Source organism: Chiloscyllium plagiosum, unplaced genomic scaffold (assembly GCF_037043375.1).
Source record: "Chiloscyllium plagiosum isolate Xiang-an unplaced genomic scaffold, Cpla_swu_hap1 HiC_scaffold_26, whole genome shotgun sequence".
Lineage (NCBI taxonomy): Eukaryota > Metazoa > Chordata > Chondrichthyes > Orectolobiformes > Hemiscylliidae > Chiloscyllium > Chiloscyllium plagiosum.
Genome location: NW_028270164.1, coordinates 59,847,309 through 59,991,487, shown reverse-complemented (window position 1 = coordinate 59,991,487; position 144,179 = coordinate 59,847,309). Strand labels below are relative to the sequence as shown.

The 144,179-nt window shown below is 43.9% G+C and overlaps 1 protein-coding gene and 2 long non-coding RNA genes across 3 annotated transcripts; 1 reads left to right on the top strand and 2 right to left on the bottom strand.

Annotated features, from left to right (window-relative positions):
• Positions 1-8,276: 8,276 nt before the first annotated feature.
• On the bottom strand, positions 8,277-15,365 carry LOC148145191 (putative G protein-coupled receptor 139). Its single transcript, XM_087973796.1, has 2 exons — positions 15,296-15,365; positions 8,277-9,208 (listed from the first exon to the last, which is right to left on the bottom strand). The coding sequence occupies exons 1-2, from the start codon at positions 15,363-15,365 to the stop codon at positions 8,277-8,279; spliced, it is 1,002 nt and encodes a 333-aa protein (XP_087829922.1).
• A 28,154-nt stretch (positions 15,366-43,519) lies between these two features.
• LOC148145190 (uncharacterized) lies at positions 43,520-53,794 on the bottom strand. Its single transcript, XR_015751016.1, has 3 exons — positions 53,766-53,794; positions 53,026-53,102; positions 43,520-44,284 (listed from the first exon to the last, which is right to left on the bottom strand). It is a non-coding gene; the product is annotated as an uncharacterized LOC148145190 (long non-coding RNA).
• Positions 53,795-53,883: 89 nt separating this feature from the next.
• LOC148145189 (uncharacterized) lies at positions 53,884-120,994 on the top strand. Its single transcript, XR_015751015.1, has 3 exons — positions 53,884-53,975; positions 85,667-85,811; positions 120,579-120,994. It is a non-coding gene; the product is annotated as an uncharacterized LOC148145189 (long non-coding RNA).
• Positions 120,995-144,179: the final 23,185 nt, after the last annotated feature.

Here is a 144,179-nt window from a genome sequence, read left to right as displayed (position 1 = left end):
TGCCTGACACCCAGAGACTGTACGAATTTGTAAATTTATGAATGTCGATGTCCTGTTATAACACGTGAATGGACTATGGAATCTGATTATCATATCTTATATGATTATGTGTTAATGGAAATAAATTAAGGCAGAAAGGTTTTGCCTGCTACAAATGGGGAATTCACATACCTATGCTAATATGGAGGGGAAGTAATCGGAGAGGGAGGCAGTTAACTGGTTTGGGGCCAGGGCTACTAGTCCTGTCTGGAAAGGAAAAAGGTCTTGTCTAGGCTTACTTGCATGGAATGGGGGAATCCACATGTGTGGATTGAAAGAGCACAGGCTTTCAGTTGCTGTTGCAGTAAGGTCTTTGGTGGCGGGATTTTTAACGCTAAAGTCCCCATTGTGCCCTGAGGGAGAAGCAAATCATGGAACTGACCCCTGTGTGTCATTTTTACTTCCTCATCCACCCATCAGCCACCTTGGGACTCCCCAAACATCCCATTCTCAAGCCTTGCCACATATTAACAATGCCCCCAACCTCAAACTCACTGAGTCCGAAAGGTCTGTCCTCAGGAAAGTGCTCCCATTTGCCCACCTCCACCCCCACTTCAATGAATTCCAGATCCGCCACGACAAGTAGTTCTTCTTCTGCCGCCTCCGCCCCCATGCCTTCTTCTTTGACAAAAACTCCCAACCTCCCTCCGACTACCTTTTCTCCCAACTCCAAACGTCCCTTCCACTTGGTCACCACTTGATGGACTCATACCCTCCCGAGATTGCTTCATTGCAGACTGCCAATGTGACATCAACCACCTCAATCTCTTCGCACCATGGGCTTTTGTTTACTAGCTTCTTGCACAGCATCTTGTCAAAGGCCGGTTAGAAATCCAAATAGAATCACTTCAAGTCCTTTATCTAAAAGGATGCTCAATATGTCCTCAACGAATTCCAATAGGCATGACCTCCCCTTGACAAAGCCATGCTGACTCTTTCCTATTGTATCACGTACTTCCAAATACCCTCTGCATCAAGCTGTGTGTACACATTCAGTATACAGTACAAACACTAAGTGTCCTTATTTACTAAGGTTCTGTGTATCTCCGGGATTACAAAGGGTATGCCTAGCCTCATTGATATGGTACACTCCAAGTAGTTGAACTGTCCTGTGTCACTTGACCATCCTGTAGAAATTTATGAAGAAAAACATCTTTGCCCACTGTCCCTCAGGTAATGGTCAGCACGTAGCGTCCTCAAGACCCAGTGGGGAACAGGAGAGGGGCGATCTTATCTGGTGGTTCCCTGAACAAACTGCCCAGGCAATTTGGCAGATCACCTCATTGCCTAGCCTAACGTCTCCTTCTGGAATGTACCTTTCCAAATGAAGTTTGTCCAGGTTTGTCCTAAGCAGCTCCGTGACATGGTACTCCGTGATCTATGGTCTGTTCACTGGGAAGCACATGAGAGGGAAAAAAAGCACATGCAAGAGGCTCATTGGTCTGCCCGAAGCCTGCTGGTCTTCCACGTGAAAAAGTTGACTCCGACCAAATTTTGCAGACTGGCACATTCCAAAGTCGAAGATGAGGGATGCGCTAAAGCCAAGGTACAGTGGTGGAACCACCACTGTCTGAGGTCTTTTTCCTGAAGTATAGTCAGAGTCTGCTCATTTACCAGAACCTCCCGATGTCTCAGGTACATGTGAATAGTCCTAGTATCCAAAATAATTCAGAAATGCATTTAGATTCATTGTAAATATTGAAAAAGTTCAGGCCCAATGTTTGTTTTCTTCTGTGTACAAAAGAAAAGTATGGATAAGAACTGGTTAACTTAGTGCATGTACAGAAAGATTTCCTTTTTTATGAATAAAGGATATTTTTGCAAAAAGAAAATTCTTATCAACAGTTCTAATCCAATTTATATCTGATTTTATGAGTGGGACATGAGCAAGTCTGAGGAGGCCAGCATTGACTGCTGTGCTGCTGTGACAGTTCTCCAACAGTGGTGCTCAGAATTGTCAGGCAACAGTTGTACAGAAACCTTCAAATCCTCCAACCATGGCAACATCCTTGTAACTCTTTTCTGAACCCTTTCAAGTTTCATAACATCGTTCTGATAAGGAGATCAGAATTGCACACAATATTCCAACAGTGGCCTAACCAATGTCCTGTACAGCTGCAACATGACCTCCCAACTCCTGCACTCAATACACTGACCAATAAAGGAAAGCATCCCTATCTACATATCTTCATTATCCTATCTACCTGCGATTCCACTTTCAAGGAGATATGAACCTGCACTCCAAAGTCTGTGTTCAGCAACACCCCATACGACCTTACCATTAAATGTATATCCTGCTCAGCTCTGCATTCCCAAAATGACTGACTGAAATTCCTCCTACACTGGTCTCTCCTCAGTGTGAATTGCTGGAGACCGAGAATGAATTCAAGAGTGTGCAAGCAGGCCTGACGAATGTTTAAAGTTGTTCACAGGTACACAACAGGTTAATGACCTTTTCTCAGAGTCAACTCGCTGGTTTTGCTACAGGTTCAGCAATCACCTGAACCTCTTCTCACAGTGAGAGCGCATGGATAAAGTGGAACGACAGTGAATGCACTGGACGGCCATCAGTCAGTGTGGGTTTTATAAATCATGCCACGGGCAACGCATTGACAACGTCTCTCTTCAGTATCAACTTCCTGGTGTCTGTTGAAGCTGATGGTGAAAGGTGCAAATTCATGTGTCGACATGGGGATGGGTGAGAGTTAGTTTGGCCCAATGGGTAGTAAAAGGGTGGCAGCCAATCCGATTGTCTCATAGAACATAGAACATAGCACAGTACAGCACAGAACAGGCCCTTCAGCCCACGATGTTGTGCCGACCACTGATCCTCATGTATGCACCCTCAAATTTCTGTGACCATATGTATGTCGAGGAGTCTCTTAAATGTCCCCAATAACCCTGCCTCCACAACTGCTGCAACTCTCACAACTCTCTGTGTAAAGAACCCGCCTCTGACATCCCCTCTATACTTTCCTCCAACCAGCTTAAACCTATGACCCTCGTGTTAGTCATTTCTGCCCTGGGAAATAGTCTCTGGCTATCGACTCTATCTATGCCTCTCATTATTTTGTATACCTCAATTAGGTCCCCTCTTCTCCTCCTTTTCTCCAATGAAAAAAGTCCGAGCTCAGTCAACCTCTCCTTATAAGATAAGCCCTCCAGTCCAGGCAGCATCCTAGCAAACCTCCTCTGAACCCGCTCCAAAGCATCCACATCTTTCTTATAATAGGGCGACCAGAACTGGACGCAGTATTCCAAGTGCGGTCTAATCAAAGTTTTATAGAGCTGCAACAAGATCTCACGACTCTTAAAGATGGAAATGTGTTGCTGGAGAAGCGCAGCAGGTCAGGCAGCATCTAGGGAACAGGAGAATCGACGTTTCGGGCATTAGCCCTTCTTCCTGAAGAAGGGCTAATGCCCAAAACGTCGATTCTCCTGTTCCCTAGATGCTGCCTGACCTGCTGCGCTTCTCCAGCAACACATTTCCATCTCTGATCTCCAGCATCTGCAGACCTCATTTTCTCTCACGACTCTGAAACTCAATCCCCCTGTTAATGAAAGTCAAAACACCATATGCTTTCTTAACAACCCTGTCCACTTGGGTGGCCATTTTAAGGGATCTATGTACCTGCACACCAAGATCCCTCTGTTCCTCCACATTACCAAGAATCCTATCCTTAATCCTGTACTCAGCTTTCAAATTCGACCTTCCAAAATGCATCACCTCGCATTTATCCAGATTGAACTCCATCTGCCACCTCTCAGCCCATCTCTGCAGCCTGTCAATGTCCCGCTGCAGCCTACAACAGCCCTCTATACTGTCAACGACACCTCCAACATTTGTGTCATCTGCAAACTTGCTGACCCATCCTTCAATCCCCTCATCCAAGTCATTAATAAAAATTACAAACAATAGAGGCCCAAGGACAGAGCCCTGTGGAACACCACTCACCACAGAGGCAGAATATTTTCCTTCTACTACCACTCGCTGACTTCTGTTGGCCAGCCAATTCTGTATCCAGACAGCTATGTTCCCCTGAATCCCATTCCACCAATCGCAATGATGATGAGCCTCCATGAGCTCTTCATACTCGTTGGAGGTGAAAGTGGAGAATACAGGGGCGCGTAGGAGCATTTAAACAGGATCCAACTTGTCAGAGTTTAAAAAGAAACTCAGTACACCAGTTCTGACAAAGTTGATTGGTTCGAATTTTCTACAGAATATAAAGATCTAGAACTAGAGTTTGCACATCCTCCCAGTGTCCCACAAGTCCAAAGATGTGCAGGTCAGGTGAACTGGCCATGCTAAATTGCCCACAGTGTTAGGTGCATTAGTCAGAGGGAAATGAGTCTGGGTGGGTTACTCTTCGGAGGGTCGGTGTGGACTTGTTGGGCCAAAGGGCCTGTTTCCACACTGCAGGGAATCTACTTTGGGTGGCACGGTGGCACAGTGGTTAGCACTGCTGCCTCACAGCGCCAGAGACCCGGGTTCAATTCCCGCCTCAGGCGACTGACTGTGTAGAGTTTGCACGTTCTCCCTGTGTCTGCGTGGGTTTCCTCCGGGTGCTCCGGTTTCCTCCCACGCTCCAAAAATGTGCAGGTCAGGTGAATTGGCCATGCTAAATTGCCCGTAGTGTTAGGTAAGGGGTAAATGTAGGGGTATGGGTGGGTTACGCTTTGGCGGGTCGGTGTGGACTTGTTGGGCCGAAGGGCCTGTTTCCACACTGTAATGTAATGTAATCTAAAAAAAACTGAGCTGGAGTTTAGGAGTCGATTGCTGTGCACTGAGAATATCACTGGACGAGCAATCCATCTATGTGTTAATGCTCAGGGGATACAAGATCAAACCTCCCACAGCAGCTGGTGATACTAACATTCTATTCAAAGTCTGGGAATGAAAGGCAGTCTCCCTGGTCTTGCCATGAAGCTACCATTGATGGTCATAACACTGACCTGGTTCAGCATTGCCCTTGAAGGAAAGAATTCTGCCATCTGAATACTAGCTGCTTTCTAAAACGCCCCAGTGAACCCTTTGTTAGACAACAAGTAATAAACAACCAATTCCAAGCATACTTAAAAGAGCCCATTTTCCTAAAACTTGCAGAAACAGACCCCAATCAACACAGTTCACTTTGGGAGGTGATTAATAGTAAACTAACATCAATTGTAGCTTGTTTGGTGTCTCAACCGGTTGAACAAATGAGCGAATCCTCTTCCATACTCAGAGCAAGAGAATGGTGTCTCCCTCTTGTGAATGTGCTGGTGGAATGTGAGTTGGAATGATTGCTTGAACCCAGTCGCACAGTGTGAATATGTTGATGGATCATCAGTTCACAGGAACTTCATCGTGCTTCCCATCGTGCATTTGAAATGACTCTCCAGCGCAAACTTGCTGGTGGATTAGCCGGTGCAATGACAAAATGAATCATTTCCTACACTCAGAACTGGTGAATGGTCTTTCCCCAGTCTGAACGTGCTGATGTCTCAGCAGAATAGATGAATCAGTGAAACTCAAGTCATACTTTGAGCAGGAAAATGGTCTCTCTCCAGTGTAAATTCACTCGTGTCTCAGCAGATATTGTGAATGACTGACTGAATCCTTTCCCGAACTCAGATCGGGTGAAACGTCTCTCCCCAGTGTGTATTCGCTGATGTGCAATAACTCGAGATGAGTGCCTGACGTCTGTCCCACAGTGACAGCATCGGAACGTCTGGCCTCAGTGTGAAAGCAATGATGTGACATCAGTTCACTGGAACTTTCATAGCTGTTCCCACAGTCTAGATATTTAACATGTACCTACACAGAAAGAACTCGTTTGTGTGTAAGTAAACTGGATAATCGAATGAATCCCTTCCCATATACAGTGCAGGTGAATGGTCTCTCCCCAGTGTGAACTTGCTGGAGTACAATGAGTCGACATGAGTACCTGAAGCCAGTCTCTCAGTGAAAGCATTGAGAGGTCTCTCGTCAGTGTGATCACGTTGATGGGACATCAGTTCCTTGGAACGTGTAAAGTATTTCCCACAGTCTGGACATTTAAAAGTCCTCTTCCCAGTGTGAAGTCGCTGGTGTTTCAGAAATGGGATAATTGAATGAATCCCTTCCCACATTTGAAAAAGGGCCTCTCCTCAAAGTAACTGTGTCAATGTCTTTCAGAGGGGGATTTGAAATTCTTCCCACAGTTTCTACATTACTCCTCTTCCTCCCTGGTGTGACGATATTTATGTTCTGAGAAACTGGACGGCGATCTCGACCCTGGTCCAAACATAGCACTGGCGTACATCGTCCTCCCTACTGTGATTTGTACGTTTAACTTACATGTTCAAAAGCAAAGGTATTCCAGTCATAATGAATTGTGTGACACCACCAGATCCTGAAGAGATGTGTGAAGTAATTTCTCAAATGCAAAGCTGTCTCACAAATACCCCTTGAAACTAGCTGAAAAGGTGGGGGGGGGGGGGGGGGGGGGGGGGATGGAAAAGAGCCCATGAAATTGGGAATCGAGCTGGCTGAGCTTCGACCAAAGATTTGTATGAATTTTGCGGCGCTCTAAAAGTGACCATGAAGGCTGCTGGCTGTCATTGAAACTCCTCTAAGAGTAATAGGCAAGGGATGTAAGTCCAGGAAACCCGGAATGTGAAGGGTTATCGAGAGTTTAAGAAGGAAAAATGCAAATGTTAGGTACAGCGTAACAAATAGAAGGGAGATTGGGACATGCTTTAAAAATAAATCGGGAGGGCAAAGACTCACCATGAAATATCTGTGGCAGATACTATTAAAGAAAAGCCCTAATGTATTTTATAAGAATAGTCAGAATAAAAATATTACCAGGGAAAGCGTGGAGCCTATCAGAAACCAAAGGACTGTTATGTGCCTGGAACCAGAGGAAGCAGGTGAGATCTTACATGAATACTTTGCATCTCTATTCACAAAGGAGAAAGACATTGTCACTGGGAATTTCATTTGGGATTGTAAGGTTCTAGAACACGTTAAGATTAATAAGGAGGAGGTATTAGATGTTTTGGCGGACATAAAGGTAAATAAACCGCAGGGCTGATGAGATATAGAGTAATAGAATAGGACAGCACGGATACAGACCAACTCGGTCCAACTCGTCGATGCTGACCACATGTTTTAAATTAATTTATTCACACTTGCCACCACTTGGCCCATATCGCGTAAAACCCTTCCTATTCATGTACCAATCCAGAAACTTTTTGAATGTAATTTTAGCAAAAGAACAACGCACAGGTTAACGAACGACACAAGCAGAGACATACGAAATGAGAGACTGGATTGTGCAGATACGTTTTAATACTCAACTCTGTTCGGTTATAGACATATGTAAAAATGTGAAATGATGCTCATTACTTCAGGATATCTAAGTTGCTTGATGGCAAATGAAGTGCGTTTTCATGAAGCCTGTGTGCCGTCCAGGTGAAAGGTTACTCCTCGGTATAGCTGTGTGTGTGGATCAGCCTGGGAAAGACATGATTGAATTTATTATTGCAATAGTTGCAGGAGATGTTGTGTCACCGTTGTGAGTATGTGATTATCAATAGTTGGGTGGAGCAGAGGAAATATTTCTAGATCTAAATGTTCGTGAAGCGCAACAAGCCATGGATCTGGCTCGAGATTGTAATTTGGGATGGTCAGCGAATGTAGTCCTTGTCAGCAATGCTGAAATTCCATGAAGAATTTTAGGGATGAAAGTATATTTCACTCCATGCCTCTTGAATCAGGAAGTGCTGATATCACCAATTTACTGGCCAGTACCCTCAAGGCTCATGAGGCAAAGAGAAAACAATAACCTGGATACTTAGAGGAGAAAGTGAGGTCTGCAGATGCTGGAGATCAAAGTTGAAACTTTATTGCTGGAACAGCACAGCAGGTCAGGCAGCATCCAGGGAACAGGAGATTCGACGTTTCAGGCACAGGCCCTTCTTCAGGAATCATTCCTGAAGAAGGGCCTGTGCCCGAAACGTCGAATCTCCTGTTCCCTGGATGCTGCCTGACCTGCTGTGCTGTTCCAGCAATAAAGTTTCAACCTGGATACTTACACAGGACTGTTTAAAACAATCTGTTTAAAACAATCTGTCTGTGTCTGTACAGTGGCATTCAGTTTGCATTGTTCTCTCAGACAGCATGATACATGATAAGTGAATATTAAACAAGTATATCGGGCAAAATGTGCCTTGGACAAGGAAAAGCATGCTGTCAGATAAAATGCAAATCATGTCGGATTAACGTAATTGCAACATTTAACCAGTTTAACAAATGCATTAAGTGGATGTCTCATTCCGTGTTTTAACTCCTCTCTGAATTTAACCTGCGTCCCAGCATAAATAAACGGGTTGATGCACGAACTCAATAGCTGAAGCATGTATCCGGTTTGCTGGAGAACAAATGCAGTATTACTAAAATCCGAGCTGGCTGAATACGTAAGATTGGCAAGTCGGACATAAAGGATTGATGTGCAAAATAATGCATATAACAGGAGGAAGCTCCCTGAGATGGCAAAAAGTAAAATAATCGATTTTCTACGCTTTTCTATCTCTGTATCACTCTGATTCTCTGAGTTGTTCTGGCTACAGAGTCTCTTGCGGGCCCTATTGGCTGCGAGAATGTGTCTGACTGTCAGAGCATTGAGCAGTAAAATCAGCATAAATGGGAGAAGAGGGGTCAAAATGGCTCGAATACACTCATAGGCACCCCAGGCAGGTGACACGTAAAAAATGTCCTTTACACCACAGAACCAAGGTACTTGATCAACAACGTAGATAGGTTCATAAACAAAGTAGGTTGGGATATTTTTCAAACAGGAAAGAGCGCACACGAGTCCGATGACCCACGCTGCAATCTTCTCCGTGCAATATTTCATTTTCAGCTTCTGGGAACAAATGGCAACAAATCGATCAAAAGTAAAAGCGACTGTTATCCAGGCAGAACTGTCAATGATTGCAAAATTTAAGGAAGAACGAAAGCTGCACACCGGCGTGATGGAAAGGAAACTGGAAGGGAAATAAATCCCAGCAATCCGGTTTAAAATTACAATCGTGATCATGACCAGGAGATCTGTCACTGCCATAGACACCAGGTAATAAATGACACATCCGGACAGACCACACCTTCTTCGAGCCAGAATCAAAATTACTACTAGGTTTGCTGGAAGTGGGGAAGATAGAGAGCGAGAATGAGAATGCGTAACAGAATAATTACCCAAATAAATTCATTAATTTTATCGGATTTTTCATGAAATTAAAAAGTATAAGCCTTGGTTCTGCACTAAATATAACCCCGTACGCTAGAGTCAGTGGTGTAATTCGTTTGACAAAGAATTACTAAATATAAAGCTAGATTATGGCAAAGCAGTGTAGAACAAACTGGCGAGACCGAACAGAGAACGAGGGGAGAAAAAAACATTGAAACTGTCAAAGAAACGAGGAAGATGTTACATCTGTATTTGCTGATGTAACATCTTCCTCGTTTCTTTGACGTATTAAATGAAGCAAATAATCAAACAGCAAATTTTAACTGTGGAAACTTTCAGTCGGAGTGGGTTATATTCAAGCACGAGGTTATATTCAATTAAAAAATATAAATGATATATTGAAAAAAACGACAAACGAACTGCATATATGTAAAAACATATCACAGGAACAGGCCCTCTAAGCCTGCTCCGATCCAGATCCTCTATCTAAACCTGCCGCCTATTAGATTTTTTTTTAGATTACTTACAGTGTGGAAACAGGCCCTTCGGCCCAACAAGTCCAAACCCACCCGCCGAAGCGCAACCCACCTATCCCCTTAGATTTACCCCTTTACCTAACACTATGGGCAATTTAGCACCTGACCTGCACATCTTTGGACTGTGGGAGGAAACCGGAGCACCTGGAGGAAACCCACGCAGACACGGGGAGAATGTGCAAACTCCACACAGTCAGTCGCCTGAGTCGGGAATTGAATCCGGGTCTCTGGCGCTGTGAGGCAGCAGTGCTAACCACTGTACCACCGTGCCGCCCACCAAGTGTCTGTGTCCCTTTGCTTCCTGCTTATTCATGTATCTGTCAAGATACATCTTAAACGATGGTATCATGCCCGCCTCTACCACCTCCGCTGGCACACATTCCAGGCACCTACTACCCTCTGTGTAAAGGACTTTCCACCATATCTCCCCTAAAGTTTTCCCCTCTCATTTTAAATCGCGACTCCGAGTAATTGAATCCTTCATTCCGGGAAAAGGCTTCTTGCTATTCACCCTGTCTATACCGCTCATGATTTTGTAGATCTCAATCAGGTCGCCCCTCAACCTCCGTCTTTCAAATGAAAATAATCCTCATCTACTCAACCTCTCTTCACAGCTAGTACCCACCATACCAGGCAACATCCTGGTGAAAACAATGACTGCAGATGCTGGATACCAGATTCCTGATGAAGGGCTTTTGCCCGAAACGTCGATTTTACTGCTCCTCGGATGCTGCCTGAACTGCTGTGCCCTTCCAGCACCACTAATCCAACATCCTGGTGAACCTCTTCTGCACCCTCTCCAAAGCATCCACATTCTTTTGGGACTGTGGTGACCGGAGCTGTACACAATATTCCAAATGTGGCTGAACCAAAGTTTTGTACAACTCTTGTACTCAATACCCCATCCAATGAAGGGAATCAATCCTTCTGCCTTATTGGCCACTCTATTGACCTGGGTTGCCACCTTCAGGGAACATTGGACCTGAACGCTCAGATTTCTCTGTACATCAATTTTCCACAGGATTTTCCTATTTACTGTATAGTTTGCTCTTGAATTGGATCTTCCAAAATGCATCACCTTGCATTTGCCTGGATTGAACTCCATCTGCCATTTCTCTGCCCAACTCTCCAATCTATCTATATTCTGCTGTATTCCCCGACAGTCCCCTTCACCATCTGCTACTTCACCAATCTTAATGCCATCTGCAAACTTGCTAATCAGACCAACCAAACCTTCCTGCATATCACTTATGTTAATAAAATCATTTATGAGGAGGGGAGTGAATATCAAATTTCTTTTTCTGCTATTCTTTCTTTAAGGGGAAATGCGTGGCAAAACACAGTTCAAACTGCTTTTTCAAACTGCCTTTAGAAGGATAGACAACTGAGACCTTGGATTTTCTGCAAACCACGGATACTGAGAATTGGTGAACTGTGACGAAAAGAAAGACTTTTTACAATACAAAATTTCACTTTTTTCTCTTTGGATGTTGGGATAGATTATCAATTTAAAAACAGGTTGAATAGATGTAAACGAAGTAAAGAGGAAATATGAACAATAGCAGACCATCTAGCCCATTGATTCTACGCATGTATGCAATGGAATTATTGTCGAAAATCAACTTCAATGCCAGTATGGCCAGGGTCTATCTCGGCTGGCATTCATTATTATTGCTATCATCATCATCTAGAATTCTATCGTCTTCAAGATGCTAAATAACGGACATGGTTACACAGCCCTCTGAGGTACAGAGTGCCTTAACATGAATAAGTTCACCCTGATCTCTGTTAGCAATTGCCTACCTCTTGTTCTAGTTATGTTTCCCTTGTTCCACAAGTATGGAAATCATCCTTTGTATGAGTCCTAATAAAATTGTATTTGTGTCAACAGGATTATCCCTCAGTCTTTGACATTTGCGCAGTGGCAGTCACATTTTCCTCTCCTCGCAGGACAAGCACACCATATCAGGAATCAGTGTGTTGAATATTCACTGCATGTCTCTATAGCCATGACATCCTTTTGTACATATGCAGAAGTACAATGTACATAATGATTCTGATGCAGTTTCACCAAGACCTCTGTGCAGTCTCAGTAAGAAATCTTTACTCCTGTCCTCAGCTCAGTTAACACAGCTCCTGACTATTGATTGCCTTCTGAAATATTTACTGCAAAGGTAGAAGATGGAGGGTGGTGGTGGAGGGTTGTTTTTCAGACTGGACACCTGCGATGAGTGGAGTGACACAAGGATCAGTACTGAATCCAGTACTTTTCATCATTTATATAAATGACTTGGATGTGAGCATAAGGGGTATAGTTAGTAAGTTTGCAGATGACACCAAAATTGGAGGTGTAGTGGACCGTGAAAAAGGTTACCTCAGATTACAATGGGATCTTCGTCAGATGGGCCAATGGGTTGAGAAGTGGCAGATGAAGTTTAATTTAGATAAATGTGAGGTGCTGAATTTTGGGAAAGCAAATCTTAGCAGGACTTACAGACTTAATGTAAGGTTCTAGGGAGTGCTGTTGAACAAAGAATCTATGCAGGTTCATAGATTCTTGAAAGTGGAGTCACAAGTAGATAGAATGGTGAAGAGGGTGTTTGGTAAGCTTTCTTTTATTGGTCAGAGTTTTGAGTGCAGGAGTTGCCAGGTCATGTTGCGGCTGTAAAGGACACTGGTTAGGCCACTGTGGGAATATTCCGTGCAATTCTGGTCTCCTTCCTTTCGGAAAGATGTTGTGAGGCTTGAAAGGGTTCAGAAAAGATTGACAAGGATGTTTCCAGGATTGGAGGATTTGAGCTATAGGGAGAGGTTGAATAGGCTGGGGCTGTTTTCCCTGGAGCGTTGGAGGCCGAGGAGCGACCTTTTAGAGATTTATAAAATCATGAGGGGCATGGATAGGATAAATAGACAAGATCTTTTCCCTGGGGCGGGGGAGTCCAGAACTAGAGGGCACAGGTTTAGCGTGAGAGGGGAAAGATATAAAAGATACCTAAGGGGCAACTTTTTCAGAAGGTATGGAATGAGATGCCAGAGGAAGTGGTGGAGGCTGGTACACATGCAACATTTAAAAGGCATCTGGATGGGTACATGAATAAGAAGGATTTGAAGGCATATGGGGTGGGTGCTGGCAGTTGGGACCAGGTTGGTTTGGGATATCTGGTTGCCATGGACAAGTTGGGCCGATGGGTCTGTTTCTGTGTTGTACATCTCTATGACTCTGTAATAGACAATAGGTTCAGGGGTAGGCCATTCGGCCCTTCGAGCTAGCACTACTATTCATTATGATCATGGCTGATCATCCACAATCAGTCTCCTGTTTCTGCCTTATCCCCATAACCCTTAAATGTCCCCATAACTGCATGTTAGCATCCACTCACTTATTGTTGAGGTATTAAAATTTCTTTCTGCTTACCAACATATTGCATTTTCTAACAATATGTTTGTGTTCAATCAAACCGGATGCTTTCATACTTCTTGTGCATTTTAATCCATCTACCCTCCACGTCCACTCATTTAGTTTGTGTATGCTTCCCTCAGGTTTAGTCACAAGCTTCTCATAGCTCATGTGTCTGGCTAGTTTTTTTGTCATCAGCATATGGTAACGCTTGGTTGACAATAGAACCAGTTGGAGCTGGAGTACTAATGTACGCTACTGTACATCCACAAAGTATTCAATCTGAGAAAGATGGCTTTAGTCCCATTCTCTGCATTATATCCATTATCACATTTTCAATCAATCTTGGTACATAGGTCCCACTTACATGTGCTCTATTTGATAAAAAGATTTCCTTAAATGTTATTTACGTTTCTACAATTTTTTGTTGACGCTACCCAAGTCCTGTGAACAGCATATTATGCTTTCATTTAAGAAAGCATATCGAATATACTCAAGCATCTTCCCTTCTTCTGAAATCGGACGGAAAGTTCTGTAGAATACTGCTTTCTCTCTCATTCCTTTCGTCATATTTTGGGTAACTAGAGGAAATAAATTTATAAGCATTACAAATAATTGCATGTTTGATGTATGGTTTGCCAGACGTTATAGCGCTTCGATCAATGTTACTGAAATCGTTGACATGCCATCAGTCTGGTCTACTGCGAGGTGCAAGGAGTAAGTGGAAATCCAGAACCAGTAACAGTCAATTTAGAACAATCGGGAAAGAGAATGTAGAAGCGAAGTTGCAAAGATGGCTATCATAGTCTCGGGGTCTAGTCAATACTCTGTGAGTTATGGGAAAAATCAACTATCATAAAGTAAAGAGCAGTCAATAGAATTGATAGTAGTCTGAAAACACTCAGTTGTACAGATGTCCTATTTCTGTACTATTTGGTTGAATTCTTGGTACTTGCGGCTCCAGATGCACAGAAATCCTATCTCTCAGAATGCCCTCCATTAACTTACCCATCACTGATTTCAGACTCACCAACCTGTAGTTCACAGGCGTTTCCTTGGAACTCTTCTTAAGTAAAGGCATAACCCCCAGTTTCCAGTCCTCCAGCTCCTTACCCGTGGCTATACATGAAACAAATATCTCTGCTAGCGGCCTCACAATTTCTTCCCTAACTTCCCAGAACATCCTGGGTTGCAGAGGGGTGGGGGTGGAGGTGGGTATGGGTGCGACAGTCTTCCGAGGGTCGATGTGGACTCGATGGACAAATGGCGTGCTTCCACACTGTAGGGATTCTATGATGAACACCTGTACACTCCTTGTACATTTCAAGAGATTAACTTGATTCGAGTTGTCTATACCTAACATATGCCTGCTTTTTCTTGAAAGGAGCTGTATTATTGTCTTCATGCTTTTTTTCCTACTCTTACTGGACTTACCTTCTCTCTAATAGGAATACAATTCCCCTGAACTCCCGTTATCTAATTTTTTGAAGACTTCCACTAGCCAACCGTCCCTTCACAAATTAGCATATAATGTGACAGCAGTGTGATAATTCAACAGCACTAACACTTTCGTATCTAAGTATACACCACAATGACATTTTCTGAACATTCGCCCATTACAGTATTGTCTGTAGCACAATGGAATTCAATTTGCATCTTGATAGCAGTATTCCCATTCACCAGCAGTTCCACTGCAACTAACAGAGCAGAACCGCATTGACATCGGCAGCTGTTCATCACAACTGACTGAATTCATGCCATTAAAACAACAGTTTCCATCACAGTGTAAAGAGAAACAAACAAGAGGAAAATGTATACAATTAAATCAGAATTAAATACGCTGGCTTAGTGCTATAAAATCAAATTTAAGTGAGGGTTACATTAATTTGGGAAGCTAAATACATCTGACGGCTTAAATATGCAATTAATACTTGGAAAGTGCAAAGTATGAATTTGTAATTGAGGAGAAACTAAACCTGATAAAATATTATATTCTTCCAGAGATTGAGAAATATACATGTCTCTGTAACAAGTCAAAAAAGGAGAAATGCTGCTGACAACATGAACTTATTGATGCAGCGTGCAAATGTTTTCTGCAAACACTTTACCTGGTAGCCCGATGGCGGCAATGATGGGATAGTAAATGGCAAAGACCAAACCTTGAGGTACTCCGTGCATTTTTGAGAAGATGAATTCACTGAAAAATGTTACCTAATATACTTCATGTCAGGCTCCAGGGAGATAATTAGTCGCTTTGAGATATTGTATTAATAGTTTACAATAGATCAGCGCAGCAGCCGCTCAGCTGTTTTTTTATGATATGGAGGATTTCAGTGCTTTGTTTTAACTGCTGGGACGCAGTTATAAAAAGCGATAAACAGATAATTTCACCATCATTGTTGCACAAGTCTGCTTGGATATTGGACACAGATCTTAGCCGCATCTAATGACTAGCCATGCTGAGAAACGTACATTTTCTTTGGAAAACTCAATTTGGTTCGCCTATTCATTATTTTATTCCGGTTGGATAACTAAGCAAATGTACTAGGCTTCCAAGATTACCTGGGACTTTAGATCCACTTCAATCATGGTTAAACAGTTCAAATTCAAATCTTACCTGACACAGGGATATGTCATGATATATTCAAAACGTGCGATTGGGGAAGATGGTTTAATGTTTAGCATTGCTGCCTCGCAGTGCCAGGGATCTGGGGTCAATTTCAGTGAAATCGGTGGGCTGAATGATCTGTTTCCACAGTGCAGGGATCCTATGATTAAAGTTAATCATATCCATTTGAATGCAATGTATTTGTTTTCAATATGAACATATCTGGTTAAGCGTGATGGTAGTTATCATGCGAAGTCTGGTTCGGATCATTTTGAAAGTGGTAAAATTCAGTTTGATCAGGTGCTTTCATGACAATTATAAAAGTGCAACCACATCTCGGTGCTGTTCAGATCATTTAAATTATGGGTAGTGGTTTAGATGAGCAGTGTTAATATCAGAGTGCTTCAGGACATGTCAAGTGACAGTCCTGTTCCGCACAGTGAATTTGCTTTTTTCACGAAGATCGCGGTCATTATTCACTCTCCCCTTCTGTTGTGTGTCACTTTGAGAGTGCATTTTCTTTTATTTCAAAAATATACTTTATTCATAAAATATTTTTATGGTCTGTACAGTTGGTCATGCCATACATACGTAAACATTCAATTTCTTTGCATACAGACTTCAGAATTTATCATTTGTATATACAGGTCTGTACGTTTATCAATCATATATCCATATATTTAGCTGAGGCGTCAGCGGAGCCCAAATGACTGGGTGGGCTCCCTATTCTTCTTAGGCAGGCAGATGTTACAATGTGGTCTTTCCCCACGACGCCATGGCGGCAGCTGCCCCAAGCTTCAGCGAGTCCGTCAACACGTAGCCCTGGACCTTGGAATGTGCCAGTCTGCAACACGCAGTCTGGGTCAACTTCTTCAGCTGGAAGATCAACAGGTTTCCGACCGCCCAGAGAGTTCACCGAGTTGGTGACCCTCCAGGCACAGTTGATGTTCATCTCGGTGTGCATCCCGGGGAACAGACTGTACAGCACGGAGTCCCGCGTCACGGAGCTTTTCAGGACGAACCTCGACAAACACCATTGCATTGTTCTCCAGACTTCCTTTGCGTAGGCACATTCCAGAATGAGGTGTGTGACAGTCTCGTTTCCCTGCCCATTCCCCTCCCCCCGCCCCGTAGCCGCTTCCAGGGCAGCGTGCGGTGCGGCTGAGAGTCTGGGCATGCATAAAGGATCTCACAGGCAGAGCCCTTCTCACCACCAGCCAAGCCATGTCTTGGTGCTTGTTGGAAAGTTCTGGTGGTGAGGCATTCTGCCAAATGACTTTGACAGTCTGCTCAGGGAACCGCTCGATAGGATCCATCCTCTCCTTCTCATCTCCTATCCCAAACTCAATTCTTCATTTTCCAAAGCGGAAATTCCAATGTTCTTGCCTCATCAGTGTGAGGTGGGAAGACTGCTCACTGCTTTCTATGTGTTAAGGGATTCACTTAGTATTTCATCGACAGCAATGAAGCATCAGAGAGTTGACAAGTGAGTTCACAACTGCTGTGATTGTTGCTGTTCATCACATCCAGGATGTTACCAAACTTGCCAAACACGGACTGGGACTGCTATAGTGATAAGGACTTGGATGGGAAGGAACTTGTTAAGTGCGTTCATGAAAACTCTTAATCAATATGTAAATAACCCTCATAGAGAAAGAACAAATGCCGACCTCCTGTTGGGAAACAAGTTAGGGCAAGCGATGGAGGGTGGTCCATTCTGTAACTCACAGTCTGGAAGGGAGGTAGAGGCGGTAACACGTGTTGCATTTAAAAATTATTCCGATATGAAGGGGGGCTGCTGTAACTCACGGTGGCTCAGTGGTTAGCACTGCTGCCTCACAGTACCAGGGTCCCACGTTCGGTTCCAGTCTCAGGCAATTGTCTGTGTGGAATTTGAACATTCTCCCAGGTGTCTCCGTGGGCTTCTTCTGGATGCTCCGGTTTCCTCCCACAGTCAACTGTCTGTGTGGAGTATGCACATTCTCCCAGTGTCTGCCTTCGGGTGCTCTGGTTTCCTCCCACAGTCTAAAGATGTGCAGTTCAGGTGAATTCGGCATGCTAAGTTGCCCATAGTGTTAAGTGAAGGGTTAAATGTAGGGGGATGGGTCTGGGTGGGTTGCGCTTCGGCGGGTCAGTGTGGGCTTGTTGGGCCGAAGGGCCTGTTTCCACACTGTAAGTAAGTAATCTAAATTGCTCATTGTGTTGGGTGCATTAGTCTGAGGGAAATGACTCTTCAGAGGGTCGGTGTGGACTAGTTGGGCCAAAGTCTCCACACTGTATGGAATTTAATCTAATCTAATCAGAAATAAGGTGTCAAGGTTGCATGAGTGCACAGGCAAGCAGGAACGTGATTTGAAGGGTGTCTACTTCAACACCAGAAGCACCTTTGACAATGTGGGTGAACTTGTAGCATTGGTTGGTAGCTGGGACTGCAATGTTGTGGGGCATTATGGTGACGTGGAAAGAACAGGGAATCAATGGTTGATGCAGGTTCTGTGGTTTAGGTGTTTCAGTAAGAACAGAGATGATGATAAAGGAGGGGAGGTGTGGCATTGTTAGTCAAGGACAGCATTACTGTGGCAGATAGGATGCTTGAGCACACAGCTACTGAGGCAATATGTGCTGAGGTTAGAAACAGGAAAGGAGAGGTCACCCTGCTGATTAGTTTTTTATAGGCCTTCGATTAGTTCCACAGATGTAGAGGAGTGGATGATTCTGTACAGGAGCGAGAGTGACAGTTTAGTTGTTATGCGATCTTTAACTGTGGAAAGGACGATGGATGAAGACTCGCCATCTGAGGTAGTTTGGGCTGAGGTTAGGAATAGGAAAGGTGAGGTCACCCTGTTAGGAGTTTTTTACACGCCTCCTAATAGTCCTAGAAACGTAGAAGAAAGGATTGCGAGGATGATTCAGGAGAAGAGTGAAAGTAATAGGGTGGTTGTTATGGGGGACTTTAACTTTCCTGATATTGATTGGGAAAGCTATAGCTCAAGTTCGTTAGATGGGTCAGTGTTTGTCCAATGTGTGCAGGAGGGTTTCCTGACACAATATGTAGATAGGCCAACAAGACGTGAGGCCATACTGGATTTGGTTGTGGGTAATGAATCAGGCCAGGAGATAGATTTAGAGGTAGGTCACTTTGGAGACAGTGACCACAATTCGGTGACTTTTACTCTAGTGATGGAGAGGGATAAGTGTGCACTACAGGGAAAGAGTTATAGCTGGGGGCAGGGAAATTATGATGCGGTGAGGCATGACTTAGGATGTGTGGCTTGGAAAAGTAAGCTTCAAGGCAAGGGCGTAATTGATATGTGGAGCTTGTTCAATTATTCAGTGTCCTTGATAAGTATGTACCCGGCAGGCAGGGAGGGAAGGGTCGTGTGAGGGAGCCATGGTTTAATAAGGAATTGGAATCCCTTGTTAAATGGAAGAGGGCGGCCTATGTAAAGATGAGGCATGAAGGTTCAATTGGGGCTATTGAGAATTATAAGGTAGCCAGGAAGGACCTGAAGAGAGAGCTAAGAGCAGCAAGGAGGGGACATGAAAGGTCCTTAGTTGGTAGGATTAGGGAAAACCCTAAGGCTTTCTATAGGTATGTCAGGAATAAAAGAATGACTAGGGTAGGAATAGGTCCAGTCAAGGATAGTAGTGGGAAGTTGCGTGTGGAGGCTGAAGAGATTGGGGAGACACTGAATGAATACTTTTCGTCAGTATTCAATCAGGAACAGGACATTATTGTCAATGTGAATACTGAGTCACAATTAAGTAGAATGGATGGCTTTGAGGTATGTAGAGAAGAGTGTTGGAAATTCTGGAAAGGGTGAAAATAGGTAAGTCCCTTGGGCCTGATGGCATTTATCCTAGGATTCTCTGGGAAGCAAGGGAGGAGATTGCAGAGCCATTTGCCTTGATTTTTATGTCCTCGTTGCCTACAGGAGTAGTGCCAGAAGATTGGAGGCTAGCAAATGTGGTTCCCTTGTTCAAGAAGGGGAGTAGGGATAACCCTAGTAACTATAGGCCAGTGCGTTTCACTTCTGTTGTGGGCAAAGTCTTAGAGAGAATTGTAAGGGATATGATTTATGAACATCTGGATAGAAATAATGTGATCAAGAATAGTCAGCATGGTTTTGTGAAGGGCAGGTCGTGCCTCACAAACCTTATTGAATTCTTTGAGAAGGTGACGAAGGAGGTGGACGAGGGGAAAGCGGTAGATGTGGTGTATATGGATTTTAGTAAGGCATTTGATAAGGTTCCCCATGGTAGACTACTGCAAAAAATACGGAGGTATGGCATTGAGGGTGAGTTGGAGGTTTGGATTAGGAGTTGACTGGCCGGAAGAAAACAGAGGGTAGTAGTTGATGGTAAAGGTTCATCTTGGAGTGCCGTCACTAGCGGTGTTCTGCAAGGATCTGTTTTGGGACCATTGCTGTTTGTCATTTTTATAAATTACCTGGAGGAGGGGTTAGAAGGTTGGGTGAGCAAGTTTGCAGATGATACGAAAGTCGGAGGAGTTGTAGACAGTGAGGAAGGACGTGGCAGGTTACAGCGGGATATAGATAAGCTGCAGAACTGGGCAGAAAGGTGGCAAATGGAGTTCAATGTAGCTAAGTGTGAGGTGATTCACTTTGGTAAGAGTAACAAAAAGATGGGGTACTGGGCTAATGGTCGGATACTTGGTAGTGTGGATGAGCAGAGGGATCTTGGTGTCCATGTACACAGATCTTTGAAAGTTGCCACCCAGGGAAATAGTGCGGTGAAGAAGGCATATGGCGTACTGGCTTTTATTGGTAGAGGAATTGAGTTCCGGAGTACTGAGGTCATGTTGCAGTTGTATAAGACTCTGGTGCGGCGGCATCTGGAGTATTGTGTGCAGTTTTGGTCGCCATACTATAGGAAGGATGTGGAGGCACTGGAACGGGTGCAGAGGAGGTTTACCAGGATGTTGCCTGGGATGGTAGGAAGATCGTATGAGGAAAGGCTGAGGCACTTGGGGTTGTTTTCATTGGAGAAAAGAAGGTTTAGGGGTGACTTGATAGAGGTGTACAAGATGATTAGGGGTTTAGATAGGGTCGACAGTGAGAATCTTTTTCCACGTATGGAGTCAGCTATTACAAGGAGGCATAGCTCTAAATTAAGGGGGGGTAGGTATAGGACAGATGTTAGGGGTAGGTTCTTTACTCAGCGAGTCGTGAGTTCGTGGAATGCCCTGCCAGTAGCAGTGGTGGATTCTCCCTCATTATGGGCATTTAAGCGGGCATTGGATAGGCATATGGAGGATAGTGGGCTAGTGTAAGTTAAGTGGGCTTGGATCGGCGCAACATTGAGGGCCGAAGGGCCTGTACTACGCTGTATTCTTCTATGTTCTATGTTCTATGTTTCCAAATATCTACTGAAAATACTATAGTTAGAGTACATTAGATGGGTCAGATATTGTTCAATATATGCAGGATGGTTCCCTGACACAGTATGTAGACAAGCCAGTAAGGAGCGAGGTTACGTTGGATTTGTGACTGGGTAATGAACCTGTTCGAGTGTTAGATTTGGAGGTAGGTAAGCACTTTGGTGATAGTGACAACAATTCGGTTATGTTTACTTTACCAATGGAACAGGATAGGTACATACCACAGGGTAAGAGTTATAACTAGGGGATGGGAAATTATGATGCAATTAGGCAAGATTTAGATGCATAGGATACGAAAGGAAAATGCAGGGAATGGGCACGATTGAAATGTGGAGTTTATTCAAGGCGCACTACTACATGTACTTGATAAGTATGTAGTTGTTAGGCAGGGAGGAAGTGGTCGTACAAGGGAGTTGTGGTTTACTAAAGAAGTTGAATGTTATGTCAAGAGGAAGAAGAAGGATTATGTAAGGGTGAGATGTTACGGTTCAGTTAGGGAACTTGAGATTTACAAGGTAGCCAGGAAGAACTAAACGAAAGAGCTAAGAAGAGCCAGGAGGGGGCATGAGAAATCTTTGGCAGCAAGGATCAAGGAAACCCCTTAAGCTTTCTATGGGTATGTCAGAAAAAAAAGAATGACGACAGTAAAATTAGGTCCAATCAAGGACAGTAGTGGGAAGTTCTATATGGAGTCAGAGGAGGTAGGAGAAGAGCTAAGTGAAATTTTTTTTGTCAGTACTCTCACTAGAAAAAAACATTTTTGTCAAGGTTAATACTGAGATACAGGCTCCTAGACTAGAGGTGTTTGAGATTCACAAAGAGGAGGTGTTAGCAATTCCTGAATATGTGAAATAGGTCCTCCGGGCTGGATGGGATTTATCCTAGGATTTTCTGGGAAGTCAAGGAGGAGATTGCAGAGCCTTTGATTGTGATCTTTATGTCATCATTGTCTACAGCAATAGTGCTGGAAGACTGGAGGATAGCATATGTTGCCCCTTGTTCAAGAAGAGGAGTAGAGACAACCCTGGTAATTATAGCCTTACTTCAGTTGTGGGTGAAGTATTGGAAAAGACATAGGATTTATAATCATCTAGAAAAATAGGAATAGTCAACACTGTTTTGTGAAGGGTAGGTCATGCCTCACAAACCTTATTGAATTCTTTGAGAAGATGACCAAACAGTTGGATGAGGATAAAACGGTTGATGTGGTGTACATGGATTTCAGTAAGGCGTTTGATAATGTTCCCCACATTAGGCTATTGCACAAAATATAGAGGCATGAAATTGAGAGTGCTTTGGCAGTTTTGGATCAGAAATTGTCTAATTGAAAGAAGGTGGCCTTCCTATAATGCGGTGACCAACTGCACACAATACTCCAAGTGCAATCACACCAGAGTTTTGTCCAGGTGTATCAAGACCTCATGGCTCTGAAACTCAAACCTTCTCCTAATAAAAATCAATACACCTTCTTAATGCCTTCTTAACCATCCTATCAACATGGGTGGCAACTTTCAGGGCTCTATGCACGTGGACACCAAGATCTCTCTGTTCATCTACATGAACAAGGATCTTGCCATTAGCCCAGTACTCTTTATTCCTGTTGCTCTTTCCAAAGTGAATCACCTCACACTTTTCCACATTAAGCTCCATTTTCCACCACTCAGCCCAGCTCTGCAGCTTTTCTATGTCCCTCTGTAACCTGAAACATCCTTTGATACTATCCACAACTCCACCGACCTGAGTGTCATCTGCAAATTTATTAACCCACCTTGCTGTATGCTTATCAGGTCATTTATAAAAATGACATACAGCAGTGGCCCCAAACAGATCCTTGCAGTACACCACTAATAACAGAACTCCATGGGAAATATTTATCCTGGAGTTCTGTTCCTAGTGGTGTACCGCAAGGATTTTCTGATGCGCTTCCAAAGTGGAAATCAAAATGACCTGAAATAGTTATTGCTTTCTTATGGAGAGGGATGTGGGAATAAGCTAGGAAGTACTCATCTAATTATTCATTATATAGATAAATGAAATGTTGTTCCAATTAAACAACCTCACTGTAGACTAAACCCTCTAATGTTGGCACAGGTTCAAACAGAGATGGCTCATGCATGCTGCAAGACAACATAATTGAAGTGAATTCAGCAACTGGAGCTCACGATAATAATCATGCTCAAAGCAAATGGTGCCCAAAGAATATGTGTGGACTATCACTAAGCCAATGCAGTTACAAAGTCTGATTCATATCCAATTCCACAGTTGGAAGACTGTTCAGAATGTGGGAGAAGAAACTTATATTTTGAAGTTGGACTTACTCACAGGATACTGACAGGTACCTTTATGTGAAAAAACGAAGACAATTTCAGCTTTTCCAACATCAAATGAGCTATACCAATTTAAAGTCATGCCACTTGGTATGAAAAACGCACCAGCAACAATTCAAAGATGATCCAAGAAAGTTATTTCTGGATTAGCCAATTGTGTAATATACATTAACGATCTGGTGATTTTTTTCTTAGTTACACATAGAACGAACATTTGCAGCATTTGTCAGAATTATTCAATTGACTTCCGGAGGCAGGCTTTGAGATAAACCTAGCTAAGAGTAGATTCATTTTGGGAAGCACTAAATAAACATTTATTGTTAGTATTCACACTAGAAAAAGACTATGTTGTTGAGGAGAATACTAGATGGGATTGAGGTTCACGAGGAGGACGTGTTGGCAATCTTGGAAAGTCTGAAAATAGATCCGGCCCCTGGGATGGATGGGATTTCCTAGGATTCTCTTGTAGAGCCAGGGAGGAGATTGCCAAGCCTTTGGCTTTGATCTTTATGTCATCATTGTTAATGGGAATAGTGCCAGAAGACTGGAGGATAGCAGATGTTGTTCCCTTGTTCAAGAAGGGGAGTAGAGACAACTCTGGTAATTATAGACCAGTGAACCCTTCTTCAGTTGTGGGTGAAGTGTTGGAAAAGGTTATAAGAGATAGGATTTATAATCATCTAGAAAGGAATAAGTTGATTAGGGATAGTTAATACTGTTTTGTGAAGGGTAGGTAGTGCCTCACAAACCTTATTGAGTTCTTTGAGAAGGTGACGAAGCAGGTGGATGACAGTAAAGCAGTTGATGTGGTGTATATGGATTTCACTATGCCATTTGTTAAGGTTCCCTACGGTAAGCTATTGCAAAGAAAAAATGGAGGCATGAGATTTAAAGTGATTTAGCGGTTTGGATCATAAATTGGCTTGCTGAAAGAAGGCAGCGGATGGTGGTTGATGAGAAATGTTCATCTTAGAGTTCAATTACTAGTGGTGCACCACAAAGAACTGTCTGGATCCACTGCTGTTTGTCATTTTTATAAATGAATTTGATGAGGGTGTGGAAGGATGGGTTAGTAAATTTGCGGATGACACTAAGGTCAGTAGAGTAGTGGGTAGTGCTGAAGGATGTTGTGGGTTACAGAGGTACATGGATAAGCTGCAGAGCTGGGCTGAGAGGTGGCAAATAGAGCATAATGCGGAAAAGTGTGAGGTGATTTACTTTGGGAGGAGTAACAAGAATGCAGAGTACTGGGGTAATGATAAGATTATTGGTTGTGTTGATTAAGGTTGTTAAGAATGCATACGGCATGTTAGCTTTTATTAGTAGACATGGCTTGCAGGTGCTGGTGCTGGACTAAGTTAAAAATTACACAACACCAGGTTACAGTCACAACCACCGAATGAAGTAGCAACAATCTGAAAGCTCGTGCTTCCAAATAAACCTGTTGGCCTATAACCTGGTATTGTGTGATTTTTCATTTTATTAGCAGAGAGACTGATTTTCAGAACCGTGAAGTAATGCTGCAGCTGGGCAAAACTGTGGTGTGGATGCAATTGGAGTATTGTGTACCATTCTGGTCACCGCATTTAGGAAGGATGTGGAAGCTTTGGAAAGGATTCAGAGGAGATTTACTAGGATGTTGCCTGGAATGGAGGGAAACCCTACAAGGAAAGGCTGAGGGACTTGAGACTGTTCCATTAGAGAGAAGAAGATTGAAAGATGACGTAATTGAGACGTATAAGAAAAGCAGAGAGATAGATACGGTGGACAACGAGAGCCTCTTTCCCCAGATGGTGATGGCTAGCATGAGGTGGCATAGCTTTAAATTGAGGGGTGATAGATATAGGATGATGTCAGAGACAGTTTCTTTACTCAGAGAGTAGTAGGGGCGTGGAACACACTGCCTGCAACAATCGTGAATCGCCACCTTTAAGGGCATTTAAAAGATAATTGGATAGACATATGGATGAAATGGAATAGTGTAGGTTAGATGAGCTGCGGATTGGTTTCACAGGTCGGCGCAAGAGCCAAAGGGCCTGTACTGTGCTGTAGTGTTCTATGTTCTTAACATTGTTATATCTGGTCAGGGCATTGGTGGGGCCTCATCTAGAATACAGTGTACAGTTTTGGTCCCACATTTTAGGAGAGAATATGATACGATTGGAGACAGTTTAACAGAGATTCACGTTTCAGGAAAGGTTATACACATTCAAATTCAGCAGAATTGTGAAGAATGAGCAACGAGTTTAATGAAAGAAGCAGTATTCTGAATGTCTTGTCAGTGCAGGTTAGCCATGCCCCTTTGAAAACAAGGGGCAGGAAAGGCAAGATTCATGAACCATGGATGACAGGAGAAATCGTGCGACGAGCTAACAGGAAAAAGGAAGTATACATAAGATTCAGGCAGCTAAGAACAGAACGGGCCTTGGAGGACCACTCTTAAATGAGGAATGAAGCGGGCTAAAAGGGGTCATGAAATAGCTTTGGAGAGCAAAATTAGGGAGAATCCCAAGGCATTTTATTTTTATGTAAGAGGTGTACAAGATGATTAGGGGTTTAGATAGGGTCGACAGTGAGAATCTTTTTCCACGTATGGAGTCAGCTATTACAAGGGGGCATAGCTTTAAATTAAGGGGGGGTAGGTATAGGACAGATGTTAGGGGTAGGTTCTTTACTCAGCGAGTCGTGAGTTCATGGAATGCCCTGCCAGTAGCAGTGGTGGACTCTCCCTCATTGTGGGCATTTAAGCGGGCATTGGATAGGCATATGGAGGATAGTGGGCTAGTGTAGGTTAGGTGGGCTAGGATCGGCGCAACAGCGAGGGCCGAAGGGCCTGTACTGCGCTGTATTCTTCTATGTTCTATGTTCTAAGCAAGAGGGTAACCAGAGAAAGGGTTGGCCTACTAAAGGATAATGAAGGAAGGTTGTGTGTCGAACCTGAGAAAATGGGTGAGATTCTCAATGATTACTATGCATCAGTGTTCACTGAGGAACCGGTGATGATCCAAGAAGTTTGGATCATAAAGAGGGAAGATGTATTGGGTAGGCTAATGGATATTATGTGGACAAATTCCCAGGACCGGATGGGATCTATCCCAGGCTGCTGAGGGAAGTGGGAGAGGAAATAGCTGGGGCACTGACAGATATCTTTGTAGTATTCTTAAATACAGGTGAAGTGCCAGATGACTGGAGGGTTGCTCATGTTGTGCCCCATACAACAGGAGTAGGGATATTCCAGGTAACTACAAACCAGGGAGCCTGACGTCAGTGTTGGGAATGTTGCTGAAGAAGGTACTGAGGGATAGGATCTATTTATATTTGGAAAATAATGGGCTTATCAGTGATAGGCAACATGGTTTTGTGCAGGGCAGATTGTGCCTTACCCACAACATCGAGAAAGGTGACCAGTGGTGTTCTACAGGGATCACTGCTGGGGCTGCTGTTGTTTGCAACATACATAAAATATCTGGACTAGGGTATTGTTGGTTTGATCAGTAATTTTGCAGATGACACGAAAATTGGTGGAGTAGCTGAAAACATTCGGGGGCTGCCAAAGAATACAGGAGGGTATAGATAGATTGGAGAGTAGGGCAGAGAAGTGGCAGATGGAGTTCAGTCCTGGCAAATGCATTTTGGGAAGTCTAATTCTAAACTCTAGAAAGAGCCTTGGGAAAAGTTGATGAGTGGAGAGATCTGGGAGTTCAGGTCCATTGTACTCTGAGGGTGGCTGCACAGATGGATCGAGTGGTCAAGAAGGCATATGGTATGCTTGCCTTGATAGGACGGGGTATTGAGTATAAGAGCTGGCAGGTCATGTTAAAATTGTACAAGACATTGGTTCAGCCGCATTTAGAATACTGTGTACAGTTCTGGTCGCCACATTACCAAAACATGTGGACACTTTGGAGAGGTGCAGATAAGGTTTACGAGGATGTTACCTGCTATGGAAGATGCTAGCTATGAAGAGACGTTGAGTAGGTTAGGTTTGTTTTCATCAGGGTCATAGCTACAGAATTAAGGTTCAGTTATTGTAAAATAAGGAATGCCTTCTCTCAGATGGAAGTGAATCTTGAAAGTTCCAAATCCCAGAGAGTTGACAAAATATTTAGGTAAGATACAGATGAAGTTTTGAGTGTCAGCGACCTGATGGCCATGAAGAATTGACAGAAATGAAAGTCGTGGTTTGGGATAGGTTAGCCTTTATAAAAAAGCTGTGTTTATTCAGACCAGAGATTTTGCAGACACAGCACTAGGTGAAGTGCATGTGGGTCTGCTGAATGACCAACAAGTGGTGCAAAACTTACAGAGTGGAGACTCTTCAATTACGGAGGAGGAGACTCTACAAATCGTGTTTGCTCCTGAACAACTGTTACTACCGTCTGATACTCATGAGTGGGGTTACACGGTGTAGTGACTGAATAGTCTCCTCCAGTTGCTACACACCAGACTTGTTAACTTAATGGCCCAGTGCTGTTCCTGTTTAGGAAGATTGAGAGGCTGAGTGGAATAAATCAAACATTGGAAAGAGGAGCAAGAGTCGTTCTTTTGATACTTTCACATAGCTCCACCAATCAATAAAGACAGAGTTGTTCTGGTTGCACTGTCAGCTACACTTGCCTCTCTGCACCTATCAGTATTGATTAACTTGCCAACCAAAAATTTAATCTAAATCAAAAATTCTGGTCACCACACTACAAAAAAGATGAGGATACTTTGGAGACAGAGCAGAAAAGGTGTACCAGGGTCATGGGGGTTTGCATGATTATAACTATGAAGATGATTGGAAAGGTCACCCTTTAAATTTCTTGACTTCAGAGTCCTGAGATCTTGGGAAATTGGCCAGGTCACCTTTGCTTGTTCTGTTTGTATCATCTATTGCCCTGAACTGTTTTTCTGTCCTGCCTGTTTGTTTTGTGTGTCTATGTTCATCCTTGCTGCATCTGTTCTTTATTCTCAACTATCTGACCCTCCATTCAATTTCCCACCGAGCAATGGGAAACTGTGCACGAACGCAATAGGTGGTTAGAGGATAATGTCAAAGATGGTGTTAAGGCAGCTGCAAGGCAGCTGCAAGGCTGACCTTGGAGAAGTTACCTATTGCCTACAGAAGGCAAATGGGTCCATCCCTGATGTCATTGCCCGCTTCAAGGATGTCTGGGTCTTCTCAGTGGGCATACCCTTACTAGAAAATGAGAAATCAGCTGTCCAGATACTTGTAGACAGCATGTTGCCCTGGCATGCTCAAGTTTACAAATCACAAAATTTGACCTGGCAGACAACAAAGTTTGGGGATACACTAATCACTATAAACAATTTGCATAGACAGGGACTATTTCAGATTAGGAAAGAGAGAGAGAGGTATACCCCCGGCTCCTGCAGCCAGAACACCTGAGAGAGAGTCATGGCCAGGTACAGTGGCATCCTGATCGAACTAGAGACCAGCGTAGAGTCTGTGGAAAGCAGGGTCACTGGGCAAAAGATTGCTGGGCAACCACCACTCAGCGGCAGCCGAATCCTGCCACCCTCCCTCTTCCCCCGTAAGCACAACCAAATCGGGCTCCTCCACAGAGGCAGCCTCAGCAGGCCACCTACACTACGAATGAGCCATCCCCACCCACCCATCCCCGAGACCCTAGGGCTGTGGTGGGAAGGAGGTTTTGCAGGCCACCTCTATACACCTATCCCACTCCCCATCTGAGAATCCAATGATGGATGTGGAGATAGGGATCGTCTCATTTCGGTTTTGATGGACTCCAGAGCCACCCACTTATCTGTGCCTCCATCTGTGAAACTTCTCCTTAGTTCTGAGGGTGTCCTCATCATGGGTGGCTGTAGACGACCCCTGGTAGAGCCACTGCCAAATCCAGTCCTCTTTAGCATTGGTCGTGTGACAGTCCCTGACACAGCAACAATTTCCTCATCCTCTCCAGTAGCCCTGATCGGCTGTCAAACAGTGTGTCAATTAAACGCCTCCATTCACTGCGCTCCCCAGGGTGTCACCTTTAGAGATTCCCGGTTCTCACTGCTCTATGCTGCAGGCTGGCATGGCCGGCAACCTGGACCTATACTACTTCCCCACCTCCCCACCCCAAGAACGTTTACACTTGGTCATGCATGCATACACCTGGGCATGTCCTCCTTGACCCCATTCTTTCCCTCTTGCCCACCGCCCCTCCATCTCGCACTACCTCCTTCCAGCACTGGGTGGTTCAGTACAGGTCCTTTGGCCCTCGATGTTGCACCGCCCTGTGAAACCAATCTGAAGCCTATCTAACCTACACTATTCCATTCTCATCCATATGCCTATCCAATGACCATTTAAATGCCCATAAAGTTGGTGAGTCTACAACTGTTGCAGGCAGAGTGGTCCACGCCCTTTCTACTGTCTGAGCAAAGAAACTACCTCTGTCCTATATGTATCACCCCTCATTTAAAGCTATGCCCCTCATGCTATCCATCACCATCCTCGGAAAAAGGTTGTTATTGCCCAGCTGATCTTATATGCCTCAATTAAGTCACCTCTCCACTCCTCTTTAATGAAAACAGCCTCAAGCCCCTCAACCTTCCCTCGTAAGATCTTCCCTCATTACCTCTCCTCTGAACCCTTTCCAAATCTTCCACATCCTTTCTATAATGTGGTGACCAGAACTGTGCACAATACTCCAACTGCAGCCACACCAGGGTTTTGTGCAGCTGCAGCATGACCTCATGGTTTGATTAGATTAGATTAGATTACAGTGTGGAAACAGAGCCTTCGGCCCAACAAGTCCACACCGACCCGCCGAAGCGAAACCCACCCATACCCCTACATTTACCCCTTACCTAACACTACAGGCAATTTTAGTATGGCCAATTCACCTGACCCTGCACATCTTTGGATGGTGGGAGGAAACCGGAGCACCCGGAGGAAACCCACGCAGACATGGGGAGAACGTGCAAACTCCACACAGTCAGTCGCCTGAGGCGGGAATTGAACCCGGGTCTCTGGCGCTGTGAGGCAGCAGTGCTAACCACTGTGCCACCGTGCCGCCCAAAACTTGATCCGAACTTGATCCCTCCACTGATCAAAGCTGACACACCAAATGCCTTCTTAACAGCCCTATCAACCTGGGTGGCAATGTTTAGGGGTATGAACTCACTCATGGCCTCAGAGCATTGTTTAAGGAATGCATAACAGCTATCTCTAAGCTCTCCCCACCTACCACATGAACTGAACTGCTAGCTTTCTTGGGTATGACCAACTACTGCAGAGACTAGATACCTGACCACCATGCCATTGGTGCACCCCTACACGAGGCACCCTCACCAAAGCAAGAAACAAAGGTGTGCATGGACACCTGAAATGGAACACACTTTTAGAGAATTCAAGCAGCACTTAATTTCCGTTCCCGCTGTAGCGCTCCCTGACTATACACAGCCATTTCAACTCTATGTGGCTGAAAAAGAGAGACATGCGTCCGGCATTTTGACACAAATGTATGGGGATCTCCAGTATCCTGTAGCCTTTTACTCTGTACAATTGCCACTTGTTGTAACGGGAATGCTGGCCTGTTTAATAGCCATGGCGGCCACTGCTGTAATGGTACATAAGTCTATTGTGCTGGATTGTCCATCCACTGTTTTGGTCCCCCATTCTGTCTCCCTGCTGCTTAATTTAGCAGCAACGCAACATTTCACAGCCACTAGGAGAATAGGCTATGAGGTCACACCTATCACAACATGCCAACCTTTCCCTTCAGCAGGTCCCTGCTTTGAACTCTGCCACCCTTCTTCCTGTCACCCAAGAACCCTAATCGAAGGCTGTGACTAGTTAGACCGAGTTCAACAGGTTGTCACCCCGCGCCCTGACCACTTTGAGACACCATTACAGAACCCTGACCTAATCCACTATAACGACGGGTCCTCATTCAGACCATCAGACCAATGAACGTTAGTGGGCTAGGCTAGACTAGGCACCCCTTTTGAGACCGTTGAGTCTGCTGCTCTACTGGACGGGACATCCGCACAAGCTGCAGAGCTATTCGCCCCCACCAGTGCCTGCATTCTCACCGAAGGTAGTTCAGCTAGCATTTAGACAGACTCCAGATACGCCTTTGGAGATGTGCATGGCTTTGGCTCCTCCGGAAGCAAAGGGGATTTATTACCTCTTCAGGGAAACACCCCCAGCCTGTTGACACTTTACTAAAAGCCATCCTGCTGCCCTCTACTCCAGCTGTTATAAAATGTGCTGACCACACCAATGCCGATGATCCTGTCACCCATAGGAATGCCTGCACTGACGTGGCAGCTCATCAAACTGCTTTAAATCCCACCACATCAGTTTTACAACCTCCCAGAATACTGGAACCCCCGACGCCTCTTGACCACAGGGCAGCTCAACAAGCTGCTCCCCAGGCAGAAAGTGACAGCTGGGTCCACCTCAGCACTAAAAAGAATCCGCTGCTCCAGGCCTGATAGTGCACCCCCATAGCCGTATTATTTGCCCCAAAGCCCACTTACATGTCCTGCCCATAGTAGGCCATGGTGTTGGCCGTGCAGGGAATTGGGGAATGATACATGCTGTGAGGAGGGCCTGGTATACACAAGGGTTCACAGCTGCTTCCCAAACACTACTGTCACACTGTGTAATATGCCTGAAAAACAATGCAGGCAAGCCCGTGGCCAGGTACGACAACTTTCCCATCCCTGAGGGACCCTTCATTCACCTACAAATTTACTTTGCCCACATGCTAAGCAAGCAGGGTTTCTAATACATTCTGGTAATCCTCGACATGCTTTCCAAATGGTTGGAAGCATTCTCAACAAGAAGGCATGACAGTATGTCAATGATTAAGAGTCTAATAAGTTAAAAATCACACAACACCAGGTTATAGTCCAACAGGTTTAATTGGAAGCACACTAACTTTCAGAGCGACGCTCCTTCAACAAGAATTTATAGCAAGAATTTATAGTGTGATGTAACTGAAAAACTTTTCAATGTATAATTTCAGTTACATCACACGCAAATTCTTGCTATAAATTCTGTGTTAGGATTGAGCCCTCCATCATCACCTGATGAAGGAGCGTCGCTCCCAAAGCTAGTGTGCTTCCAATTAAACCTGTTGGACTATAACCTAGTGTTGTGTAATTTTTAACTTGGTACACCCCAGTCCAACACCGGCATCTCCAAATCATGAGTCTAATGAGGAATGTCATCTCGAGATTTGGGATCACAGACAATATTAATAGCGCCAAAGGATCCCACTTTACCGCAATTATTACAGCAGGGATTAGCAAGGCCCTGGGCATTATGTAGAAATGCCACATCCACTATCATCCCCAGTCCTCAGGCATGGTGGAAAGGATGAATGGCACACGTAAAAAAACCTTGACTAAAGTTACCCAAGAGACAGGTCTGTATTGGCCAGATGCCTTGCCTTTGGCCCTGTACACCTTACATAGCCAGGTGAACCGGACCACGGGGCATACCCCACTTGAGGTCCTTATGGGCAGGCCAACGCCAACAGAGTCCAGATTAGAGTGGTGCTGGAAAAGAACAGCAGGTCAGGCAGCATCCGAGGAGCAGGAAAATCGATGTTTCAGGCAAAACTCTTCATCAGAGATTGCACCCCCAAAACTCACTATGGATATCGCACTGCCCCTGACACAAGAGGCCCTGCTGGACTATGTCCAAGCACTCAGTAAAATGGTAGCTGATAACTATGACCTAGTAAAAACAGCCATGCCCACTCTCCAATGTGAGCCATTACATCCGTTCCAACCTGGGGACTGTATAATGATCGAATTGTTTGAAAAGGACTCTCTCTCTCTCTCCTAGGAGGAAAGGCCTATTCCGTGTACTCCTGACAACCTGAACAGCTGTCAAAATGGAAAGGATACCCGATTGGACACACAGAACACGATCAAAAGGGCTCTGCCCCGAAAGAAGTCAAGCAGGAAGCGCAGTGAGCACCATCTCTCCAAATAACCATCGAAGAAGCCGCCGTAGCTGTCATGTTTCTTTTCACCCTGGCGACTCTGATGGGACATAATGGACCCAAGAGCATGGAGTGAGATGCGTTAGCGTTCACAAAATACATTTCTGTACATGGACTATGTCTATTGCTCAAAAAACTAACCACAGTAGCTGTTGGGTTTGATCTCATGTGCCATGCACTCCCACGGGACCTTCCCCTGAGACACATTCGATTTAATGAATCGGATATGGCTGAATGGTGGCTGCAGAGAGACAGTTCCCCCTGTGGTGAACTCTGTCAACCTGCTGACTGGAATGCTGACTTACAGGGATAACTACCCAGCATTTTGGAAGTCAGCAGGATATCCACTAGAAAAATTTGAAAGTTGGTTCAATCCTCGGTACAATCTTTCCCATGAACACAGCCTTGCTCTTCATGGAGACTACAGGAGGAGGTACACCCAGTGGATCCATCTGCCTGAGACATAACCTTCTGTCAGGATGGAATGCTGGCACCAGCACGTGTGTTAATTCCCTGCTCCTATCTCATTGACCAGTCGATCCAGAGCAGATGGGAGCACACTGAATCTTCAGATCTTTAACAGAACTGCACGAAATGTCAATTTAACGACCGTCTGGACAGGGTCTCAGACTGACCACCAGCGGACATACTTTGGCACATATTTCATTTGTGGCCACAAGGCCTATGCCTTGTTGCCAGTGTCCTGGACGGGGAGCTGCTGTGTTGGGTATGTGGTTCCCTTTGTGTACCATTCCCACTCACCTCCTTGCAAGAAGGCACTGCCTCGCAGAAAGAGAACCCTTGCCACAATTGACCCGATTCTCACCATCTTTTCACCAACCTATGCAGCTTTCCATCTAACAATAGTGACCGAGCAATTGGCTATCACCTAGGAGGAGGTGGCAAATGCCACGGCCAAGGTTATGAGCCAGCTAAATGCGGAGGCGATTGCCATCCACACCATTATTTCACAGAATAGAATGGCCTTAGACTATCTGTTAGCCGAAAAAGGGGGCACATGTGCCCTCATCTGCTCCGACTATTGCACTTATATACCCGACCTCAGTGAGAACATTACTAACCTTGCCGAAAATATCCAACAGGCGGCTGCTGTACTGCATGCACAGCACTTACAGTGGGATCTGTGGAGCTGGCTGTGCTCTTGGCTGGGATCCTGGTGTACAGCCTTCTGCAAGGACTCATTGTCTTCATTGCAGTCTTCGCCCTTATTACAATCCTCATTATGCCAATTAAACAGTGCTGTCTGCGCTTGTGCTCACGAATGCTGCCCCCTGCCCCACTGACCACCCAACTCACCAAAAGTCACAATGTTTATCACAATACAGAGCATCCAGACTCAGACCACGTGGACTCCGACCAGTCTGACTCTGGGGGTTACCCAACTGACACTGAACTTTCCCCACCAAACAACCCCGCTGGCTCCAGCTACATCCCCCTTTCACCGCAGCTCATGACCTGCTACTTGCTTAAAAATATAGGGTGAATTGTGGGAGAGGGAAAAACCACTTTGCATGCAGACCACTCACTTATAGACACTATCATTGTCCTTAGTCACAGAGGGTCTACCCATAATACCACTGCTACCTCAACTTGGCCACACTTCGGAACTGACAGTGAAAGCGACATTACCTAAACCCTTGTTGACTGAAGGAGCATGTTATCTCAATGACTTGCTAATGAGATTCACTGCCTCAAAATGACATTCATGATTTGGAGACGCTGGTGTTGAGTTGGGGTGTACAAAGTAAAAAAATCACACAACACCAGGTTATAGTCCAATTGGTTTATTTGGAAGCACTAGCTTTTGGAGCACAGCTCCTTCATCAGGTGAATTCCACAATGGCATCACAGCTCCTGAAATCCCAAGGGCACTCCCTGTCTCCCCAGGAACCCAGTCACCATAGTGTCCATGCAGAATAAATGTCACCAGGCTACTTGAGATGAATGCTTATTGCCCGATGAAATTCTAGCAGCTGAATATTAACATCTATTTCTGTAGGTTAACTAACTTCTTGTTGCCATTGTTAACTGATTGATACAGCTGGACTAGAGCATTGTTCCATCAAATGAGATTGAAACTGTATTGCTTTGTACTTAACATTGATCTCTGTAACCCTATAAGAACTGACTGTACCTGGAGCTAATGGAAGATGGGCTGAGACTCATCTACACAGACCATATACCTCTTCATAAAATAAACCAGTGTGTATGTCAATTTCACAAGATCCACGTATGGGCTTTGTTTATAAATGGGTAAAAACAATGACTGCAGATGCTGGAAACCTGATTCTGGAGTAGAGTGGTGCTAGAAAAGCACAGTAGTTCAGGCAGCATCCGAGGAGCAGGAAAATCAATGTTTTGGGCAAAAGCCCGTCATCAGGAATGGGGACAATTGACTGGGAGAGAATATCGCGAGAAAGACAATGGAACAGCAATAGAAGGAGTTTCTGGGAGGAATTCAGCAGACACAGCAGAGATTCGTCCTGAGGACAAAGAAGTATGATACAGGGAGGATGAGGTGACCATGGCTGACCAGGGAATTCAGGGACAGCACAAAAGGAAAGATAAAAGCATATAATCTGGTAAAGGGCAGTGAAACTGTAAGATTGGGAAGCTTACAAAACAAGCAGTAGGCAATGAAAAAAAGAAATAAGGAAGAAGAAGAAGAGTAAATAAGAGATAAGCTAGCCAATAATATAAAGGAAGATTATGTTACATATGTCTTTACATACATAAAGTGCAAAAGAGAGGCAAAAGTGCATCTTGGATCACTGGAAAATGACACGGAAAGACAGTGTTGGGAAACGAGAAAATGGCCGAGGAACTAAATAATTACTTTGTGTCAGTCTCCATGGTGGAGGACACGAATAATATTCTAAAAATTCAAGAAAGTGAGGGGACTATGCTGAGGCTAGGGGCCATCACCAATGAGAAGGTGCTAGAAAAACTACATAGCCTGAAGGTGGATAAATCACCTCAACCAGATGGACAAACTCAGGAGCTCGAAGGGAGATAGCTGAAGATATAATGGAGGCGTTAGTGATGATCTTTCAGGAATCACTTCAGTCGGGGAGAGTGCCAGAGGACTGAAAAATCACGAATATGTGTTGAAAAACTAAGTAAGGCTAAAGATGGAAAATTACAGACTGATTAGCCTAGGCTTGGATGTGGCTAATTCTGGAATCCACTGTGAAGGATGGGATTTCTGAATACTTGGAAGTCTATGATAAAATAGGGCTAAATCAGCATGGGTTCATTAAGGAGAGGTCATGCCTGACAAATCTTCAAGAAATCTTTGAGGGAGTAACGAGCAGCTTAGACCAAAGAGCTCTAGTGGTGTTGTCTATGTGAATTTCAAGAAGGCCTTTGACAAGTTGCTACACAGAGGCTGCTGAATAAGGAAAGGGCCCATGGTGTTAGGGCAAGATGCTAGCATGCATAGAAATGTTGCTGTCTGGCAGAAAGCCAAGAGTGGGAATAAAAGGGTCTCCTCGGGATGACAGACGGTAGTAAGCGGTGTTCTGCAAGAGTCAGTATTGAGATCACAAGTTTTCACTTTATATTGCGATGAAACTGCTCCTTTGACAAGCCCTTGGCTTTTTTTTCTTTCAGAGAGGTCTTAAACATCACAGACTCCAAAAAGTCTGGGGTTGAAGGGTTTTAGGGCCAATTTGAAAAAGCTAACTGATACTGTCTCCAGTAGAAAAGTTTTCAAGTATTAAAAAAAAGTATTTACAATGGAATCATCATAGAATCCCAACAGTGTGGAAACAGGCCCTTTGACCCAACAAGTCCACACTGACCCTCTGAAGAGTAACCCACCCAGATCCATTCCCCGACGGTTACCTCTGAATAATGCACCTAACCTACACATCCCTGAACACTATAAACAATTTAGCATGGCCAAATCACCTAACCTACATATCTTTGGATTGTTGGAGGAAACTAGAGCACCCGCAGAGTACCCACACAGACACGGAGAGAATGTGCAAACACGATACAGACAGTCGCCCACGGCTGTAATAGACCCTGGGCCCCTGGTGCTGTGAGGCAGCCCTGCCTAGTCACTGAGCCACCAAGTCACAGGAGTGGCCTATTCTCCCAGTTAACCTTACTCTGGTTTTGTTTGATTTTTAGCAATAGTGTGGAAAAAAACCCCTGGACTCAAAGAATCAGGTACAGGCTGGTACTCTGACTACTCTCCTGTAAGAATCTGTGTTTGCTTTTACCTTTTGTACCTAGGGCTGTTTATGGGGATTGCTGCAATTACTTAGAACAAGCATTATTAAGTTGGGATGATCTGTTGGGTTTTCAGAGATTTTAAGTTATTCAGTATTCTGTTTTCTGGTGTTTGTGTTTCATTCAGTAATCGAGTAATAAAATCTGGTTTGTTTGTAACTAGGTGGTTTGACCAGTGGCACCTCTGCTGGAATATCAGCTTTACACCCCTGCTTAAAACAATCAGCAAATTTGGGTTTGGGCGACCTCTTGAAATGTTTTGAGGGTGTCTGGACTGGTCCATAACAGATTGGGGGCTCTTTGCGGGATTTTTTCAGTAGCTCCAAATTGGGATTCAGGTTGTGAGACTCAAAGGCAGCGAGTCATAAGTGTTAGTGTCTTTTGTTCTGGGTGTTGCATTTGGTTGGTTTAAATAACGCTTGGGATAGCAATGGCTCTATCATTAAACAAAGGGTTTTCTTGGGGGTGGAAGAAGTGACTTGCAAAAGATCATTAAGCCAAGCTGCTGGAATTAGCAGGCAAGTTGGAGTTGTAGGCGTCTCCTTCCATGAGGAAAGGAGAGATAATTAAAGCAATAGCTGAGCATTTAAACTTTATGGAAGCACCATCAGAACCTTTAGAGAGGGCGAAAACTCAATTAAAATGGAAACAGCTTGAGTAAGAATCAAAAGACAAAGAATTTGCATTAAAAGCAGAGGAAAGAGAAAAAAATGAACTGCTTTAGCAGAAGAGAAAGAAAAAGAGAGAAAGTTTGAAGTTCAGAAATTGGCACTTAGACAGGCAAGTCAGCTTAAAAGGATGGAGATGAAGGTTGAAACTAAGTGTAGTAAGGATGAACAAATCCATAGTGGTCTAAGGCCAGTTGAAAACTGTTTAAATATATTCACGGATTGTTTAAATTTGATGGGAAGGCTGTGGAAGCCTTTCTCACCTCATTTGAAAAAGTGTCAAAACAAATGCAGTGACCAGTGACCAGACAAACCTTGTAGGTAGAGCTAGTGAGATATCTGCATCTCTATCAAAGGAGGTATCTGGGGATTATCAGGAGGTGAAGAAAGCCATCTTAAGTGCATATGAGCTTGTGCCATAAGTGTGCAGACAATGTTTCAGGAATCTAAGGAGATAAAACCTACATTGAGTTTGAAAGGATCAAACAAAGGAATTTCGATAGGTGGAGAAGGGCAGTGAAAATAAAATTCTTCGAGAGACACTTACTTCGGTGGTGGTCATAACTTCAGTTCCTGAAGTATGAGAATGCATGTGGAAGAGCGTAGAATTAAAACTTCAAGATTAGCCAAACAACTGGCTGATGATTTTGTATTAATCCAGAAAGCAAAGTTCGGTTTCCAAACTCAATTTCAATCCGTGAGGGATTGAAATTGTGGAAAAGAGAAATCCTCATGTGGACAGGGAAAGGTATATCTCAGTGAAGATTGTAAGGATAACGTACCCCAGGGTAACAAGGAAACCTTTGAAGGGGAAAGAGAAGTTAAAAAGCTCTGGTGTTTTCACCATAATAAAGTAGGCCACATGAAATCACAGTATTGGCAGTTTAGGAAAAGCACTGGGGAGCCAGATGTAGGAAAACAAGATAAGTCAGTGAATTTTGTTGGAATGGTACCAGAAGGCATAGAGATAGCTAGAAAGCTGCACAAAACATACAAGCTGGTCAGAGGTTGGTTAAGGAGGAAGTGCCAGATCTTCTTAAACTACATACCTGCGAAGGTAAGGTTTACTCACATAGGCCAGGAAGACAGGTAAAGAGATTTCAGTATTAAGAGACACAGGATCCTCTCAATCTGTGATGCTAAAAAAATGAGGATATAAGTGCTACTGACGGACTGTAGCCAGAAAAGGTACGAGTAACGGGACTCCATAGTAAGACAAGAATCACTCAGGTATGTAACGTGAGGTTAGATTATCCAAGGAAGAGTGGAGAAATCGTGGGATGATTGTTGGACAGACTCTCAGATCTAGGAAGATTTGTCCAATCCAATAATATAGCAATTGTGGTTGAAAGGTCAGTAGAAACTTGGGCAACTGAATATTTGCAAGACACAGATTCTGGGATGTTTCCTAACTGTGTAGTACCGAAGTCACAAAGTCACCAGCTGAAACAGGAGAGACCAAAGAGTACAGATAAGAAAGTTGAAGTGGAATTAGCAGAGACCCTGTTAGATCAGATGGTCGAGACAAGCCAGAAGCAGATAAATGACAATGCATAGCTCAGATAAATTAACTGAGTTATAGCAGAAAGGTGAAAAAGTAAAGCAATTATATAAAAAGGCACACACAAAAAAAGAACGCAAAGACATCCCTGAATCTTATTATCTTAAAAATGATGTCTTAATGAAGAAATGAAGACCATCATTAAATTCAGGCAGATGGAAAGTGGACAGAAGTTCATCAATGGTGTTGTCAGTGGGGTATAGAAAGGAGGTATTGTGAGTGGTGCATGAGATAGAACAAGGGGGTCATTGAGGAGTGAGAAAAACACAAGCTAAAATACAAAACATTTTATGTTCTGGGCTGCCCAAGGATATAGTTGAATTTTGCCAGATATGTCATACTTGTCAGGTAATTGGAAAACCACAAGCAAAAATAAAACTTACACCTTTACTGTCAATTCCTGCATTTCAGGAACCTTTTACAAGAATCTTAATTGATTGCGTAGGTCCTCTACACAAAACAAAATGTGGGAATAGTATTTGTTACCAATAAGGGAGGAATTAATCAAATTTTCCATTCGATATGGGCTACCAACAGGGATACAATCAGATCAAGGAACAAACTTCACATCAAAACTATTCAAGAAAGTTATGGACAGTTCAGGAATAAAACCATTCAAATCTAATAAGTACCATCCAGAATCACAGATGTTATGAAATGCAGCAGAGAAAAGATTCACCAGAGAATGCAGCAGAGAAAAGATTCACCTCCTGCTGTAATTTGTTAGAATTTGAGAGGTAAAGAACTATTGTAGAGGTCACTATTTAAAGTAAAAAATAACAACTTTATTACTTTTTGTCTAAGAGAGAATATTAACTAACAACAACTTATAACTCCTTTCTCTTAAACCTATCTTTTACCTCCCCCTCTCCAATATTAGTCCGATAAAAAAATCCTGATTACGATTTACAGAAAGATAATCATGTTTCAAAACCAGTCAGCTTTGCTATGTTTCCTCTGTAGATTCTCTCTCCTGCTCAGTTTTGATGTTTCTTCTGCGCAAACTCCTTCTGCAGACAGGTACATCTCATAGAGCTCTTACCAGCAGCCTACATCTGTTGGTCTTTTGGCAGTTTTCTTTGTCATTCTAGGTAACTGTTCAAAATGCCTGATTTTTTTACCCCAAGGCATCAAATCGTTTAATTGGCTTTAATATTGTCAAAATATTAAATTCGAACTTGATTGGACTCTAATATCTTGGGGCATAATTTAAACTGATTGGCCGAATTTGAATTTGTTTTTGTCTCATGGCAACCCAGCTACTCTTGCTGTTCGACCAAATGTTACATTTTTACCTTGTTCCAGACACTCCATGTTTCTCTAAGTCCTTGATAGTTTTTTCAACTCTCTTAAAGGTACAGTACACCTACACCTTCATAACACAGGGAATCGAGCAAATTCAGTCCATTTGAATTAGTTTTAGGGCATGAAGTAAGAGAACCGTTAAGGTTGAGGGATCTGGCCTGGTCCATAACAATATCTTAAAGATGTGGATGAAGGAACTGAGAGCATTCTGGCTAAGTTTGCAGATGATGCAAAGATAGGTAGACAGACAAATGGCATCGTGGAGGCAGGAAGGCTGCAAAAGGATTGGTACCAGTTGGGAGAATGGGCAAAGAAGTGGTAGATGGAGTACAACATGGGAAAGTGTGAGGTCATACACTTTGATAGGAAGAATGGAGGTATGGATCATTTTCTAAATGGGGAGAAAATTCACAAGTCTGAAGTGCAAAGAGACCTGGGAGGTCTATTTAGGATTCTCTCAAGGCAAACTTGCAGGTTGAATATGTAGTTAGAAAGGCAAATGTAATGATGGCATTTATTTTGGGAGGACTTGAATATAAAATCAGCAATGCACTTCTGTGACTCTATAAGACTCTGGTCAGACTACATTTGGAGTACTGTGCGCAGTTGTGGGCCCCATATCTAAGGAAGGTTATAATGGCCCTGTTGAACATTCAGAGGAGGCTCATGATAATGGCCCCAGGAATGGAAAGCTGAACATATGAGGAACGTTTGAGGACTCTGGGTCTACACTCGTTATGGTTTAGAAGTATGAAGGTGGATCTAATAGGAACCTGCAGAATATTGAATGGCCTGGACAGAGTGGGTGTTGGGAAGCTTTTTCCAGTAGCAGGAGAGCCAGGGTCTGAGGACACCGCCTTAGAGTAATGAGAAGACATTTTAGAACAATATAAGGAGAAACGTGTTCAGCGAGAGAGTGGGGAATTTATGGAATTCACTTCACGAACGTTTGTGGAGACTAGGTCATTGAGCATGTTTAAGACAGAGGTTCTTGATCATCAAGGGTTACTGGGAGAAAACAGGAGAATGGGTTGAGAAACTAATTAACCATGATTGAATTGCTCAACAGATTCGACGGGCTGAATGGTCTAATTTTTACTACTATGTCTTATGCTTTATGGTCTTATGAATGGGAAGGGAATGGAGGGATATGAAACCTATAAATGAAGACAGGTTTAGTATGAATGGGTAAAATGTGTCACCGCAGGCTTGAAAGGCCGATGTTCATTTCCCCTGCTGTTTTGTTGTATATTATTTGTTCTAATTTCCACATCTCTGAGCAAATTTAAAGAGACAGTCTTCACTGGCTTTTCAGGAAACAAAAGGTTCAGAATTGAACAGCCCTTTGGGATTTTATCCTCATCTCTGTTCTGACTCACTTTGGGGGAGTCACTGCATCCTACTCTAATCCCACTCCGACACAGGTCGAAACAAGTTATACATGACCAGGCTGGATATGATGCCAATCACGTGGGTCTCAAATTGGATCAATGTTAAGACGAAGCTTTCGAGGTTTCCTAAGTTACCAACAGTTATGTAACTATTTATGATCAAAACGAATGTACTCAAACAATGATACATAGAAAAATTCCAAGCAATTGACACTCACTTTCCTTCTGAGAAACTGACACTCATAAACACACATTCAAATGTCTGACGACACACAGAATGAATGTGTTACGTACACATTCACCTCCATAAGACCAAACAATAGTGAAGCAGATTAGGCCAATCAGCTCCACGAGTCTGCTCTTGCTTTCGAATATGGCTGATACTTTTATCAACTAATTTCTCCTGCATTCTCCTTGTAACCTTGATTCTGTCCTAATTAAAAACCTTTCTTTCCCTGTTTTAAATAGACGCAATAGCTTGGCTTTGACAGCTCTCTGTGGCAATGCGTTCCATAGATTAATAATCCACTGGTGGAAGAAATCCCTCCTCATCTCAGTTCTAAAGTTTGTCCCTTCTCTCTGAGACTGTTCCCTCGAGTCCGAGACTCTTCTAGTCTTGGAAACATCTTCTCCACATCCACTGTAGCGTTGTCTGTCAGTATTCTCTAAGTTTCAATCAGATTTCCCCTCATTCCTCTAAATTCCAATGAGTACAGCCACAGGGTCCTTATCACTCCTCCTGTGGCAAGCACTTCACCCATGTGATCATTCTAAATAACCAATTCTGGAACCCTTCCAATGCCAGGAATTCCACTCTTAGATATCTGGCCCGAAACTGCTCACAATATTCTAAGCTCACGAGCATCAAGTTCTGAGGAGTGATAGTTGCCAACAATCTGTCCTGCTTCATCCACAATGATGGTTAAAAAGCACACTAACACTTGCATTTCTTTCAAAGGTGAAGGAAATTCAACTTTTCTAAAATGACTCATGCCTATTTTTTATAGATGGATCGTAGAAAACATCCTATCTGGATACATCACAACTTCTCTGCACGAGACCGCAAGAAACTACAGAGAATCATGAGCACAGCCCAGACTATCGCACATACCAGCCTTCCAAAACTGACTCCATCTATACTTCCAACTGCTTCTGGAAAACAGGTAATATAATCAAAGATCTTTTCTACCTGGATTGTATTCTTTTCCAGCCTTTTCCCATTCAGCAGAGACACAAAAGTTTGAAAATGCATATATTATATACAGGAACGCTTCTTCCCACTGTTATCAAACTTTTGAATAGGCCTTGCAGGCGAGAAAGTTGAATACTCTCTGCACTTTTACTACACCTGTAACACTAGCATTCGGTTCTATTACTCTGCTCAAGATAGCGGTAGCTGGGTAAGCAACGTTTAGTTCTTATGCTTGGGACTCAGAATCAGCAGAGCCAGTGGCATCAGGTTTCCATTTCTTCCGCCTTTTCATAATGCATTCAGCAGCGGTGGAGGCAGGCAACATTGGCAGCAGAGGGTGAGCCTGGAGCATGAACGCCGGAGCCCACAGTGAGTGGTGGAGACTGGACAATCAGTGAGGAAGAGGTCTACAGAGAGGAAAAGATGAACGGTTTTCTGCTATTTCAGTAATTTCAATTTAACATTTATTGAATCATTATGTTATCATTTAATCAGTTATCCAATATGCTGGATGAGCTGAGCAATTATGTCCTCAGTTCCATGGTCCAGATTGTTAATCTTATGCATATAACATGAATCATTGTGGTCCCAATTCTGACCAATGTGGAGCTCCACTAGTCATTGGCTGAAAAAGATTCCTTTATCCCGACAATATCAAATTTAAAAAACCCAGTAAAACCGATTTACTTATGTTTGCTATGATTTACCTGTATACCATATAAAACAATACATTTCTCTGTATCTTTGTAGATGTAGCAATAATAAATCGAATCAACAGAAATCAAAACTTCAAAAAACGCAGTCTGACCAGATCCTAACACAGCTTTGGCAATACATCGCTGCTCTTGTAATTAAATCCTCATGAATGAATGTCAACAGTGCATTTGCCTTTCTAACTGCCAATTGAACCTGCATTTTAACCTTAAGAGACACTTGATCTTTGACTCCCAAGTCCATCTGCACTCCAGATCTCAGCAGCCTTCCCACATTTTGAAATAGTCCATATCTCTGTTCTTTCAACAAAATGCATGACCCCACTCTTCCCTACTTATTCACTTATGATGTCCAAGTCCTTCTGAAAACTCCCCATTTTATCAACATTATTTGTCTATCCATCTGTCTTTCAGACATCTGCAAATTTAGTTAGCAATGTCCTCAGTTCCTTCCTCAAAATCGTTAATGCATAAAGTAATGTTATAGTTCCAACACTGACCCCTGCAGAGCACTATTGTCAGGAGCTGCTAACATTTAAAAGACACCTGTATCCCCACACTGTGCCTTGTACCAGTCAGACAGTCCTCTATCCCTGGCAGCGCAATGGGCTCTTATCTTATTTATCACTCTCCTTTGCAGCATCTTGACAAAGGTCCTTTTGGAAATCTAAGTACACCACATCCACTAGTTCTCCTCTGTCTAAGTTGTTCATTAACTCTTCAAAGAATTCTATCAGATTTGTTAAGTTTGACCTCCACTTGATGAAGCTGTGCTAACTCAGCCCTAATTTGCAATGCACTTCTCAGTCGTATGTTTAATAATGTATTGTAATATCATGCGAGCTACTCAGGTCAGGCCAACCGGCCTAAAGTTTCCTGAATGCTGTTCCCCTACCTCTGAAACGTGTTGCTACATTTACTATTATTCAGTACCATGGCACCCATCCTGACAGTACTGATTCCTGAAACATTACCACCAATGCATCAGAAATTTCGCAGGTATCACCTTCAGAACGTTAGAGTGTAGTCCATCCATTCCAAGTGATTTTTCCACCTTCAGAAATTTCAGCTTCCCCAGCATCTTCTCCACAATGAGGGACACTACAGTCACTACTGGCCCTTGATTTCTGCTTTACTACTGATGTCTTCCACTGTGGATGCGTATGCAACGTAACTATTCAGCTCATCGAAATGTTTTTATGTTCTTCATTGCTACTTCTCTCATATAATTTTCCTGCAGTCCAATGTCAATTCCTGTCTCGATATTACTGTTCTGAATCTGATCAAAACCTCTTATGATCTTCTTTCGTATTACCAGCTAACTTGCATGTACATTTCATCTTCTCGAAACCCCAAAATCCCTCTCAACCTTTCCTATTCATGTACTTATCTAAGTATCTTTTAAACATTGTAACTGCGCCTACCACTTCGTCAGAAAGTTTATTCCACATGGGAACCACTTTCTGTGTAATAAAGAATGAGCCTCGTGTCTCTTTTCAATCTCTCCTCTAAAGGTCTGCCGCCAAGTCTTGAAATCCCCCATCCTAGGGAAAAGACAACTAACATTAATCCTATCTACATCCCTCACGAGATACTAACACATCAATGCAATTTGCGCTACAAGCTCTTTCATATTCCATGTACATTTAAGCATAAAGCACACAATCCTGTGTTGACTGCCTCCCATCTCATATTTGTCCCCTTAGTTGCTGTCTGTGTGGAAGCAAGCCATTTGACCTAACAAGTACACACTGACCCTCTGAAGAGCATCCTATCCACACCAATCCCAATCCCTGTACATCTGTATTACCGATGGCTAACCTAACTACCTTACACATCCATGGGTCCTATGGGGCAATGTAACTTTGCCAATCCACCTAATAAGCACATTTTTGGATTGTGGGGGGAAACAGGAGCACCAATAAAAAAAACATGCAGCCACCTGTCAGCTCAAGGCTGGATATTGTTAAGATCTTGATGCATTTGAACATGGACAGTTTAGTATCCAAGGAGTTCTGAATGACATTGGCGAACATCCCCATTTTGGACCTTATTATGAAGGGAAGATCATTCATGAAGCAGTTGAAGATGTTTGGTTGAGGACAAACCATGAGGATCTCCTGCAGAGATGTACTGGAGCTGATGAGTGACGTCCAACAGCCACCATCATCTTCTTATGTGACAGGTATGAATCTAGCTAGCAGATACTGCAATACTCATTGATTCCTGGCTTGATGGGGTTCCTTGATGGCTTATACAGTCGAAAAAGAGGTGAGAGGTGATAAGTTAGGGGTGTAGGTAATGTAGCGCTGGAATAAAGCATATCCCGTGCATCCAACATGGAAAATACGGATATTACTTGGTGTTTTGCATGTAACAATGAATATGTATGCTTGCTGTACTTGAAGTAAACAAGAGGGCTTTGGTTGATTGGTTTACAATTGGAAGGTCCGTTCAGAAGGTGGGAAAGCGTCAATGGGATGATAAGATGTAATTTCTTTCAAAAGATAACAATTTATTCACATAATCATTCATAGGTATAGAATTCTACAGTGGTTGGAAGTCGGTGTCAATAATGGGATGTTGAAAGCATTGGCACAAAATTGACATATCACACAGAACCGTGACCTTTGGTCCACCATGTCTATGCAACAAACATCAACTGTACCAAATCAATTTGCCTGTAATTGGTTCATAGCCTACTATAGTTTGGCATTTTAATGCTGTACCAGATGCATCTTGAATCTTGCGAGAGTACTTGCCACCGCCAACCTCTCAGGCAGCATAGCGCATATTTCTACCATCCGCTGGATGAGAAAGAACATTTGCATGATATCTGCTCCAAACCACCCACTCCTTGTCTTAAACTTAGGTCACTGATCTTTGACACATCATCCATGTGGAAAAGATTCTCATGATCTACACTATTTAAAGACCCTCAAACATTTTGTATATTTCAAACAGATTCTACCGCTCCACCCCTGCTCCAGCCCACTCTGCTCCAGGTTAAACAAAGCCAGCATAACCAGTCTCTCCTCATTTTTCATCCAAGACAGCATCTTGGTGAGTTTACACTGCATTCTCTCTGGAGCATCACATCCTGCTGAGCAGGGTTGGTGATCAGAACTGTACACAATATTCTATTTGTGACATCACCAATGCTTACTAAATTTGCAACAAGTCTTCCTGTTCCTATATTCTAAGTTATAGTTAACGAAGGCAAGAATCCTGTATGCATTTTTAACCAACTTATCTACTTGTCTTGACACTGTCAGGGATCTATGGTTCGTTTAGTACCTTAGCACTTCATTTAGGCCTGCCATTTATTGGGTAAATCCTCCCATTATTTGACCTCCCCAAATGCATCACCTCAAACTTCTCAGCATTAAATTCCACCTGTCATCGCTGTGCCCAATTTATCAGTTGACTGATATCAGACTGCAACCTTCCCCTTAGCATCAACATCACTGTCATTTTTCACATATTCTCGAAACTTAACAATTATACCTTTTACATTCGCACCAAAGCCATTAATGTACATAACAAACATTAACGATCGGAACACCTGGTCCCTGCAGTACACCATTGACCATCAGCTCCAGTCTCCACTTATCTCTCTTTGCTTCCTATTTGCAAGACAATTTTGAATCCAATTTGCCAACTTTTCTTGAATGCCATGAGCTCTATCATAAACTCTGTGCCCTGGCTAATGAAATCAAGAATCCCATATGCATTCTTCAACACTCATTCTGCCTGCCCTGTGACCATCAGGGACCCATGCTTAGGACCACCCTTCCATGTGGGAAATTGTCAACAGTCCTTACTGAAGTTCTTAGATTAACTGCACTACATTTATAGCATACTGAGTCGGCTTTTCCAAAAGCATAATTAATTTAGTCAGACAGGATCTTCCACGAACAAATTTATGCACAGAACTCTGTTCAATCCTTGTCTTTTGAAGTTTTGATTGATCACACCCCTCAGATTTTGTATTTTACCAATAATTTTTCTACCTGTGATGTCAGTCTTACCGGTCTTGTCACGAAATTGGTGTTTAAAAATGATAAAATCATAAAGTAGTGGAAAGCATTGTGAAGTCTCATTCAGATAAAGTGCTCGTTATGCTCAGAGATTTAAAAATGAATGTCTATGGGTAAGCAGGTGCTCAAATTGACATATTGTAACAAATAGGAGGAGAAAGTGAGGACTGCAGATGCTGGAGATCAGAGCTGAAAATGTGTTTCGGGCATAAGCCCTTCTTCAGGAATCATCGATTCTCCTGCTCCTTGGATGCTGCCTGACCTGCTGCGCTTTTCCAGCAACACATTTTCAGCTCTTACTGTAACAAATAGTCATTCAGTTAGCAGGCCCAAACAACATTTCTACACAGACAACAGTTTAAATTCAAACAATTTATTTTGAAAGGCAAACCAATTAGATGCAAATCTGGTGATGTCAGCAACCTGAAGTTTGAGAGCCTAAATTTTATTTTATTGATTTGTTATATAAGTGGGGCACGTATTTAATTAAACAGCTTCCTATTAGAATCTTGTTTTATTTGAGATTACTTAGTTAGAGAGGTATTGCTAAATTGTAAGTTATTCTGTTAATTTGTTCACTGTTGGAATTAGATAGTCAAATTGTAACTTGTTGATTATAGAGTGGGTGAAATAATTCCATTTCATTTCGCAGATTGAGGGTAAGGGGTAGGTTATACCATTTATCACACTCCCTTATCAGCTTATGAGGCAAAGTTAACTTCTGTTTGTGTTTCGGTTTTAATTATCAGAGGCGTGTCCACCTCCCCTTGCTAGAAGTCTCCACGTACCTTTGTCCAAAACTGGTCGATGCTAATAAAAATGTCCGTCCATGCTAAGCCCATTTCCCCGCACTTGGCCCATATTCTCTTAAACCTTTCCCATCCATGTATTTGTTCCAATGCCTTTTAAATGTTGTTAATGCCTCAATGATATCTGTTGGTAGCTCATTCCATGTGTGTACCACCCTGTGTAAAAAGGTTGCCCCTCAGGTTCCCTTTTATTCTTTCCTCTCTAAACATAAACTGATGACCTATAGTCCTTGCTTCCCCAAACCTAGGAAAAAGACTGAATGCATTCACCCTATCCATGCCTCTCATGATCTTATACACCTCTATAAGAATCACCTCAGTATCCTACGCTCTAAAGAATGAAATCCTAGCTTGTCCAACCACTCCCACTAACTCAGACTGTTGAGTCAAGGCAATATCTTAGTTGGTTTCTACGACACTCTTTCAACTTTAATAACCTTCTTATAGCATGGTGACCAAAACTGAACACAATACTCCAAGCATGGCCTCACCAATGTCCTGTACAACTGCAACATAACTTCACAACTTCTAGACTTAATGACCTGACTGATGAAGGCCAGTGCGCCAAAAGCCTTCATCACTGCCCTGGAGGAGAAAGTGAGGTCTGCAGACGCTGGAGATCAAAGCTGAAACTTTATTGCTGGAACAGCACAGCAGGTCAGGCAGCATCTAGGGAACAGAAGATTCGACGTTTCTTGTGCCCGAAACGTCGAATCTTCTGTTCCCTAGATGCTGCCTGACCTGCTGTGCTGTTCCAGCAATAAAGTTTCAGCCTTCATCACTGCCCTGTCTACCTGTAACTCAACATCCAAAGAACTGTGATACTGAACCACAAGGTCCCTCTGTTCCACTCCATTCTTTAAGGCCCTGCCATTCACAATGGAACTTCTGCCTTGATTGACTTGCTAAAATGAAACCTCACACTTATCCATATCAACCTCCATTTGCCATTTCTCTGCCCAGTTCCCCAGTTGATCAGTGTCCTGTTGCAATTTCTGACAACCTTCCTCACTGTCCACGATACCGCCATTTTAGTGTCATCTACAAACTTACTACTCGTGCCTTCTGCATTCTTATCCAAATCATTGATATAGATAACAAACAGTAATGGGCCCAGCACGGACTCTTGAGATACTCCACTCATCACAGGTCTCTAGTCCAACAAGCATTCTTCCACTATTACCCTCTGCTTCCTAACATCAAGCCAATATTTTATTCAATTTACCAACTTTGCCAATTTTGAGTGCACTGATTGGCGTGTGTTCAGAGAGGCGGAACTGATGGTGATCCTATCAACTTAGAGGAGTACACAGTGTCAGTGATTTGCTACATTAGCAAATGTATTGATGACGTCACCGTGTCCAAGACCATCACTTCTCGCCCCAACCACATGTCTTGGATGACAACAAAGGTGTGTGGACTGCTGAGGCTCCGTGATTCTGCCTTCAAAGCAGATGACAAGGCGGCCCTAACAACAGCAAGGGCCAACCTGACTCTGGCCATCTGCACAAGCACAGAGAATACACAGCCACTTTCAGGACAGCAACGAAACTGTAGCACTTGGAAGGGCATCCAGGCCATCATCAGCCACAGAACAGCATCGCCTGCTTGTGCTGGTGATACATCCCTCAAGGATGGGTTGAACAACTTTTATGCACAGGTTTTAAGTAAGAAACGATGTAGCAGCGAGGAGTAACCCTACTCCCCTGCCTAATGAACAGCTGCTATGTCTTACCACTGCTGACGTGAGGAAAACCCTATGAAGAGTCAACCCACGTAATCCGGCTGAACCAAATAACATCCCTGGCAGAGGGCTCAGAGAATGCTCTACCATACTGGCGGATGTTCTCATGGACATCTTCAACATCTCCATGAGCTGCGCCACAGTTCCAATGTGCCACAAGCCCGCTACTATTCTCCCATGCCAAAGACGCCTTCAGTGAACTGTCTCAACGATTACCACCCTGCTGCACTTACACCCATCATCATGAAGTGCTTCGAGAGGCTTGAGATGAGGCATATTAAGACCCTGCTGCCCCACCCGCTTCACTGAACACTCTGCAGTTCGCGTATCAACCAACTTCTCAACAGCTGATGCCATTTCCACCGTCTTCCATCTGGCCCTCACCCACCTGGAGAAGAAGGACACCTACGTCAGATTACTGAGCACAGGCTTCAGTTCTGCAACGAACACTATCAGTCCTCAGCACCTGATTGGAAAGCTGAGTCTGCTGGGCCTGAATAACTCCCTGTGTAACTGGATCCTGGACTTTCTGACTGGGAGACCTCAGTCAGTCTGGATTGGGAACAGCATCTCCAATACCATCACACTGAGCACGGGGGCTCCCCAGAGCTGTATGCTCAGTCCACTGCTGTTTGCCATGCTGACACATGACTGTGCACCGATACACAGCTTAAATCACATCATCACATTCTCTGATGATATGTCTGTAATGGGTCTCATTGGCAGAAATAACAATTCAGCATACAGACAGGAGGTGCAGCTACTAACGGACTGGTGCAGAGCCAATGTGGACAAGACAAAAAAATGTCAGGAGGGCATGGAGCAACCAGTTTCCACTGGACATCGGCTCCTCTGTGGAAATTGTGAAGACCATCAGATTTCTTGACATCCACCTGGCGGAGAATCTCACCTGAACCCTCAACACCAGTTCCATAGCCAAGAAAGTCCAGCAGCATCTCAACTTTCTGCACAGGCTGAGGCAAGTCCACCTGCAATCCCCATCCTGACCACACTCCACAGAGGGTTCATTGAGAGTACCCTGAGCTGCTGCATCACTGTCTGGTTCAGATCGTAGGACCCGACAACAGATAGTGAGGACAGCTGAGAAGATCATCAGGGTCTCTCTTCCTTCCATTACAGACACTTACTCTGAAAGGCTATGAGCATTGAGGAAGACCCCCAAACATCCCTCACTCAAACTCTTCTCCCTCCTGACATCTGGCACAAGATATCAGAGCATTCAGTCTTTCACAGCTAGACTGTGCAAAGAATTAATTCCCCAAGCCATCAGGCTCCTTAACACAGTATGATCGGACTTTTTTCCATCTAGAATTCTTTCATATTGCTGCTAGAACAATGTCTATTATCCATCATTCCTCTATTACACTGTAACGTGTGTGTTTTTCACTTCTTATTCACTTTAAGCCGTGTATGATTGTGTAGTTTGTGGTGCCCATGTAGCACCCTCAGTACTGGAGGAACGCTGTCTCATGTTTACTGTATCAGTTGTATATGGTAGAAATGACAAATAAAAGTTCTCTACTCTCTACAACTAACCAGCTCCCCCTGGATTCCATGTGATCTAACCTTCCAAAGCAGCCTACTGTGTGGAATCTTATCAAAGGTCCTATTGAAATCCATGTAGGCTGCACCTACTGCCCTGCCTTCAATAACCTTCCTGGTCACTTCATCAAAGAACTCTAACGAATTTGTGAGTCAAGATCACCCACTCACAAAACCATGCTGTCTACTCCTAATCAAACATTTTCTTTCCAAATACATGTTTATCTTATCCCTCAGAACCTTCTCAAGTAACTTACCCACTGCAGATGTTTGACTTACTGGTGTATTGTTTCCAGGTTTTTCTTTGCAGCCCTTCTTGAATAGTGACACAACCCTCCAGTCTTCCCGGACCTCACCTGTGAATAACAAGAATGCAAAAATATCAGCCAGGGCCTCCTCAATTTATTTTCAATCCATACAAATTCACAGTGTGGTTGGGTTAAGAAAGATACTGGAAAAAGGAAGATGGTAAAAGAGACTAAATGATTGTGATTAGTTGGGGTAGTGAAGGGCATTCCAAAAGGAGTCGAACAGCTACAGGAGAGAGTACAGCCGAGTCAGGGCCTGAATAGTGAGATAGTCATTGATCTCTACAAAGACTTCACCTCTGTGGGTAAAGTTTATTCAGGATGATCAGGGGGAGAAGGTAAAAATTTCTCCACAAACTTCAGTCAGTTATGATCAGTGGATATAGTTGTCTCTGGTAACATAAACATTGACATGTTACAATGCCAGTACCAAGTCTAAGTCTCCCTCTCAATAATCAAGTATTTCTGCTGATCAAAGTTCAATGTCCAGGAGTTTCATTGGACTAGTATTATAGAAAGGAAGGTAAAAATAGGTTAGAGAAAGAAATTGTAAGAAGTAATTAATTAATTATTCTCTGTTATACTTTAAGGAATAAAGTTGTTAAATTTTACTTTATGTAGCTTTTTGAGTGCGAGCAGCAGCGGAGGTAAGACGAACCCAAAAGACTGCAGCTTTTTAAAAATTAGGCAGTTTTTAAAAAATTTACTTACCAGTAGCGGGCAACGGTGTTTTCTATTTCACAGAAGGAGCGAGAGCAGCGGAGGAAGTGATGAGGACCAGAGGGGCAGCCGGGAAGGAAAGCAGTGAGTATAAATACTCACCCTTCAACACCAACGGCCTTTTTGAGTGCGAGTAGCAGTGGAGGTAAGACGAACACGAAAGACTCCCACCCGCCCTCCTCCTCTAACCTCGTTAAGAAGGTAAGATTCATTCTAAACTTCCTGTATTGAATGTAGGTTTGTTATTACTCTTATAGCAACTTGAACTCAGCTTTCTACTTTAGTACTGAATGGGTGTTAAGGTAAGTGGGGTATGGATGCTGAGCAATTGCTTGCTCCTCCTGCAGAATGTGGCAGGTGGGAGACATGGCACACTTCTCCGCTGGCTACATCTGCGTGAAGTGCACCCAACTCCAGCTCCTTGAAAACCGTGTTAGGGAATTGGAGCTGGAGCTGGAGCTGGAGCTGGAGCTGGAGCTGGATGAACTACGGATCATTCGGGAGGCTGAGGAGGTAATTGAGAGGAGTTATCGGGAGTTGGTCACTCCTAAGGCTCAAGACAAGGATAGATGGGTTATAGTTAGGGGGAGGAAAGGGGACAGACAGACAGTGCAGAGATCCCCTGTGGACATTCCCCTCAGCAATAAGTATACCGTTTTGGATACTGCTGGGGGATGACCTACCAGAAGAAAGCCATAAGTCAGTTCTCTGGCACTGAGCCTGACACTGTGGCAAAGAAGGGAAGGGGGCAGATTAGAAAAGTACTCGTGGTAGGGGACTCGATAGTTAGGGGAATCAACAGGAGGTTTTGTGGTCAGGATCGGGATTCCCGGAAGGTATGTTGCCTCCCTGGTGCCAGGCTCCGGGACGTCTCCGATTGGGTGTATAAGGTTCTAAAAGAGGAGGGTGAACAGCCAGAAATCGTGTTACATATTGGCACTAATGATATAGCCAGAAAAAGGATTGAGGATATAAAAAGTGATTTCAGGGATTTCGGATGGAAGCTGCAAAGCAGGATGAACAGAGTAGTGTTCTCTAGTTTACTACTGGTGCCACGAGATAGCGAGGCGAGGAACAGGGAGCGGGCGCAGCTTAACATCGTAGCTGCGCAGCTGATGTAGGAGGGAGGGCTTCAGATATGTAGATAATTGGGATGCCTTCTGGGGAAGGACGGGTTGCATCTGAACTGGAAGGGGACCAACGACCTGGGTGGAAGGTTTGCTCGACTCGTTCGAGAGGGTTTAAATTAGTATGGCAGGGGGGTGGGAACCTGAGCTGCATACCGGAAGTGACAGTTGACGCAGATGAGGCAATAGCAAGAGGTAGACCAGCTAGTGGGAAGGATTTTCCTGGGAAGGAACCAAGGGATCAGTTAAAGTGTGTTTGCTTTAACGCAAGGAGTATCAGGAATAAAAGTGATGAACTTAGAGCATGGATCAGTACCTGTTGCTATGATGTTGTGGCCATAACAGAGACATGGGTTTCTCAGGGGCAGGAATGGTTGCTGGATGTTCCAGGATTTAGAGCATTTAAAAAGAATAGGGAGGGGGAAAAAGAGGAGGGGGTGTAGCACTACTAATCAGAGAGGGTATCACAGCTCCAGAAGCTTCCATTGTTGAGGAAGATTAGATTAGATTAGATTACTTACAGTAGTAGAAACAGGCCCTTCGGCCCAACAAGTCCACACCGATCCGCCGAAGCGTTTACCACCCAGACCCATACTCCTACACTTACCCCTAACCCCTAACACCTAACACTACGGACAATTTAGCATGGTCAATTCACCTAACCTGCACATTTTTGGACTGTGGGAGGAAACCGGAGCACCCGGAGGAAACCCACGCAGACACGGGGAGAATGTGCAAACTCCACACAGAGGCGGGAATTGAACCCGGGTCTCTGGCGCTGTGAGGCAGCAGTGCTAACCACTGTGCCACCGTGCCGCCCACAAAGATCTGCCTAACGAGTCAGTATGGGTGGAAATTAGGAACAGCAAGGGAGCAGTCACCTCGTTAGGGGTTTACTAAAGGCCCCCCAGTATCAGCAGGGAGATTGAAGTAAGCATAGGTTGGCAGATTTTGGAAAAGTGTGGACATAGTAGGGTTGTTGTAATAGGTGACTTTAACTTTCCCAATATTGATTGGGATCTTGTGTTTCTGGTTTTAAATTAAGCAGGAGGGTTTACTACTTGTCGTAACAGTTCGAGGGCTTGGGTCCATGGTTTGAACTGGTTTGGACAGATGTGAATAGATTTGGGGGAACAAACAATCCCAGCATTTAAACACTTGCAAGTAAGCATCTGAGATCTTTGAGTAAAATGCAGGTGAGACAATTTGTTTAATTTTCATGACATGTGGTTGATTAAATTTAAAAATGAGAGAAATAGCTCTGGAATTTGAAGATGATTCTCAATTTTGTGAAGAAAGTTTAGAAGGAAAGAAAAAGGCCATACTTTTAGAATTAGCAAATATGTTTGATTTGAGTTTAACCAAGGACAAAAGTAAAGCTGAAATTGAGGGAATTACTCAAAATTCAGAGAAACAGACAAGTGCAGTAGACATAAAAAAACTTCAATTACAATTGAGAAAAATGGAGTTAGTAGATAAACAAAGAGAGAGTGGAAAGAGAGAAATGGAGAGAAAGGAATAAAGAGTGAAGGAAGAGAGGGAGAGAAAAAGGGAAAAAGAGAGAAGAGAAAGGAAAAAGAGAGAGAAGGCTCTTGGCTGGGCAAAGAGAGAGCGAGAGAGAGAGAGAAAGACAGATAAAGAGAGAGAGAGGGAGAGAGAGAATTTGAACTTGAGAAGTTGCAACCTAGTCAGCAATGGGGAGAAAGTGAGGACTGCAGATGCTGGAGATCAGAGCTGAAAATGTGTTGCTGGAAAAGCGCAGCAGGTCAGGCAGCATCCAGGGAACAGGAGAATCGACGTTTCGGGCATAAGCCCTTCTTCAGGAATGAGGAAAGTTTGTCCAGCAGGCTAAGATAAAAGGTAGGGAGGAGGGACTTGGGGGAGGGACGTCGGAAATGTGATAGGTGGAAAGAGGTCCAGGTGAGGGTGATAGGTCAGACTGGCGTGGGGGCGGAGAGGTCAGGAAGAAGATTGCAGGAAGATCTTCTTCCTGACCTCTCCGCCCCCACCCCAGTCTGACCTATCACCCTCACCTTGACCTCTTTCCACCTATCACATTTCCGACGCCCCTCCTCCCTACCTTTTATCTTAGCCTGCTGGACAAACTTTCCTCATTCCTGAAGAAGGTCTTATGCCCGAAACGTCGATTCTCCTGTTCCCTGGATGCTGCCTGACCTGCTGCGCTTTTCCAGCAACACATTTTCAGACCTAGTCAGCAATGTCAAGTTAACAAGGTGGAGATGAAAAGAGACGTTAGTGAATATGTCAAAACTCTGTCACATTTTGATGAGTAAGTTGTTGAAGTTTTCTTCATTTCATTCAAAAAATTGGCGGGGCAGATGGAGTGGTCTGAAGATTCATGGTATTGCTAGTTCAGACTAAATTGGTAGGCAGAGCTATTGAGTTATTTGCTGCACTGTCAGATGAGGGGTCAAGAGATTATGAAGAGCTTAGACAGTGCTTATGAATCAATACCAGAAGTATATAGGCAGTGGTTCAGAAACACAAAGAAAGGAACAGGTCAGACTTATGTTGCGTTCAAAAGGATTAAACATAGTCATTTCGCTCGATGGGTGCATGCTTTGAAAATACACCATTTGCGGCTCTCAAAGATTATTCTGCTGGAGGAGTTTAAAAACTCACTTCCAGAGATGGCAAGAATTCACGTGGAGGAACAGAATGTTTGGGAAGTGAGAAGGGCAGCAGAATTAGCCGATGAGTACATGCTGGGGCATAAGACATGCTTCTGGCCAGAATTCCATCCTGTGAGGGATTAAAAACTTTATTTTATTGATCAGAGTATTGAGTACAGGAATTGGGAAGTCATGTTGCAGCTGTACAGGACATTGGTTAAGCCACTCTTGGAATATTGCATGCAATTCTGGTTTCCTTCCTATCAGAAAGATGTTGTGAAACTTGAAAGGGTTCAGAAAAGATTTGCAAGGATGTTGCCAGGGTTTGAGGATTTGAACTGTAGGGAGAGGTTGAATAGGAAAGGGCTGTTTTCCCTGGAGCATTGGAGGCTGAGGCGTGACCTTATAGAGGCTTATAAAATCATGAGGGGCATGGATAGGATGAATAGACAAAGTCTTTTCCCTCGGTGGAGGAGTCCAGAATTGGAAGGCACAGGTTTAGGGTGAGACGAGAAAGATATAAAAGAGACCTAATGGGCAACTTTTTCACGATGAGGGTGCTATGTGTATGGAATGAGCTGCCAGAGGAAGTGGTGGAGGCTAGTACAATTGCAACATTGAAAAGGCATCTGGATGGGTAGATGAAGAGGAAGAGTTTTGAGGGATATGGGCCTGGTGCTGGCAGGTGGGACTAGATTGTGTTGGAATATCTGGTCAGCATGGACGAGTTGGACCAAAGTGTCTGTTTCCATGCTCTACATCTCTGTGACTCTATGACTCTAAGTTGGGAGAAGGGGAAATCTTACACTACTAAACGAAGAATTGAGCTCACTGGTAACATTTTACCACTGGTTAATGAAGACCAGGAGAGTGAACAGGAGGTGAAAGGACTCAAGGGTTTTCACTGTAATGGAGTTGGTCACAGAAAATTACAGTACCAGTGGTTTCAGAAGATCACTGGGAAAAGGTGTTTTCACTGCCTGAAAATGGGACAGATAAAGACACAGTGCTGATCGTTAAAGAAAGGCATTATGGGAAAAGATGTGGTAACAGAATCTAAACCAGTGGCATAAGTGAATGTAGTAAAGGAGATCCCAAGAAGATCTCAGGAGCTGCAAGAGAGTGCACAGCCTAGGCAGGGGCTGAGTATGGAGTTACAAAGAATTCACCTCTCGGGGTAAAGTTTATTCAGAAAGAACAAGGGGAGAAGGACAAGAAGTTATATTTTTGCGAGATACAGGATCTAACCAGTCGCTGATCGTAAGGGATGAGCGAATATGTGCTCTTCCTGATCTGTTACCCAAGAGTGTGGTAATTTGTGGGATAGGGGAACGTTAAATTTCTGTCCACCTATGTAAGATCAGGCTGGAGTGCCAACTCGAGACTGGGGTAGTTATATTGGGAGTGATTGACAAGATTGTCAGTTTCAGGAATTCAGTTTGTTCTTAGGAATGATTTGACCGGATCGAAGGTGGGAGTGACACCCCTTGTTGTGGAGAAGCCCAAGGAAGACCAAGGAACAGAGTAGTTAAAACAGAAATATCCTGGTATTTTCCCAGACTGTGTGGTAACCAGATCCCACTATCATAAGGCACAGCACGAAGTGAAAAGTAAACAGAAAGACGAAGGAGTTACTGTTTAATGTAATGGTGCAGGGGAAACCTGAACAGGTGGAGGGTCAGACAGAAGTGTTTAGCCCTGAACGACTAAGAGACCTGCAACAGCAATACAAGACGATAAAAGATATATCTGTGGATGTGTCCTCTGAAAAGTGGGCAGATAATATTTCTGACAGTTATTACTTGAAAGATAGAATTCTCAGATGAAAATGGAGATCATGGACATCACTACGTTGGACTGGCTGTTACCTTTCTAAGTTTGTAACCCCAAATGGGCTATATCAGTTTAAAGTGATGCCATTTGGAATGACGAACACACCGGCCACATTCCAAAGACTCATGAAAAGAGTTGTGGCTGGGTTCACAAACTGTGCAGTCTGTTTGGACGATGTAGTGATCTTTAGTAAGTGCGCGAAAGATCATATAGTACAGTTGGCAGAGCTCTTTGTTTGACTATAAGAAGCAAAACTGGTGATAAACTAAAATAAAATGGAACTCGTGAAAGCAGAGGTAATGTTCTTGGGACATAACATGGTTTGTGGAAATTTGACCCCATGGAATGAGAAGACGAAGGCTATCGAGGAAGTTTCATAACCATTATTGAAGAAAGAGGTGCTTCAATTCTTAGGACTCAGCGGATTCTGTCAGAAGTTTGTTCCAAACTTCAGCAGTGTAATGGCACTGTTTATCAATTTGCTGAAGAAGGACATTCGGTGGACAGAACCATGCCAGGAGGCATTCAGCCATTCAAAATCAAACCAGTTCTAGCAACATCAAACTTTTCAAAACCTTTTAAGCTCACTATCGATGCCAACTCCATTGTCATGAGCAATGTACTCTTACAGGAAGGTGAGGATGGGATTGAACTGCCAGTTGGTTATTTTTCAAAGAAGATCAACATCCACCAGAAGAAATTTTCCACAGTCAACAAGGAACTATTGTGTTTTCTACTGGCATTCCAGCATTTTAATGTGTATGTCATGAACAATGTGTCAGAGATGATTGTGTACACTGACCACAATCCCCTTAAATTCTTAGAATGTTTTAAAGATAAGAATATGGGATATTTCATTTGAATCTTATGTTACAGACTTTTAATTTAAAACTCATAAATGTTGCAGATCGAGAAAATATAATCGTAGGTGCATTATTGCAGATTTAGCTGATAATGTTTAGGTGAGATTTGTCTTTACTTAATATTAGATATATATATGTGTATATGTATGTACATATATGTAAGTATATGTACAGAGGACGAAGTTAAGGTCAGCTTCTATGAAAGTTATCGGTATGTTAGGGTAATGTGTTTAAAATGTAGAAAAAAGTCATCTTTTCATTATTATAAATCATCTTTTCTTAAGGGGGATGTTATGAAGATGTGGGTGTACGTTTAAGAGAGATAAAAGCAGCAGATCTACTGGACACAGCACCAAATGTTCTCAGTAAGGCAGCAATGTAATCCTGGGCCAAACAACTTAATTAGTTTGTTGTCTGGAGACAAAAACAAATTCGAATTCGGCCAATCAGTTTAAGTTATATCCTGAAAAAAGTACCAATTTCCAAACAATTTGGATTGAATATATTGACCATCTTAAAAGCCAATGACACAATCCGATGCTCTGGGGTATAAGACCAGGGGGGGAATTGAACAGTTGAGAGGAGAACTGCCAAGTCCCAGCATGTTGGGGAAAAACATCTCTCTTAAAAATCCCTTTTCGATCAGTAACCTTAGATGCAGAAGTTCCTAGCAAGGAGAAAGGAAGACACAGGAAGATCCAAAGACAAGAACTTGAGGTTGCCTGTATTGGAGATGAGAACTGTTGCTTTGTAAATCTTAATTGGGAGTTTTATTGGACTAGTATTATAGAAGGGAAGATAAAAGATAGGTTAGAGAAAGAAATTGGAAATAGTGGTTAGTTAATTATTCTCTGTTTATTTGAAGAAATGGAGTTGTTCATTTTTACTTTATATTGTTCTCGAACTTTTACAGGTTACTGCACAGGGTAAATCTTTTCTGTGTTGCTAGTTTTAAATTAAGCAGGAGAGTTTACCCGTTGTCGTAATACTATCTTCTCGTCATCTTCCTGCAAGTGCACAGCACCAACACCCACATCACTTGCATTGATAGACACTTTGAATGCCTCTGCGTAATTAAGTCTGGTTAATACTGGGGCAGTGGTTTGCACAGCTTTCAGGAAGTCAAATGTCTTCTGACAGCCCACTGTCCACTGAAACCTTTGCGTTTCTTTCACAATTCAGTGAGTGGAGCAGCCACACTGTGAAAATCTAGTATACATTTTTAATAAAATCAATGCAGTCCCAGGAATTTCTTGTCTATTGTATGGGAAACTCCCCAATTGCACTTGTTTTGCATCCCATGGAGCCATTTGTCCATGTTCAATTCCTCAGGAAGGCGACTTTGGCATTGGCAAATTCACTTTTACCCAGGTGTATCACCAAGCCAGCCTTCTGAAGTCTGATCAATGTTGTAAATGTTCCTGCGACGTGTGATGAAAAATCATCAGGTTATCAATAGACAGAACACAGCTGGGTAGTCCAGCAATGACCTTAATGGTTCATCTCTGAAATGTAGCCGATGCATTTTTCATACCAAATGACATGAATGTAAACTGATAGTCTATTTGGTGTTACAAAAGCCAAAATTGCTTTGCTTTTCTGATCAGAGTATCTGTCAGTATCCTCTGAGCAAGTCCAACTTAGAAATATAAGTTGCTTGTCCCACATTCTCAACACCGTGTGCCAAATGTGGAATCAGTTATGTGCCAGTTTTGTAACTGCATTGACTTTGCAATACTCCACACAATTGTTGGGTGCAATCTGATGTTGGAACCATTACTATGAGTGAGCTCCAGTCACTGTAGCTCATTTTGATTATAATATCTTGGACCAAGTGTTCAATCTCCTTTTGAACAAGTGCCAACTTCAGAGCGTTGTGCCTATAAGGATGGTGTTTCACTGGAGCAGTGTCTCTTTTATCGACATCATGTATAATTAGGCTAGTACTTCCCACCTTATTTCCACTTATCTCCCCATGTGATTGTAATAACTCTTGCAGGTCATTTCGATTTTCCTCTGAAAGGTAACTTAATAATTTTGGACAACATTCTCATTGTCCAGTTTAATTCAAGAAATGCCCCAAATCAGAATCCTCTGAACTTGGTTCTTCCTCTGTTGTAAACAATGACATAGTCTCCTCTTGCTTCCCTTCACAGTCAAAATAACATTTGAGCATATTCACATGTCACACTGTGAGATTTCTTTCTATGTAGAGTCTCTATCAAGTTGTTCACTTTGCTCACTTTCCTTTTGACTTGCTAAGGTCTACTGAACCTTACTTTTAAAGGTTCGCCTATTACTGGATGTAACACTAATATCTGGTCCCCGATAGCAAAATTGTAAATTTTTGATTGCTTGTCTGCTTTCTGTTTCATTGTGGTGCACTGATGCTTTTAAACGCTGTCTAGCCAACCTCTCCACTCTATGTAATCATTACCCAAAATTTGACACATCGTCGAAATATATGATCTCTGAAACCTGACTCACCAATTTTAACAGTCCTCTCAATTCATGTCCAAAAACCTATTTCAATTGGACTGAATTGGGTTGATTCATTTGGTGCATCTCCGATTGCAGAAACCACAAATGGAATTCTATTATCCCAATCATCTGGATAATTTTGACTATAATCCCTCAACCTGGTCTTTAATGTCTGTTGCCACCTTTCTAGTATTCCTTGCAACGCTAGATGGTACGCAATGTATTTGAATTGTTTTATTCCTAAGCTGTCCATAACTTCCTTGAATAATTTTGATGTGAAGTTTGACTCTTGATCTGATTGTATCTCCGTCGGTAGTCCGTAACTAGTGAAAGATTTGAGTAATTCCTCCGTCACACTTTTAGCTGTGACAGCCTCTGGAAATCTAATTGACACATCCATTCTTGTTAACAAATACTGATTCCCACTTTTTGTTAGTTAGGCGACCTAAACTATCAATGAAGACACTTGTAAAAGGTTCCTCAAATGGAAGAACAGATATTTAAAGTTGCATGTTTTATTTCTACCTGTGGCTTTCCATTTATCTGACATGTATGACACAGCTGTCAAAATTCAACCACATCCTTGTGGAGTCCAGGCCAGTAAAAATGTTATTGTATTTTAGCTTGCTTTTCTTTCTCCTCTGTGACTCCTTTAGTGGAACTTCATGTGTCACTCGCAACACCTCCTTTCTGTAATCCACTGGCAATAGACTTGATGAACTTCTGCCTGTTTCTTATCTGCTGATATGATGGTCTCCATTTCCTCAATAAGACATCATTTGTAAGATAATAACATTCAGGAATACATTCAGATTCTTTTTCTGTGTGTGCCTTTTGATACAATTGCTTTAAATTTTCATCTTTCTGCTGTAACTCAGCTAATTTATCTGAGCCAAAGGTGCCTGCATTGTCATCTATCTGCTCCTGGCTTGTCTCAACCATTTGATCAAACAGGGTCTCTGCTAATTCCACTTTAATGTTCTTGTCTGTACTCTTTGGTCTCTCCTGTTTCCACTTGTGAATTTGTGACCTTGTAACCACAAGTCAGGAAAATTCCCAGGATATGAGTCCTGCAAACGTTCAGTTCCCTGAGTTACCACTGACTTTGCAACCACAGAAGGCAGCACTCCTATCGGTGAATCAGCTATATCATTAGCACGGACAAATCGTATTCCAGGAGCTGACATTTTGTCCAGTACTCTTACCACAACTTCCCCACTCTTCTGAGGACACATTCTAACCTTACTTTACATAATTCAGCACTTCTTGTCTCACCGTGAATTCCCATTACTAATACATTTTCTATCAATATTCCCTCAGAAGTATATATCTCCTAATCTTTTAATATCACAGATTGAAAGGATCCTGTGTCTTTTAATATTGTACTTATTTATCTGCTGCTCCTGGCCTATATGAATACATTTTACCTTTGCAGGTATATGGTTAAGACGAACTGGCACTTCCTCCTTAACCAACCTCCGACCAGCTTGTACATTCTGGTGCAGCGTTCTAGCCTCCACTCTGCTTTCTGTTATCATTGCAACAATATTCACTGGCTTATCTTGTTTTCCTACATCTGGTTTCTCAGTGCTTTTCCTAATCCACCAATGCTGTGATTGGATATGGTCGATGTTATTGCAGTGAAAACACCAGATCTTTTTTTGTAAGTACATTTATTAGCAAGAAAAAGAAAATGACTTTAAAAAATATAAAGTTATTAAAAATATAACATAATAACAAATGCTAGGATAATAAAGAAAAATGCAAATTACTGTCTGCTAACGACTAACCTATCCAATAACACAAAACAAAACTAACAATATGCACAGTAATACCAATAAATACATAAGTGACTAATAAAACTAAAGAACACATAAAAACACAAAGTAACAATGCTCAGCACAAGGCTCCAAAACAAAAGAACGGGACCGTTGTGTATATATACAGTTATCAAGTCAGGAGGCCCCCTTCCAGGGCCCAGGGATCAGCAAAAGGGAGGATATTCCTGGAAATACATCCAGTGAAGTTATTTGGGTGGAACTGAGATACAAAAAGGATGATCACCTTATTGGGTTCTATTATAGACCCCCCAATAGTCAGAGGGAAATTGGGAAACAAACATGTAAGGAGATCTCAGCTATCTGTAAGAATAATAGGGTAGTTATGGTCGGGAATTTTAACTTTCCAAACATTGACTGGGACTGCCACAGTATTAAAGGTTTAGATGGAGAGGAATTTCGTAAGTGTGTAGAAGACAATTTTCTGATTCAGTCTGTGGATATACTACTAGAGAAGGTGCAAAACGTGACCTACTCTTGGGAAATAAGGCAGGGCAGGTGACTGAGGTGTCAGTGGGGGAGCACTTTGGGGCCAGTGACCATAATTCTATTCGTTTTAAAATAGTGATGGAAAAGGATAGATCAGATCTAAGAGTTGAAGTTATAAATTGGAGAAAGGCCAATTTTGACAGTATTAGGCAAGAACTTTCGAAAAATGATTGGAGGCTGATGTTCGCAGGTAAAGGGATGGCTGGAAAACGGGAAGCCTTCAGAAATGAGATAACAACAAGAATCCAGAGAAAGTATATTCCTGTCAGGGTGAAAGGAAAGGCTGGTAGGTATAGGGAATGCTGGATGACTAAAGAAATTGAGGGTTTGGTTAAGAAAAAGAAGGAAGCAAATGTCAGGTATAGACAGGATAGATCGAGTGAATACTTAGAGTATAAAGGAAGTAGGAGTATACTTAAGAGGGAAATCAGGAGGGCAAAATGGGGATATGAGATAGCTTTGGCAAGTAGAATTAAGGAGAATCCAAAGGGTTTTTACAAATATATTAAGGACAAAATATTAAGTAACTCGGGAAAGAATAGGGCCCCTCAAAGATCAGCAAGGCGGCCTTTGTGTGGAGCCACAGAAAATGGGGGAGATACTAAATGAGTAGTTTGCATCATTATTTCCGGTGGAAAAGGATATGGAAGATATAGACTGTAGATGGTGACATCTTGCAAAATGTCCATATTACAGAGGAGGAAATGCTGGATGCCTTGAAACGGTTAAAGGTGGTTAAATCACCAGGACCTGATCAGGTGTACCCAAGAACTCTGTGGGAAGCTAGAGAAGTGATTGCTGGACCTTTTGCTGAGATATTTGTATCATTGATAGTCACAGGTGAGGTGCTGGAAGACTGGAGGTTGGCTAACGTGGTTCCACTGTTTAAGAAGGGCGGTAAAGACAAGCCAGGGAACTATAAACCGGTGAGCCTGACCTCAGTGGTGGGCAAGTTGTTGGAGGGAATCCTGAGGGACAGGATGTACATGTATTTGGAAAGGCAAGGACTGATTCGGGATAGTCAACATGGCTTTGTGCATGGGAAATCATGTCTCACAAACTTGATTGAGTTTTTTGAAGAAGTTACAAAGAAGATTGAGGGCAGAGCAGTAGAGGTGATCTATATGGATTTCAGTAAGGCATTCGACAAGGTTCCCCATGGGAGACTGATTAGCAAGGTTAGATCTCATGGAATACAGGGAGAACTAGCCACTTGGATACAGAACTGGCTCAAAGGTAGAAGGTGGTGGAGGGTTGATTTTCAGACTGCAGGCCTGTGACCCGTGGAGTGGTATAAGGATCGGTGCTGGACCCTCTGCTTTTTGTCATTTACATAAATGATTTGGATGTGAGCATAAGAGGTACAAGTTAGTAAGTTTGCAGATGATACCAAAATTGGAGGTGTAGTGGACAGCGAAGACGGTTACCTCAGATTACAACAGGATCTGGACCAGATGAGCCAATGGGCTGAGAAGTGGCAGATGGATTTTAATTCAGATAAATGTGAGGTGCTGCATTTTAGGAAAGCAAATCTTAGCAGGACTTATACATTTAATGATGGAAATGTGTTGCTGGAGAAGCGCAGCAGGTCAGGCAGCATCTAGGGAACAGGAGAATCGATGTTTCGGGCATTAGCCCTTCTTCAGGAATGCTAATGCCCGAAACGTCGATTCTCCTGTTCCCTAGATGCTGCCTGACCTGCTGCGCTTCTCCAGCAACACATTTCCATCTCTGATCTCCAGCATCTGCAGACCTCATTTTCTCTTTATACATTTAATGGTAAGGTCCTAGGGAGTGTTGCTTAACAAAGAGACCTTGGAGTGCAGGTTCATAGCTCCTTGAAAGTGGAGTCGCAGGTAGATAGGATAGTAAAGAAGGCGTTTGGTGTGCTTTCCTTTATTGGTCAGAGTATTGAGTACAGGAGTTGGTAGGTCATGTTGCAGCTGTACAGGATATTGGTTAGGCTACTGTTGGAATATTGCATGCAATTCTGGTCTCCTTCCAATTGGAAAGATGTTGTGAAACTTGAAAGGGTTCAGAAAAGATTTACAAGAATGTTGCCAGGGTTGGAGTATCTGAGCAAGCTGGGAGAGGCTGAACAAGCTGGGGCTGTGTTCCCTGGAGTGTCGGAGGCTGAGGGGTAACCATACAGAGGTTTACAAAATTGAGGGGCATAGATAGGATAAATAGACAAAGTCTTTTCCCTCAGATCAGGGAGTCCAGAACTAGAGGGCATAGGTTTAAAATGATAGGGGAAAGATATAAAAGAGACCTAAGGGGCAACTTTTCACGCAGAGGGTGGTACGTGTATGGAATTAGCTGCCAGAGGATGTTGTGGAGGCTGGTAAAGTTGCAACATTTAACAGGCATTTGGATGGGTATATGAATAGGAAGGGTTTGGAGGGATATGGGCGGGGTGCTGGCAGGTGGAAGTAGATTGGTTGGGATATCTGGTCAACATGGATGGGTTGGATCAAAAGGTCTGTTTCCATGCTGTATATCTCTATGACTCCATGACTCTAAAACTATCCATCCCAGTTAACCAAACGCCCTAGCACAGATATCAGACAAATCTGTGTTCAAATAACTCAAGTAAAGCTGCAATATCTTATTTTAAAAAAAGGTCTGTTGTGTGGTGCACCATGTTTGTAAAAAAATCCAAGGTAATGTGCTCCATAGTTAATTTCTGTCATCCCAACAAGTCTGCAGGTTCTCCTACCCCCAATTCATCAGAATATTTTTCTGTGCAGTGTAAGTAAGAATATTAGAGAAAGTGAGGGCAGCAGATGCTGGAGATCAGAGCTGAAAATGTGTTGCTGGAAAAGCGCAGCAGGTCAGGCAGCATCCAAAGAACAGGAGAATCGACGTTTCGGGCATAAGCCTTCAAGTAAGAATATTAGATGGTTTCTTCCCATGGCCATCCAAAAATGACAAATTTGGTTGATCTACGAGGAGAGATATCGGGTCTCCTTTAACTTCGGTCCTCAATACCAACGTGGGCGGCACGGTGGCACAGTGGTTAGCACTGCAACCTCACAGCGCCAGAGACCCGGGTTCAATTCCCGCCTCAGGCGACTCTGTGTGGAGTTTGCACATTCTCCCCGTGTCTGTGTGGGTTTCCTCCGGGTGGTCCGGTAAGGTGAATTGGCCATGCTAAATTGCCTGTAGTGTTAGGTGAAGGGGTAAATGTGGGGGAGTGGGTCTGGGTGGGTTGCTCTTCGGCGGGTCGGTGTGGACTTGTTAGGCCAAAGGGCCTGTTTCCACTCTGTAATCTAATCTAATCTGCCCTCCCTATGTCTCCTGCCCAGTGCTCCAGTAAACACCGAGGCTGTGGCATGACCAGAAGCAATGGGCAAGAGTACTGACACCTATTTTACATTTGAGACACATTGAAGATGCCCCTTTTTAAAACTATGTCAGATGGTCAGTTAGTCTCTGGATGTGCTCACACTGTACCCTCCAACCCAGGTACTGGGGCTCAGTGAAGGTTGAATGAAAAAAGATATTGTATATGGATGGAGATACAGAAGAACTTCTTTATACAGTGGATGGGTCACGGAGAAAGTTTGGGGATGGCACAGTTTGGCAGGAATGAGGCTTCACACGCGATGACAGTTAGACAAGGTACTGATGTGAAAGTTGTTGAGGGCTACAAAATCCGGGATATGGGAAATTTTGGGTGGAGTGTAGTTAAATTCAGAGGGTTGAAACTTCTGGGGGATGCACAAAGTTTGGTGACGCAGAAGTTGCAGGTCTGCATAATTGGGAACAGGCACATTTGGGGGGCATAACGGGAAACAAAATTCAGAGAGCGCAGCAAAAAAGGGAGGGGTTTGGCCAAACTTGGGGATCGCATTGAACATGGGGTAGAAATTGTGGGCTGCACATAATTGGGGGGTCGACACAGAAGTCTGAGAGTGAAATCTGGATGGGGGTTAAATAAAGCACCTTTCTCAGTGACGGGGTGTGACAGGGTATGCCAGGTGACTGGGATCTTGCTGTACAGTAAGGAGGTCAGTCAAAATGTCAGTTAGTTTTTGTGTGCATTCACTGTATCTGCCACCATTTTTGGGGATCATGGGTAACTATTGGGGCACAGTTTGGGTGATGGGGATAAAGCTGCACAAGAAATGGAAATATTTTGAAAGCAAAATATTTGGGTACAGTGCAAACTGGGCAAAATAGTTGGGGGCAGTGGTTGGATAATCGCAAAGGTTAGGATGGTGAGAAAAAGCTTAGGGTTTCAAAAACATGGAGAGGAGTGAATTGCATAATGGGGGCAGCAGCAAAACTTTGGCGGCTGAGGCAGAGAAAGTTTGGGAGCGACAGGACAGGGTATTATGGAGGAGCTGTCTAATCAATAAGCAGATTCAATGAGGTGATTCTGGGACAAATCCCTGAGAAGCCAGACAGGATTCAGAACATTTAATTGGGGACAGGCTCAATGGGCCAGAAAGCTTCCTTCTGTGCCATGAGACCTCTGTAATTGTGGCACTGAGATTTTGTTGTGCATTCAGATGATCAGTTACAGGCGAGTCAGTCCACACAGCCTAATTTACCTCTTGCTCAGGGTGTGGGGCTCTATCAGGGGAGGTCTCTGTGTGATTATAGTAAACAGACGGACTTATGGGGGTGCTTTTATGTATGCAGGTAATGTATGGAGGTTTGGCGGCAAAATGGATGCTGCGGGAGAGGCTATAATACAGTATTGAGGCAAATATCTGTGGTGAAAGTGAAGATGGCGAACTCGGGGCATAGAACATAGAAAATTACAGTGCAGTACAGGCTCTTCGGCCCTCGATGTTGCGCCGACCTGTCATACCAATCTGAAGCCCATCTAACCTACACTATTCCATGTACGTCCATATGCTTGTCCAATGATGACTTAAATGTACTTAAAGTTGGCGAATCTACTGCAGTTGCAGGCAAAGCATTCCATACCCTTATTACTCTCTGAGTAAAGAAACTACCTCTGATATCTGTCCTATATCTATCACCCCTCAATTAAAAGCTATGTTCCCTCGTGCTCACCGTCACCATACTTGGGCAGATGAAAATCAGAAGGGAAAATTAGGATGGGCGAAGGTTGAGGGGGAAGTGTAGGGAGATGAAGAGTCGGGGAGGTCAGGGTCATGTTGCAGCATGTGAAATGTTTGGTGGGGGCTGTATTAATTGGGAGATCAAGCGCGAGAGAGGCTGCAATTCTTGTTTCACTTCTTCTCCTGCAGGAGGTGCAGTGACTCTCCTCATGTCCACTTGCCCTTTGGCCATCCCACTATTAGCTATTGCAATTTGGTGACTTTTGTTTAACATGTTGAATTCCTCCTATTAATTTTAGCTCTCGGCTAATCTCCATTCAACACTGAGAGTGTTAAATTTTTGTATCTTATCAATATCAAGTGATTTGGGAATGGTGCAGAGAGAGATGTGGACCCAATTGATCAGCTATGACCTCATTGAATTTCACAGATATTCAATGAGCTGATAGACATAGGACAGATGTCAGGGATAGTTTTGTTACTCAGAGTAGTAAGAGTGTGGAACACAATGCCTGTGACAGTTATCGACTCGCCAACTTTAAGGGCACTTAAATGGTCATTGGATGAAAATAGAATAATGTAGGATAGATAGGCTTCAGATTGGTTTCACAGGTAGATGCAACATCAACAGCAGAAGGGCCAATATTGCACTGTAATGTTCAATGCCCATTAACGTTTTGGAACATGCTCGATGAGCTGAACGATACCATGCTACGCCTATTTTTATCCATTTTTACCATCCAACTCTGTGTTTGGCCCATTTTTCCTTTTATTCATTGCTGTTTAACGTGTTTGTATCCTCCGACTCAGTCATTTCATGTCCTCTGAAAGTCACCTTGTGCCCTCGACCCTCTGCTGGTTGGGATCCAACAGCTTCTGATTCTCCAGCTTTCCATTTCTTACCAATTTTTAACACGACTTGTTTTGCTTCATTGTAGTTCTGAGCCTTGGTGCTGCTCTCAGTTTGCTTTGTTCTTCTTTATGTTATGAAGTTCTCCATTTTCCGGGAGCAGTGAGGAGAGAGGGAGAAAGGAGCAGGTCCGGCCTGGATGTAAGTTTCCAACTTAAAAGGGACTTACCTTGAGAGTCAGGCCTCCATTTTTCAGGACCAGCTAGGAGAGAGGGAGAGAGGCATCTGGGAAAGTAAGTGACTGCTGAAAAAACTTACCTTGTGAATAGGCGGAACGCACTCTGAACAGGAGTAGACATGGGACTGCTGAGTAAGTGGAGTAATAAATTTGGATGGTCGTGTTACCCGAAACAGTACTGAGGTATTATCTCCAACCCATCCTCCTCGAACCAAAAACAAAGGTTCTAGGTGCTGGAATGGTAAGGTAACGAGTCTTTATTCCTTTATTTTTCAATAGTCTCTTTGAGAATTTAGAATCGTGGAAATGTAGGTTCGGGCAGTTGAATATTCCTCCTGCAGAATGTGGGAGGTAAGGGTCAACACCAGTGCTCCCACCTCCACCTCCTCGAAAACCACGTGAGGGAACTGGAGCTGGTTGAACTTCGGATCATTCGGGAGGCGGAGGGGGATATTGACAGGAATTACATGGAGGTAGTCAGACTTCCCGTACAAGAAAAAGGCAGATGGGTTATAGTCAGGGGACAAAAGGTAACTGGCAGACAGTGCAGTGATCACCTGTGGCCATTCCCCTCAAAAACACTTCTACTATTTTGCATATTGTTGGGGGGGGGGATGACTTACCAGGGGTAAGCCACGGGGTACAGGTCTGTGGCACAGAATCCTTCCATATTGCTCAGAAGGAAAGGGGGAAGAGGAGCAGAGCATTAGTCATTGGGGATTCCATAATTAGGGGGAACTCTTTGGGAGGGTTTAAACTGATTCAGCAGGGGGATAGGAGCCTATATTGTAGTTCCAGTGTCCAGGGAGTTGGGAGTAGTGAGGTCAGAAATACGGTTTCAAAGTGGCAAGGGTGCACCAGCAAACACGAAGGTGGTTTGAAGGGTGTCTACTTCAACTCCAGAAGCATCCTGAATCATGTAGGTGAACTTGCAGCATAGGTTGGTTCCTGGGACTTCGATGTTGTGTTCATTTCAGAGTCATGGATAGAACAGGATTGATTGATCGTTACAGGTTCCGAGATTTAGATATTTTAGTTAGAACAGAGAAGATGGTTAAAAGAGGGAGAGGTGTGGCATTGTTAGTCAAGGACTGTATTATGGTGGCAGCAAGGACGTTTGATGAGGATTCCTCTGCTGAGGTAGTATGGGCTGAGGTTACAAACTGGAAAGGAGAAGTCACTTATTGGGAGATTACTATAGGCCTCTGAATAGTTTCAGAGATGCTGAGGAAAAGAATGCAAGGATTATTCTGGATAGGAGGGAGATTAACATGGCCATTGTTATGGGGGACTTTTTCTTTCCAAACATTGTCTGGAAAAGCTACGGTTGAGTGCTTAAGTTGGGTCAGTTTTTGTCTAATGTGTGCAGGATGGTTTCCTGACACAGGATGTAGACAATCCAACAAGGGCAAGGCCAGATTGGATTTGGTACTGGGTAATGAACCTGGCTAGGTGTTACATTTGCAACTGGGTGAGCGCTTTCGTGATAGTGACCATAATTCAGGCATGTTTACTTTCGTGATGGATAAGGAATGGGGAGATACCGCAGGGCAAAAGTTATTGCTGGGGGAAAGGCAATTATGATGCAATTAGACAAGACTTAGAATGCATAGGATGAGGAAGGAAACTTCAGGGATGGGCATAATTAAAATTTTGAGTTTATTCTAGTAACAGTGACTGTGAGCTTGGTAAGTATGTACCTGTCAGGCAGGGCGGAAGTGGTCGAGCGATGGGAGCCATGGTTTACTTAGGGTGTTGAATCTCTTGTCAAGAGGAAGAAGGCTTATGTTAGGATGAGACATGAAGGCTCAGTTAGGGTACTTGAGAGTTACAAGTTAGCCAACAAAGAGCTAAACAGAGAACTAAGAAGAGGCAGGAGGGTACATCAGAAGTCGTTAGCAGATAGGATGAAGGGAAGCCCAAAAGCTTTTGATAGATACATCAGGAATAAAAGAATGATCAGAGCAAAATTATTTACACTTGAAAAAGACAATATTGTTGAAGAGATTACTGAGGTTCAGGCTACTAGACGAGATGGGATTGAGATTAGATTAGATTAGATTACAGTGTGGAAACAGGCCCTTCGGCCCAACAAGTCCACACCGACCCACCGAAGCAAAACCCACCCATACCCCTACATTTACCCCTTACCTAACACTATGGGCAATTTAGTATGGCCAATTCACCTGACCCTGCACATCTTTGGACTGTGGGAGGAAACCGGAGCACCCGGAGGAAACCCACGCAGACACTGGGAGAACGTGCAAACTCCACACAGTCAGTCGCCTGAGGCGGGAATTGAACCCGGGTCTCTGGCGCTGTGAGGCAGCAGTGCTAACCACTGTGCCACCGTGCCGCCCACAAGGTTCACAAGGAGGAAGTGTTAGCAAATCTGGAAAGTGTGAAAATAGGTAAGTTCCCTGGGCTGGATGGGATTTATCCTAGTATTCTCTGGGAAACCAGGGAGGAAATTGTAGAGCTCTATGTCATCATTGTCTATAGGGATAGTGCCAGAAGACTGGAGGAGTGCAAATGTCGTTCCCTTGTTCAAGAAGGGGCGTAGAGACAACCTTGGTAATTATAGACCAGTGAGTCTTACCTCGATTGTGGGTAAAGTGTTGGAAAAGGCTAGAAGAGGTCGGATTTACAATGATTGAGAAAGGAATCAGTTGATTAGGGATAGTCAACACAGTTTTGTGAAGGGTCTGTCATGCCTCACAAACTTTATTGAGTTCTTTGAGAAGGTGACCAAATAGGTGGTTGAGAGTAAAGCGGTTCATGTGATGTACATGGATTTTAGTAAGGCATTCAGTACGATTCCCCATGGTAGGCTATTGCACAAATTAAGTAAGCATGGGATTGATGGTAATTTAGCAGTTTGGATCATAAATTGGCTTTCTCCAAGAAAACAGCGGATGGTGGTTAATGGGAAATGTTCATCCTGGAGTTTAGTTACCAGTGGTGTCATGCAAGGATCTATTTTGGGGCCACTGCTATTTGTCATTTTTATAAATGACCTGGATGAGTGCATAGAAGGATGGGATAGCAAATTAGTGGATGACGCTAAGGTCAATGGAGTTGTGGACAGTGCCAAAGGATGTTGTGGGTTACAGAGGGACATAGATAAGCTGCAGAGCTGGGCTGAGTGGCGGAAAATGGAACTTAACGTAACAGAAATAAAGAGTACTGGGCTTATGGTAAGATTCTTGGCAGTGTAGATGAACAGAGAGATCTCGGTGTCCATGTGCATAGATCCCTGAAAGTTGCCACCCAGGTGGATAGGGTTGTGAAGAAGTCAAACGGTGTGTTAGTTTTTACTGCTAAAGGCATTGAGTCTCGGAGCTGCGAGGTCATATTACAGCTATACAAAACTGTATTCCGACTCCATTTGGAGGATTGAATACAGTTCTAGTCATCGCATTATCGGAAAGATGTAGAAGCTTTGGGAAGGCATCAGAGGTGATTTACTAGGATGTTTCCTGGTATGGGGAGAAGATTTTATGGAGAAAGGCTGAGGGACTTGAGGCTATTTTTGTCAGAGAGAAGAGAGTTGAGAGGTGACTTAATTGAGACATAAGATAATCAGAGGATTAGCTAGGGTGGAGAGCAAGAGTCTTTCCTCAGATGGTGATGGTTAGCACGAGGGGACATAGCTATGAAATGAGAAGTGATAGACACCAGACAGATGTCAGAGGTTTTTTTTTTTTACTGAGAAAGGATCATGCATGTTGAACGCCCTGCCTGCAACTGTAGTAGATTCACCAAATTTAAGGGCATTTAAATGGTCATTGGGTAAACATATGGATGAAAATGGAATAGTGTAGGATAGATAGGCTTTAGATTGCGCTCACCTGTGAAACCAATGTCGAGGGCCGAAGGCCCTGCACTGTTTTGGAATTTTCTATGTTTCTATGTAAAAATGGCTTCCAATGGGTTTGTGAACTTCTCTCTGAACTTGGAGAGAGTTGCTACATAGATAATGGTGTTTGTGCAGCAATTCAAATTTCACAACATATATGCAACATTGGAGAATGCATACAAAGCATCGCTGTCGAAATGATCAAAAACATCAAAATAATATAAAATATATCATAACCACAGAAAAATGAAGGAACCCGATATTGAGAAGAGTAAAATCACAGACTGCTTTCGATTCTCCATCTCTGGATCCCTGTGATTGTCTTTCTTACTCTGACCCTTCAGACCCTTACGGACTTGACTGGCCACCAAAATGTGTTTCACTGTCAGAGTGTTGAGGAACAGAATTAAACCAAATGGGATTATTGGAGTTAAAATCTTTTCAAAAGTCTTAAATCCATTCCAAGTGGGGTCATTATAATATGCATTTGAATTAGAACAGCCCCATGGTATGTTGTCTACAATTTTTGATGGTTGAAATCTAAAGTAGATGGGAATATTTTTCAAACAGAACAGAATTCCGGTTGTTGTTAGAATCACAGTTGCAGTTTTCTTAGTACAAAATGTAGAAATAAAACACTGGAAAATACAAACAAACACTTTCCATTGCTGAGACAAGGTGTTAATGCTTAGTGGAATTAAATAAAGGTTTCATAATCAGAAATATGTCACCCACATGCCATCAACACTGAATCTTCTAGGTTGAAAACATAGGGAATATTAGTAAGCACCAAGACGCTTATAGAATAAAAGAAGACTGGTCAATAACTGAATTGAGGAACAGAAAACAGGTTGATCTGGTACATTCATACCAATTTCAGAATCCGGAACGCCCAAGCCTGAATTTATATCACTTCCCAGAATAAGACAGCACTCCTTACACACTCAGATCACTCCCTTAGATAGGAGTCACACATTGTTCTCAGAAAAATCCATTTTATTGGTGAGCCATCCATAAAGGTTGCGGATTTTCCTACTCCTCGGATGCTGCCTGACCTGCTTGTGTTTTTCCAGCACCACTCTAATCTAGACTTTGGAAATTATTACACAATCCCTTGGATAAACTAAAATATTATCATTTGTTAGTCTTTCTATTTTGTTACCAGCTGATTTAAACATTGAAGTCCTCAAACACCCGAGTGAAATTTGTCTTGGCAGACACCCCAGACGTTTTGCTGTATAGTTGTTTGCATTAGGGGTCAGTCAATGTGCTCACAAAAGGCTGTTAATGTAATTTTAATTTAAAAGAATTAAAAGATTATTGCACAAGAGGAAGAATACACAAATGATGTCATACTTGTAACACTCTGTTGTACCCGGGGGAAAAGTTTCTGACTGTCTACTCTATCTATTCCTCTGATTTCTTATAAACCTCTACCAAGTCACCCCTCATCCTTCGCCGTTCCAATGAGAAAAGGCCTAGCACTCTCAACCTATTCTCCATTCCACGCAACATCCTGGCAAATCTTCTCTGCACCCTCTCCAAAGCTTCCACCTCTTTCTTAAAGTGAGGTGACCAGAACTCCAAATGTGGCCTAACCAAGGTCCTGTACAGCTGCAATATCACTTCACGACTCTTGAATTCAATCCCTCTGCTAATACACCATAGGCCGTCTTACAAGCTCTATCCACCTGAGTTGAAAATGTGTTGCTGGAAAAGCGCAGCAGGTCAGGCAGCATCCAGGGAACAGGAGAATCGACGTTTCGGGATTCTCCTGTTCCCTGGATGCTGCCTGACCTGTGCTTTTCCAGCAACACATTTTCAGCTCTGATCTCTAGCATCTGCAGACCTCACTTTCTCCTATCCACCTGAGTGGCAACTTTCAAAGATCTATGAACATAGATCCCAAAATCCCTCTGCTCCTCCACCTTACTAAGAACCCTACCGTTAACTCTGTATTCCGCATTCTTATTTGTCCTTCTAAAATGGACAACCTCGCACTTGACAGGGTTGAACTCCATCTGCCACTCCTCAGCCCAGCTCTGCATCATATCTAAGTCCCTTTGTAGCTGACAACAGCCCTCCTCACTATCCACAACTCCACCAATCTTCGTATCATCTGCAAATTTACTGACCCACCCTTCGACTCCCTCATCCAAGTCATTAATAAAAATTACAAACAGCAGAGGACCCAGAATTGATGCCTGCGGAACTCCACTTGTAATTGGGGTCCAGGCTGAATATTTACCATCTACCACCACTCTCTGACTTCGACCGGTTAGCCAGTTTTCTATCCAACTGGCCAAATTTCCCTCTATCCCATGCCTCCTGACTTTCCGCATAAGCCTACCATGGGGAACCTTATCAAATGCCTTACTAAAGTCCATGTACACTACATCCACTGCTCTACCCTCATCCACATGCTTGGTCACCTCCGCAAAGAATTCAATCAGACTTGTAAGGCAAGACCTACCCTTCACAAATCCGTGCTGGCTGTCCCTAATCAAGCAGTGTCTTTCCAGATACTCATAAATCCTATCCCTCAGTACCCTTTCCATTACTTTGCCTACCACCGAAGTAAGACTAACTGGCCTGTAATTCCCGGGGTTATCCCTATTCCCTTTTTTGAACAGGGGCACAACATTCGCCACTCTCCAGTCCCCTGGTACCACCCCCGTTGACAGTGAAGACGAAAAGATCATTGCCAATGATTCTGCAATTTCCTCTCTTGCTTCCCACATAATCCTAGGATATATCCCGTCAGGCCCGGGGGACTGGTCTATTCTCAAGTTGTTCAAAATGTCCAACACATCTTCCTTCCTAACAAGCATCTCTTCTAGCTTACCAGTCCGTTTCACACTCTACTCTTCAACAATACGATCCCTCTCATTTGTAAATACTGAAGAAAAGTACTCATTCAAGACCTCTCCTATCTCTTCCGACTCAATACACTGTCTCCCACTACTGTTCTTGATCGGACCTACCCTCGTTCTCGTCATTCTCATGTTTCTCACATACGCATAAAATGTCTTGGAGTTATCCTTGATCCTATCCGCCAAAGATTTTTCATGCCCTCTCTTCGCTCTCCTAATCCCTTTCTTCAGCTCCCTTCTGGCTATCCTGTAACCCTCCAATGCTATAAATGAACCTTGTTTCCTCAACCTTATGTATACAGTTGAGGGAGATGACTGACCAGGGGTAAGACATGGAGTCTGTCCCTGTTGCTCAGAGAGAAAGGGGGGAGAGCAGCAGGGCATTCGTCACTGGAGACTCAATAGTTAGACAGAGAAACTGGAGGGTCCTGTGAGAACAAGAGAGACTCGCAGTTGGTGTGTTGCCTCCCAGGTACCAAGGTTCATGATGTCTCAGGTTGTGTTTTTGGGATCCGTGATGGGGAGGGGGAGCAGCCCCAAGTTGTAGTGCACATAGGCACTAACGACTTAGGTTGGAAAAGGGATAGGAATTCAAGGCATAAATTCAGGGAACTAGGATGAAAGCTTAGTGTTAGAACAAGCAGAATTGTTATCATTGGTTTGTTACCCGTGCCACGTGCTAGGAAGACGGGGGATAGGGAGAGACAGGAGTTGAACATGTGGTTACAGCGATTGTTCAGGATGGAGGGATTCAGATAACTGGATAATTGGGGCTCATTCTGAAGTAGGTGGGACTTCTTAAAAACAGGATGGTCTGCACCTGAACCAGAGGGGTACCAATATTCAGACGGGGGCGTGGAATATGCCAATGCTCTTCAGGAGGGTTTAACCGAATTCAGCAGTTGGATGGGAGCCTAAATTGCACTTCCAATGTACCGGAGGTTGAGAATAGTTAGGTCAGAAGTAAGATTTCAAGGTCACAAGAGTGCACCAGCAAGCAGGAAGGTGGTTTGAAGTATGTCTATTTCAATGCCAGGAGCATCCGGAATAAGGTATGTGAACGTGCAGTATGGGTTAGTTCTTGGGACCTCCATGTTATGGCCATTTCAGAGACAGGGACAGAGCAGGGATTGGAATGGTTGTTGCAGGTTCCAGGATTTAGATGTTTCAGTAAGAACAGGAAAGGTGGGAAAGGAAAGGGAGTCTGTGGCACTGTTAGTCAAGGACAGTATTATGTTGGCAGAAAGTACATTTGAGAACTCATCTACTGAGTTAGTATGGGCTGAGGTTAGAAACAGGGAAGGAGAGGTCACCATTTTGGGAGTTTACTATAGGCCTCCGAATAGTTCCAGAGATGTAAAGGAAAGGAGAGCACGGATGATTCTGGATAGGAGTGATGGTAACAGGCTCTTTGTTATGGGTGTCTTTAACTTTCCAAATATTTACTAGTACTGCTACAGTTCAAGTACTTTAAATGCTTTTTTGTCCAATGTGTGCAGGCGCATTTGCTCACACAGTATGTAGAAAGACCAATAAGGGACGAGGCCACATTGGATTTGGTGCTGGGTAATGAAACCGGCCAGGTGTTAGGTTTGGATGTAGGTGAGCACTTTGGTGATAGCGACTACGATTCGGTTATGTTTTTGTTAGTGATGGAAAGGGATAGGTATTATACTGCAGTGAGAGCTGGGGGAAAGTCAATTATGATGCGATTAGGCAAGATTTAGGGCGCATAGGACGGGGAAGGAAACTTCAGGGGTTGGGCACAATTGAAATGTGGAGCTTATTCAAGGAACTGCGACTGCGAATCCTGGATAAGTATGTATCTGTCAGGCAGGGAGGATGTGGTCGGGCGAGGGAGCTGTGGTTTACTGAAGAAGTTGAATCTCTTGTCAAGAGGAAGAAGGAGGCTTAGTGAGGATGAGATTTGAAGGCTCAGTTAGGGCGCTTGACAATTAAAAGTTAGTCAGGAAAGATCTAAAGACACTTAGAAAGAGACAAGAAATGACATGAGAAGTCATTGGCAGGTAGGATCAAGGAAAACACTAAAGCTTTCTGTAGGTATATCAAGAATAAAAATTAGGGCCAAACAGGAATAGTCATGGGCGGTTGTGTGTGGAGTTGTGTGAGAAGGCAGGAGAGGTGCTAAATGGATATTTTTCATCAATATTCACATTGGAAAAAGACAATATTGTTGAGGAGAAGACTCGGATACAAGCAACTCTATTAGATCGGATTGATTTGGAAATGCTGCTGATGGACTGGGCTGTACAAAGTTTAAAATCACACAACGCCAGGTTATAGTCCTACAGGTTTAATTGGAAGCACTAGCTTTCGGAGTGCTGCTCCTTCATCAGGTAGTTGTGGAGTACACAATTGTAAGACACAATTCTGAAGCAATACTTTGAAAAACCATTCACTTATCCTATCATGGAATATATTCCCTCCAGTGTGGAAAGTGGAAATTTGGCCCAACAGGTTCACACCAACCTTCCAAACAGTAGCCATCCAGACCCATTCTCCCACATTTACCCCTGACTAATGCACCTAACCTACATATCCCTGAACAAAATGGATAATTTAGCACAGCCTATTCACCTAACCTGCACATATTTGGATTGTAGGAGGAAACCCGAATACTTGGAAGACCTCATGCAGACACAAGAAGAATGTGCAAGTTCCATACAGATAGTCACCTAAGGCTGGAGTCAAACCCAGGTCCCCGGTGCTGTGAGGCAGTAGTGCTAACCACTGAGCCATAATGCCACCAATTTCTGAATCTCGTCTCCAACAAGAACAAGCTTGTAATTCGCCCAAAATAATTGTTTTACCTGTGGCATTGACAATTCTAATCAAGTTAGTGCAGTGTCCAACATTTTCTGCTTGAGAGGGTGAACTCTCAGCAACATACAGGAAGGAGTTTGTTAAAAGGTGCAGAAAAGATTAACTAGGATGTTTCTGGGATTTGAGTGAGAGGGAAAGGCTGAATAAGCTGGGACTTCTTTCCCTGGATTGTCAGAAGCTCAGGTGTGACGTTATGGAGTTTTATAAAATGATGAGGGGCATGCAGTGAGTAGTGGGTTACTGCAGTGATCTCAACATGGATTCAAGCTGTTCACATTTTATGTTAATGATTTCGATGAGGGAAATAAATGTAAGATGTCAAAATGTGCATATGACACACAGCTGAATGGAAGGGTGAGCTGTGAGGGGGATGCTGAGATGTTGCTGTGTGATTTGGACAGGCTCAGTGCATGGCTAAATGCATGGTAGCTGCAGAGTAATGTACACAGATAAATGGTTTTCCAATTTGGTCACAAAAACAGGAAGGCAGATTATAATTTAAATCCTCAAATAATGACTTGATTGGATATAAATTGAGAGAGGGGAATCATCAATGAGACTTGATGTCCTCAAGCACCAGTCACTGAAAATAATGGGCACAGGTGCAGCATGCAGTAAAGAAGACCAACCACATATTGATTTTCATAGCAAGAGGATTTGAGTGCTCGAACAAGGGTGTCTTGCTGCAACTATATAGGATATTAGTGAGGCCATACCTGGAATATTGTTTGTAGTTTTGGATGTCTCATCTGAGGAAGGATCTCTTGATGGAGAGTGAGTGCAGCAAATGTTTCTCAAATTGAATCCTGGGATGGCAGAACAGACGTATGAAGAGAGATTGAGTCATTTAAGATTGTATTCACCAGAATTTAGAAGAATGAAGGAGGATCTCACAGAAAACTATCCAATTCTAACAAAACTAAACAGATTAGATAGAGGGAGGATATTAACAATGCTAGGAAAATCCAGAAATAAGAATCCATGTTTTGAAGATAAGACTTAAAACCATTAAGAATGAAATGAGGGAAATTTTCACATCCACAAAGTGGTTGAGGTCAAATTATATGTATTTGCAAGAAGGAAGTAGAATATGCTTATGTGGCCAGAATAGAATAGAAAAGCCTTTACTGTCACGGGCTCATGAATGAGTGCAGTGAAAAATTGGTATTGTCATCTCTCAGATCCATCTTAGGTACAGGGTACCTAAGTATAGATACTTTACGTGTTCTTACAGAATTGAAATAGTTTTTGAAAAAGGGTGTTGAAAAATTGAGTTGAAGTATCCCAGAATGAGACTGAAAAGAGCCTTTCAAGTACTCAAGTCCTTTTTTCAGAGTCCACGCCAGCCAAGCATCAGAAAGCCAGACCTGACTCCTTCCATGTGCTGGCCTCCGTTCAGGTCTCACTTTCAAGACTCGTGTCTCGGGACAATCTGTGCTTGCTATGCTATCACTTCTGCTCTGGCCACGACTCAGCTCCCAGCTCAGTCTGCACCCAGTCCGCTCCTTACTCCACACTCTGATCCACTCATTGTATTTGTCTCAAACTAACTTTCTCACATGCAAAGTAATTTATGTGTATGTATTTGGGTTCTGAAGAAATATCTAAAGCAATACCTAACATCCCAAAATAGAAGCATTCAAGACAAAGTAAAACATGTAACAATCAATTTCTCTGAATACCTTGGTGTGATCTCTCGAACTTAATCACTGGGTGTGCAACTCAAACACCTATCATGTTATTTCCAGCCATTTGATTTGGCTCCAGCACTACTTTAGATGAGATTAGATTCTGTACAGTGTGGAAACAGACCCTTCAGCCCAACCAGTCCACACTGACCCTCTGAAGAGTAACCCACCTAGACCCATTTCCCTCTGACTAATGCACCTAACACTCTGGGCACTTTGGCATGGCCAATTCAACTGACTTGCACATCTTTGGACTGTGGGAGGAAGCTGGAGCACCCGGAGGAAACCCGCACAGACACTGGGAGGATGTGCGAACTCCACACAGACAGTCACCTGAGGCTGGAATCAAACCTGGGACCCTAGTGATGTGAGGCAGCAGTGCTAACCACTGAGCCACCGTGTCGCTGTTTTAATTATCTTTAATTTTTTGTTGTTATCTCTGTCTCCATTAATCAGATTATAGGTGATCCCTTCCCTTGCTATTGAGCTATTGACAGTTTACTCACACCAATTTCTAACACTTTTGACTACCTGCAGAGACTTATTAGTCAGCCCATTGACACTCCATTCACACAATTTGTATGATATTTTGATCTGTATGTGTAGAAATTCTGTGTCTGTGTTTTCCTTCACTTCACCTGACGAAGGAGTAGCACTCTGAAAGTTTGATTACAGATAAACCTGTTGGACTATAAACTGGTGTCGTGTGACTTCTTACTTTGTCCACCCCAGTCTAGCACCAGCACCTGCACATCATGGCTCCTGTTATTGTCAGGTGGATCCATTAATTCTATCATTCTGTGCTCATGGGCCTGGGTGAATGCATCACTTTATTCTGGGACAGAGAGTGCCTGATTGAAAGGAGTTAAATGAACCTCTTTGTTTATTCACAGTCAGTATCGGCAGATCCTACTTGTGTAACTGGAGGGTGTCCCTCAGCTATTAAGAAGGCCATCTTTCGACATGTTTGCCACAGTGTCAGTGAGCAGCACACATGGTACTAACAGAGGTCAGTAACAAGATCATAGTGTGCAACTTGTTGCAACAATGGATTGAAATTGAGCAACAATTCACCAGATTGTCACAACAATGAATAGTATTCCAAGGACAATATATCAGGATTGTCAAGCAATGGTTTGGAATGTGGGAGCAGCGGATTGAAATGGTACAGCGATGATTCAGAACTTAAGAATGGTACATTAGGATGGTACAAAACTAGGGAGGAGTTTTGCTGGGATGAGTTATTTGTCTGTAAAAAAAATTATCAGTTGGAACCAACACATTGCATTGAAAGGCCACTTCAGATTATTCATCCAATTTATAACCCTATTCTCGCTATTGATGGGCTCCTTGGTGAGTCTTTCTGATGTCTAAACACAATGGCATTTACTGTGCAATGTTGCTGCTGTTGATATTTATTGAATAAAAACCATTGCTAAAAGAATTACTGTGCTCATAGTTTATTGTCTAGGCATTGCTCCCTTTGGTAAGACGGAGGAGTCTCCGGGCCCATTATATTTCTTTCTTATCTAGTGCCCTTATTGCAATCACTGACTCACTGTTGTTATCTCCATGCTGTTAAATCATTTCATTCAGCGAACATACAGATTTTGCTTCTAATCACAAACATCAAAGTTTAACCATTGGCTTTATTGCATACCCATGATTACAATCATTGATTTGAAAGGTACAGTCAATTGGTGAATTGCTGCAGTGCATCTTCCAGATGGCACACAGTGCAGCTACTGAGGGTCAGTAGTAGAGGGAGTGATTGTTTGAGTTATTAACTAGGTTCCAATTGAGTGGACTATTTATTTCCTTGATGATGTCAGGTTTTTGAGTGATGCTGGAGCTGCAAGTAGGGAACATTGCATGACATTCAGAATTAAAGAAAACTATCTGAGAGCCCCATGCAAGATTGCAAGCACTCTCTGAAATCTCTACTTGAGGAGAGTTCAGAGTAAGTGTCTAAATCACTCCCAACACTGGGTAACACGTTACTGGTCCGTGTTTAGAATGCAGTCTGAATGATCCACAATCATCAGGGGAATATATCACTGGCAACCCACCCTGGTCCAGTAAACCCCAGTCACAATAAAATCTGGCACATTTCATCCGACCGATGTAACTTAGAACTACTTTGACGACATCAAAACTATAATCTTTGGATTGCATCATTTGCTGCAACATTCTCTCCAACAATAAGGAACCTTTCTGGACTACAGCTAGGTTTATCTCAGTCCATTTTTTTCTAATTCATAAACAAATTCATAAAATGGCAACCACTGGCTCCAGCAGATAACCCTAATACCATGGCAATTAATTGCTACAGCAACGGCACAGTGCCCATTTGCATATCAAACTCAGTAATCTGTCAGACTGGTCCGTGGCACATGGGATGTGGTGGGCTTTCTTTCCTACTCCGATTCGATTTTGATTAAATCCCTCCCCTCCCCTTCACTTTCTTGGTCACTTAGCCATTGCTCTTTGATATGAAGGGCTCTGCTTTGTCATTGGGCACTCAGGTGTTTCCTTTCTTCCTGGTGGAGGAACATAAATAAAAGCTTTCTGTATTCATTGTATTTTCACTTGTTTTTTTTTCACTTCTGCAAACACATGACATGGGGGCTGGGGGATAAATAAACATAACCACTGGTTGGCGGTAATGTCAGGGAAAAAAGTGCTAAACTGGTCCCTTTTCTCCAAGCTGAATGTATTACTTCACTGCTTACTTTTCCCACAGTTAATGTAAAAGCGATCTGTTCAGGAAAGTGTTGAATCTCCCAGTCTGTGACCTACTAACTGTGGCCGGGGCAATTGCAGAACTCCTGGATGTTATCCTTGACCTCATATTGTGACTCATTCCATTTGTCTAGAAGGAAAAGTATCATGTCTTCGCTGCTTTATGCAGCTCCTGACTATTCTGTCTGGTTCATAGTTGCTTTCGCTTTTAATTGATTTGTGGCTATTTTTTCCCAATTCTTAAAAATAAATATTGCAACATGAAAACAATGGCAGTCATTCTGGGAATGGTGAATGTGATGAGCTGTTTGAAGAACATTTTCTGATATTTTATATTTCCAGGTAAGTATAATCTGAGGGGGACGGTTACTGCTACTGCTGGCTGCATGGTGTTTCAAATAGTCTTAATTCGATCGGGAGGTGGGGTGCAATCGAGTTTTTTTTTCATTTCATACTAACATTGTTTTATTCTCATTCTGCTTTTCAATGTTTTAGTGTTCAGACACGTTAAAGTGACCAGCAGATCACACAGGATACCTCACCATCAGAGTAATAGGAAGAGTGCCAGAGACACAATGAAAAGAAGAAGGAATTCCATCACTTCATTCTTTCTTCTTTCAGGAAATTTCATTCTTCTATGGTCAGTATCAATGGTGTTTTCCATAAATTGGTAAATGGTATTGTTGGGATACATTTTGAAAATGCTGCCTATTTTTGTAATAGAACTAGGTCACATTCTCCAGCTGCCCATTTGCAACACAAATACTGTGATATATGTCGTGACACAAACCAAATTCAAAAAACAGTTGTATAATATTGCCAATTATCCCTTTTCCACAGTTTTGAAATGTATTAAGTCTTGAGAGTGACTGAATAATTACACTACCTGAAGTTAATTTGTGTGCATGTATATGAGTGGAAGCATAAGGAAATAACACAGAATCGAAGGTTTAGCTACTGATGCACTATTCAAGCGTGATCATGACATGATGAAACATCTTCCAGTTTTGTACGGGAAGCATGGATTTGAACCTGATGCCTTAAATTTATATCAAAGAAACATAAATCCATGAAAGCATGTTTTAGTAGATTGGAAAAAAAAGTTAAAAATCACACATCACAAGGTTATAGTTCAACAAGTAAGGGATAGGATTTATGCACATCTGGATAGGAATAATGTGATCAAGGATAGTCAGCATGGTTTTGTGAAGGGCAAGTCGTGCCTCACAAACCTTATTGAATTCTTTGAAAAGGTGACGAAGGAGGTTGATGAGGGGAAAGCGGTAGATGTGGTATATATGGATTTTAGTAAGGCGTTTGATAAGGTTCCCCATGGTAGGCTACTGCAGAAAATACGGAGATATGGCATTGAGGGTGAATTGGAGGTTTGGATTAGGAATTGGCTGGATGGAAGAAGACAGAGGGTAGTAGTTGATGGCAAAGTTTCTTCATGGAGTGCCGTCACTAGCGGTGTTCCGCAAGGATCTGTTTTGGGACCATTGCTGTTTGTCATTTTTATAAATGACCTGGAAGAGGGGTTAGAAGGTTGGGTGAGCAAGTTTGCGGATGATACGAAAGTCGGAGGAGTTGTTGACAGTGAGGAAGCATGTGGCAGGTTACAGCAGGATATAGAGAAGCTGCAGAGCTGGGCAGAAAGGTGGCAGATGGAATTCAATGTAGCTAAGTGCGAGGTGATTCACTTTGGGAAGAATAACAAAAAGATGGGGTACTGGGCTAATGGTCGGATACTTGGTAGTGTGGATGAACAGAGGGATCTTGGTGTCCATGTACACAGATCTCTGAAAGTTGCCACCCAGGTAAATAGTGCGGTGAGGAAGGCATATGGCGTACTGGCTTTTATTGGTAGAGGAATTGAGTTCCGGAGTCCTGAGGTCATGATGCAGTTGTATAAGACTCTTGTACGGCCGCATCTGGAATACTGTGTGCAGTTTTGGTCGCCATACTATAGGAAGGATGTGGAGGCATTGGAACGGGTGCAGAGGAGGTTTACCAGGATGTTGCCTGGTATGGAAGGAAAATCGTATGAGGAAAGACTGAGGCACTTGGAGCTGTTTTCACTAGAGAAAAGAAGGTTTAGGGGTGACTTGATTGAGGTGTACAAGATGATTAGGGGGTTAGATAGGGTAGACAGTATGAACCTTTTCCCGCGTATGGAGTCGGGTATTACAAGGGGGCATAGCTTTAAATTAAGGGGGGGTAGATATAGGACTGATGTTAGGGGTAGGTTCTTCACTCAGCGAGTCGTTAGTTCATGGAATGCCCTGCCAGTAACAGTGGTGGACTCTCCCTCTTTATGGGCATTTAAGAGGGCATTGGATAGGTATATGGAGGATAGTGGGTTAGTGTAGTTTAGGTGGGCTTGGATCGGCGCAACATCGAGGGCCCAAGGGCCTGTACTGCGCTGTATTCTTCTATGTTCTATGTTCTATGTAAGTTTAATTGGAAGCACACTAGCTTTCGGAGCGACGCTCCTTCATCAGGTGATTGTGTACGGCTCGATCATAACACAGAATTTATAGCAAAAATTTGCAGTGTGTGATGTAACTGAAAAAAGAAGTGTATTGAAAACTTAAGTTGGTAAATAAGCAGTACCAGACATTTAAGGAGATATTCTCACTTTCAAAATGGATTTATTCCACTGAGACATACTCTAATGAGAAGAATGCATCAGCAGTAACCAATCATGGAAGTTAAGGATTGCATCAAAATATACAAAGCAGGACCAATGTTGCAAAGCTTACTGACATGAATTTTAAAAATAAAAGCAATGGGTTTTTATTTTTAAAAACGGGGGAGAAAACAGAATGCAAAAGTAAACAAACAAGAAAAGTTTGGAAATAAGATGGTAAGACCTTCCACGAAGTGGATAAAGGATGAGGGTACTGAAAGGACACATTCATTCCTGAGTGGTTGGATCTGGGGAATTCGTGACGATAAAGGAGAAAACGCAGCTTTTCTAATTATCATTATAAATTATGACATTGAAAAATATGAAAAATAAAAGAAAATCAGGAAATGAATTGAAAACAATCATCATTACCAGAGAAGAATGTGTAAGTACTATATAATCATGAAGAACATGTACCAGAGGTTTGCAAGGATAAAGAGCAGGAGATTTGCAGGAAGGAGTTATGACTATAACACCATAAGACCTAGCAGCAGAAATTAGGTCATTCAGCCCATTGAGTCTGCTCCACCATTCAGTCATGGCTGACAAGTGGACGAAGGTTTGCTCGCTGAGCTAGAAGGTTCATTTTCGGACGTTTCATCACCATACTAAGTAACATCTTCAGTGAGCCTCAGAATGAAGCTGGTAAATTACACAACCCCATTCTCCCACTTTCTCCATATAACTCTTGATCCCCTTGATACTCAAAGACATATCTACCTCAGTCTTACATCTACCCAATGACCTGGCCTCCACAGCATTCCGTGGCAATGAATTCGATGGATTCACCACTCTCTGGCTGAAGAGGTTTTTCCTTATCTTATGATTAAATTAGATTACTTATAGTGTGGAAACAAGCCCTTTGGCCCAACAAGTCCACACTGAACCACTGAAGCGCAACCGACCCAGACCCATTCCCCGACATTTATACCTTCACCTAACACTACAGGCAATTTAGCATGGCCAATTCACCTAACCTGCACATTTTTGGACTGTGGGAGGAAACCGGAGCACCAGGAGGAAACCCACGCAGACATGGAGAGAATGTGCAAACTCCACGCAGACAGTCACCTGAGGCTGGAATCAAACCTGGGACCCTGGTGATGTGAGGCAGCAGTGCTAACCACTGTGCCACCGTGCTGCCCACATCTCTGTTCTAAAAGTTCTTCCTTTTCCTCTAAGGCTATGCCCTTAAGTCCTAGCCTCTCTTACCATTTTCCCAGCATCCATTCTGTCAAGGACATTCAGTATTCTGTATGTTTCAGTTAGATCACCCTTTCTCCTTCTAAACTCCATCAAGTAGAAAGCCAGAGTCCTCAAACATTTCTCATATATTAAGCTTTTCATTCCTGGGAACATTCTCGTGAACCTCCTCTGAACCCGCTCCAAGGCCATAACATCATTTCTGAGACATGGGGCCAGAACTGCGCACTATATACATGCTTAAAAAGCTGATGTTTGTACGATGGTCCAAATGGCTTCCTTCTGTCCTACAGTAATCCTTGATTCCTTTGCAAAACTATCAAGGCTAAAGGTTGACAAATTCCCTCCATCTCATACCTGTAAAACCTTATGTGACAGTAAAGATCATGAATATTGGATGTAATTTTGTTAAATTTCCTTGATTCTGGGAAGGTCCCCAGGGATTGTGAGAACCAGAGAATTAGATTAGATTAGATTAGATTACTTACAGTGTGGAAACGGGCCCTTCAGCCCAACAAGTCTACACCGACCCGCCGAAGCGCAGCCCACCCATACCCCTACATTTACCCCTTTAACCTAAGAGTGTTAGGTTACCCCTTTAACCTAACACTACGGGCAATTTAGCATGGCCAATTCACCTGACCCGCACATCTTTGGACTGTGGGAGGAAACCGGAGCACCCGGAGGAAACCCACGCAGACACGGGGAGAATGTGCAAACTCCACACAGTCAGTCGCCTGAGTCGGGAATTGAACCCGGGTCTCTGGTGCTGTGAGGCAGCAGTGCTAACCACTGTGCCACCGTGCTGCCCACAATGCCACCGTGCTGCCTTGTTGTACTCCTCCTGACCTTCGTGTGAAGCCAGAAACATTTCCAGTGCCTGGGACAAGGATCTGAGCAGGAAGAGATTCTCCAACTGTCCAGATACATCCTCTGATGGTGATGCGAATATCAGACTGGGTCTACCTACAAGTTTTGTTTGGATCAACAAAACCCACATGATCACTGACCACTGCATTTATCAACCACCTATCAAATGAAATGAAAAAGGCTTCTACATCCTTCTCATCAAATTTAGGTGATGATTGAATACATTTATACAACCCCCCACCAGGCCTTTGGCTGCCCTGGGTTTACTCATCTCCACTGTCTTTCCACGACGCTTACGTTCAGCCTCCATCTCCATCCTTTTATGCTGAAATTCATGGCTCAGTACCAATTTCTGAAGCTCAAACTCCCTCTCTTTAATCCTTTCCTCCCTCTCCCTTTCTTTCTCTTCTTCTTTTTGTTTGCTAAAGCGATTCATTCTTTTCCTCTTTACTCTGCTTTTAATTTTACTTCAAACAGTTTCATTTCTTTTGCCTTTTCCTTTGCGTTTGCCTCTAACTCTAGATGCTTTGTTTTCAACTGAACTTTAGACATCTGCAAAGATTTTGATGGTGTTTGCAGCAAATTAGAATGTTTGGCTATTGCAGTAATTATGTCTCATTTCCTCATAGAAGATGTCAGCTTCATCTCCGACCTGACTGCCAATTCCAGTAGCTTTTCCTTGTTTACCTTTTGTGAATAAGTCGCCAAAGTCACTTCTTCCACCACTCGAAACATTTAGTGACTGAAAGAGTCACGACGACCAAGCAGGGTTTAAACCAACCAGATTCAACAACTGGAATGAAAGACACTCACCTACCACTCGCAGCTTTTCAGTCCAACAATCCCAAACCCAAATTGGAACGATAGCACAAATGCCACAAAGATCCCCCAATCTGTTATGGACCACGCCAGACTCCTTTCAAAAACATTTCAAGAAGGTAGCCCAGACCCTGACTTTTCTCGTTATTTTAAGCAGGTGTGACATGAATATTCCAGGAGTGATTCAGCTGGCCCAACCATTCAGTTTTAAATAAAACAGAATTTATTTCTGCATGAAGGAAAGAAAACCAAATTTAGAATATCATAAGTGTTTGAAAACCCATTCAATGCTGTCACAACTTAATAATGCTGTCGCAAATACTTGCAACCTTCCATCAACACCTCTTTGGCAAAAAAAAATCAAACATAGAATCTTCCAAGAGAGATGTCAGAGTGAGAGAGGATCAGCATGGAGCTGTTTCTATGGGTCCAGCAGCTTCTTTAGGTTCCCAGCTAAAACTTGACCAGTAGCTGAAAACAGTCAGACTGTTAAAACCAAAACAAACCAGAGGAAAGTGGAGCTGGGAGAACGGGCCACTCCTTTTTCATTGTACAAGCAATTCTTTTAAACTTGAAAGCCCTTTTTCCTGAGGCAGTTAGATATAATTAAAACAGCCATAAAACCAGACGTATCAGTACCTCAGTGTTTATGACCCCCTCAAACAAAAGAACAGAGACAGCATTGTCACAATTTGGTATGATTGATTGGGCAATGCAACTGAAAGTGTTAACAATGGATAAACAACTGGAAAACATTCAAATGGCAAATGAGTGAAGAACAAAAGTTCCTCCTCCTGTCTGAGATCGCAGTAAATGGGAACAGTGGCCAAACTATAGTTTATGAGGGTCATTAAAAATAAAATTAGATGAAAATCAAGGCTGAAAAATCGGCAAGAAAACAATAGAACACAAGGGTCGGGAGCAGTTTAGAAGTGAGCAAAAGAGGCCCAAAGGATTTATTAAGAAGGAGAAAATAGAATATGACAATAACCTTCAAAGAAGCAGAAGAACTAACAGCAGAAGCTTCAACAGAAGAAAGATCGGTGACAACAAATGTAGATTCCTTACAGTTAGGAACGGACGTATTTATAATGGGGAACGTAGAAATGGCTGACAAACTGCATTTACTCCTCACTTCTATCTTTTTAAATGAGGAGACAAATAACATACTGGAAATGATGGGGAATGAGTATTTAGTAAGAGGGAGAAACTGAAGCAAACCTGTATGAGAAGATAAATTGTTTTGAAGGAATTGATAGGATTGAAGGCTCATAAATCCCTCAGGCTTGTCAATCTACATCCCAAAGCAATTAAGGAAGTGATCCTACAAAGAGTGGATAGATTGGTGGTGGCTGTCCAAGATTTTTAGACACAACCTAAACTTTTTCCTTCATCTCAGCATTCAACTACTCTCTGTTCTAACCCCTTCCCCATCCCCTCTGTTTCCCCCAACCCCTCGCAACCAGTACATCATCATATAGACCTCTCTTCCTCTCCCTCCTCATGTCTGAATGGGCATGGCATGGAGGACTGAGTGCCAGAGAGAACAACCACAAACAGCTCCCTCTTTGGTTAAATCAGCTTCTTCTGGGCTCCCTAAGAGTTCAGTGGATTGCAATAGATTGATTCTGCAGAAGTTTCCACCACATGACAGTCATGAACGGTCAATGGGATGTTCAGATGTTGCAAATTGATCATCAAAAGCAATGTGACCAGGCAGCCTACTACTCACATGAGAGCCCTCTGGGGAATCAGTACTTATCACCGTCTGGAGTGTTCCAGAAAATCTAGTGCCTCTGAGTTAGAATCCAATTTGCAATAGAGCCAGGAATAGAGAGGGAGATGATAACCTGCTGTAATGCCCAGCTGACCTCAAAACAGACTGTCATTGACAGTAGACAATCCTTTTCTGGAAACATTCCACTCCTGCCACTGCAACCCACTTCCAGTTCATCAGTAAATGATGATTGTCGGTTAGCAGTCAAAGATATATATCCACACTGTCTGGCCTATAAGTCACCTCTTGTGACACTGCAGAAATGTCCCCTTTTCCAATGTTGTTTCTTGATTTTTGGTCCTGATGAGGGGAAGAGGTTCATGAGAGTCACAACTTCATGACTCCTTTTGTCAATGCTGATTAATATATTGCTCCAAACATAATGAAAAGTCTCGACTTCTCTACATCAGCATGGTAAATGATACCGAGCCAAAAAGGAGACCGCATGTCAGTTTGGTCAAAGAGGTCAACTTTCAAGGAGGAAATGGATTATCAGAGGTGTAGAACTCCAATGCTCAGATAGCTGAATGGAGGCATTATTAAAATTAAGATGGGGTGGAGAAAAGTGCCAGTGCAAGAATTCGAGGAAGCAGAGACCTCGGTGGGTAGTGGGGGTGACGGGGGTTGGGGATGGTACTGGAAGGGAATATTAAAGTCAAGACATTACTTACTCAGTAGTTGGCGATGGTCCGGGAGCACATTTTTCTGACGGGATATGGGACTCATTGTGGGTTAAGACTGAGGAGCAGTGATTGCAATGAGCTCAGGATTACGGAAGGAGGAATGTGGGAGATCTGCCTGGGGGAAGAGTCAATTTCAGATATGTTATGAAGGTGTAGGTGTGTACTGTACCTTTAAGAGGGAGTGAAAGCCGGCAAGGACTGACTGAGAGCACAGAGTATGCTGAACAATTTAAATATGGAACGTTTGGTTGTGAAACAAATAGCTGCAGATGAGTTGCCATGGTATACAACAAACATGAATTCAGTCAATCAATTTAAATTATGCACGAAGATACAAAACTCCAATCAAATATGAATTTTAATGTTTTGGATGACATCAAACTAATGAGATGGTCCAATGTTTTTGGGGTATATAAAACTGGGCATTTTGAACAGTTAGTCAGAATGGCAAAGAGCACCAACAAACTCAAATGGCCTGCAGAATCGCTCTCTGAAAGATACCTTTTCATATGAAAGTTGTGAAGCAGAAGACCAAGGAAAAAAACCCCAGGAAAGTACAGATGAAGATACCAAGGGATGAACGACAACTGGCAGGTTTTGAAATTCGATTTTCTTTTGTTAAACTTAATCGGGGGACTTTATCAGATTTGAACTGTTGGACAGAGGGAGATAGAAAAATTGATTATACAAAGGAGGATTACCATGTCGACAGTTGTTATTGAATGTTCTTGTGTTTTGAAGAGTTAAAGAAAACTTGTTATTTTTTTCTTTACTGTAAGGGATTTTGATCACTCATACTTTGAAAGATTACATGGGGAGGTGAGCTTTTCTGTGTGCATGGTATAAATTAGCAGAAGGGTTTACCCCGTGTTGGAACAGTTTGGGGGCTCACATCCCTGATTTGAACAGGTGTAGGCAGATCCAGTCTGAGATTTGGACAGACTTGAATCGATTGAAGTATGAAGAAAGGCCTATAGACGTAAACACTTGCTGTTTAGGGTCCTAAATCTTTAAAGAAAATGTAGGTGAGACAATTTGTTTAATTTTTGTTACTTGTGGTTGGTTAAATTAAAACTAAGTTCAATGGCTCTTAAAATTGCTGAAAAGGTTCTGGGGTTTGAAGATGATTCCCAAATTTGCCAAGGAAGTTTAGAAAGAAACAAAAAGACCAGACTCTTAGGATTAGCAAAAAGGTTAGAATTGGGTTCAAACAAGCACAAAAACAAAGCGGAAATTATAAGGGAATTACTCAAACACCTATGTGTGTCAGAGAAACAGACAAGTGCAGTTGAGTTAGAAAAACTTAAATTACAATTAAGGAAAATGGATTAGGAGATAAATTAAAAGACGGAGGGAGACATAAAGAGAGAGAGAACAAGGATAAAAAATAGACAGAGTGAGGAAAAATAGTGAGAGAAGGTTCTGAGCTGAGCAAAGAGAGAGAAAAACAGAGAGAATTTGAACTTGAGAAGTTGCAACTTCATCAGCAAAGTCAAGACAACAGGATGGAGATTAAAAGAGAAGGTAGCAAGACTTTGCCACATTATGATGAGAAAGATGTCGAAGCTTTCTTTATTTTATTTGAAAAACTGGCTAGGCAGAAGGAATGGTCCGATGACTTGTGGATAAGGCGAGTTCAGACTAAACTGGTAGGCAGAGCTCGTAAGGTTTTTGCTGCACTGTCAGATGAGGGGGTCAAGAGATTATGAAGAGGTCAAACAGGCTATTTTAAGTGTTTATGAATTGGTACCAGAAGCATATAGACAGCGGTTCAGAAACAAAGAAGGAACAAGGTCAGACTGAAATTGATTTTGAAATAATTAAATATAGTCATTTTGATGGATTGGAGAGGGCCTTCAAAATAGATAAGACTTTTATGAGGAGCTAAGGGAGATCACTCTGCTAGAGGAGTTTAAAAACTCACTTCCACAGATGGTAAGAATTCATGTGGATGAACAGAAAGTTCAGGAAGTGAGAAGAGCAGCAGTTAGCAGATGAATATACATTGGAGCATATGACAAGCTTCCAGCAAGAATTGCTGTGAGGGACAGAAGTTGGGAGAAGGGGAGATCCTACACTATGAAACAAAGAGTGGAGAACACTGGTAAGTGTTTACCACAAGTTTAAAAAGAAGCCCAAGAGGGTGGAAAGGAGGTGAAAGGCCTCAGACGTTTTCACTGTAATGGAATGGGTCACGGAAAATTACAGTACCGGTGGTTTCAGAAGGGCACTGGGAAATGATGTTTTCACTGCTAGAAAGTGGGACACGTAAAGTCACAGTGCTGGTCATTAAAGAAAGGCACCATGGGAAAAGATGTGGTAAAAGAAGCTAAGCCAGTGTCATTCATGAACGTAGTAAAGGAGACCCCAAGAAAAGTCGAGATGCTGCAGGAGAGTGCACAGCCTAGGTAGGGGCTGGGTATGGAGTCATACCTGATCTCTATAAAGAATCTGTGGGCAAAGTTTACTCAGAAAGAACAAGGGGAGAAGAGCAAGAAGTTATAATTTTGAGAGATACAGGATCTAGCTAGTCTCTAATAGTATGGGACAACCAAATTTGCACTCAGAACCTGTTACCCAAGAGAGCGGTAATTTATGGGATAGATGAACAGAAATTTAGTGTTCCCCAATTTAAGATCAAGTTGGAGTGCCAACACAGGACTGGGGAAGTTACAGTGGGTGTGATAGACAGATTGTCAGTTCCAGGAATTCAGTTTGTTCTCAGGAATGATTTAGCAGGATCCAAGGTGGGAGTGACACCCCTCATGGTGGACAAGTCCATGGAAGACCAGGAAACTGAGGAGTGAAGAGAAAAATACCCTGGTATCTTCCCAGACTGTGTAGTAACAAGATTTCACTATCATAAGTCAAAGCAGGAGCAAAAGTTACAGAGAAAGATTAAAGAGTTGAGGTCCAGTTAGCAGACACCCTGTTTGATGTAATGGTGCAGGAAAAACCTGAATAGGCAGAGGATCAGACAGAAGTATTGTTCCTGAAAGGACTTGCAACAGAAAGCCGATACAATAGAAGATATACATGTCAATGCGTACTCTGAAAACGAAACAGATGATATTCCTGAGGGTTATTTTCTGAAAGACAGAAGCCTAAGATGAAAATTAAATCCACAGCAGGTTAACGCAGAGGAGAAATGGGCCGAATTTCACCTGATTATGTTGCGGTTGCAAATAGAAAGGAAGTGTTTCAAGTAGCGTATGAGCTACTTGTAGGAGGTCACAGAAAACTCAGGGTAAAATTCAAAAACATTTCTATTGGTCTGGAATTGATAGGGATGTGATTAACTTTTGCCATATGTGTCATACATGCCAAATGGTAGGTAAGCCACAAGCAGTCATGAAACCAACACCTTTGTTGCTAATTCCCACATTTGAAGAACCTTTCACGTAGGTTATAATTGATTGGGTAGGGCCCCCCATGAGAACTAAAAGTGGGAACCAGTCCATAATGGATGTGCCTACCAGATTTCCGCAGGCAATTCCAATACGAGTATCAATACAATAGGGGTGATAAAGGAGTTAGTATTTTTCTTCACATGGTATGGGCTAACCAGGGAGATTCTTTCAGACCAAGGGTCAAATTTTACTGCTAGGCTATTTAAGGAAATGATGGCTAGCTATGGTATACAGTACTTTACACCCAGTGTAAATCCCAGGGAGAATGATTGGGATGAAGGCATCCCATTCATATTGTTTGCCATTAGAGATGCTCCAAATGAATCTACTCAGTTCACTCCCTTCGAGTTAATATTTTGGGCATGAAGTGAGAGGCTCTTTGAAATTAATTGAAGTAAAATTGACAGGATCAAAGTCAGAGATCTCACACTTCGATGATGTGTCGGAGGTGAGGGAGAGATTACATCGAGTAGGTGAGTCAGCCAAACACCACTTAAAGAGGGCACAGCTAAAATGGGCATGTGCCAGATAAAAGCACTGAGACTCAGACGTTTCCTGAGCAGTGGGGGTGTTTGTACTGTTGCCAGTGATAAGATTTCCATTGAAAGTCAGGTTTAGTGGACCCTATCAAATTGGTAAAAGTTGAGTAGGTGAACAATCTCGTAAAGATGCCAGATAGAAAACAAAAGATCTGTCATGTGAACATGTTGGAATCATATTATACAAGAGATAAAGAACTGGAGAAACTGGTGTTCATTACTGCCCCACAGATTAAGGAATCAAATCCAGATGATGTGGATTTTGATGTGCTTCAAAATAGATTAAAAAATGAAGAAGTCCTTGAGGAGTGAGATACATTAGTAAACTGTCTCATGAGCATAGAACACAGTTGGAAGGTTTTTACTGCAGTATAAGGACATACGTAAGAATCAGTTTGGGAGGCCTAATGAAGTATATTTAGGGAATACTGCTCTGCCCTAGTGGCTTAATCCCTTCAAAACCAGACAGATCCAGATGGAGGTGGAGGCCATGCCCGATAAGGATATCATCGAACCAAGCTAGAGCATGTGGAGTTCACCAATCGTCTTAGTTCCCAAACCAGATGGAACTCAATAATTCTGCGTGGATTATTGGATGGTCAATGCCGTTACAAAATCAGACACATATACAATTCCTAGACTGGAGGACTGTATCGAGAAAGTTGGACAAACCAGTTACATCACTAAGTTGGACGTACAGCATGGTGATGGCAGGTGTCTTGATCATAGACAGTGAAAGACATTTCTGTGTTTCTAACCCCAAATGGGCTCTGTCAATAAGTGATGACCTTCAGAATGATGAACACACCTGCCACATTCCAAAGCCTCATAAACAGAGCTGTGGCTGGGTTAACAAACTGTGCAGTGTGGACGATGTAGTGATCTTTAGTAAGTCCTGGAAAATCACATAGTACAGTTGGCAGAGCTCTTTGAGCGACTACCAACATTCCAAAGATGTGCAGGTCAGGTGAATTGGCCATGCTAAATTGCCCATAGTGTTAGGTAAGGGGTAAATGTAGGGGTATGGGTGGGTTGCGCTTCAGCGGGGCGGCGTGGACTTGTTGGGCCGAAGGGCCTGTTTCCACACTGTAAGTAATCTAATCTAATCTAATCTAATCTAATATCTAATCTAATATCTACCGGAAGCAAAACTGGTGATAAACTTAAATAAAATGGAATTTGCCAAAGCAGAGGTGATGTTCTTTGGATATAACATCGGTCATGAAAGGTTGACCAAACGGAACACAAAGACGAAGGCCATTAAGAATTTTCCACAACCAGCCTCAAAGATGGAGGTGCTTTGATTCTTAGGACTCAGCAGATTCTATGGGAAGTGTGGTCCAAACTTCAGCAGTGTAGTGACACCATTAATCGATTTGCTGAAGATGAACACAAAATTTCAGAGGACAGAACAATGCCAGGAGGTATTAGACCATGTGAAATCAATATTAACCACTGCATTATTTTTAAGATCAGTGCTGGGCCCTCTGCTTTTTGTCATTTACTTAAATTATTTGGATGCGAGCATAAGAGGTACACTTAGTAAGTTTGCAGATGACACCAAAATTGGAGGTGTAGTGGACAGCGAAGAGGGTTACCTCAAATTACAACAGGATCTTGACCAGATGGGCCAATGGGCTGAGAAGTGGCAGATGGAGTTTAATTCAGATAAATGCAAGGTGCTGCATTTCAGGAAAGCAAATCTTAGCAGGACTTATACACTTAATGCTAAGGTCCTAGGGAGTGTTGCTGAACAAAGAGACCTTGGAGTGCAAGTTCATACCTCCTTGAAAGTGGAGTCGCAGGTAGATAGGATAGTGAAGAAGGCGTTTGGTGTGCTTTCCTTTATTGGTCAGAGTATTGAGTACAGGAGTTAGGAGGTCATGTTGCAGCTGTACAGGACATTGGTTAGGCCACTGTTGGAATATTGCGTGCAATTCTGGTCTCCTTCCAATCGGAAAGATGTTGTGAAACTTGAAAGAGTTCAGAAAAGATTTACAAGGATGTTGCCAGGGTTGGAGGATCTGAGCTACAGGGAGAGGCTGAACAGGCTGGGGCTGTTTTCCCTGGAGCGTCGGAGGCTGAGGGGTGACCTTATAGAGGTTTACAAAAGTATGAAGGGCATGGATAGGATAAATAGGAAAAGTCTTTTCCCTGGGGTCGGGGAGTCCAGAACTAGAGGGCATAGATTTAGGGTGAGGGGAAAGATCTAAAAGAGACCTAAGGGGTAGCTTTTTCACGCAGAGGATGGTACATGTATGGAATGAGCTGCCAGAGGATGTGGTGGAGGCTGGTACAATTGCAACACTTCAGAGGAATTTGGATGGGTATATGAATCGGAAGGGTTGGAGGGATATGGGCCGGGTGCTGGCAGGTGGCACTAGATTGGGTTGGGATATCTGATCGGCATGGACGGGTTGGACCGAAGGGTCTGTTTCCATGTTGTACATTGCTATGACTCTATATCTACATCAAACTTTTCAAAACCTTTCAAACTTTCTTTGATGCTAGTGACATAGGAGTTGGAGCTGTACTGCTAAAGGAAGATGAGGATGTGATTGAACTGCCAGTTGGTTACTTTTCAAAGAAACTCAACATCCACCAAAGGAAATACTCCACAATTGAAAAAAAAACAATTGAGCTTGGTAGTGGCCTTCCAACATTTTAATGTGTATGTCATGAACAATGTGTCAGAGATGGTTATGTACGTGGATCACAATCCATTTACATTATTGGAACAATTTAAAGACAAGAATGAAACTATTTCATTGGAATGTTATGTTAAAGACTTTTAATTTAGGTGTAAATTAGTGGTGGGGGGAGTGGTTTACCCCGTGTCATAACAGTTGTGTAATTATGGGGTAAAAGCAAAGACTGCAGATGCTGGAAACCAGTTTAGGCAGCATCCAAGGAGCAGCAAAATCGACGTTTCGGGCAAAAGCCCTTCATCAGGAATAAAGGCAGAGAGCCTGAAGCGTGGAGAGATAGGGTGGGGGTGGGGAGAAAGTAGCATTGAGTACAATGGGTGAGTGGGGGAGGGGATGAAGGTGATAGGTCAGGGAGGAGAGGGTGGAGTGGATAGGTAGAAAAGGACATAGGCAGGTAGGACAAGTCCAGACAATTCATGGGGACAGTGCTGAGCTGGAAGTTTGGAACTGGGGTGAGTTGGGGGAAGGGGAAATGAGGAAACTGTTGAAGTCCACATTGATGCCCTGGAGTTGAAGTGTTCTGAGGCAGAAGATGAGGCGTTCTTACTCCAGGCATCTGGTGGTGAGGGACCGGCGGTGAAGGAGGCCCAGGACCTCCATGTCCTCGGCAGAGTGGGAGGGGGAGTTGAAATGTTGGGCCACGGGGTGGTGTGGTTGATTGGTGCGGGTGTCCCAGAGATGTTCCCTAAAGCGCTCTGCTCGGAGGCGCCCAGTCTCCCCAATGTAGAGGAGACCGCATCGGGAGCAACGGATACAATAAATGATATTAGTAGATGTTCAGGTAAGACTTTGATGGATATGAAAGGCTCCTTTAGGGCCTTGGATAGAGGTGAGGGAGGAAGTGTGGGCGCAGGTTTTACAGTTCCTGCGGTGGCAGGGGAAGGTGCCAGGATGGGAGGGTGGGTTGTAGGGGGGCGTGGACCTGACCAGGTAGTCACAGAGAAAACGGTCTTTGCAGAAGGCGGAAAGGGGTGTGGAGAGAAATATATCCCTGGTGGTGGGGTCTTTTTGGAGGTGGCGGAAATGTCGGCGGATGATTTGGTTTATGCGAAGGTTGGTAGGGTGGAAGGTGAGCACCAGGGGCATTCTGTCCTTGTTACAGTTGGAGGGGTGGGGTCTGAGGGCGGAGGTGCGGGATGTGGACGAGATGCGCTGGAGGGCATCTTTAACCACGTTGGAAGGGAAATTGCGGTCTCTAAAGAAGGAGGCCATCTGGTGTGTTCTGTGGTGGAACTGGTCCTCCTGGGAGCAGATAGGGCGGAGGCGGAGGAATTGGGAATATGGGATGGCATTTTTGCAAGAAGTAGGGTGCAGGAAGAGGTGTAATCCAGGTAGCTGTGGGAGTTGGTGAGTTTGTAAAAAATGTCAGTGTCAAGTCGGTCGTCATTAATGGAGATGGAGAGGTCTGGGAAGGGGAGGGAGGTGTCCGAGATGGTCCAGGTAAATTTAAGGTCAGGGTGGAATGTGTTGGTGAAATTGATGAATTGCTCAACCTCCTCGCGGGAGCACGAGGTGGCGCCAATGCAGTCATCAATGTAGCGGAGGAAGAGGTGGGGAGTGGTGCCAGTGTAATTACAGCAGATCAACTGTTCTACTTAGCCAACAAAGAGACAGGCATAGCTGGGGCCCATACGTGTGCCCATGGTTACCCCTTTGGTCTGGAGGAAGTGGGAGGATTCGAAGGAGAAATTGTTATGGGTGAGGACCAGTTCAGCCAAATGAATGAGAGTGTCGGTGGAAGGGTACTGTTGGGGACGTCTGGAGAGGAAAATAGGGAGGGTAATTATACCCTCTGGTCCCAGACTCTCTCGCAAAGGAAGTCATCCCCTCTGCATCTCCCCTGTTAAATCCCACTTTACATGATTGAATAACATCACCTCCCAGTCTTCTATACTCCAATGAGTACAGGCCCAATGCACTCAACATCTTCACATAGCACAGTCCCTCCATGCCGAGGATTAGCTGAGTGAAAATTCTCTGGACTGCCTCCAACGCCAGTATATCCTTCCTTTGGTAAAGAACAAAAACTAAAACTGTTCACCGTGTGACAGTTGTGATCGGGCAAGTGCCTTCTAATTTAAAGCAAAACCTCCCTATTTTTATACACCATTCCCTGTAAAATAAAAGGGCTGCATTTCATTTGTCTTCTCAATTACCCACTGAAATTGGGTCAGAAGCGAGAAGCTGCTGCTGCATTGAGCCCCAGACATTAGTTTGGATTGCGATTTATTTAGATTTCATTGTAAAGTGTGCTAAAGAACAGGAGTTCAGTGAAAGCACAAAGGTACCAAGACACAAAAAAGTCTTAGCTACAAAGTAGGAGAAGAAGCGTGAAAAATGTTATGCATTACCTTCAGAGAATAAGTAGAGAAACAAAGAAGTAAGATAATATTAAAGTCATTTTAAATATAAACCAGAAAAAAAGGAAGAAAGTTCGACATCTTTAAGTCCTTGGCTGAGCTCGATCTCTGGGAGACCTGTTCTTGACGCCATCGCCACGGATACCAAGAGGAAATTCCTCATCGCTTGCTCTTTCTGCTTTGGGCTACAATGCCACCACTGCTGCTGCTACCTCCACAATCCCCTCCTGCTGCCTCCACAACTTGCCTGGGCAGGATCCAGTCACACACTAACACACTGCCACGACCAACTGAGAGATCAGGCTGAGACACCAGGCCGAGTCACTGCCACACAAAGCTGAGAGAATTCTTTGGGCTGGGCTGGGCTAAGGGGATACCTTGCTGGGTGCGTGCTGACACCAGGAGTGAAAAAAAGAAGAAAAGAAACACCAAGGAACAGAAGAAAATGAAAAATTAGGGCAAGAAATGAGAAGGAAATATTAAGAGCTCGCAAGCTCTGGCTGAAGCATCATATTCTGATGAAATCTTGGAGAGACACTGAGATGTACTGATGGGAATTTTGTGCTCAAGTTCATGTCCTTCTGACTGAGGCAAGACTGCTCCTCACTATTCTACTCCCTTTCACTCCTGTAGCTCTTCACCCAAAATGTGAAGATATCTGTAGTGCTCTAATGTGAATTGTTATAAAGATGAAGGCTGCAATACTTGCTCATGACACAGGAGTTGGAGCTATTTACATCAGGAAGCAACGGAAAATGCCATTGGATGCAGGGCAGAAGACGCTGGCAGGTGAGACTTTTATTTAGGTTACAAGCTTTGTCTTCCAACAGTTGGATTGTGCCAGATTCTCAGATAATATTTTTCCACTGAACTAAGTACAGTGTTTTTCTTCAATTTGTTTTGACACAAGGTAAACCCTTCTGCTAATTTATACCATACACACAGAAAAGCTCACCTCGCCACGTAATCTGTTAAAGCATGAGTGACAAAGAATTACCGATATCCCTCTATGTAAAGAAAAAAATTAACAATTTATTCTTTAACATCAAGAAACACAAGAACATTCAGCAACAACTATCTACACAGTAATCCTCCTTTGTGTGATCAATTTATCTACCTCCCACTCTACAACAATATACTGGTCCAATAAATCTCCACCCCCGATTAAGGTTAGCACAAAAACAACCAAATTTCAAAACCAGTCAGTTGTTGCTTTTCTCTTGGTATCTTCATTCATACTTTACTCGGTCTTTTCTTCAGTTTTCTGCTTCACAAATTTCATGTGAAAAGGTACCTTTCAGTGAGCGATTCTGCAGGCCGTCTGTGTTTGTTGGTGCTCTTTGACACTCTGGCTAACTGTTCAACAGACCTTGAATTTTTGTACCCCAAAGCATCGGACCGTCTCATTGGTTTGATGTCATCCAAAACATTAAAATTCAAATGCAATTGGATTTTAGTTTCTTGGGGCATAATTTAAATTTATTGACTGAATTCAATTTTTTTTTTGTGTGTGCTGTGGCAACTCAGCTCCAGCTGTTTGTTTCACAACCAAATGTTCCATATTTAAACTGTTCAGCACACTCTGTGCTCTCAGTCAGTCATTGCTGGCTTTCACTCCCTCTTGAAGGTGCAGTGCACACCTACATCTTCACAACACCTTCCCCTTAAGAAAAGAAATGAACCATCATAATGAAAAGATGGCCTTTTTCCTCTCTATTCTTTAACCACTTTCCCATGACATACATGACTTTAACCTATGTTCATATTAACTTCTTCCCACATATATATAAAACAATGAATAGATACGCATCTCATCTCTACTTTATCAGTTAAAATCCATGATAGTGCATCTGCTGTTACATTCTTATGACCTGCAACATGCACGATTTGTAAATTAAAATCTGTAGCATAAGCCTCCGATGAGATAGTCTCACATTCTTGTCTTTAAAGCGTTCCAAGAATATAAATGGATAGTGATCCGTGTACACAACCGTCTCCAACACATTGTTCAGGAAATGCACATTTAAATGTTGTAAAGCCAGTACCAAACTCAATAATTCGTTTTCAGTCTTAGAGTATTTTCTTTGGTGGGTGTTGAGTTTCTTTGAAAAGTAACCAACTGGCAGTTCAATCCCATCATCATCATCCTGTAGCAATACAGCTCCAACTCCTGTGTCACTAGCATCAATGGCAACTTTGAAAGGTTTCAAAATGTTTGGTGCAGCTAAAAGTGGTGCTGTGGTTAATATTGCTTTTAAATTGTCAAATGCCATCTGGCATTGTTCTGTCCATCGAAATATTGCATTCTTCTTCAGCAAAACTGTTAAGGGTGCCACTACGCTGCTGAAGCTCAGAACAAACTTCTGATAGAATCCGTTTAGCCCCAAAAGTTGAAGCACCTCTTTCTTTGAGGCTGGTCATGGAAATTCCTTGATGGCCTCCATTTTTGCTTTCCTTGGGATCAACCTTCCATGACCGATGTTATGTCCCAAGAACGCCAGCTCTGCTTTAATGAATTCAGTTTTAGAACATAGAACATAGAACAATACAGCACAGAACAGGCCCTTCGGCCCACGATGTTGTGCCGAACGTCTAACCTAGATTAAGTACCTATCCAAATGCCGCTTAAAGGTCGCCAATGATTCCGACTCTACCACTCCCACGGGCAGCGCATTCCATGCCCCCACCACTCTCTGGGTAAAGAACCCACCCCTGACGTTTCGGTTTATTACCAGTTTTGCTTCTCTTTATCTGCCAACCGTACCATTTAATAAAGATCAAACAAAGATCAAAGATCAAATAGATCAAACATCGTCCAAATAGACTGCACAGTTTGTGAAGTCAGCCACAACTCTTTTCATGAGTCTTTGGAATGTGTTGGTTGCGTTCTTCATTTCAAAGCGTATGTCTTCTTAACATCCCTGTCAATCTGGGTGGCAAGTTTCTGCATGGACACTGAGATCGCTCTGCTCATCTACACTAACAAGAATCTTACCATTAACCCAGTAATCTTCATTCCTAATGCTCCTTCAAAAGTGAATGACCTCACACTTTTTTACATTGAACTCCATTTGCCGCCTCTCAGCCCAGCTCTGCAGCTTATCTATGTCCCCTGTAACCTGCAACATCCTTCAACATTATCCACAACTCCACTGACCTTAGTGTCATCTGCAAATTTACTAACCCATCCTTCTCCGCCCTCATCCAGGTCATTTATAAAAATGACAAACAGCAGTGGTCCCAAAACAGATCTTTGCGGTATACCACCAGAAACTGAACTGCAGGATGAACATTTCCCATCAACACCACCTTCTGTCTTCTTTCAGCTAACTAATTTCTGATCCAAATTGCTCGATCACCCTTAATCCTATGCCTCTGGATTTTGTGCGGTACAGTGCCAAAGAAAATGACACGGTCAAGTTATGATTTTGTGGTGTTGGGGCTACCGTATTAGTACATGTATAAGATTGACTAAATAATAGGAAAGACTCAGAACTAACGGATGATTTTCGGATGGCCAAACTGTACCAATTAGGTACCGTGGAGACATCACCCTTCATATATGAATGATGTGGAGGTGCCGGTGTTGGATTGGGATAGACAAAGTTAAAAATCACAGAACACCAGGTTATAGTTCAACAGGTTTAATTGGAAGCACTTCCTTTCAGAGTGCTGCTCCTTCATCAGGTGACTGATGTCAGAAGCATCGTTGTGTCACGGTGATTGTGTCAGGGACGAGACGTGTCAGAGTGGTCATCATGTCAGGGGTCTCTGTGTCAGAGGGGTAGCAGTATCAGGGTGCTCATTGCTTTATGGATCATGTTGAGAAAGTATCATCATTTCAGGGGGAAATCGTGTGGGGACAGTCGTGTGGGCAATTAGTCATATTGGGCAGTAGTGGTGAAAGTGTAGTTCTTTCTGGGGACAGCCATGTCCGGAGACTTCATGCTGGAAGGAATCATGTCAGGGTGCAGTGGTGTCAGAGGACAGTGGTGACAGGGTGCAGTGGTGTCAGGGGCAGTGGTGTCAGGGTGCAGTGGTGTCGGGGTGCAGTGGTCACAGGGGTCAGTGGTTACAGGGGTCAGTGGTGTCAGGGTGCAGTGGTGTCAGGGGCAGTGGTGCCAGGGTGCAGTGGTGACAGGGTGCAGTGGTGTTGGGGTGCAGTGGTCACAGGGGTCAGTGGTTATAGGGGTCAGTGGTTATAGGGGTCAGTGGTGTCAGGGTGCAGTGGTGTCAGGGTGCAGTGGTGTCAGGGGCAGTGGTGTCAGGGGACAGTGGTGGCGGGGTGCAGTGGTCACAGGGGTCAGTAGTTACAGGGGTCAGTGGTGTCAGGGTGCAGTGGTGTCAGAGGCAGTTGTGTCAGAGCAATGGTGTCAGGGGGCAATGGTGTCAGGGGGCAGTGGTGTCAGTGGCAGTGGTGTCAGGGTGCAGTGGTGCCAGGACAGTGGGGTCAGGGGGCAATGGTGTCAGGGTACAGTGATGTCAGGAGGGAGTGGTGTCAGGGTCACTGGTGCTCAGCGGCAGTGGTGTGAAGGGGCAGTAGTGTCAAGTGGCAGTGGTGTCAGGGTGCAGTGGTTTCGGATGCAGTGGTGTCAGGGGGCAGTGGTGTCAAGGGCAGTTGTGTCAGGGGGCAGGGGTGTCAGGGGGCAGGGGTGTCAGAGGGCAGGGGTATCATGGGACAGTGGCTTTGGGTACAGTGGTGTGAGGGGACAGTTGTGTGAGGGGGCAGGGGTTTCAGGATGCAGTGGTGTCGGGGGCAGTTATGTCGGGGCAATGGTGTCAGAGCAGTGGCGTCAGGACGGTGATGTCAGGGGACAGTGTGTCTGGGGATTGTCGTGTCAGGGGGAAAGTGTTACAGGTTAGTCTTGCCGGAGAGCAGCCATGTCACGGGAAGTTTGGGTTGGGTTGACATGTAGGAGGTAGTCGTTTCAGGAGGGGGGTCATTGTATCGTTAGGCAGTTGTGTCGGGAAGTCGTGTCAAGGGTTAATGGTATCAGGAGAAGGGACGGAGCTGGTAAATGGGTGAGTGGTCACAGACAATTCGGCGGGCTGGTAACCAGATGGTGAGGAGTGGGAGTCAGTCATTTCTGAGGACGGTGAGAGTTGGGTCCAGTCAAACAGAGAGAGCCCGGGCCTGCAGAGTTACGGGGGGAATCGAGAGGGCTGTCAGTGGAGCCGGGTGTGGAGAGGACACTGCAGGTTAGTTTAGCTGCTCCCCAGGGATGTGACTCTCCCTAACGTTCCCCTTGCTGCACATTCCAACCCTCCCCAGGGACAAAGAAATGAGCAGGGGGCGAGTTCAGTGGTGAAACAAACCCTTTACTTGAAATCATTGAATGATCAGGATGCGTAAACAGCCAAGTGGAAGGATGATACAAATAGCCCAGATACTTATCGATAAACAGCAGTTCCCGCACTGTCATGTGTAACCCAAACCAAGTAAAAGGTGAATAAATACCATTCCTCCTCTCCATCTGAAAGTGGGAATCTATCGCACAACCTGGCCCCCAGATTAACAAACTGACAGCAGTATGTAACTCTTTCCCTGGAGCTGCTCACCTGCCTGGAGTGGAGATGGAAGGAGACAGCTCCTCACTCCATGCTGCCTGTCTGGAGTGACTTTATTCCTGATGCTGTTACAGTCCAAGGCATTCAAACTGTACCCGTGCCCTGCCACTGCAATTGCTGTTTCAACTCTACTCTGCATTATCGTAAACATTTTGTGTGTGTCTTTCAAACAGAGCTTGACAGCTGTTGATTCTAACAACAAAATGTCACTTGAAGTTCCTTTGAAACTTCTTGCAGAACAGAGGGTCAAACAGCAAGGTGCAGCTGGGAATTGGTGCCTCACTCTGTAACGTGTGTATTTCCGTGAATGCAGTACTGACTGATTTCGGTTCCGTCCTGTCAAAACTGTAAATCTGCTCACGAACAGCAGCTTCCAATGTGACCGTTGGTGGGAACTTTCAAGACCCTTTAAATCCAGTCCTGTATCAGTCCTGGTCATTCCATTCCATTGCGCACTGTGCTATTAAGTGACAATCGAATACTGCAGGCTGCACATTAATAACACGGTCACTACAGATCAGGATGAATCTCACTGCATCCTTCTGACTCGAAGATTCAGACAGCTGTCTCGTGAACTGCTTTGACAATCTTGTATGCCTCAATGCATTGGCCCTGATGAATCAAACAGAGCTGGACGAAAACCCGCTGAGAGAAAGCGATCTTAACTGTTAGCATCAGTCCTGTACCATCGACCCGTGGCAGCAAACATCGTGCTTGGTAAAGCAATATCTCTCCAAGACTAGGGGGGCAGACAGCAATGCCAATAGCAAAAGGGTTACTGGACCCCAGAGGTTAACTCGGTTTCTCTATCTCCTGCTTTGAAATCGAGAGATTGCCATCCACAGAATGATCTCTGACCAGAATCAATAGCAAGTGACAATTGCAAACAGAATGACAAAGGGGTATGGAGGGCATTTAATTGGCACCCGTCCCACCCCCAGACAAGTTCAGATCCAAACATTTGTACGAATCAGCAACAAACATGTTCCCCATGCCTTTCCCCATCTCCTTGTCCAAGCCCACCTGCAGTGGAAACGTCAATTCTCTACCCAACTGTAAGCTCCAAAGTCTACACTCATCCACAAAAACAAGGCTTTGAGCATGATACCAATGACCTCCACCTCCACCCCCTCTCCCTCCACCCCCAGCTGACCACGCCCACCTGAGATGGGGAGAGGAGACAAAAGGAGGTGACAGCTGGGGCCTTTGGAAAAGCGTGGGCCTTTACACAGTGACTGACAGTTGCTTGAGACTGCCATGTCATCTCTGTACGTCAAAGTGTCAGGATCGTCTCAATCTCTCACTCACACACACATACAAATCCAACTGAAACACTTTCTGAATCAAAACCAGAAAACCGTTCTATGAAGGCTCACCAGACCCAAAACGTTGGCTCTGCCAGACTCTTGACAGAGAACATTGAACTGTACAGCACAGGAACAGGCTCTTCGGCCCACCATGTTTTGCCAAACATGACTCCAAATTAAACTCTTCCCTTCTGCTGCTTTTGGTCCACATCCCTGCATTCCTTGCATATTTCTCTTAAACTCTCCTATCGTATCTGCCTCCATCACTGCCCGCAGCAGGATGTTCCACTCTCCTGTGACTCTGTGTAAAAAGATTACCCCTCACATCTCCTTTGCCCCTCTTACCTTAAATGCAAGCCAATCAGATTTAGACATTTCAACTCCAGGAAAAACATTCTGACTGTCAACCATATCTGTTGAGCTCATAAACTTCTATACAGTTCTATCAAGTCTCCCCTCGGCCTCCAATCCTGGCAGCATCCTGTTAGACCTCTTCTGCACCCTCTCCAAAGCCTTCACATTCTTCCTGTAATGTGCTGGCCAGACTTGAACACAGTATTCTACGTGTGACCTAACCAAAGCTGCAGCATAACACTTGAACTCAATTATAGTCATAGAGATGTACAGCATGGAAACAGACCCTTCAGTCCAATCCATCCATGTCGACCAGATATCCCAATCAATCTACTCCCACCTGCCAGCATCCGGCCCATATCCCTCCAAACCCTTCCTATTCATATACCCATCGAAACGCCTCTTAAATGTTGCAATTGTACCAGCCTCCACCACCTCTTTTGGCAGTTCAGTCCATACACGTACCACCCTCTGTGTGAAAAAGTTGCCCCTTAGATCTTTCCTCTCTCACCCTAATCCTATGCCCTCTCGTTCTGGATTCCCCCACCCCAGGGAAAAGACTTTGTCTATTTACCCTATCCATGCCCCTCATCATTTTGTAAACCTCTAAGGTCACCCCTCAGCCTCCGACACTTCAGCGAAAACAGCCCCATCCTGTTCAGTCTCTAACTATAGCTCAATTCCTCCAACCCTGGCAACATCCTTGTAAATCTTTTCTGAACCATTTCAAATTCCACAACATCTTTCCGATAGGAAGGAGACCAGAATATTCCAACAATGGCCTAACCAATGTCCTGTACAGCTGCAACATGACCTCCTAACTCCTGTCCTCAATACTCTGACCAATAAAAGGAAGCATACCAAACGCCTTCATCACTATCCTATCTACCTGTGACTCCACTTACAAGGAGCTATGAACTTGCACTCCAAGGTCCGAGGTTCAGCAACACTCCCTAGGACCTTACCATTAAGCGTATACATCCTGCTAAGACTTGCTTTCCTGAAATGCAGCACCTTGCATTTATCTGAATTCCTCAACCAATAAAGGTAAGCCTGCCATATGCCATCTTTACCACATTATCTACCTGCGTGGCCACTTTTACAGAGCTATGAACTTAAACCCCAAGTTCCCTTTGTATGTCAGTACTGTTCAGGATCCTGCCATTAACTGTATTCTTTTCCTGAATTTCACATAGACACTGCTCTACCCTCATCGATTACCTTTCTTAGCTCTTCAAAAATTTCAATCAATTTAGTAAGAAATGACCTGCCCTGCACAAAGTCATGCTGACTGTTCCCAATTAGGTCAGGCTTTTCCAAATGCACATAAATTCAATCCCTAAAAATTGCCTCCAATAATTTCCCAACCTCCAATATGAGACTCACTGGCCTGCACTTTCCTGGATTATCCCGATTTGAACATAGACAACATTATCTGTTTGCCAGTCCTCTGGCAAATTTCCAGTGCCTTGAGAGGACACAAAGATTTCTTGTTTTGCCACTCTCAGAACCTAAGGTGGATCCCATTGGGCCCTGTGGACTTATCAACCCGAACATTAATCAACAGACCCAACACCATGAATTTCATGATTGCAAAATGTCCTGATATATTAGAATGCTCCTCACAAATCTCATCCTACATATCTTACTCCTGGATGATAACAGATGGAAAGTACACATTTAGGACCCTCTGTCTCCAAGCATAAATTCTCTCCTTTATCCTTGAGTGACACAATGGGGAGCACACGGGTGACCAAGAGGGCCTTCTCCCTGGTTATCTTTTTAATCAGGGAGGAATATAGAATCCCTTGGGATTCTCCTTAATCCGAGGTGCCAAGGTCATTTCATGTCCCTTCTTGCTTCTCCTCATTCCTGGCTTGAGATCTCTCCTGCTTCTTTTATATTTCTCATGGGTCCTGTCTGATTTTAGCTTCCGAAATCTTACACATGCTTCTTTTCTACTTTTGATTAAATTCAGCCTCTTTCACTATCCAACTACCTTTTACCTTGCTACCCTTGGCCTTCCCCCTAACTGGAACATTCAGGTTCTGAACTGTCATCAGCAGGTTTTTAAACAATTCCCACAAGTCACTTGCTTAATAACAGTTCCTCCCAATTAACACTCCTCAGCTCCTGCCTAATACTGACATAACTTTCCCTCACGCAATTTAGTACCTTGCCACAAGGTCCTGACTTATCTGTCTTCATAACAGTCTTAAAAGTTAAGGAGTTGTGATCACTGTTTCTGAAATGCTCTCCCACTGAAACGTCAGTGACCTGGCCAGGCTCAATGGTCAGTACAAGGTCCAGATTGGCCCCTCCTTTAGTTGGATAATCCAAATACTGTTTCAGGAAACTCACTTGAATGCATTAACAAATTCTGCTCCATCTAAACTTTTTGTTCCAAGAGAGTCCCAGTCACACACTATTACATATTTCCATAATCTTCCTACATATCCAGTCCCCATTGTACAGGTCACCTCTGCCCCAAAAGAGGTCCAAATAATCCAAGGACTGAAACCTGGCACCAAGGAGACAACACACCACCCTGATGTCTCGAACGTGGCCACAGAAATGCCTGTCTGTGCCACTAACTGGCGAGTCTCCTACCACTATCAATCGCCTGGATCTTGCAGAGCAAATTGTGGTGCCTGCACCATCTGCCTGACTCTCCTGGCCATCACCCATCTGACTGAATCTGAGGTATGAATACCTCCCTGTAACTAATAACTATCACTCTCTTTGTGCTCCTCAGTGTGTCCACCTGCCGCTCGAACCAAGCAACGCCCTCTGTGAGGAGTTGCAGCTGGTGACATTTCCTGCAGACATATTTGTCAGGGACACTACACTGCTGTGTGTTGCCCAGCCTCCTATGTACAACATGTCATGACAGACACGACGAGAGCTTCCCCCTTGCCTCTGCCAGCTTTGTTCGGGATGTGTGGAACATCGATTGGGAAGCCAAATGTGCCATTGTCTCATACATCATCGCGGAGAACCTGCCAACAGAAAAGAGGAGATTAGCTTGTGATGGCCCCAACTGACACAGCAAACCTGAGCGAAACGGGCAAACGAGGCCAAACATACCTACATATTCAAGTAACTGAAAATGTGTTGCTGGAAAAGCGCAGCAGGTCAGGCAGCATCCAAGGAGCAGGAGAATCACATTTCGGGCATGAGCCTTCTTCAGGAATGAGGGAAGAGTGTCCAGCAGGCTAAGATAAAAGGTAGGGAGGAGGGACCTGGGAGAGGGGCGTTGGAAATGCGATAAGTGGAAGGAGATTAAGGTGAGGGTGATAGGCCGGAGTGGGGGTGGGGAAGGTCAGGAAGAAGATTGCAGGTTAGGATGGTGGTGCTGAGTTGGAGGGTTGTGACTGAGACAAGGTGGGGGGAGGGGAAATGAGGAAACTGGAGAAATCTGAGTTCATCCCTTGTGGTTGGAGGGTTCATAAGCAGAAGATGAGGTGCTCTTCCTCCAGCCGTCGTGTTGCTTTGGTCTGGCGATGGAGGAGTCCAAGGACCTGCATGTCCTTGGTGGAGTGGGAGGGGGAGTTGAAGTGCTGAGCCATGGGGTGATTGGGTTGGTTGGTCCGGGTGTCCCAGAGGTGTTCTCTGAAACATTTCCGGAACTGGATGTAAGTGCAGTGGAAGCAGTTCACAGGGAGTTAACTGGACTATTATCATGGAAAGAATGGATTGCCTTGTCAGGAAAGGCTCAATAATCTAGTGTCTGAACAGTCTTAACACATTAAATATGGAAAGAATCTGAGGAAGGGTCTCGAACCCCTAAACGTTTACTTTGATTTCTCTTCACAGATGCTACCAGACCTGCTTGAGCTTTTCCAGCAATTTCTGTGTTTGCTTTTGATTAACAGCATCCAGAGTTCCTTCAGTTTTATAACAGCCATTGTTTAAAAAGAATACTGCATCTTGGTGAATCTATACTGCACTCTCTCTGGAGCATCACATCCTGCTGCTCAGGGTTGGTGATCAGAACTGTACACAATATTCTACTTGTGACATCACCAATGGTTAACAAATTTGCAAAACGTCTTCCTACTCCCATATTCTAAATTTTAATTAATGAAGGCAAGAATCCCGTATGCATTTATCACCATCCTATCTACTTGCCCTGACACTGTCAGGGATCTATGGTTCATTTAGTGCTTTCGCACTTCATCCGGACCTGCCATTTATTGCATTAATCCTTCCATTATTTGACCTCCCCAAATGCATCACACTTCTCAGCATTAAGTTCCAGCAGTCATCGCTGTGCCCAATTTATCAATTGACTGATATCAGACTGCAATGTAAGAACATCCTCAATATCAACATCACTGTCAATTTTCACATGTTCTGCAAACTTATGAGTTATACCTTTTACATTCGCATATAATTCATTAACATACACTACAAACATTAAGGGTCACAGCACCTAGTCCCTGCAGTGCACCAATGACTATGCGGCAACATGGTGGCTCAGCGGTTAGCACTGCTGCCTCACAGCTCCAGGGACCTAGGTTCAATTCCTCCCTCAGGTGACTGTCTGTGCAGGGTTGGCACATTTGCCCCTTGTCCCACAATCCCAAGATGTGCTGGTTAGATGAATTGGCTATGCTAAATTGCCCATAGTATTAGGTGCATTAGTCAGGGGCAAATATAAGGTAGGAGAATGGGTCTGGGTGGGTTACTCTTCATTGAGTTGATGTGGACATGTTGTGCTAAAACCCCTGTTTCCATACTGTAGGAAATCTAATCTATAGGCTCCAATCACAAAATGCAATCTCCACTTATCACCCTTGACCTTATTTGCAAACTAATTTTGAATCCAGTTTGCCAACTTTTCTTGAATGCCATGAGTTCTAACACATACTCTATGCCCCGGCTAATGAAAGCAAGAATCCCATATGCATTTTTCAACACTCATTCTGCCTGCCCTGCAACCTTCAGGGACCCATGGTCTCTTACCTTTGGAGAACTCTTCCATGTGGAAAATTGTCAAAAGTCCTTACTGGATTTCCTAGAGTAACTGCACTACATTCATAACATATCGAGTCAGCTTTTCCAAAATCATAATTAATTTAGTCAGACAGGATCTCCCACTAACAAATTTATGTACAGAACCCTTGTCCAAAGTTTTGATTGATCACACCTCTCAGAGTTTGTATTTTACCAGTAATCGTTCAACCTCTGATGTCAGACTAACCAGTCTTGTCACAAAACTGGTGTATAAAATTGATGAAATTGCAAAGTAGGAGAAAGCATTGTGATGTCTTGTTCAGATAAAGTGCTAGTTATGCTTAGAAATTTAAAAATGAATGTCTTTGGTTAAGCAGCTGGAGGTGCTCAAATTGACACATTGTAACAACCTGGGATTGTCCAACTTGGGTAAAAGACAGAGGACATTCACCCTATCCATGCCTCTCATGATCTTATACACCTCTATAAGACCCCATCAGTCTCCTCCGCTCGAAAGAAAAAGGTTCTAGCTTGTCCACCTTCTCCCTTTAACTCAGACTGTTGAGTCAAGGCAATATCTTAGTTGGTTTCTACTACACTCTTTCAACTTTAATAACATCCTTCTTATAGCATGGTGACCAAAACTGAACACAATACTCCAAGCATGGGCTCACCAACATCCTGTACAACTGCAACATACCTTCACAATTTCTAGATTTAATAGCCTGACTGATGAAGGCCAGTGCACCAAAAGCCTTCTTCACTGCCCTGTCCACCTGTGACTTCACTTCCGAAGAACTGTGATACTGAACCACAAGGTCCCTCTGTCCCACTCTCCTCCTTAAGGCCCTGCCATTCACCATGGAACTTCTGTCTTGATTTGACTTACTAAAATTAAACATCACACTTATTCATATTAAACTCTATTTGCCATTTCTCCATCCACTTCCCCAGTTGATCAGTGTCCTGTTGCAATTTCTGATAACTGTTCTCACTGTCCATGACACTGCCATTTTAGTGTCATCTACAAACTTACTACTCGTGCCTTCTGCATTCTCATCTAAATCATTGATATAGATAACAAACAGTAATGCGCCCAGCACCAACTCCTGAGACACTCCATTCTTCACAGGCCTCCACTCCAACAAGCATCGTGAAGAGCACCAAATTTCTTGACATACACCTGATGGAGAATCTCACCTGGATCCTCAATTCCAGCTCCATAGTCAAGAAAGCCCAGCAGCATCTCTACTTTCGGCGCAGGGTGATGAAAGCCCATCTGCAATCCCCCATCCTCACCACATTCTACAGAGGGTTCATTGAGAGGACCCTGAGCTGCTGCATTACTGTCTGGTTTGGGAAATGCTTGGAAATTCTCGGATCGTAAGACATAGAACATAGAACATGGAACAATACAGCACAGAACAGGCCCTTCAGCCCACGATGTTGTGCCAAACATTTGTCCTAGCTTAAGCACCCATCCATGTACCTATCCAATTTCCGCTTAAAGGTCACCAAAGATTCTGACTCTACCACTCCCACAGGCAGCGCATTCCATGCCCCACCACTCTCTGGGTAAAGAACCCACCCCTGACATCTCCCCTATACCTTCCACCCTTCACCTTAAATTTATGTCCCCTTGTAACACTCTGTTGTACCCGTTGAAAAGGTTTCTGACTGTCTACTCTATCTATTCCTCTGATCATCTTATAAACCTCTATCAAGTCACCCCTCATCCTTCACCGTTCCAATGAGAAGAGGCCTCGCACTCTCCACCTATCCTCGTACGACCTATTCTCCATTCCATGCAACATCCTGGTAAATCTTCTCTGCACCCTCTCCAAAGCTTCCACATCTTTCCTAAAGTGAGGCGACCAGAACTGCACACAGTACTCCAAATGTGGCCTAACCAAAGTCCTGTACAGTTGCAACATCACTTCACGACTCTTGAATTCAATCCCTCTGCTAATGAACGCTAATACACCATAGGCCTTCTTACAAGCTCTATCCACCTGAGTGGCAACTTTCAAAGATCTATGAACATAGACCCCAAGATCCCTCTGTTCCTCCACCTCACTAAGAACCCTACCGTTAACCTTCTTATTTGTCTTTCCAAATGGACAAACTCACACTTGGCACGGTTGAACTTTATCTGCCACTCCTCAGCCCAGCTCTGCATCATATCTAAGTCCCTTTGCAGCCGACAACAGCCCTCCTCACTATCCACAACTCCACCAATCTTTGTATCATCTGCAAATTTACTGACCCACCCTTCGACTCCCTCATCCAAGTCATTAATAAAAATTACGAACAGCAGAGGACCCAGAACTGATCCCTGTGGAACTCCACTTATAACTGGGCTCCAGGCTGAATATTTACCATCTACCACCACTCTCTGACTTCGACCGGTTAGCCAGTTTTCTATCCAATTGGCCAAACTTCCCTCTATCCCATGCCTCCTGACTTTCCGCATAAGCCTACCATGGGGAACCTTATCAAATGCCTTACTAAAATCCATATATTCTATATCCACTGCTCTACCCTCATCCACATGCTTGGTCACCTCCTCAAAGAATTCAATCAGACTTGTAAAGCAAGATCTACCCTTCATAAATCCGTGCTGCCTGTCCCTAATCAAGCAGTGTCTTTCCAGATACTCATAAATCCTATCCCTCAGTACCCTTTCCATTACTTTACCTACCACCGAAGTAAGACTAACTCGCCTGTAGTTCCCGGGGTTATCCCTATTCCCTTTTTTGAACAGGGGCACAACATTCGCCACTCTCCAGTCCCCTGGTACCACCCCCGTTGACAGTGAAGATGAAAAGATCATTGCCAACGGTACTGCAATTTCCTCTCTTGCTTCCCACATAATCCTAGGATATATCCCATCAGGCCCGGGGGACTTGTCTATCCTCAAGTTGTTCAAAATGTCCAACACATCTTCCTTCCTAACATGTATCTCCTCTAGCTTACCAGTCCGTTTCACACTCTACTCTTCAACAATACGCTTCCTCTCATTCGTAAATACTGAAGAAAAGTACTCATTCAAGACCTCTCCTATCTCTTCCGACTTCCTACCCTCGTTCTCGTCATTCTCATGTTTCTCACATACGCATAAAATGCCTTTGGGTTATCCTTGATCCTATCCGCCAGAGATTTTTCATGCCCTCTCTTGGCTCTCCTAATCCCTTTCTTCAGGTCCCTTCTGGCTATCCTGTATCCCTCCACTGCTCTGTCTGAACCCTGTTTCCTCAACCTTATGCAAGCCTCCTTCTTCCTCTTTACAAGACATTCAACCTCCCTCGTCAACTAAGGTTCCCTCACACGACCATTTCTTTCCTGCCTGACCGGTACATACATATCAAGGACACGTCGTATCTGTTCCTTGAAAAAGTTCCACATTTCCACGACATCCTTCCCCGACAGCCTATGCTCCCAACTTATGCTCCTCAGATCCTGTCTTGCAGCATCGTAATTACCCTTCCCCCAATCGTAAAACCTACCCTGTTGCACGCACCTATCTCTCTCCATAACCAAGGTGAAAGTCACAGAATTGTGGTCACCATCACCAAAATGTTCACCCACTAACAAGCCCATCACTTGTCCCCGTTCATTACCGAGTACCAAATCCAAAATGGCCTCCCCTCTGGTCGGACAATCTACATACTGTGTTAGAAATGATTTCTGGACACACTGCACAAACACCGCCCCATCCAATCTACTTGATCTAAAGAGCTTCCAATCAATATTTGGGAAGTTGAAATCGCCCATGACTACTACCCTGTGGCTTCTGCACCTTTCCAAAATCAGTTTCCCAATCTGTTTCTCCACATCTCTGCTGCTATTGGGGGGCCTATAGTAAACACCCAACAAGGTGACTGCACCTTTCCTATTTCTGACTTCAGCCCATACTACCTCTAAGGGCAGATCCCCCTCGAACTGCCTTTCTGCAGCTGTTATACCATTTCTAATTAGCAATGCCACCCCCCTTCCTTTTTTACCACCCTCCCTAATCCTACTGAAACATCTGTAACCAGGAACCTCCAACAACCATTCCTGTCCCTCTTCTATCCACGTTTCTGTGATGGCCACAACATCGTAGTCCCAGGTACCTATCCACGCTTTAAGTTCACCGACCTTATTTCTGATACTCCTTGCGTTGAAGTATACGCATTTGAACCCATCTCTGTGTCCGCAAGTATTCCCTGTCAGTGCTACCTTCTTCACAGCCTCCCCACACACTTGGACATCCTGACAAACAGCTAGCCTACTTGCTGGACTACAAGTCCGGTTCCCATTCCCCTGCCAAATTCGTTTAAACACCCCCGAAGATAGCTAGCAAACCTACCCCCCAGGATATTGGTGCCCTTCTGGTTCAGGTGCAGCCCGTCCTGCTTGTACAGGTCCCACCGTCCCCAGAATGCAGTCCAATTGTCCAAATACCTGAAGCCCTCCCTCCTACACCATCCTTGCAGCCACGTGTTCAACTGCACTCTCTCCCTATTTCTTGCCTCACTGTTACGTGGCACCGGCAACAACCCAGAGATGACGACTCTGTCTGTCCTAGCTTTCAGCTTCCAGCCTAACTCCCTGAGCTCTTGAATGACCTCCCCACCTCTCTTCCGACCTATGTCGTTGGTGCCAACGTGCACCACGACTTCTGGCTGCACACCCTCCCCCTTAAGGATTCTGAAGACATGGTCCGAGACGTCACGGACCCTGGCACCCGGGAGGCAACAACCCATCTGAGAGTCTCGCCCATGCCCACAGAATCGCCTGTCCGTTCCTCTAACTAGAGAGTCTACTATAACTAAAGCTCTTCTCCTCTCCCCCTTTCCCTTCTGAGTCTCAGAGCCAGACCTCACGCCACAGCAGCTTACTCCTGCTAGGCTGCCCTCCCCCCACCATTATCCAAAGCGGTATACCTATTGTTTCGGGGTATGCACTGCCTGCTTCCTCCCCTTCCCACCTCTAACTGTTACCCAGCTACCTCTGTTCTCTGGCGTAACTATGTGGCCATCTTTTTCTAATTCTGAAAAATACATATTGCAATGTGAAGACAATGGCAGTCATTCTGGAAATGTTGAATGGGTTGAGCTGTTTGAAGAACATTTTCTTGTTAAGAAGGTTACCTCAGATTACAATAGGATCTTAATCAGATGGGACAATGGGCTGAGAAGTGGCAGATGGAGTTTAATTCAAGTAAACAAAAGGTGCTGCATTTTAGGAAAGCAAATCTTAGCAGGACTTATACATTTAATGGTAAGGTCCTAGGGAGTGTTGCTGAACAAAGAGACCTTGGAGTGAAGGTTCATAGCTCCTTGACAGTGGAGTTGCAGGTAGATAGGACAGTGAAGAAGGCGTTTGGTATGCTTTCCTTTATTGGTCAGAGTATTGAGTATAGGAGTTGGGAGGTCATGTTGCAGCTGTACAGGACATTGGTTAGGCCGCTGTTGAAATATTGTGTGCTATTCTGGTCTCTTTCCTATCAGAAGCATGTTGTGAAACATGAAAGGGTTCAGAAAAGATTTACAAGTATGTTGGAGGATTTGAGTTATAGGGAGAGGCTGAACAAGCTGGGGCTGTTTTCCTTGGAACATTGGAGGCTGAGGGGTGACCTTATACAGGTTTATAAAATTATGAGGGGCATGGATAGGGTAAATAGATAAAGTATTTCCCCTCGGGTCAGGGAGTCCAGAACTAGAGGGCATAGGTTTAGGGTGAGAGGGGAAAATCTAATAGAGAACTGAGGGGCAACGTTTTCACACAGAGGGTGGTACGTGTATGGAATAAGCTGCCAGATAAAGTGGTGGAGGCTGGTAAAATTGCAACATTTAAAAAAGCATCTGTATAGGTATATGAATAGGAAGGATTTGGAGGGATATGGGCGGGATGCTGGTAGGTGGGACTAGATTGGGTTCGGATATGTAGTCAGCATGGACGGGTTGGACCAGAAGGTCTGTTTCCGTCCTGCACATCTCTATGACTCTATGACTCTATTTTATGTTTCCAGGTAAGTATAATCTGAGGGTACTGCTGGCTGTCATGGTATATCGAACATTCTTCATTTGGCGGGGGAGGGGGTGCAATCGAGTTATTTCATTTCAGACTAACACCTGGGATTGTTTTCATTTTCATTCTGCTTTTCAATGTTTTAGTGTTCAGACACACTATAGTGAGCAGCAAATCCCACAGGACACCCCACCATCAGAGCAACAGGAAGAGTGCCAGAGACACAACAATGAAGAGAAGAAGGAATTCCATCATTTCATTGTTTCTTCTTTCAGGAAATTTCATTCTTCTATGATCAGTATCAATGGTGTTTCCCATAAATTGGCAAATGGTATTTTTGGGATACATGTCGAAAATGCTGCCTATTTTGTAATACAACTAGGCTGCATTATCTAGCTGCCCATTTGCAACACAAATACTGTGATACATGTCGAGACACAAACCAAATTCAGAAAGCAGTCGGAGAAAATTGTTAATTATCCCTTTGTAGCGGTTTTGAAATGGATTAAATCTTGAGAGTGACTGAATAATTACACTACCTGAAATCAATTTTTGTGTGTGTATGAGTAGAAGCATAAGGAAATAAGACTGAATAGAAGGTGTAGCTATTGATTCAAGAGTGATCATGACATGATGAAACATCTTCTAGTCTTGTGTGGGAAGTATGGATTTGAACCTGATGCCTCAAATTTATATGTAAGAAACATAAACCCATGAAAGCACATTTGAGTAGATTGGAAAAAAGAAGTGAATTGAAAGCTTAAGTTGGTAAATAAGCAGTACCAGACTTTTAAGGAGATTTTCTCACTTTCGAAATGGATTTATTCCACTGGGACATGCTCTAATGAGAAGAATGCATCAGCAGTAACCAATCATGGAAATTATGGATTGCATCAAAATATACAAACCAGGATTAATTTTGCAAAGCTTACTGACATGATTTTTTTTAAATGCATTGGTTTTTATTTTAAAAAACAGGGAGAAAACAGAATGCAAAAGTAAACAAACAAGAAAAGTGTGGAAGTAACATGGTAAGACCTTCCACAAAGTAGAGAAAAGGATGAGGGGGCTGAAAAGGCATATTCATTCCTGAGTGGTTGGAACTGGGGCATTAGAAACAACAAAGGAGGAAATGGCTTAGACATTGAACACTGATTTTCTCACTATCTTTATAAATTATGACATTGAAAAATATGAAAAATAAAAGAAAATCAGGCAATGAATTGAAAACAATCATCATTACCAGAGAAGAATATGTAAGTACTATATAATCATGAAGAACATGTACCGCAGGTTTGCAGGGGTAAAAAGCAGGAAATTTGTATGAAAGAGTTATGACCATAACACCATAGAAGAGCTAATTTCAGATGTGTTTTGAAGGAGTAGGTGTGTACTGTACCTTCAGGAGGGGGTGAAAGCCATCAAGGACTGACTGAGAGCACAGAGTATGCTGAACAATTTAAATATGGAACATTTGGTTGTGAAACAAATAGCTGGAGCTGTGTTGCCATGGTACACAACAAACATGAATTCAGCCAATCAATTTAAATTATGCCCCAAGATATCACAATCCAATGAAATCTTTAAATATAATGCTGGTGTTATAGATGACAACAAACTAATGAGACAGCCCAATGTTTTGGAGTTTGCAGAATTGGGTATTTTGAACAGTACGTCAGAGTGGCAAAGAACACTAACAAACAGAGACGGCCTGCAGAATCGCTCTCTGAAAGGTACCGTTTCATATGAAATTAGTGAAGCAGAAGACCAAAGAAAAAAACCCAGGAAAGTACAGACAATGATATCAAGGGAAAAGCAATAACTGGCTGTTTTTTGTTAAAATTAATTGGGGAGTTTTATCAGATCAGTATATTGTTGTAGAGTGGGAGGCAGATAAATTGATCACACAAAGGAGGATTACTGTGTAGATAGTTGTTGTTGAATGTTCTTGTGTTTCTTAGAGTTAAAAAAAAAAGTTAATTCTTTTCTTCACATCGAGGGATTTTGGTGGTTCTTTGTCACTCATACTTTAACAGATGACGTGGCGAGGTGAGCTTTTCTGTGTGCATGGTTTAAATTAGCAGCAGGGTTTACCCCAAGTCATAACAGTTTGGGGGCTCACACCCCTGATTTGAACAGGTTTAAAGAGATCCAGTCTGAAAGTTGGACAGATTTGAATAAATTGATACAAAAAAATGACAGTAGATTTAAACACTTAAACACTGAATTGCTGGTTAGGGTCCTAAATCTTTAAATATAATGCAGGTGAGACAATTTGTTCAATTTTACTTACATGCAGTTGGTTAAATTAAAGTTGAGTGAAATGGTTCTTAAAATTGCTAGAGGTTCTTTGCCAAAAAAAGTTTAGAAAGAAACAAAAAGACCATATTCTTAGAATTAGCAAAGAGGTTACAATTGGATTTAACCAAGGACAAAATTAATTACAATTAAGGAAAATGGAGTTAGAAGAGAAGGAATGGAGGGAGAGAAACAAAGGGAGAGCAAGGATAAAAAGATACAGAGTGAGGAAAAAAAGTGAGAGAAGGTCCTGAGCGGAGCAAAGAGAGAGAGAAAAACAGAGAGAGAAGAAAGGGAGAGAGAATAACAGAGAGAATTTGAACTTGAGAAATTGCAACTTCATCACAATGTCAAGATAACAGGATAGAGATTAAAAGAGAAGGTAGTGATATATACAAACATATCAAGACTTTGCCACACATTTTGATGACAAAATGTTGAAGACTCCTTTATTTCACTTGAAAAATTAGCGAGGCAGATGGAGTAGTCAGAAGACTTGTGGGTAAGGCTAGTTCAGACTAAACTGGCAGGCAGAGCTGGTGAGGTGTTTGCCACGCTGTAAGATGAGGGGGTCAAGAGGTAATGTAGAGGTCAAACAAGCTATTTTAAGTGCTTACGAATTGTTACCAGAAGCATATAGACAGCTGTTCAGAAACAAAGAAGGAACCAGGTCAGACTTACATTGAGTTTGAAATAATTAAACATAGTCATTTTGATCGATTGGTGTGGGCCTTCAAAATAGATAAGACCTATGAGGAGCTAAGGGAGATTACACTGCTGGAGGAGTTTAAAAACTCACTTCCACAGATGGTAAGAATTCATGTTGATGAACAGAAAGTTCAGGAAGTGAGAAGAGCAGCAGAGTTAGCAGATGAATATACATTGGAGCATATGACAAGCTTCCACCAAGAATTTTGAGAAGGGCAGATCATGCACTATAAACAAAGAGTGGAGAACACTGGTAAGCGTTTAGCGCAGGTAGAAAAAGAAGCCGAAGGGGGTGGAATGGAAGTGAATGCCTCAGGTGTTTTGACTGTAATGGAGTGGGTCACAGAAAATTACAGTGCCGGTAGTTTCAGAAGGGCACTGGGAAAAGGTGTTTTCACTGTGCAGTCTATTTGAATGATGTAGTGATCTTTAGCAAGTCCTGGAAAAATCACATGGTAGAGTTGGCTGAGCTCTTTGAATGACTACGAGAAGCAAAATGGTGACAAACTTCAATGAAACTGAATTTACGAAAGCAGAGCTGATGTTCTTGGACATAACCGGTCATGGAAGGTTTACCCCACGGAACGGGAAGACGAAGGCCATTGAGGATTTTCCACATCCAACTTCAAAGATGGGGGTTCTATGGGAAGTTTGTTCCAAACTTCAGCAGTGTAGTGACACCGTTAACCGATTTGCTGAAGATGAACATAAAGTTTCAGAGGACAGAACAATGCCAGGTATTCGATCATGTGAAATCAATATTAGCCACTGAATTAGTTTTAACTACATCATACTTTTCAAAATCTTTCAAAGTTGCCATCGATGCTCGTGACATAGAAGTTGAAGCTGTACTGCTAAAGGAAGATGATGATGGGATTGAACTGCCAGTTGGTTACTTTTCAAAGAAACTCAACATCCACCAGAGGAAACACTCTATGATCGAAAAAGAACTGTTAAGTTTGGTACTGGCCTTCCAACATTTTAATGAGTATGTCATGAACAATGTGTCAGAGACAGTTGTGTACACGGATCACAATCCATTTACATTCTTAGAACACTTTAAAGAAAAGAATGAGACTATTTCGTTGGAATGTTATGTTACAGACTTTTAATTTAAAACTTGTACGTGTTTCAGGTGTAAATTAGTGGGTGGGGGGGACGTGGGGTGGAGTTATGATTAGATTAGAATACTTTACAGTGTGGAAACAGGCCGTTTGGTCAACAAGTCCACACCGACCCGCCGAAGCGCAACCCACCCATACCCCTTACCTAACACTACGGACAATTTAGCATGGCCAATTCACCTAACCTGCACATCTTTGGACTGTAGGAGGAAACCAGAGCACCCGGAGGAAACCCACGCAGACACGGGGAGAATGTGCAAACACCACACAGTCAGTCACCTGATGCGGGAATTGAACCTGGGTCTCTGGCGTTGTGAGGCAGCAGTGTTAAACATTGTGCCACCGTGCCGCCCAACCACGGAGTGGTTTACCCCGCGTCATAACAGTTGCGTAATTATATCCTCTGGTCCCAGACTCTCTCACAATGGAAGTCACCCCCTCTGCATCTCCCCAGTTAAATCCCACTTTACATGATTCAATAACATCACCTCTCAGTCTTTTATACTTCAGTGAGTACAGGCCCAATGTACTCAACATCCCTCCATGCCGAGGATTAGCTGAGTGAAAATTCTCTTGACTGCCTCCAATGCCAGTATATCTTTCCTTCAGTAAAGAACAAAAATTAAATCTGTTCACCGTGTTACAGCTGTGATCGGGCCAGTGCCTTCTACACTTAAAGCAAAACCTCCCTATTTTTATACACCATTCCCTGTAAAATAAAAGGCCTTCATTTCATTTGTCTTCCCAATTACCCACTGAAATTGGGTCAGAAGTGAGAAGCTGCTGCTGCATTGAGCCCCAGACATTAATTTGGATTGAGATTTATTTAGATTTCATTGTAACGTGTGCTCAAGAACGGGAGTATAGTGGCACCGTCTTAGGTACAAAGGTACCAAGATACCAAAAAAGTCTTAGCTACAAAGTAGGAGAAGAAGCTTTAAAAAGATTATGCATTACCTTCAGAGAATAAGTAGAGAAACAAAGAAATAAGGTAATAGATAACATTAAAATCCTTTTTAATATAAACCAGAAAAAAAGGAATAAAGTTCGACATCTTTAAGTCCTTGGCTGAGCTCGATCACTGGGAGACCCTCAGCTGCCTGTTCTTGACGCCATCGCCATGGATATCAAGAGGAAATTCCTCATCGCTTGCTCTTCTTGCTTTGGGCCACAATGCCACCATTGCTGCTGCTACCTCCACAATCCCCTCCTGTTGCCTCCATAACTTGCCTGGGCAGGATCCAGTCACACATCAAGACACTGCCACGACCAACTGAGAGATCAGGCTGAGACACCAGGCCGAGTCACTGCCACACAAGGCTGAGAGAATTCTCTGGGCTGGGCTCAGGGGAAACCTTGCTGGGTCCGTGCTGAGGCCAGGAGTGAAATAAGAAAAGAAACAGCAAGAAAGAGAAAAAAAAATGTAGAGAAAGAAATGAGAAGTGAACATCAAGACCTCGCAAGCTCTGGCTGAAGCATCATATTCTGATGAAATCTTGGAGAGACACTGGGATGTACTGATGGTATTTTTGTGCTCAAGGTCATGTCCTTCCGACTGAGGCAAGAATGTTCCTCACTATTCTACTCCCTTTCACTCCTGTCGCTCTTCTCTCACAATGTGAAGGTATCTGTAGTGCTCTAGCATGAATTGTTATGGAGATGAAGGCTGCAATACTTGCTCAGACACCAGAAATCAACAGAAAATGCCATTGCATGTAAGGCAGAAGACATTGAGAAGTGAGACTTCTTTTTTAGGTTACAAGCCTTGTCTTCCAAAGGTTGGATTGTGCCAGATTCTGAGATAGTATTTTTCCACTGAGCTGAGCACAGTGCTTTTGTTCCATTTGAACCTTTCTGCTAATTTAAACCACGCATACAGAATAGCTCACCTTGCCACGTAATCTGTTAAAGTATGAGTGACAAAAAAACTACCGAAATCCCTCGTTGTAAAGAAGAGAATTAACAATTTATTCCTTAACTCCAAGAAACACAAGAACTTTCAACAACAACTCTCTATACGGTAATCCTCCTTTGTGTGTTCAATTTATCTACCTCCCACTCTACAACAATATACTGGTCCAATAAAACCCTACCCCCGATTAAGTTTAACAAAAAGAAACAAATTTCAAAATCAGACACCTATCGCTTTTCCCTTGGTATCTTCATCTGTACTTTCCTGGGTCTTCGGTCATCTGCTTCACAAATTTCACACGAAATGTTAAAAATCACACAACACCAGGTTATAGTCCAACAGGCTTAATTGGAAGCACGAGCTTTCGGAGCGTCATTCCTTCATCAGGTGGTAGTGAAGGGCTCAATCCTAACCCACAGAATTTATAGCAAACATTTACAGTGTGATGTAACTGAAATTTTACATTTAAAAATCGATTGTTAATTCTTTCATCTGTTTGAATACCACATAGTTTCACTTCTTTCATGTGTAAATCACAAAATCATTTTTAAAAGTTGCATTCTCAGGTTAGCTGTTAACAATGGGTGATAGCTAGACAATATGTTGAAGTTGTTAGCCCCCTGTGTTCTCTGTCTATGCCATGATGTTTAGATTGATTCAAATCTAAAAAGTGAGATAATGGAGTTTTACATAAATTCGTACTGTTTATGAGCTCAGAGTTTTACATGAATGCATGCAGTTTTTGAGCAAAGTACAATGTAACCCTGCAAGTACAAATTCACCCCACAAAATATATGTGTGCATGTGGGTCTTTGTCGGTGTGTGTCTGTCTGGGTTGGGGGTTGTGAGTGTGAGAAAGTGTATGTGTGTGTGTAGTGAGTGTACAGTGTCTTCAGTCTGTGAGGGAGTGCATGTGTGAGTGTGGGAGTGTTTGTGTGTGTAAGGGTGTGTGTGGGTGTCTGTGTGCGCGTCTATGAATATGTGTATCCGTGTATATAGGAGTGCCTCTGTGTGTGTGTGTGTGTGCATGTGTATGTATGTAGGAGTGTCTGCGTGTGTATAGTGCAATGGTGGTCACCTGTAATGTGACATGAACCCAAGGTCCTGGTTGAGGCCCTCCCTATGTGTACTGAACTTAGCTATCAGCCTCTGCTCGACCACTTTTTGCTGCTGCCTGTCCCGAAGTCCACCTTGGTGGATGGTCACCCACATGCACACATATATTTTGTGGGCTGAATTTGTACTTTAAGGGTTACATTGTACTTTTCTCAAAAACTGCATGCATTCATGTAAAACTCTGAGCTCAAAAACTGCATGAATTCATGTAATTCTCCATTATCTCACTTTTTAGGTTTGAATCAATCTAAATATCATGGCATAGACAGAGAACACAGGGGGCTAACAATTTCAACATATTGTCTAGCTATCACCCATTGTTAACAGCTAACCTGAGAATGCAATTTTTAAAAAAAGATTGTGTGATTTACACATGAAAGAAGTGAAACTATATGGTATTCAAACAGATGAAAGACTTAACAATCATTTTTTCAATGTATAATTTCAGTTACATCTCACTGTAAATTTTTGCTATAAATTCTGTGTTAGGATTGAGCCCTCCACTATCACCTGATGAAGGAGCGTCGCTCCAAAAGCTAGTGTGCTTTCAATTAAACCTATTGGACTATAACCTGGTGTTGTGTGATTTTCAACTTTACTAACCCATCCTTCTACGCCCTCATCCAGGTCATTTATAAAAATAACAAACAGCAGTGGCCCCAAAACAGATCATTGTGGTACACCACCTGCAGCTAAACTCCAGAATGAAAATTTCCCATCAACACCACCCTCTGTCTTCTTTCAGTGTGCGAATTTCTGATCCAAATTGCTCGATCACTCTTAATCCTATGCCTCTGAATTTTGTGCAATACAGTGCCAAATAAAATGCCACTAGTCAAGATACGATTTTGTGGTGTTGGGGCTACTGTATTAGCTCGTAAGGGGCAGACATGCTAGGGGACAGTGGTGTCAGGGGGCAGTGGTGTCGGGTTGCAGTGGTGACGGGGGCAGTGGTGCGAGGGTGCAGTGGTGTCAGGGGCAGTGGTGTCAGGGGGCAGTGGTATCAGGGGGCAGTGGTGCCAGGGTGCAGCGGTTTCGGGGCAGTGGTGTCGATGTGCAGTGGTGTTAGGGGCAGTGGTGTCAGGGGACAGTGGTGTCAGGGGCAGTGGTGTCAGGGGGCAGTGGTGTCAGGGGACAGTGGTGTTAGGGGCAGTGGTGTCAGGGGACAGTGGTGTTAGGGACAGTGGTGTCAGGGGGCAGTGATGTCGGGGTGCAGTGGTGTCGGGGGCAGTGGTGCTAGGGTGCAGTGGTGTCAGGGGCAGTGGTGTCACGGTGCAGGGGTATCAGGGGCAGTGGTGCCAGGGTGCAGCGGTGTCAGGGGCAGTGGTGTCGATGTGCAGTGGTGTTAGGGGCAGTGGTGTCAGGGGACAGTGGTGTCAGGGGCAGTGGTGTTGGGGGGCAGTGGTGTCAGGGGGCAGTGGTGCCAGGGTGCAGCGGTGTCGGGGCAGTGGTGTCGATGTGCAGTGGTGTTAGGGGCAGTGGTGTCAGGGGACAGTGGTGTCTGGGGCAGTGGTGTCAGGGGGCAGTGGTGTCAGGGGACAGTGGTGTTAGGGGCAGTGGTGTCAGGGGACAGTGGTGTTAGGGACAGTGGTGTCAGGGGGCAGTGATGTCGGGGTGCAGTGGTGTCGGGGGCAGTGGTGCTAGGGTGCAGTGGTGTCAGGGGCAGTGGTGTCACGGTGCAGGGGTATCAGGGGCAGTGGTGCCAGGGTGCAGCGGTGTCAGGGGCAGTGGTGTCGATGTGCAGTGGTGTTAGGGGCAGTGGTGTCAGGGGACAGTGGTGTCAGGGGCAGTGGTGTTGTGGGGCAGTGGTGTCAGGGGGCAGTGGTGTCAGAGGGCAGTGGTGTCAGGGGGCAGTGGTATCAGGGGGCAGTGGTGCCAGGGTGCAGCGGTGTCAGGGGCAGTGGTGTCGATGTGCAGTGGTGTTAGGGGCAGTGGTGTCAGGGGACAGTGGTGTCAGGGGCAGTGGTGTCAGGGGGCAGTGGTGTCAGGGGACATGGGTGTTAGGGGCAGTGGTGTCAGGGGACAGTGGTGTTAGGGACAGTGGTGTCAGGGGGCAGTAATGTCGGGGTGCAGTGGTGTCGGGGGCAGTGGTGCTTGGGTGCAGTGGTGTCAGGGACAGTGGTGTCAGGGGGCAGGGGTATCAGGGGCAGTGGTGCCAGGGTGCAGCGGTGTCAGGGGCAGTGGTGTCGATGTGCAGTGGTGTTAGGGGCAGTGGTGTCAGGGGACAGTGGTGTCAGGGTCAGTGGTGTCAGGGGGAAGTGGTGTCAGGGGCCAGTGGTGTCAGGGGACAGTGGTGTCGATGTGCAGTGGTGTTAGGGGCAGTGGTGTCAGGGGACAGTGGTGTCAGGGGCAGTGGTGTCAGGGGGCAGTGGTGTCGGGGGGCAGTGGTGTCAGGGGGCAGTGGTGTCAGGGGGCAGTGGTGTCAGGGGACAGTGGTGTTAGGGGCAGTGGTGTCAGGGGTAGTGGTGTCAGGGAGCAGTGGTGTCAGGATATAGTGGTGTCAGGGGCAGTGGTGCCAGGGTGCGGTGGTGTCAGGGTGCAGTGTTGTCAGGGTGCAGTGGTGTCAGGGTGTAGTGGTGTCAGGGGACAGTCGTGTCGGGGGACAGTAGTGTCAGAGTGTAATGGTGTCAGGGGGCAGTGGTGTCAGTGGACAGTGGTGTCAGGGTGTAGTGGTGTCAGGGGGCAGTGGTGTCAGGGGGCAATGATTACAGGGGGCAGTGGTGTCAGGGGACAGTGGTGTCAGGGTGCAGTGGTGTCAGGGGGCAGTGGTGTCAGGGGGCAATGATTACAGGGGGCAGTGGTGTCAGGGGACAGTGGTGTCAGGGTGCAGTGGTGTCAGGGTGTAGTGGTGCCAGGGGACAGTGGTGTCAGGGCAGTGGTGTCAGGGGACAGTGGTGTCGGGGTGTAGTGGTGTCAGGGTGCAGTGGTATCAGGGGACAGTGGTGTCAGGGTGCAGTGGTTACACGGGACAGTGGTGTCAGTGTGCAGTGGGGTCAGGGGGCAGTGGTGTCTGGGGCAGTGGTGTCAGGGGCAGTGTGTCAGGGGGCAGTGGTGTCAGGGGCAGTGGTGTCAGTGGACAGTGGTGTCGGGGTGCAGTGGTGTCAGTGGATAGTGATGTCGGGGGACAGTGGTGTCAGTGGACAGTGGTGTCAGGGTGCAGTGGTGTCAATGGTCAGTGGTGTCAGTGGACAGTGATGTCGGGGGACAGTGGTGTCAGTGGTCAGTGGTGTCGGGGTGCAGTGGTGTAAGGGGGCAGTGGGTCTGGGGATTGTCATGTCAGGGTGCAGAGGTGTCAGGGGGCAGTGTGTCTGGGGATTGTCATATCAGGGTGCAGAGGTGTCGGGGGCAGTGTGTCTGGGGATTGTCGTGTCAGGGGGCAGTGTGTCTGGGGATTGTCATGTCAGGGGGAAGGTGTTACATGTTAGTCTTGCCAGAGAGCAGCCGTGTCATAGGAAGGTTGGGTTGGAGTAGACATGTTGAGGGTAGTCCTTTCAGGAGGGGTGTCATTGTATTGTTTGGCATTTGTGTCGGGAAGTCATGTCAAGGATTAATGGTGTCAGGAGAAGGGAGGGAGCTGGTAAATGGGTGAGTGGTTGCAGACAACTCAGTGGGCCGGTAACTGGATGGTGAGGAGTGGGAGTCTGTCATTTCTGAGGGCAGTGAGAGTTGGGTCCAGTCAAACAGAGAGAGGCTGGGCCTGCAGAGTTATGGGGGGAATCGAGAAGGGAGTCAGTGGAGCCGGGTGCGGAGAGATCACTGCAGGTTAGTTTTGCAGTTACCCAGATACGTGACTCTTCCTAACGTTCCCCTTGCTGCCCATTCCAACCCTCTCCAGGGACAAAGAAATGAGCAGGGGGCAAGTTGAGCAGTGAAACTAACCCTTTACTTGAAATCATTGAATGATCAGGATGCATAAACAGCCAAGTGGACACAAACAGCCCAGACACTTATCGATAAACAGCATTTCCCGCTGTTTCATGTGTAACCCAAACACAGGTGGCAAGTAGGTTATACCAGGGAAACCCAGTGGATGTGGTCTCTCTAGACTTCCAAAAGGCCTTTGATAAGGTGCCACACAGGAGGCTGCTGACTAAGGTAAGGGCCCATGGTGTTCGAGGTGAGCTACTGGTATGGATTGCGGATTGGCTGTCTGACAGAAGGCAGAGAGTTGGGATAAAAGGTTCGTTTTCGGAATGGCAGCCGGTGACAAGCGGTATCCCGCAGGGTTCAGTGTTGGGGCCGTAGCTGTTCACGTTATATATTAATGATCTGGATGAAGGGACTGGGGGCATTCTAGCGAAGTTTGCCAATGATACAAAGTTAGGTGGACAGGCAGGTAGTACTGAGGAAGTGGGGAGGCTGCAGAAGGATCAAGACAGTTTGGAAGAGTGGTCCAGGACATGGCTGATGGAATTCAATGGGAGCAAATGCGAGGTCTTGCACTTTGTAAAAAAGAATACAAGCATGGACTACTTTCTAAACGGTGAAAAAATTCATAAAGAGCTGAAAATGTGTTGCTGGAAAAGCGCAGCAGGTCAGGCAGCATCCAAGGAGCAGGAGAATCGATGTTTCTGGCATGAGCTCATGCCTGAAACGTCGATTCTCCTGCTCCTTGGATGCTGCCTGACCTGCTGCGCTTTTCCAGCAACACATTTTCAGCTCTGATCTCCAGCATCTGCAGTCCTCACTTTCTCCAAGAAAATTCATAAAGCCAAAGTACAAAGGGATCTGGGAGTGCCAGTCGAGGATACTCGAAAGGTAAACATGCAGGTTGAGTCCGTGATTCAGAAAGCGAATGCAATGTTGTCATTTATCTCAAGAGGGTTGGAGTATAAAAGCACCGTTGTGCTACTGAGATTTTATAAAGCTCTGGTTGGGCCCCATTTGGAGTACTGTGTCCAGTTTTGGTCCCCACACCTCAGGAAGGACATATTGGCACTGGAGCGTGTCCAGCAGAGATTCACACGGATGATCCCTGGAATGGTAGGTCTAACATACGAGGAACGGCTGAGGATCCTGGGATTGTATTCATTGGAGTTCAGAAGATTAGGGGGGGGGATCTAATAGAAACTTACAAGATAATACATGGCTTGGAAAGGGTGGACGCAAGGAAATTGTTTCCGTTAGGCAAGGAGACTAGGACCCGTGGACACAGCCTGAGAATTAGAGAGGGTGAATTCAGAACAGAAATGCGGAGACATTTCTTCAGCCAGTGAGTGGTGGGCCTGTGGAATTCATTGCCACGGAGTGCAGTGGAGGCCGGGACGCTAAATGTCTTCAAGGCAGAGATTGAGAAATTCTTGATGTCACAAGGAATTAAGAGCTATGGGGAGAATGCGGATAAGTGGAGTTGAAATGCCCATCAACCATGAATGAATGGCGGAGTGGATTCGATGGGCTGAATAGCCTTACTTCCACTCCTATGTCGTATGGTCTTATGGTCTAAACAAAGAAAGGTTAAATAATACCATTCCTCCTCTCCATCTGAAACAGGGAATCTATCGCACAATCTGGCCCCCAGATTAACAAACTGACAGCAGTTTGTAACTCCTTCCCAAGGAGCTGCTCACATGCCTGGAGTGGAGATGGAAGGAGACAGCTCCTCACACCATGCTGCCTGTCTGGAGTGACTTTATTCCTGATGCTGTTACAGTCCAAGGCATTCAAACTGTACCCGTGCCCTGCCACTGCAATTGCTGTTTCAACTCTACTCTGCACTAACTTAAAGATTTTGTGTGTGTGTTTCCGACAGAGCCTCAGAGATGTTGATTCTAGCAAAAAGAAAGGTATTATATCTTTGTCTTAATTTGAAACTTCTTGCCGAACAGAGGGTCAAACAGCAAGCTGCAGCTGGGAATTGGTGCCTCACTCTGTAACGTGTGTATCTCAGTGAATGCAGTACTGACTGATTTCGGTTCCATCCTGTCAAAACTGTAAATCTGGTTGCTCGCCAACAGCAGCTTCCAAAGTGACTTTTGGCGGGAACTTTCAAGTCCCTTTACATCCAGTCCTGGTCATTCCATTCCATTGCGCACTGTGCTATTAAGTGACAATCGAATACTGCAGGCTGCACATTAATAACACGGTCACTACAGATCAGAATGAATCTCACTGCATCCTTCCAACTTGGAGAATCAGACATCTGCCTCATGAACTGCTTTGATAATCTTGTAAGCCTTAATGAATTGGCCCTGATGAATTAAACAGAGCTGGATGAAAACCTGCTGAGAGAAAGTGATCTTAACTGTTAGCATGAGTCCTGTACCATCCTCCCGTGGCAGCAGACATCGTGTTAGGGAAAGCAATACCTCCCCAAGACTAGGGGGGCAGAGAGCAATGCCAAACATAAAAGGGTCACTGGACCCGAGAGGTTAACTCAGTTTCTCTATATCCTGCTTTGAAATCGAGAGATTGCCATCCACAGAATGATCACTGACCAGAATCAATAGCAAGTGACAATTGCAAACAGAATGACAAAGGGGTATGGAAGGCATTTAATTGGCACCCTCCCCACCCCCAAACAAATTCAGATACAAACATTTGTATGAATCATCTACAAACATGTTCCCCTTGCCTTTCCCCATCTCCTTGTCCAAGCCCACCTGCAGTGGAAACGTTAATTCTCTACCCAACTGTAGGCTGAGGTTGCTCCAAAGTCTACACTCATCCACAAAAACAAGGCTTTGAGCATGACACCACCTCCACCCCCTCTCCCTCCACCCCAGCTGACCACGCCCACCTGAGATGGGGAGAGGAGACAAAAGGAGGTGACTGCTGGGGCCTTTGGAAAAGCGTGGGCCTTTACACAGTGACTGACGGTTGCTTGATTCTGCCATGTCATCTCTGTACGTCAAAGTGTCAGGATCGTCTCAATCTCTCACTCACACACACACACAAATCCAACTGAAACACTTTCTGAATCAAAACCAGAAAACCGTTCTATGAAGGCTCACCAGACCCAAAATGTTGGCTCTGCCAGACTCTTGACAGAGAACATTGAACTGTACAGCACAGGAACAGGCCCTTCGGTCCCCCATGTCTTGCCAAACATGACTCCAAATTAAACTCATCCCTTCTTCTGCTTTTGGTCCACATCCCTGCATTTCTTGCATATTTCTCTTCAACTCTCCTATCGTATCTGCCTCCATCACTGCCCGCAGCAGGATGTTCCACTCTCCTATGACTGTGTAAAAAGATTACCCCTCACATCTCCTTTGCCACTCTCACCTTAAATGCAAGCCAATGAGATTTAGATATTTCAACTCCAGGAAAAACATTCTGGCTGTCAACCATATCTGTTGAGCTCATAGTCTTCTATACAGTTCTATCAAGTCTCCCCTCAGCCTCCAATCCTGGCAGCATCCTGTTAAACCTCTTCTGCAACCTATCCAAAGCCTTCACATCCTTCCTGTAATGTGCTGGCCAGACTTGAACACAGTATTCTACGTGTGACCTAACCAAAGCTGCAATATGACATCCTGACACTTGTACTCAATTATAGTCATAGAGATGTACAGCATGGAAACAGACCCTTCAGTCCAATCCATCCATGTCGACTAGATATCCCAACCAATCTACTCCCACCTGCCAGAATCCGGCCCATATCACTCCAAACCCTTCCTATTCATATACCCATCAAAACGCCTCTTAAATGTTGCAATTGTACCAGCCTCCACCACTTCTTCTGGCAGTTCAGTCCATACACGTACCACCCTCTGTGTGAAAAAGTTTCCCCTTAGGTCTCTTCTAGATCTTTCCTCTCTCACCCTAATCCTATGCCCTCTCATTCTGGATTCCCCCACCCCAGGGAAAAGACTTTGTCTATTTACCCTATCCATGCCCCTCATCATTTTGTAAACCTCTAAGGTCACCCCTCAGCCTCCGACACTCCAGCGAAAACAGCCCCATCCTGTTCAGTCTCTCCCTATAGCTCAAATCCTCCAACCCTGGCAACATCCTTGTCAATCTTTTCTGAACCATTTCAAATTCCACAACATCTTTCCGATAGGAAGGAGACCAGAATATTCCAACAATGGCCTAACCAATGTCCTGTACAGCTAACACATGACCTCCGAACTCCTGTCCTCAATACTCTGACCAATAAAAGGAAGCATACCAAACGCCTTCTTCACTATCCTATCTACCTGTGACTCCACTTTCAAGGAGCTATGAACTTGCACTCCAAGGTCTCTTTGATCAGCAACACTCCCTAGGACCTTACCATTAAGCGTATACATCCTGCTAAGATTTGCTTTCCCGAAATGCAGCACCTTGCATTTATCTGAATTCCTCAACCAATAAAGGTAAGCCTGCCAGATGCCATCTTTATCACATTATCTACCTGCGTGGCCACTTTCACAGAGCTATGAACTTAAACCCCAAGTTCCCTTGTATGTCAGTACTGTTCAGGGTCCTGCCATTAACTGTATTCTTTTCCTGAATTTCACATAGACACTGCTCTACCCTCATTGATTACCTTTCTTAGCTCTTCAAAAATTTCAATCAATTTAGTAAGAAATGACCTGCCCTGCACAAAGTCATGCTGACTGTTCCCAATTAGGAGGAGAAAGTGAGGTCTGCAGATGCTGGAGATCAAAGTTGAAACTTTATTGCTGGAACAGCACAGCAGGTCAGGCAGCATCCAGGGAACAGGAGATTCGACGTTTCGGGCACAGGCCCTTCTTCAGGAATGAGCAGAGAGTGTTCAGCAGGAGAAGATAAAAGGTAGGGAGGAGGGGCGTTGGAAATGTGATAGGTGGAAAGAGGTCAAGGTGAGGGTGATAGGTCGGAGTAGGATGGAGACGGAGAGGTCAAGAAGAAGACTGCAGGTCAGCAAGGCGGTGCCGGGCTGGAGGGATTCAGCTGAGACAAGGTGGGGGGAGGGGGGATGAAGAAACTGGTGAAGTCCAAGTTCATCCCCTGCGGTTGGAGGGTTCCCAGTCGGAAGATAAGACGCTCCTCCTCCGACCGTCGGGTTGTTGTGGTTTGGCGGTGGATGAGTCCAATGACCTGCATATCCTCGTTGGAGTGGGAGGGGGAGTTGAAATGCTGTGCTACAGGGTGGTTGGGTTGGTTCTTCCGGGTGGCCCAGAGGTGCTCTCTGTTCCCAATTAGGTCAGGCTTTTCCAAATGCACATAAATCCAATCCCTAAAAATTGCCTCCAATAATTTCCCAACCTTCAATATGAGACTCACCGGCCTGCACTTTCCTGGATTATCCCTATTTGAACATAGACAACATTATCTGTTTGCCAGTCCTCTGGCATCTTTCCAGTGCCTTGAGAGGACACAAAGATTTCTTGTTTTGCCACTCTCAGAACCTAAGGTGGATCCCATTGGGCCCTGTGGACTTATCAACCCGAACATTAATCAACAGACCCAACACCATGACTTTCATGATTGCAAAATGTCCTGATATATTAGAATGCTCCTCACAAATCTCATCCTACATATCTTCCTCCTGGGTGATAACAGATGGAAAGTACACATTTAGGACACCCTCTGCCTCCAAGCATAAATTCTCTCCTTTATCCTTGAGTGACACACTGGGGAGCACACAGGTGACCAAGAGGACCTTCTCCCTGGTTATCTTTTTAATCAGGGAGGAATATAGAATCCCTTGGGATTCTCCTTAATCCGAGGTGCCAAGGTCATTTCATGTCCCCTTCTTGCTTCTCCTCATTCCTGGCTTGAGATCTCTCCTGCTTCTTTTATATTTCTCATGGGTCCTGTCTGATTTTATCTTCCGAAATCTTACACATGCTTCTTTTCTACTTTTGATTAAATTCAGCCTCTTTCACTATCCAAGAACCTTTTACCTTGCTACCCTTGGCCTTCCCCCTAACTGGAACATTCAGGTTCTGAACTGTCATCAGCAGGTTTTTAAACAATTCCCACATGTCACTTGCTTAATAACAGCTCCTCCCAATTAACACTCCTTCGCTCCTGCCTAATACTGACATAACTTTGCCTCCCGCAATTTAGTACCTTGCCACAGGGTCCTGACTTATCCGTCTTCATAACAGTCTTAAAAGTTAAGGAGTTGTGAGCACTGTTTCTGAAATGCTCTCCCACTGAAACGTCAGTGACCTGGCCAGGCTCAATGGTCAGTACAAGGTCCAGATTGGCCCCTCCTTTAGTTGGATAATCCAAATACTGTTTCAGGAAACTCACTTGAATGCATTAACAAATTCTGCTCCATCTAAACTTTTTGTTCCAAGAGAGTCCCAGTCACACACTATTACATATTTCCATAATCTTCCTACATATCCAGTCCCCATTGTACAGGTCACCTCTGCCCCAAAAGAGGTCCAAATAAGCCAAGGACTGAAACCTGGCACCAAGGAGACAACACACCACCCTGGTGTCTCGAACGTGGCCACAGAAATGCCTGTCTGTGCCACTAACTGGCGAGTCTCCTACCACTATCAATCGCCTGGATCTTGCAGAGTCAATTGTGGTGCCTGCACGACCTGCCTGCCTCTCCTGCCCATCACCCATCTACCTGACTGAATCTGAGGTATGAATACCTCCCTGTAACTCATAACTATCACCCTCTTTGTGCTCCTCAGTGTGTCCACCTGCCGTTCGAACCAAGCAACGCCGTCTGTGAGGAGTTGCAGCTGGTGACATTTCCTGCAGACATATTTGTCAGGGACACTACACTGCTGTATGTTGCCCAGACTCCTATGTACAACGCGTCATGACAGACACGACGAGAGCTTCCCCCTTGCCACTGCCAGCTTTGGTCGGGATGTGTGGCACATCGATTGGGAAGCCAAATGTGCCATTGTCTCATGCATCATCGAGGAGAACCTGCCAATGGGGAAGAGGAGATTAGCTTGTGATGGCCCCAACTGATACAGCAAACCTGAGCGAAACGGGCAAACCAGGCCAAACATACCTACATATTCAAGTAACTGAATATGTTTTGCTGGAAAAGCGCAGGAGGTCAGGCAGCATCCAAGGAGCAGGAGAATCGCATTTCGGGCATGAGCCTTCTTCAGGAATGAGGGAAGTGTGTCCAGCAGGCTAAGATAAAAGGTAGAGAGGAGGGACTTGGGGGAGGGGCGTTGGATATGCAATAGGTGGATGGAGATTAAGGTAAGGGTGATAGGCCGGAGTGGGGGTGGGGAAGGTCAGGAAGAAGATTGCAGGTTAGGAATGTGGTGCTGAGTTTGAGGGTTGTGACTGAGACAAGGTGGGGGGAGGGGAAATGAGGAAACTGGGGAAATCTGAGTTCATCCCTTGTGGTTGGAGGGTTCCTAAGCAGAAGATGAGGTGCTCTTCCTCCAGCCGTCGTGTTGCTATGGTCTGGCGATGGAGGAGTCCAAGGACCTGCATGTCCTTGGTGGAGTGGGAGGGGGAGTTGAAGTGTTGAGCCACGGGGTGATTGGGTTGGTTGGTCCGGGTGTCCCAGAGGTGATCTCTGAAACATTTCCGGAAGTCGATGTCAGTGCAATGGAAGCAGTTCACAGGGAGTTAACTGGACTATTATCATGGACAGAATGGATTGCCTTGTCAGGAAAGGCTCAATAATCTAGTGTCTGAACAGTCTTAACACATTAAATATGGAAAGAATCTGAGGAAGGGTCACCAATGCCTAAACGTTTACTTTGATTTCTCTTCACAGATGCTACCAGACCTGCTTGAGCTTTTCCAGCGATTTCTATGTTTGCTTTTGATTAACAGCATCCAGAGTTCCTTCAATTTTATAACAGCCATTGTTTAAAAAGAATACTGCATCTTGGTGAATCTATACTGCACTCTCTCTGGAGCATCACATCCTGCTGATCAGGGTTGGTGATCAGAACTGTACACAATATTCTACTTGTGACATCACCAATGGTTAACAAATTTGCAAAACGTCTTCCTACTCCCAAATTCTATATTTTAATTAACGAAGGCAAGAATCCCGTATGCATTTTTCACCATCCTATCTACTTGCCCTGACACTGTCAGGGATCTATGGTTCATTTAGTGCTTTCGCACTTCATCCGGACCTGCCATTTATTGCATTAATCCTTCCATTATTTGACCTCACCAAATGCATCAAACTTCTCAGCATTAAGTTCCAGCAGTCATCGCTGTGCCCAATTTATCAATTGACTGATATCAGACTGCAATGTAAGAACATCCTCAATATCAACATCACTGTCAATTTTCACATGTTCTGCAAACTTATGAGTTATACCTTTTACATTCGCATATAGTTCATTAACATACACTACAAACATTAAGGGTCACAGCACCTAGTCCCTGCAGTGCACCAATGACTATGCGGCAACATGGTGGCTCAGCGGTTAACACTGCTGCCTCACAGCTCCAGGGACCTAGATTCAATTCCTCCCTCAGGTGACTGTCTGTGCAGGGTTGGCACATTTGCCCCTTGTCCCACAATCCCAAGATGTGCTGGTTAGATGAATTGGCTATGCTAAATTGCCCATAGTATTAGGTGCATTAGTCAGGGGCAAATATAAGGTAGGAGAATGGGTCTGGGTGGGTTACTCTTCATTGAGTTGATGTGGACATGTTGTGCTAAAACCCCTGTTTCCATACTGTAGGAAATCTAATCTAATAGGCTCCAATCACAAAATGGAGCTCCAATCTAATAGGCTCCACTTATCACCCTTGACCTTATTTGCAAACTAATTTTGAATCCAGTTTGCCAACTTTTCTTGAATGCCATGAGTTCTAACACATACTCTATGCCCCGGCTAATGAAAGCAAGAATCCCATATGCATTTTTCAACACTCATTCTGCCTGCCCTGCAACCTTCAGGGACCCATGGTCTCTTACCTTTGGACAACCCTTCCATGTGGAAAATTGTCAAAAGTCCTTACTGGATTTCCTAGAGTAACTGCACTACATTCATAACATATCGAGTCAGCTTTTCCAAAATCATAATTAATTTAGTCAGACAGGATCTCCCACTAACAAATTTATGTACAGAACCCTTGTCCAAAGTTTTGATTGATCACACCCCTCAGAGTTTGTATTTTACCAGTAATCGTTCTACCTCTGATGTCAGACTAACCGGTCTTGTCACAAAACTGGTGTATAAAATTGATGAAATTGCAAACTAGGAGAAAGCATTGTGATGTCTTGTCAGATAAAGTGCTAGTTATGCTTAGAAATTTAAAAATGAATGTCTTTGGTTAAGCACCTGCAGGTGCTCAAATTGACACATTGTGACAACCTGGGATTGTCCAACTTGGGTAAAAGACAGGGGGCATTCACCCGATCCATGCCTCTCATGATCTTATACACCTCTATAAGACCCCATCAGTCTCCTACGCTCGAAAGAAAAAGGTTCTAGCTTGTCCACCTTCTCCCTTTAACTCAGACTGTTGAGTCAAGGCAATATCTTAGTTGGTTTCTACTACACTCTTTCAACTTTAATAACATCCTTCTTATAGCATGGTGACCAAAACTGAACACAATACTCCAAGCATTGGTTCAACAACGTCCTGTACAACTGCAACATACCTTCACAATTTCTAGATTTAATGGCCTGATTGATGAAGGCAAGTGCACCAAAAGCCTTCTTCACTGCCCTGTCCACCTGTGACTTCACTTCCGAAGAACTGTGATACTGAACCATAAGGTCCCTCTGTCCCACTCTCCTCCTTAAGGCCCTGCCATTCACCATGGAACTTCTGTCTTGATTTGACTTGCTAAAATGAAACATCACACTTATTCATATTAAACTCTATTTGCCATTTCTCCTTCCACTTCCCCAGTTGATCAGTGTCCTGTTGCAATTTCTGACAATTGTCCTCACTGTCCATGACACTGCCATTTTAGTGTCATCTACAAACTTACTACTCGTGCCTTCTGCATTCTAATCTAAATCATTGATATAGATAACAAACATTAATGGGCACAGCACCAACTCCTGAGACACTCCATTCTTCACAGGCCTCCACTCCAACAAGCATTGTGGAGAGCACCAAATTTCTTGACATACACCTGATGGAGAATCTCACCTGGACCCTCAATACCAGCTCCATAGTCAAGAAAGCCCAGCAGCATCTCTACTTTCGGCGCAGGGTGATGAAAGCCCATCTGCAATCCCCTATCCTCACCACATTCTACAGAGGGTTCATTGAGAGTACCCTGAGCTGCTGCATTACTGCCTGGTTTGGGAAATGCTTGGAAATTCTCGGATCGTAAGACATAGAACATAGATCGTAAGACATAGAACGTAGGAAAGTGGCTTGAAGTGTGTATACTTCAATGCAAGAAGTATACGAAATAAGGTAGGTGAACTTGCAGCGTGGGTTGGTACCTGGGACTTCGATGATGTGGCTATTACGGAGACATGGCTAGAACAGGGACAGGATTGGCTGTTGCAGGTTCCAGGATTTAAATGTTTTAGTAGGGTCAGAGGTGGGGGTAAAAGAGGGGGAGGTGTGGCATTGCTTGTCAAAGATAGTATTACAGTGGTGGAAAGGACGATGGATGAGGACTTGCCATCTGAGGTAGTTTGGGCTGAGGTTCGGAATAGGAAAGGTGAGGTCACCCTGTTAGGAATCTTTTACAGGCCTCCCAATAGTCCTAGAAACGTAGAAGAAAGGATAGGGAAGGTGATTCAGGAGATGAGTGACAGTAATAGGGTGGTGGTTATGGGGGACTTTAACTTTCCTGATATTGATTGGGAAAGCTATAGCTCAAGTTCGTTAGATGGGTCAGTGTTTGTTCAATGTGTGCAGGAGAGTTTCCTGACACAATATGTAGACAGGCCAACAAGAGGTGAGGCCATACTGGATTTGGTTCTGGGTAACGAACCAGGCCAGGTGTTAGAATTAGAGGTAGGTGAGCACTTTGGGGATAGTGACCATAATTCGGTGATTTGTACTCTCGTGATCGAGAGGGATAAGTGTGTACTACAGGGCAAGAGTTATAGCTGGGGTCAGGGAAATTATGATGCGGTGAGGCATGACTTAGGATGTGTGGCTTGGAAAAGTAGAGTCCAAGGCAAGAGTGTAAATGATATGTGGAGCTTGTTCAAGGAGCAACTATTGAGTGTCCTTGATAATTATGTACCTGTCAGGCAGGGAGGAAAGGGTCGTGCGAGGGAGCCGTGGTTTAATAAGGAATTGGAATCCCTTGTTAAATGGAAGAGGGCGGCCTATCTCAAGATGAGACGTGAAGGTTCAATTGGGGCGATTGAGAGTTATAGGGTAGCCAGGAAGGACCTGAAGAGAGAGCTAAGAGCAGCAAGGAGGGGACATGAAAGGTCCTTAGTCGGTAGGATTAGGGAAAACCCTAAGGCTTTCTATAGGTATGTTAGGAATAAAAGAATGACTAGGGTAGGAATAGGTCCAGTCAAGGATAGTAGTGGGAAGTTGCGTGTGGAGGCGGAAGAGATTGGGGAGACACTGAATGAATACTTTTCTTCAGTATTTACTCAGGAACAGGGCATTGTCGTCGATGTGAATACTGAGTCACAAATAAGTAGAATGGATGGCTTTGAGGTATGTAGAGAAGAGGTGTTGGAAATCCTGGAAATGGTGAAAATAGATAAGTCGCCTGGGCCTGATGGCATTTATCCTAGGATTCTCTGGGAAGCAAGGGAGGAGATTGCAGAGCCATTGGCCTTGATTTTTATGTCCTCTTTGTCTACAGGAGTAGTGCCAGAAGACTGGAGGATAGCAAATGTGGTTCCCTTGTTCAAAAAGGGGAGTAGGGATAACCCTAGTAACTATAGGCCGGTGAGTCTCACTTCTGTTGTGGGCAAAGTCTTAGAGAGAATTGTAAGGGATAGGATTTATGCACATCTGGATAGGAAGAATGTGATCAAGGATAGTCAGCATGGTTTTGTGAAGGGCAGGTCGTGCCTCACAAACCTTATTGAATTCTTTGAAAAGGTGACGAAGGAGGTTGATGAGGGGAAAGCGGTAGATGTGGTATATATGGATTTTAGTAAGGCGCTGGATAAGGTTCCCCATGGTAGGCTACTGCAGAAAATACGGAGATATGGCATTGAGGGTGAGTTGGAGGTTTGGATTAGGAATTGGCTGGATGGAAGAAGACAGAGGGTAGTAGTTGATGGCAAAGTTTCTTCATGGAGTGCCGTCACTAGCGGTGTTCCGCAAGGATCTGTTTTGGGACCATTGCTGTTTGTCATTTTTATAAATGACCTGGAAGAGGGGTTAGAAGGTTGGGTGAGCAAGTTTGCGGATGATACGAAAGTCGGAGGAGTTGTTGACAGTGAGGAAGGATGTGGCAGGTTACAGCAGGATATAGAGAAGCTGCAGAGCTGGGCAGAAAGGTGGCAAATGGAATTCAATGTAGCTAAATGTGAGGTGATTCACTTTGGGAAGAATAACAAAAAGATGGGGTACTGGGCTAATGGTCGGATACTTGGTAGTGTGGATGAGCAGAGGGATCTTGGTGTCCATGTACACAGATCTCTGAAAGTTGCCACCCAGGTAAATAGTGCGGTGAGGAAGGCATATGGCGTACTGGCTTTTATTGGTAGAGGAATTGAGTTCCGGAGTCCTGAGGTCATGATGCAGTTGTATAAAACTCTGGTGCGGCCGCATCTGGAATATTGTGTGCAGTTTTGGTCGCCATACTATAG

Bases quoted from the DNA above. Each gene is read 5' to 3' on its own strand.
- LOC148145191 (XM_087973796.1), bottom strand. From the start codon at position 15,365: ATGCACGGAGTACCTCAAGGTTTGGTCTTTGCCATTTACTATCCCATC. The intron at 9,209-15,295 runs GTAAAGTGTTTG...CCCCACTTCCAG, and splicing joins TGCCGCCATCGGGCTACCAG to CAAACCTAGTAGTAATTTTG.